General features: G+C 44.9%; 3 protein-coding genes across 14 annotated transcripts; 1 reads left to right on the forward strand and 2 right to left on the reverse strand.

The window, feature by feature from the left end:
• Positions 1 to 14,405: 14,405 nt before the first annotated feature.
• LOC136549717 (uncharacterized) lies at positions 14,406 to 62,299 on the reverse strand. Of its 9 annotated transcripts, XR_010782004.1 has the most exons (6): positions 62,167 to 62,299; positions 51,462 to 51,534; positions 45,501 to 45,713; positions 45,362 to 45,439; positions 44,991 to 45,302; positions 44,123 to 44,918 (listed from the first exon to the last, which is right to left on the reverse strand). XR_010782004.1 is itself a non-coding variant. In XM_066541104.1 (4 exons), the coding sequence occupies exons 1-4, from the start codon at positions 47,020 to 47,022 to the stop codon at positions 14,470 to 14,472; spliced, it is 1,641 nt and encodes a 546-aa protein (XP_066397201.1). In that variant the 5' UTR covers positions 47,023 to 47,025; the 3' UTR covers positions 14,406 to 14,469. The 9 variants fall into 9 exon arrangements, 1 of the variants encoding a protein (XP_066397201.1); XR_010782002.1 differs by lacking the exons at positions 44,123 to 44,918; positions 44,991 to 45,302; positions 51,462 to 51,534; positions 62,167 to 62,299 and adding exons at positions 24,113 to 24,290; positions 25,270 to 25,410; positions 45,781 to 47,025; XR_010782001.1 differs by lacking the exons at positions 51,462 to 51,534; positions 62,167 to 62,299 and adding an exon at positions 45,781 to 47,025.
• On the forward strand, positions 56,357 to 63,641 carry LOC136549718 (glucan endo-1,3-beta-glucosidase 5-like). Of its 3 annotated transcripts, XR_010782010.1 has the most exons (4): positions 56,357 to 56,845; positions 61,197 to 62,273; positions 62,735 to 62,963; positions 63,084 to 63,641. XR_010782010.1 is itself a non-coding variant. In XM_066541105.1 (3 exons), exons 1-3 carry the CDS (start codon positions 56,499 to 56,501, stop codon positions 62,844 to 62,846), a joined length of 1,536 nt encoding a protein of 511 aa, XP_066397202.1. In that variant the 5' UTR covers positions 56,357 to 56,498; the 3' UTR covers positions 62,847 to 63,641. The 3 variants fall into 3 exon arrangements, 1 of the variants encoding a protein (XP_066397202.1); XR_010782011.1 differs by having other exon boundaries at positions 61,197 to 62,403; positions 62,735 to 63,641; XM_066541105.1 differs by having other exon boundaries at positions 62,735 to 63,641.
• Positions 63,642 to 63,788: 147 nt separating this feature from the next.
• On the reverse strand, positions 63,789 to 88,874 carry LOC136549719 (uncharacterized). Of its 2 annotated transcripts, XM_066541108.1 has the most exons (9): positions 88,637 to 88,874; positions 88,225 to 88,318; positions 87,843 to 87,907; positions 85,548 to 85,620; positions 84,340 to 84,443; positions 84,142 to 84,246; positions 64,620 to 64,719; positions 64,178 to 64,252; positions 63,789 to 64,098 (listed from the first exon to the last, which is right to left on the reverse strand). In XM_066541108.1, the coding sequence occupies exons 2-9, from the start codon at positions 88,306 to 88,308 to the stop codon at positions 64,009 to 64,011; spliced, it is 696 nt and encodes a 231-aa protein (XP_066397205.1). In that variant the 5' UTR covers positions 88,309 to 88,318; positions 88,637 to 88,874; the 3' UTR covers positions 63,789 to 64,008. The 2 variants fall into 2 exon arrangements, with proteins under 2 accessions (XP_066397205.1, XP_066397203.1); XM_066541106.1 differs by having other exon boundaries at positions 63,789 to 64,252; positions 88,637 to 88,870.
• Positions 88,875 to 144,179: the final 55,305 nt, after the last annotated feature.

Genomic DNA, 144,179 nt, shown 5'->3' on the forward strand with positions numbered 1-144,179 from the left:
TAAATCTTAGAGAGATAAAAAAACATTTAGATTGCAAAGCTGCATTTATTCTTACCAAGAGTGGTTGTTGAACCTTTTTCCATGCCATGCATCCATGCACCCATTACACTAATCTTCAATATTGTTAGCATGTGTTTCTGCAACAGGTGTTGTTTTTACAAATTTAGCCAATATAAAAGGAGCAGGTCCTTCTGATTGTTGCAAATAATTAGATAAATGCTTTGTACCCAAGGCAATTGTAGATAATTGTATGTCCTGTTCCTCAAAATAGCATGATGAAGCAAACCAAAATCTATTAGTTGGTATAGAATACAAGACCTTCAGTTGCTGCCGCTGAACCAGACCTCATGCCATCCCCTGAGTGCAGGCTAGTGCCTCTGCACTTTGGTGCTGCCCTGCAACAATCCAAATGTGAAGCACCATTGTATGAATAATATACAGAAATGGCTCTATGTTAGTGCCCTTTAGCTATACTTATTACTTTGGTGGTTGCTATGCGGTAGCATACAATAGAGACCTACAGAACCAAAGCTCAATTTCTGTTGTTCTGTGTAATCCAATGAGCAAGATGAACATGTCTGTCAGCAACGATGCTAACATCTTGTATGCTGAAGCAGCAACAACAGCAGCAACATGGAACTAAATGGACCAGAAAACACAGGCAACAGATTTAGAAAAGAAAGGGATAGACGATATGGAACAGAATGCATACCATTCTAATAGAAACTGTAGAGGCTGAGTTGTTGGTTCCATTTCAGGGTGACACTCTTATTTATCAACTATGCCTTCAACCTGTGGGAAAAGTCGCGAAATAAGTACAATTAGTAGACACATGTATATGTGAAAAGGGATAGTAGAGAACTAAAAGGGGAACTTTAAATGTGAAAAATAGAATTCAAATACTCTAAGAACACAAATTTATTAGGTCTATTGCAAGAAAGCTAAGGAAGTACGTTTACACAACCTGAGCGTATGTAAAAGAAATACAAAACACAATTACAGCAATAGTTGCACAGAATAGGCAATAAATAAATCCATATTTGCTCATGATACTAATGGAGGCAGACTTGTCCAACCCAAACTCAACAACAGAGAAAGATGGAAGTCCAAACATGAAAGAGCGTATAGAATTATCGTTTGAGTAGAATTTAATACAAGAGAGCACACCAAGGAGCCCTGGCAAAATTAACTTTGTGATATCCGGTGAGCATCGTGGAAAACCCAGTGAGCATCATGGAAAAGCAAGCATCCGACAAATCAAATCGAGAATCTAAGAACCAGAACACAGTGATGACTAAGCAGCAATCTAACTCTCCCCAATGACAAGAAAAATAGGCACTTTATTTTTTGTCCTGATTCTTAACGATGTGGTCTACAACTGAATATATGCTTTATTTTATGAAACAACCAAAGGTGAACAATGCAGAACACTACTCGGTAAAACACCATGCGTACCTATCTGGCACTTCCACTGGACCTAGGACGCTGCAGTACAGTCAATGTTGCTATTTTTCTACATGCAAATAGGTATACTACGACATGATGAGAACAGAGGAGATGAAAAAAAAACTGTGACCAGTCTGAGCGAGGGGCTGTACCTTCAATGAAGGAGCACAAGAAGCACCTTGAGGTTAATTCTAGCACACCATTGCTGCAAAATATGGAGACAAAGTCTATAGTAATAAAATAAATATAATAGGAATTGCCAAGAAGAACCAAGACATAACACATATTTCAATATGAAGGAACTAATAAAAGCATATCACTCTACCATCGGTAATCTGCTATTGGCATGGAAAAATGGTTTTTTAAGGGAAAATATCTTACCAACTGTAGTACTATTTAGACATTTTAAATAGTGCACCAAGATAAGGCTAAAGAGCTATAAATAGCCGACAATTGAGCTCAGTGCAAAGAATAGTAGTATTCATCGACACAAACTAACTATTCCTGTAAGAGAAGAGAAACATTGTTGAGACACAGTTGAGTAGTGAACAGAATCCAATGGGCCAAAACACGGAGGCTTGATAGGTGGAAGGAAAATGGACCCTTGGCCCATTTACTTTGGATTTTGGTGTTTGATGACCAACACAACCAAATTGGACTAATGAATTTGCAAGTGATTGTTTTGTAGTTCAATAAGATGCAAGACGTGACTTGGACAAAGGCGACGTGATGATCCGATGATCAACACCTCAAGCAAGACCTTAGAAGCACAAGAGAAGACCCAAGATATCAAGCAAAGTCTAAGCATGAAGATAGGAACCAAGCCGTACGCAAGATCGCGAAGAAACGAGCTCGCAGAGGCGACCGGACGTTGGACCGGACGCTGGAAGAAGCGATCGGACGCTGGACCAGCGGCTTGGTAGACAAGCGTCATCAGCAGTGACCGGACGCTGGATCGGACGCTGGCGGTAACCGATCGGATATAGGGCAGCAGCATCTGATCGAGTACAGAGAGGTTCTAGAGCAGCAAAACTACGACCGGACGCGTTCGGTGGCAGGTGATCAGACGCTGGTAGCGTCCGATCAAGTGTCCGCGGCTCCAACGGTCGGGACGACCGGACGCGTCTGGTCAGGACGAGTTCAGCGTCCGGTCAGTAGCAGAAAAGCGGGATTTCATCCCCAACGGCTACTTTCTCAGTGGGGCTTATAAATAGACCCCTCAAATGGCCATTTGGTATGTGTGGAGCTGAGGAAACATACCAAGAGTGTTGATACACCATTTTAGTGATCTCCACTTGCATAGAGCTTAGTGATTCATTAGGTGATTAGCGTAGGTGCTTTGTGAAGTGCTTAGGTTGATTAGACCACCGCTCATGCGCTTGCTCTAGGTTTAGGCCTAGTGTCTAGTGAGGTTTGCATACCTCTTACCACTCGGTGCTTGCGCGCACCATTGTTGTACATCGGAGGGGCTTGTAGTCTTGTGAGATCACACCAACCGCGTTTGTGGTGTGGCTGCCACCGTGTACCAGAAGGAACAAGACCCACGACGTTTCGGCTAGAAGCTTGATAGTGAAGATGGCGGGGAGCATCCGGGAGAGGCTTGCCAGAAGGCACGTCGGAGACCCACTTGCGCGTGGGGAAGGCCCGAGGCTATCCACGGAGTTACCCGACCGAGAGCTTGGCCCTTGCGAGGGATTCCTTACGAGGGGCAAGGGCACGTCAGAGACCCACTTGTGCGTGGGGAAGGCCCAAGGCTATCCATGGAGTTACCCAACCGGGAGCTTGGCCCTTGTGAGGGATTCCTTACGAGGGGCTCCAACGAGGACTAGGGGAAGCTTGCGTGCTTCTCGATACCTCGGTAAAAATACCGGAGTCATCAACGGGAGTTTGCATATCTTTACCTTGCTCTTTAGCTTCCGCATTTACATTGATTGCATTACTCCTTTTGTGTAGAGATAGCAACACTAGCAAAACCGTAGTTGCACATTTAGATAGCTTATCTTTTACATAGGTTTTGCTAAGGTTAGAAAAAGAGGCCATAGTTTAGAGTTAGAATTTTAAGTTGCCTGATTCGCCCCCCCCCCCTCTTAGGCGTAACGGACCCCTTCAATTGGTATTAGAGCCAGGTTGGCTCAAATTTGAACCTTTGGCTTAACCGTCATTGAGCCGACGCTACTTAGAGTGGTTGGGATGGATACCTCTAGGCCTCCGCACTTTGATGGCACTAAATTCCCATACTATAAGGCTAGAATGGCCTGCCACCTTGAGGCGATTGATTTGGGTGTATGGAGAGTCACTCGTGACGGGATGAAACCCATCAAAAATCCTGAAAAACCCACTAAGAGTGATGAAAAAATGCATTTTAATGCTAGAGCGAAAAATTGCTTGTTTGAATCATTTAGCATGGATGTGTTTAACCAAGTGTTCACTTTAAATACGGCATATGAAATTTGGTTAAAACTCCAAGAGATCCATGACGGCACGAGTAATGTCCGTGAGCAAAAACATTGTCTAGCTAAACAAAATTATGATTCCTTTACAATGAATGATGATGAGCTTGTTCATGATATGTATTCTCGTTTAAATCTAATTATCAATGAGCTCCATTCAATAGGATTAATAAAGCTAGATGATGCAGACATTGTGAGGAAGATCATCTCCATGCTACCAGAAAAGAAATATGCAAGCATCATCACCATCCTTCACAACATGGAGAACTTGAGCACCATGACCCCGGGCATTGCCATTGGCAAGTTAGTGCCATTTGAAATGTCATGTAAGATGGGTCAAGAAGAAGCCTCTTCATCGAGCAAAGGCAAAGCTCTCGCATGTAGCGAGAAAAAGAAGATGAAGGGCAAGCAAGTTGAGACAAGCTCAAGCTCAAGCTCCTCAAGTGAAGATGAAGAAGAAGATGACGATGATGATGATGATGAAGATTCAAGTGATGATGATCAATCTTCCTCCTCCACCTCTGACCTTGATGAAGAATCAATCAAATTAATCAACAAGGTGGAGAAGATGATCCAAAGGCTCAATGTCAAGGGTGTGCCCATCCAAATTCAAGATCTCATTTTCACCAATCAAAGAAATGAGCAAAGAAAGAGAGGATGCTATGGATGTGGCGAGTTGGGGCACTTTGTGGAAGTTTGTCCAAACAAGCTCACACCCAAGACAAAAAAGAAGGCGTGCAAGAACCAAGCCCTCACATCAATAAGATCATAGGATGATTCTTCAAGTGAAGAAGAACACCATCACAAGAGGCGAGGTCGCAAGCACTCATCATCAAGCTCTTCTCGTGTGTGCCTTATGGCACGAGGTAACAAAAGCTCATCTTCTAGTGAGAATGATAGTGATGATGATATACCTTCTTATCATGAAATTGTGCAACAAAATCTTAATTATGCTAAGGTTTGCACTAGTCAACAAAAGAAGCTTAAAAGCTTAAAAGAAAAGCTAGATAGTTCACAAGAAGCATACAAAACTTTGCTTGAACAATATGAGAACTTTGCTAATCTCAATGTTGAACTATCTACTAAAATTGAGCAACTTAAGGCTAGTGCAACAAAAAATGAATGCACAATCAATGATGAGCAACTTGTAAAGAAAAATGAAAAATTAAAAGAAAAGTTAGCTATCTCACAAGATGCTTATAAAAGTTTGCTTGCAAAAATGGAAACCATGTGCAAACATTGTGATGAGCTAACTAATAAAATTGTTAATCTTGAAACCCTCAACATAACCCCCACCAAGGCATCTAAAAAGAAAAGTTCTATCTTTACCATGTCCAAAAAGGATGCCTCTACTTCTTGTAATGATTTATGCCTAGACTCACCTTTGTGCAACCAAGTTTGTGTTGAGAAAGTTGTTGTAGATACATGCACACAAGAGGTTGCAAAGGAGAATGAGCAACTCAAGCAAGAAGTAGCTTGCCTCACCAAGGACTTGACTCAAGTGAAAGGCAAGGCGAAGCAAATCCAACTTCATCAAGATAACACCATCAAGGGAGTGAAGAAGCTTGATGAAGAACAAACCATGGTTTGTTATGTGTGCCACAAGGAAGGTCACAAGTCCTATGAGTGCAAGGTGAAGAATGGGGGAGGAGCAAAGAAGAAGGAGAAAAAGAAAACAAGCAAGGTCTCCAACACCTACACCAACAAGGTGGATAAGAAGGCCTCCACACCTTATCTATTAAAGAAGAAGAAAAATGACAAGGTGGTGGCCATCAAGGTGAACAAGCAAGCCAACAATGGAGTCAAATGCTTTTAGGTGCCAAAGGAAATCATTTCCAACATGAAAAGCACTAAGAAGGTTTGGATCCCAAAAGGGAAGTGAGAAGTCCAATGGACTTCGGGGAATTTGGAGACTTGGCAAAGTATGGGTGCATTTCATGGGGTGCATCATGATGGACAAAGTCATTGCCAAGTGGGTTAGTGAATACTATGGACCCAAGTTTCCCTTCCCATGTTTGGTAACTAGATGTCTTTACTTTCAATTGGTGCTTCCTTTAAGTAATTGTTTTTACAAATTGGTATCTTTAAACATCTAGCTACTTTTAATACCTAGGTTTGCATTTGCATGCTTATATCTTTTGTCATGCATACACTAGGTATATCTTATGGTAGGCTTGCTTGGTTTCATTCTGAACCCTAGGAGCAAACCTACATGGTTTTAAAATTGTTTAAGAGCATGGCACATAGCTTGTCTTACAATTGTTCATCTAATATGTGCCAATGTCCAAATTGTAGATAATCTCTCCCGAATATCATCTTCGAAAATGACTCTCATATTCATGTGATGTCATCTTTCAAGTGGCATTTTGATTCTAAAATCAATGTGCATGATTCTTACAAGTATTCCACACTTGTGTGCACAAATTTAGGGAGAGGTTACTCTACAAGTTGGATACCTTGAGACTAGCACGTTTTCAAGCTTATCATATGTGTAGTAGTCACATTGCAAGGAAACTGGAGTTCCCGGAGTTAAGTAACATACTTCAAATATCCACCACCTATTGCAAGTGGTAGAAATCAAATTGGGTTCCACATGTGGTATTTCTAAACCAATATCATCGTGTTAATTTCATTTTGATATTTATATGCTTTCTCCATGCATTATATAGATTAAATTCCCGTGAGCAAAAATTTGCCAATTATGCATATGCTTTGCCTTCTATCATATGTATGCATATATTTAGGGGGAGCTTTGTCTATATAATGTGAGAGTCAAATTTTGTGATCTATTTCACTCTACACACAAAGGATGACAAAAGTTGACCCTCCCTTGTGCTAATAATGTCTTCCTTTTTGGTGTTTAATTCCAAAGGGGGAGAATTTAGAGGACCAAAAGCAAGCATTGGTTTGTAGTAATGGTCCGAGAAAGGGAGGATAGTGGATTATGGATTAGCCTAAGTAATGGGAAAACTTGTAGGAAGCAAGGCTTAAATCGATAATACCACATGGGGACATTTGCAAGGGCAAGATAAGTTTCTATATAGTCTTACAAGTAGTATCTTTTAGCATCATATAATCTTGCCCCTTGCATTGCATCCTAGCAAGTAGGTAGTTTTTAATTTTCAAAATTCTATTATTTGTTTGCTTTGGTCGTGTTGTCATCAATCACCAAAAAGGGGGAGATTATAAGAAAAATGGACCCTTGGCCTATTTACTTTAGATTTTGTTGTTTGATGACCAACACAACCAAATTGGACTAATGAATTTGCAAGTGATTGTTTTGTAGTTCAATAAGATGCAAGACGTGACTTGAACAAAGGCGACGTGATGATCCGATGATCAACACCTCAAGCAAGACCTTAGAAGCACAAGAGAAGACACAAGATATTAAGCAAAATCCAAGCATGAAGATAGGAACCAAGCCGTACGCAAGATCATGAAGAAATAAGCTCGTAGAGGCGACCGGACATTGGACCGGACGCTGGACCGGTGGCTCGACAGACAGGCGTCATCAGCAGCGACCGGACACTAGACCGGACGCTGGAGGCAACCAACCAAACATAGGGCAGCAGCGTCTGATCGAGTACAGAGAGGTTCCAGAGCGGTGAAACTGCGACCGGACGCGTCAGATGGCAGGTGACCGGACGCTGGCAACGTCCGATCAAGTGTTCGCGGCTCCAACGGTCGAGATGACCAGACACGTCTGGTCAGGATGAGTTCAGCGTCCGGTTAGTAGCAGAAAAGCGGAATTTCATCCCCAACGGCTACTTTCTCAGTGGGGCTTATAAATAGACCCCCCAACCGGCCATTTGGTATGTGTGGAGCTAAGGAAACATACCAAGGGTGTTGATACACTATTTTAGTGATCTCCACTTGCATAGAGCTTAGTGATTCATTAGGTGATTAGCGTAGGTGCTTTGCAAAGTGCTTAGGTTGATTAGACCACCGCTCATGCGCTTGCTCTAGGTTTAGGCCTAGTGTCTAGTGAGGTTTGCATACCTCTTACCACTCGGTGCTTGCGCGCACCACTGTTGTACATCAGAGGGGCTTGTAGTCTTGCGAGATCATACCAACCGTGTTTGTGGTGTGGCTACCACCGTGTACTGGAGGGAACAAGGCCCGCGGCCTTTCGGTCGGAAGCTTGATAGTGAAGACGGCAGGGAGCATCCGGGAGAGGTTTGCTAGAAGGCACGTCGAAGACCCACTTGCGTGTGGCGAAGGTCTGAGGCTATCCACGGAGTTACCCAACCGAGAGCTTGGCCCTTGCGAGGGGCTCCAACGAGGACTAGGGGGAAGCTTGCGCGCTTCTCGATACCTCGGTAAAAATACCGGAGTCGTCGACGGGAGTTTGCATATCTCTTCCTTGCTCTTTAGCTTCCGCATTTACATTGATTGCATTACTCCTTTTGGGGTAGAGATAGCAACACACTAGCAAAACTGTAGTTGCACATTTAGATAGCTTATCTTTTGCATAGGTTTTGCTAAGGTTAGAAAAAGAGGCCATAGTTTAGAGTTAGAATTTTAAGTTACCTAATTCAACCCCCCCCCCTCTTAGGCGTAACGGTCCCCTTCAACAGGAAATTGTATAAAACACTAATCATTCAGCTAATAGAATAATAAGGCTCTAAATACCGTAAGCAATTACTCTTTTAAATAAAAGATAGGAAAGACACCCTAAACATAACACATAAACTGCATATTTATCTTAATGGTGCACGGATAGTAATGAAACTAAATAAAAAAAGATGAGACACCCAAAAAAATTACACATTACTGTTATAAACTTGGTATACATCTATCTATCTCTACCTCTCTCTATATGTTACCTCTTTGTCCTAGAAATTTTAAAAAAATGTGACGCAAATATAAGAACGCTGCACTTAGATACAAATCCAATAATAGATTTTATAGGGTTAAAACCACACAACATCCAACCTACTGCTATGGCGATGATAGTATTGTGGTGGATATGACACCATTAAGCTTCATGAACTCCACTGCTGCAACAAGCAAGGAGAGATCAAAATATTTATGAAATTAAACTATAAGTGTAACAAATCGATGTAAAAGAGCACAAAATCCAAAAAGAAAACAACCTTTCACCCTAGCCAGGTCGTTGAGGTGACCATTTGCACGAGTACAACAGGTGGAGGAGGGTACGCCTCTCGGGTCAAGGACACCGTGCAGAGGTTCAGCTGTGATGGGTCATTGTAGCCGGAGCGGCCTGCGAGATCCATAAATGAAATCGAGGAAAGTGTAAGAAAACAAGAATCAAACAATGGAGAGAACCGTCCGTGAATGGAATCGAGGAAAGTGTAAGAAAAGAAGAATCGAGAGAACTGACGAGGTTACCTGGCCCTAAAATTGTCGATTAGGCTACCGCCGAGGAGGAGGCATTCAGGAGGGAAGGAGGTATGGAGTCGACTACTGGGCATGGTGGTGGCGCCACAGATGGGGAGGGGCGGCGCTGGGAAGGCGCAGCGGCAGCGCTGGAAGGTGTGGAGGCACTGGGCTGCGGCAGCAGAGGCGCGGGGTCGGGAGGCAACGGCAACGAGGCTGGACGGGATCATTTTTTTATGAGGAGAGGGGAGGCTTTTGTGGATGGAAATTTCGGGCGACATGGCTCAATGTGGGAATTGCGGGTGACGTGTTGTAGCTGAGCTGCTGGGGAGGAACATAGGATTGAAGAGGTTAATGCTGGTTGATGTGGATCTCCATCCAACTTCCGTATCTTCTACTAATAGCTACCTACCTCTCTATCCTAAATTATCTGTCGCTTTTGGTTTTCGTGCCACAAGTTTAACTCTATTTGTAGAAAACGGATGCAACATTTGTATCTCCAAATAAATTTATTAAAAAATCAGATTCAAAGATCTTTCCAATGATACCAATTATGTACCATAAATATTAATATTTTTTAATATATATTTTGTCAAAGTTATTTCTCGAAAAGCAAAAACGACAGATATTTTGGGACGGAGGGAGTAGCTAGCTAGCTAGCTTCACCTAAATAAAGAGTTGATATACTAAGGCACAGATATATTTTTTCCCCAAGAGTTGAATTGTTTGCAGCAAAATGTAGATACTACAATATCTGTACAAATTTTTTTATAAAGACCAAAATAATTATCGTTTAATTGATAAATATATATAAGGTAGAAATGGATTTGGTTAGAGTTCAGGTGAAAATGGATCAAATACTATACACAATTATATTTGACCTATTGACGAGATCCTAACATAGGGGTCTGTTAAGACTCGGGATCAAAGGTTCCAGACCGGGAGACTCCCCGACCAACCTTTCCAATCGCTCGAGGACTATACCTATCAGGTACGCTTGCGCGCACCCTCTAGCTAAGGTATTGGGCCAAGCCCGAACACGCCCGCCGCCTTTGCTCGAGAATCGAGGGGCTCGCCCGAGCCTCAGGCTCCTGATCGACGGGAGTCTAGACCCGATCCTTGGCTCCCTCTCGGCCTTCGGCACTAGCCAAGGCCCGGGCTCGAGACAGGCGCTCGGAGCCACCAAGGCTCGGGGGCTCCCCAACGTTGTCCCACAAGCGCGGCGCTGTCAAACGCTCCTCCAACAGGTCATGCACAGGGCATGGCTTAAGAAGACAAACTTCTCCGCTGACTTCAGGGGCTCGGGGGCTTCCGGGCCCATGCGTCAGCCCCTTAAGCCGGCTACCTTCACCACCAAGAAGCCTCTAGAAGGTGCACCTGGTAGAGGCCGATCCAAGCCGACACAACCTGACACTCAGCGTGTCAAAACAGCGCAGCCGAATGACGCCTAGAGCTTCTTCGGCTCCACGACATTGCGACGGTCCACACGACGCCGCTGCAAGACCTCTTGGACTCCGGCGCATGTAGACCATAGGTCAACTCTCCCGAACCGCATTGTACCCGACCTACCTTGATATATAAGGGGAGGTCGAATCCTAGGAGGGGGAGGACGATTCCCAAGCGAACCGAGATAGGTCATTCGAGCCCTCACCGAATAGCTCGAGCTCTGCACCGAGAGCAGAGCAACCCAGAGAGGGGCACCGAGAGCTCCTCCCCCGCTTCCATCGTCTTCCTCCTCTCTGACGAGGGGGAAGGCCTCATTAGCAGCGAGGCTTTCTAGGATCAGCACCGAGCGATCCCCTACCAAATCTCTCTCTTACACTCTGTTATAACCCCCTAGATTTTTTGGTGCTCTTGAGTATAAGGATCATTAGCTGCTAGACGTAGGGCACCGATAGCCTAAACCAGGATAAATCGTTGCATCCCCTTTGTGATTCTTGTGTTCTTGAGTCCCTGAGCTGAGCCACCAAAGACACGTACTCTGACACCCAACGAACAATAATGCTTACCGCGGTTTCGATCCCACGACACCCATACTACTGTAGTTATATGTCGAACTATTTACATTGATTAGATGGATCACCGGTATAGTTCTAAGGCAGCCTCAGTGGAGATTTCATGTCTTAGTTTCCACGACTCTCTATGATGAAAAAGTGTAAGCTAGTTTCATCTCAAGGAACTCATTTCACTCCATAAAACTTTGACCATCTCTCTCTTTATTTATACTTTGCCATATCAGCTTATTTAATACATATCAAAACCTCCACTAAGACTGATCTAACTAACCACTATCATAGACAAACTACTAAATTGGTGTATACTGTGGTTTACATTTTTTACATGAATTTAGTAGTCATCAGTTCTCTCTTATTTTTGTTTTCCATAGAGTTCATTTGGATCATATGGACTAATAACTAGCAGCTAAAACTCTAGTCCAACATCTAAATAGAGCAGCTAATGGGTGGGTTAATTTTTAGCTAGTCGATGCATTCACCTTTCTCTCAGGCTGGGCATTCGGTTTAAACCGAATGTTCGGATTCGGTTTTTTTTATTTTTAAGAAATTCAGTTTTCAACAATGGGGAACCGTTCGGTTTATTCCTAAACTAGAAACCAATAGGTTCGGTTTTGGTTTGTTACTTCGGTTTTTCGTTTGAAACTGAACCGATCGAAGTGTACAATGAGAAAAAAAGAAAAGAAAAACGACGCCGTCCGGTGTCCTCCTCCCTGCGCCGTCCTGCTCGCACGTCGCACCGGAGGCACCTCGCTGCTCGCGTGTCCGCTCCTTGCACCGCATGCCGCCGCCTCCATGCGCTGCAGCCACTCGACACCGCGGCGCCGCCTCCCATGCAGCCGTGCCCGCAGCCGCTCGCGCTCGCATCGCCGTGGACGCCTGCTCTCCACCGCCCGCTCATGCGCCACCGCTGCGCTCTCGCACACTAGGGTTAGGGTTAGCTGAGGGTGAGGGCAAGAGGAGATGTCTGAGCGTGTGAGGAGGAAGTGAGGACTGAGGAGGGGGTGGGCTGTAGTGAGCGTGGGGCGTGGGGCGTGGGGGTGGGCTGGTGCCTGGTGGGGAGCGTGGGAGTGGAGGTGGGCTGACCCGCAGAGTGGCCCATTTTGAAATCGACGTGAACGCTGATCTGTTCGGTTGGATCGGTGTTTCGGTTCATTTGGTCATAAAACTGAACACCGAGCCGAACACTGAACTTCCAGCAGCCAAAAACCGAAGCCGAAACCGAAAACCGAAAAAACCGACATTTTGGTTCGGTTCGCGGTTTTCGGTTTTCGGTGATTTTTTGACCAGGCTGACCTTTCTCTAGCGAGCGAGATGCCTATGATAAATGACTTGTTAGATTGGAATGCTGGATAGAAAAGCTGTTGAAGGCCTATTTCTTCCGAAAATTTCTAGACTCCAAGAACCACAGGTAGCTTCTTTCTTAGAGTTGCTCTTAGCCAAACAAAACTATCTAACGAGAACTAATAGTTCATTGCTAAGGATATATGCACCTATTAGGTCCAGATTCAATCTATACATGCACCGGCTAATTTTTAGCTAGCTTCAAATAACAATTAGCCTTAACCAATTCAAACTTATTGTACATATTCTTATACACTAGTCGTCTAGCAACTTTTCGCGTGTTGCTCTAGAATATGCTGGGAGGACTTCGCGTACAACTCAGTGGGATTGCATCAGGTTCCAAAAGTTGCTTTCGTGACTAGCAAGGGTTGTGAGATTGCATTTTGACGATGCACGCAAAAGGCGGTTATATTAGTTGTTGACGTCGTCAATCACTGACCTGGATTGGTGCTCAAGAGTGGAGATTTTTGTGGAACAAATAAAGACGTAGGCACTAACATTTATTCTTGAGTTAAATACACTAGCGGCATAGGAACTTCTAAGGGCATGTACACAATAAAAAAGACAACTCATACAATGGGTTGTCTATTTAATCGTCTATAAATTATTTAATGCTTTGCATGGATCCATGATTAAATATGAGTATGATCCCTGTAAGTGTCTCGCTAGTTGATACAAAATAGATCAAGCATAATTTGATTATAATATTTTTTAGTATGATCCCTGTAAGTGTCTTGCTAGTTGATACAAAATAGATCAAGCATAATTTGATTATAATATTTTTTTAGACCAGTAATTTCGGCAACACAATCAAACATGAATATATTTTCCCGTAGTGTCGGACTGATACGACTAGGTTACTTAACTTTTGCAATTTTTATTGAGCAAAACAACTTTTAAAGAAATATACGAATGGTTCCACAAAATAAACTATACAGAGAACCTTCAAGGTGTAATATGTGCTGCATCACTTCTAAATTATAGTTCTAGCCGAAAGGAACCTAATATAATTCCAATAATAACTTTTGGATTCAATTTTGATTTTATATGAATTTTATAAATTTCAGTTAATTTGTGCATTCTTTGGAAGAAGACAAGAAGCTAACAAAAACACTTTCGGAACTCACGTACTCTCTCGGAACGGCTGCGTCGCTCTCGCCCACTTCATTTTCTCTTCAACTCCCACACAAGACGTGCTCGTCCATAGTTGAGTCCTCGGAGCATGAGCCGAAGCCGGCGTCTCACGAGATGACGACACCACCCCATCTGCTGCTCGCGAAGGATGTTTTTGTAAATTTTCCAGGACGTGACGGCCCAAAAAGCCCCGTTGTACGTACCCTAAGGCGTGCACTTTAGGTTCTCAACTCCAAGAATGCATTTCTGGTTTCTTTACATTGATTTTCAGTTCACCAAAATGCATTTTTGTTTCTTTACATTGATTTTTCAGTTCACGTTAGGTCATGTTAACATCATAGGCATTTTTACATTTAATAACCCTTCACCTTCCCTCTTCTTTCAGCCCAACATCAAAGATGGGCCATTTTTAACCTATTTTTAGCCCATTTGCAATCTATTTTAAGCCCATTTACATTTTGTTTTCAGCCAATTTTTTAATTTATTTTTTCTATCGATTATTATAGCACATATAACATACATCCCATTATTATATCACATACAACAAACATATAGCCCATATAGACAAGCTCATTTTCAATTACATAAGAACTCAATCCACCAGCGAACACCATTAGTTTCAATTACATCAAGAATATTGCTAATGGACGGTCACAAAATGAAAAATATTGAGGTCCAAATATATGGCAATTATCTGACAAATATTGAGGTCCAAAGATATGGCAATTATTAAATCCTCGATATCAGCATCTGACTCCTCTAACTACAGTTTCCAGCTGCTCAGTTTCCAACTTCTTAAATTCAAGGTAGATGTAGGCACAGCCGCATAGACGCTTGATGCATAAAAGAACCTGCCATAGAAACATAAATTTAACTTTGATTCAAGAGATGAGCACTAAATTAACTTCAGTTGGAGACATGGTACTACCAATCTGCATCTATAGTTTGTCAACAAAGATCAAAATGTTTTTTAAGCATGTCATTTTTTATACTAAAACTAATCCACGAGTGTTCTGTTAATTCAGTCTTGCTTTATTTATTCTCTTTCATGCATACTGTCGGGTTCATAAACCCAGGGTTCCTGATGGGCCTGTTTCCTAGCAAAAGCTCGGCCCAGCAGACGGCATTACAACAACGCGCGACTCTTGAGCAGGCCCAGATACCTAACGATAGGCCGGAAGAGCTACCCAGTCTCCGACCGGAAGCCCTGGCCAAGGAGGGGATGACGCTCGCTTCCGACTCCGACCTGTTTTTCCGACCAGGAATACGTCGAACCTCTGCTTATAGCTCTTCTTCGGCCGACACGGTCGGAGCCGACTGGGAACGACCGACCGGGGACGCCCGCTCGGTGAGGACCCAAGAATCAAGCGGAGTAGATAAGCTAAGGCGCTCAAGTCAACCGCAATACCGAGGACTGTACCCTGCACACCTGTAGGACAATAACGCCAAGCCATGCCAGGAGGGTGCTATGCAACCTTCCAGACATTTCAAATTAAGTTTGAAAGTAAAGTTTCCAACATAGTTTAGTACAGTGCCAATATACGATCATAGTCCACAAAAGCATGTAGAGGGATTAATAAAGAAGCCTGTCCAAGGCTTACTCCTCATCCACAGCAGGATAGAAGCAACTCTTGTAATAACCATGATAAACAGTGCCATCTGCAACAATGGAAAATGAAACCCTAAGTACGAGAAGGTACTCAGCTAGACTTACCCGTCATAAACCAGAAATAAAATGACTCCAAGGATCATGCAAGGCTGTATAAGTGGAGATAGCTTGACAACATTTTGCATAAAAGCGATTAACTCAGTTATACAATTATGATTCTCTTATCAAGTTAATTTTAACTATCCATCTCAAAATTCGCAACTAACCTGTGCCAAACATGTCGTATATCATTTTAGAAGCATACAATAGTAACCATAGCAGGTATTGTAATTTCATATTCATTCGAACCATCATGTTTCATAACACAGTTACTACGATGTTGAGACTAGCCAAGTTTTCTCACTATCCGGGAGAGACGGCGATTCAAATCGATTTCAACCAGCTGGGAATTTATTCCTAACACAAACCCAGGCAGACCAGATCATTAGTCGCCTTAGGTCACCTTTAGTACAACTCAGGTCCACATTTTGCGGGTTCGTACCGCGCCGCACAGTCGGGGACACCAAATGCCAGGACGTTCAGGCCTAGCCTGCCCTTGGGCTCAGTCTGGCTCCCTGCAAGGAGCGCACAACAGAACGGGACCCGGCCTGAATTGAGCTACTCGGCTTCGCAGTTGGAATGAGTTATCCGGCCAGCTAACTGATAGGCATGCGTTCAATCTTGTCAGAAGCGCCAACAACGGTACGGTCCTTAATCGGTACAGACGGGATCACATGAGTCAGCCTACGCATAGACTCCGCCCGGCCTTAATTTTGTTTTACCCCATGATTCTGTTCCACAATAGCAAATATAGCCAACCGTGCTTCGGTATCCACCTATATCTCGCAGATGACAGAAAATCACCCGACTTCTACCGGTCTAAGCATAGCTAAGCATATATTCGATCCTGGACCTACACAGGGTTAACGGTGTATATATCTGGACAAAGAATTTATATGCATGAAGTGGTTCCAATCAACTCTTATAACCTAATGCATCAATCATAAGGACTTAAGTAATCATTTGTAAAATACTGGGAGACTTAGAATGCTCCGGGGCTTGCCTTTCAGAAAGGAAGTGGGGCGGTGATCAGGGCACTCCGGAAGCTCTTCTGGGTTCTGCTCCTCGCCTTCGGGAGCTGCGGCTTGAGGATTCCCTGGCTGGTCCCCTTCCTCTACTTCATTGAACTCCAGCAACGTTATTTCTTCCTCCGATGCTAGATGCATGAATATGGCATAAGGTATTGCGAATGTATGCATGCCGACAAGTATAATATGATGATACGTGATGAATGCATTCTTATATGTATTCTTAACATCATGGTGCTGAAGTAATAACAAGTGTATCGTGTTTTACTGAGTAGGTGCATATCTCTTCTTAATTACTCAATCAAACACTTCAGCAGTTCATGTACTACACTATAAAACAATAGCTACTTGTTTTACTCATAACTAAAGTTCTACTTATCCAAATGTGGTGATCTTGGACTTTATGGAAATCTTATAAAATTGTCTACATCTCTTATTTAATCACCAAAAGCTAATTCACAATTTATCTTAACCAAAACAGACAATTAATCCAGTGCTGTCCAGAAATTCCAGAGAGCAAGCAATTCGGAAATACTAAATTTAAACAGCTATAACTTCTAAACTCTGTGGCCTATGGTCCTGAAATTTTAACACAAGATATATGAAGAAGTTATCTACAACTTTGTTATTAACCATTTTTATAGCAAACACCATTTTTACTATGCAACATACCTAATCACAGAATCTGTCCGAAAACCCTCCCAACTTGAATTATAAAGCAACAATACTTTTACTTCATGTAAGCATTCAAATTTTTGACAACACAAAGTCTACCAACAGTTCAAGCATACCAAATACACTCCGAAAAACATAATGGTAAGGCCCAAACTATTTATTTAAATGCCTTTATTATTTTATTTAGATACTTAGGTTAAATAATAAACATATAATGAATGTGTATTCATAAATTCTCAAAAATTTACAGTGCCTTACTAATTCTACCAAAAGACTACTGTAAAAGTTTCATGCCATTTTACCAGGTAAAACATTCTATGTAAAAATGACAAGGTAGAAAAGCTTAAAATAGCAAAAATAGAAAACCCTAGTGAAAAGTGTCAAGCAACAGATTTTATATTTTTCTTGTCATCCATATGGTACTAGGACAACCTCCAACAAATTTCATGAATATTGGATTCATAAATAATTTATAAAAATTCATACAAGGATTACCTAATTATAAAAGGAAAATCTATCACTACAAATCTATACTTGCACTGACCCTCAAATTTTTACCAGAGCTCATACATGTCAAGAATAGCTTGCCACAAAAATTTCATAATTTTTGGAGCAAAGGAACTCTAGAGATAAAATAAACAAATTTACATGCATTCAAAAACACATTTCAAGTTTCAATTTAAATCTTCCAAAAAATCTATTGAAAATTCTAATACCATATTTTTCCTAAATACTACCCTTCGCCAAGATCCTAACAAAATTTGAACCACCGAAATTTGGATCTACACAACTAGAGATATAAAATTTACAAAACCGCATGAAATTAAGGATTAAATGAGCTATCCTAATACTCTTCAGCCGATGACAGGCGGGACCCGCCTAACAGGGGACCCCACGCGTCAGTGACACAGAATAGGGCAGTGGCGCTGCTTGATACTGTGCGGCCATGGCTCATCGACGGCGAGCTTCACCGGCGATGGCATCTACACATCATGACCCCCACGACCTCCCGGACTTATTGACCTACTTGACCGAGCCTATCGTCGGAGCTAAGCACGGTGGCAGCATTCATGGCGGCACGGCGGAGCCGGACAACGGCGCTACGCCAGCGGTGGCCACGGCGACACAAGTTCAAGCTCGGACGAGCATCTACTACCCAAGACGAACTCAACGCAGCAAGCTAACGCATGGAAAGATGGACGGTGACGCTCCAGCCACGGTGACGGGCGTGACGATGATGCTCCAGCAAGGTCAAGCATGGCACGGAGGCTTACCGAGCATGGTCAGCAAGCACGGGCAGATGCGGTGAGGCTTGGGGATGGAAGTGGAGTGGCTGCGGTTGTGACTGGGTGAGGTGGAGCGAGCTGGCGCCGATAATGGCGACGGCGGTGAGCACTATGGCGACGGAGGGGTAGAAAAACGAAATGGGTGCGTGGGCTTGACCGGGCGAGGGCTAGGGGTGATAAGGCGTGCTCTGGCCTGCCTTAGCCACATGGGGCAGGGCACCGGTGACGCGCAGCGTTTGCCTCCTCCACGCGACAGCCCTGTTCTGTGCCGGTCGGCCACTGAATCAGTCGATTCCGTCGGTTCAGTGATCACGCTTTTGGCCTGACAGCGGGTTTTGACAGCGCTCGATCTCGTGAACCATGAGTAATTAGCACCAACAATCTAAACCAAACTTGTAGTTCAATGTACTAGTTTCAAATGTTCTTAAAGGATCAAGACCTAATTCCCAATGGTTAAGGAGTAATGTCATCCCAAAGTTGAGGTTTTCAAACTGTCAGAGCACTTGACTTAGCAAAATTTGCCAAGTGTTGAAAATGTTGATTTGCTAATTTTTGTGAGCCTAATTCAAGCATGTTAGGAGCTAAACGAGTCAATGACCCAAAAATAAAAGTTGTTCCTCTCGCCAAATACTACAACTTTGCTTTAGTGACCACCTCCATGCAAGGTCTCTAGCACATAGTTCAAACTTGGTCAAACATGCTACATTCAAATGATGGTATACATTCAAACTATGGCTTGGTGACCAATTTGCCCCTAACCATGAATACCATAGTTGTTCATAATGATACTCTAAACATGTTTAAGCTATTTGCAAGGTCACACAATCATTTCATGCATTGGTCACACATAGGGCTATCCAGGTCAACACATAACATCACTTGAGTGCTTGATCATGAAAGGTGACCTTCATGAACAATGATCCATTTGCTAACCTAAGTGTTGCTAATATGTTTTTGTGCCTCATATCAACCAATTACATGTATACACTCATGATCATATGCATATATACTAGGAAACATGAAATAACAAGCAATGTTGCATATGTTTCAAGCAAATGTTTCAATTGTAAAAGCTTAAATATGAATGCTTGATGCTCATGCTCATGCAATGCAAGTCAATTTATGCAAGGCTAACACCTAGGGTGTTACACACAGCTCTAGAACTCTAAAGCTACATAGAGCATATGTTCTAATACTTAGCGCACGGTGGAGCTACCGTCACTCTTGGCTCTTTAGTTCAGTGCCTGACCTGAACCTTTAACATCCCCCTTCTTATTCCCACTCGTTTGTAACCCCACAGCAAACTTCGAGCACCTAGGCTCAGGAATAAATTCACTGACCGACTGGAACTGGACGTAGGGCACATTGCCTGAACTAGTATAAATTATGTGCCATTGAGTGCTAGGCCACATTCGATCACAACGCACGACAAAACTACAAATATTTACTTGTTGCTCACTTTTCGCACCGATAGTTGGCGTCGTCCGTGGGGAAGACGTTGTGCATTCATGCTTTTGGTCATTGGATGGCCCACCTTTCCACCATCTTCGACATGACAGGCTCAAGCGATATAATTTGCTTTGGCTCGCTAGAGTTTCCCACGCTTCCACCTGTTGGGATGTGGGTTCCTCCTGTCTTCGAGCTATTCTAGACCTTCCTCTTCGAAAGCCTGGACTTCATCGCTAACTAGCTCGGCATACTTCACCTCCACAAGGAGGCACTTGTCCCGACACCCATCAGAGGAGGAGCACCCTCCGTTGGCTTCGAGCCACCCGATGACCTCAACGACGAGACACCTGCGCTTCACTTCGAGCCCATGTTGGGCTCAAGCCCCACTATGAGTAACGTACATATTGTTCTTTACTCGATGTTGAATACCTTCCGCCGATTCTCCGAAGGGGCCCTATTGCCGTCGCCATGACCGCCGTGCAACCAGTTCCCCTATGGCCTCGCGTCCCCCATGGACACGTATGCATGGGGGCTCCGAAGGATGCTAATACTGCCACCTCTCACATTCAAATTCATGAGGATGGCAGGCTATGCTCCTGCCTCTTTTCATGACCTCGTGGATGATGAGGTTGAAAGCAACGGCTCCAGCATCTGTCTCAAGAGTGCGCTATGGCGGATGCTCCGGGACAGCCACCAGTGGTAGCGGATTCTCTATAGACTCACACACCTTTGGACCCTCATGCGGAGGCCCTCGTTCGTGCGTAGGAGAACGACGAAGAGTTGCAACAAAGGCGATAGATCCAACTGCCACATGCGTGTAACCCAGCGAGCAGCGCCAGGGGTCACGCCTGTCAGGTCTAGCGCAACATCTTGGATGGAGGAAACGATCCCCCACAAGTTCGCTTAGGCTGGCCAGAACATCGCCGCTATGGCGATGCTTCTGCGTGGCCTTCCTGAGCCTATCGACCCCTAGAAGTAGGCAGTTCACCAGAACCTCCTAGGGCGCTAGTGGAAACTACTACCATTCAATAGGCAGAGAGCTCCGTGTCACGACACCGGCTCGCGGCCCCTTTTTCCACAAGGGGAATGGGGGCGCACCAGTCAAATTGCTCCATCCACTCACCACAATAGTCACTGAGCATGGAACAAGAAGCCATAGCTACACCATGGCCTGACCCGGCACTCGCTCCACACTGACCATCTATGCGCGAATGGCTTGGGCCAAACCATGATGCTCGTAGCATCATTAACAATCAGCATCAAGCCTAGAATGATGATGACGTCCATCAAGGAGCGGTGAGAGAAGGCAGCACGGGCCCCCACCAGACCACCGAGGGGAGCGGAGACACGCACCCTAGGCATGGTCATCGACCAGACAACCGGAGTCCTAGCCTAGATGGCCCGAGACCATAGGCCTTTGGCTGTCGCATCTAGAAAGCGTTGTTCCCATAGCGCTTCCAACCACCCACCAACATTGCCAAGTACATCAGAGAAAAGAATCCCTGTATATGGCTCATAGACTTCTGGCTCGCCTGCTGAGCCAGAGGAGTGCATGATGATCACTTTGTCATTCAATACCTCCCCATCTGTGTGGGGGAGCATGTTCGAGCATGGCTCGAATTCCTCCCGCCTAACAGCATCCGTGACTAGGCGAATCTCAAAAGGATCTTCATCGTGAATTTCTAGGGGATGTATGTCTGTCCTAGGAATTCCTGGGACCTCAAGAGCTGCTAGTAGGAGACCAATGAGTCCCTATGGGATTACATCTATAGGTTCTCAAAACGATGCAACTCCATTCTAGAAGTCATTGACGCGGACGTCATCAGCGTGTTCCTCTTTGGGACAACCTTGTGAGTCCTTGATCCACAAGCTCAGCTGTCTGAAGCCCTGTACCACCCATGACCTACTCGACATCGCCATGAACCACACCTCCGATGAGGAGGCGGTCAAAGTGGTCTTTAGCGGAGGTTGGGACAAGGGCAAGGCCAAGCGCGAGGACTAAGGCGAGGGCCTCTCCATGCAAAGGGGAAAAAAGAACAAGAAGGATCAGCGCCGACCGGCCAACTCTGCTTTGGTCGCCGTGGCCGATCGTGCGGGCAAGAAGCCCCAGTAGGGTCAGCCCAACCACTTCGACAAGGTCATGGAGAGCCCATGCATAAACCACGCCAAGCTCGTCAAGCACCTCTACAAGGACTACAAACTCCTCAAGCGCTTTCTACGATAGGCCGGTGGACCGAAGGAAGGATAGGGCAAGGAGGCAGCGCCCAAGAAAGGAGGCACGGCAGGCAGGGATGATGACGACTTTCCTGACCCTAAGGAATGCCTTAAGATCTTTGGGGGATCCGATGCCATCTAATCCAAGCGCCAGCACAATCTGTGCTATAGAGAGGCATGCGTCGCCGAAACAGTCATCCCCTCTTTCCTTAGTTGGTCAGAATCTCCGATCACTTTTGGTCAGAGGGACCATCCTTCCCATGTCACCAGACCGGATCGCTAGTCGCTCATCGTCAACCCCATTGTCTACAAGAAGCGCCTCACTAAGGTGTTGATGTATGGAGGCAGCGGCCTCAACATTGTCTACGTCAACACCCTCGATGCCATGCGCTTCCCCCGATCAGAGCTTCGCCTAGTGAGCTTTCCCAGGGATGTAGGCATACCCGCTTGGGCAGATCAACCTGCCCGTCATGTTTGGCAACTGAGCCAACTACCGCTTGGAAGTCCTCACCTTCGAGGTGGTGGACTTCCTAGGGACCTACCACGCCATCTTGGGGCGGCCATGCTACGCCAAGTTCATGGCGATCCCCAACTACACCTACCTCAAGTTGAAGATGCTAGGACTGAATGGCGCCATCACTGTGGGTAGCACCATTTTGCATGCCTAAACATGTGACCACGAGCATCACGAGCTCACCACTACCATCATCAACTCAGCCGAGCTCCCTCAGCTTGGAAATTCATCGACTCCGGTAGTCCTAGACTGCAACAAGCCAACCTCCTCGACTGCCTTCCACCCAATTGAGGAAACCAAGGCAGTGGGGATCGACCCCACTGACCCAACCAAGATGGTGCGGATCAGGGCCAAGCTCCTGGCCAAATAGGAATACGAGCTCGCTAACTTTCTATGTGCCAATCATGATGTCCTCGCATGGAAACCTTCTAACATGCCGAGCATACCATGGGAGGTTGCCAAGCATGCATTATGCCTCGTCCCAAGCTCAAAGCCCGCCAAGCAATGCCTACATCACTTTGACAACAAGAGGCGCAGGGCCATAGGCGAGGAGATCGCCAAACTCCTGGCAGCTGGATTCATCAAGGAGGGTTCCGAAGGGGAAGCTGCTTGGATACATCATGTCTGAACGCAACATTGAGGCCAACCCAAAAAAAATCATGGCCATCTCCAACATGGGCCCTATACGCAATGTCAAGGGCATACAGAGGCTCACCGGATGTTTGGGCGCCCTGAGCTGATTCATCTCCCAGCTAGGCAAGTAGGGGATGCCTCTCTACAAACTTCTAAAAAAGATAGATGTGTTTGTCTAGACTGAGGAGGCACAACATGCCTTGGAAAGCCTCAAAGCATCACTAACATTGGCCCCAATCCTCGTCGCTCCTGAACGGGGAGAACCCCTCCTCCTCTATATCGTGGTAAGCAACCACGTGGTGAGCGTCGCCCTAATCATCAAAAGGGAGGAGCCGGGACACCCCCTGAAGGTCCAACAACCTGTATACTTCATCAGTGAGGTACTCATCAATGCCAAGGTTCGATACCCCCAGGTGTAGAAACTTCTATACGCCATGCTGATGGCGACCTAGAAGCTCCTACACTACTTCACCAACCATGAAGTCATGGTCATCACTTCATACCCACTAGGAGACATCATCCACAACCGTGATGCTATGGGATGGATCTCCAAGTGGGCACTCGAGCTAATGGGCCACGACATCAGGTATATCCCCTGCACCGCTATTAAGTCTTAGGCTCTCATGAACTTTATCACTGAATGGACGGAGGTCCAACTCTTGACCCTAGATGTCACCCACGAGTACTGGACAATGTACTTCGATGGGTGTGGCAGAACCGCCTGAAATAACACACTTACGGAGGTGCTCGTCTTCTACTAGACACTAAGCACCCCGAAAGCAAGCTACAGCGAGCGGTATCTGTCGGACACACCCCAAGGGAGAACCCAAAAGATCCACATTTCTTCCCCAAGGATCCAATAATGAGAACGAGTTATAATACTTAATTCATTTCATACATCTAGAGTTCATAAAAGGTACATGATTACATTTCCAAAGTCATAGTGCGGAATATTAAACAACGGAATTTTAAAAATAAACATCTAGCGATAAGGAACGAGGATCCGTCTATGCCCACCAGAAGAATCCTCCACACAATGGTACTTCTCCAGCATTACCTGCAATAGGGGTAAATAAACCCTGAGTACACAATTTACTCGCAAGACTTATCCGACTAGTGGGAATAATTTTCTGACTCAAAGGAATATAATAAGCTTTATGGTTTGTTGGTTTCCTTTTTGCAGAAAGCAATACTAATAGTGAGTCCTTATTTATGTTATTATTAATAGCCATATTAATTTATTATCTAGCCATTCTATGTAAGCACATGTTCTACTTTCAAGCAAGAGTTGAGCAATCAGTTCTACTTCATCCTTCCATCTTTTAGTTCTTACTACGATGCTAAACCGTAGACAAGCCATACCAAAACACCAGTGATTCATGAATCAATGCCCCTAGCTGGGTCCCCCAAAAACACATGCCCTGCTTGTACCCTAGGCACAAGTAGGACCAACCCATCACCCTCCTATCATGGGGCCTAGGTCCCCGTCCAAACTTGGACTCCAAGCCCCCGCTCCTAAGTCCCGGACTTAGTGTGGTGCAAGGACCTCCACCATCCCCGCCTCCAATCAATCGGTCCGGAAAGAGCCGGAACCCACAACAAGAGAGCAACAAGTCTTCCCTACGCCCATACCCAAGTTTGTGCTCGGGATAATAGATATGTGACTTGCCTAGAGCCTTATACAACGACCGGTCCTTAACTGACACAGATAGAGAAAAAGTGTAACCAAGCTATGCCCTATTGGCTGCAGGACACAACCTCTTACACCCACCAGTACCCAAACCATATCCCTGCCCGGTCACCACTTTTACTTTCCACCATTTTATCATGAGTAATCATAATTATCACCTATTGTGAGTAACGATAGGTTACTCATGCTACCAAAATCCTAAGCACAGCAGCTACTTGACCTACACTAGTAGGACTCATAGGTAGATATATTTATACATGTAGTTTCCATAAAATGCCTGTAACATAAATGCACATCATATATATTCAGTGATCATTTAAAATAAGGGTTATGCACCGGGGATTGCCTTGGGTAGGCGATGGGTCAGTAAAGTCAGCACCAAAAGGCTTCGGGGCTCCCTCCTGCACAAGGATCTCCTCCACGTACTCCTCAATGACCTCTTCATAATCCTATTCGTCCATGGGCACGAACTCTACCAATTCATAATCTACATGCATGAAATGATGATGCAACACTTAGTAATATGGCAACAGTAGCTCTTAAAATAAAATACATCTATCAAGTTACTAAGCTAGTCCTACCGACTAAGGTGCTAAGTTACCTACTGTTACCACTAACAAGTATGAAGCATGACATATATCATCTTAGCAACTAAAGGTATTCTTACTCCTAATACCGATTTATTCTATATATGATAAAACAAGGGTACTAGCTATTCTATTTATTAACCTACTCTAGTGCTACAAAATTTACAGTAAGTACATAATAATCTAATGAACCTACTACAAAAACTTCATGACTAAATCTATCATCCATTTGCCACAATAATTCCGACAAAAATTAATCTACATAATACTAAGCTCTCTAATTTGAATTTATGAACCTATCATGATCACAGCTAACTATAAACTAACTACACTAACAGATAGATAGCATTTTTTGAACCTAACAAATTTTGTTTCAGTATTTTTGAACATCTATAGAATTTACTATCATTTTTCAAAGTTCAGCTAAAAACTAAATTGAATAAGCATTTGCTAATTTACTGGAAATTGAAAAACGCATTCCACCGGGTGGCCCAAGCGCGAACGGCTCGGCCCACTTCGGCGCGAACACGCGGCGCACTCGGTGCACCGACGTGGCCCATCTATGCCACGGCAGCCCACGACGGGAAGGCTCGCACGCTTCAGCTATTTTATGAAAACAACCCTGACCTACCGACGAATCACACAGAGACTGATGGCACTATTCCTACAGTCAGCTACTTCGTAGATAAACCCTCGAAACAAGCTATCTTCACAATGGCGACACGCTCGGCACCCGCACGCGTGCACCGGTGAGGCGGTGCTGGCATGGGGCGGTTACGCCTGCCAGACCGGCCCCTCCCTGCCCCTAAATGCGAGCCGATGCTTACCTAGGCATAAACCCAAAGGGATGGGCGGTGACCCAGCGAACAAAGATGTTGTCTAGAGCTCCCTCCACGATGGGGGACTCCTCCCTGCAACAGCGGCCACGTTTCCATGAGCCAAGGCACAGACAACGTGAATGAGCTCAAGGGTGGGCATCAGTGACTCACCTCGAAGTTACCAGACGTGGTGGATTGACCAAAGACAGACCGAGCCGAGCTGGCCACATGCGCACGAATGGTGCGGTGGCGCACGGTGGTGGCAAGGCTACGTCTGAGGAGGCTAGACGGCGGTAGTGATTCGGCAAGGGTGCATGGGGTGATTAGTAGGTGGAGATGAAGCTAGTGGTGCAAGGAATTGACACAAGCTGCACTGGCTAGGGCGCTTGCCTTCGACGTAGACCGACACAGTTTTATTGACCCAGAGGAACGACAGCTCCAAATTGGAGCACGGTGCGACGAGGCTCGCTGCAAGGTGGGGTCAGGTGGGTGGGTGGCTACTCAGCAGAGCCGAGGACAGGGTTAATTAGATTGGGGTGGCTCCACTGCGGCAAATTTAGAGAAGCGGGTACGGCGACCACGGCGCCAGAGAACAGGGGAGACAGGCATGGCTGGCTCATCGCTACCATGGCGGGACATGGCTGTCACTTCGGTGCTCAATCATGTACAGCTATAGGCAAGGGGGAAATAGCCAACATGTTTAGGATGGTGGGCTGCATGGCCACAATTTACAGACTGATGACGGCGGCTCGGCTATGCGCACCGCAGTGGCATGGAACCGATCAGAGGAGACAGTAGCGCAGCGTCATCGAGTGCCAACATGACGGCAAGGCAAACAAGGCAAGGTGACATGTGGGCAATGCCAAATGTGGCCACGTGCTCACGGCACCGCACCGATGAGCGCGAGGCGGTAGGGCGGTAGACGGACGCGATGGCGTTCTAGAGCGCATGCGGTGACTTCGCACAAATGACCAAGGCTAGTAGCAGTGTAGTGGCGCGACACGCGGGGTCAGCGAAAGGGCAAAGCGGCTATAGCGGGCTGGCCAGAGCAGCGGTGACGGCGATGGTGGCCTAGCGGCCAGTGCGTAGCAATGGTGGTGTGGGTCGCCATGGCTGGGCATGTGCGTGCACGAGCGTGAGCGTGAGCCAGGGCGTGGCAACGGGTGACAGTGGCCCACAGCACAGAGCCAGCGATAGGCCTAGCCAGTGTGGTGGCGCGCGTACGGTGTCCGAGCATGTGCACATCGGAGGCCGGCATGGCAGCGCCGAGGGACGAGCACGGTGACCACGTCCAGATGCAGAAACCGTGTCATGCACACTTTTTAAAGCATCCCAAAAACTCACCTCAAGGCTTCGCTCGCTAAACCAACTATTTTATGCTCAAGATGGCATGTCAAGCTATTAAAAAACCCTAAACCCATGCCACCACTTAACCTGATCCTCCTATAAAAATTCCCAAACTTCGTTTCATCGATCTATTTTCTGACTTAAGAAAAATGACTAAGTTTTTGTTCAGATTCGCGTCGAATTCGATTTCTGAGCTATCAAGTATGCTAGCTAGCGAATCCCATTCTCAACCGCAAGTATTTCATCGTCGCCTATGAACCTAGTACTACTAACTTTATTGAAGTGCCACATACGCATTCTGTAGCATTTCCGTTCAATAAAAAATCATTTAGAACCCTAAGTGATACAACGTGACATGAAACATAACATTCGTTTCACGTTTTGGATGAACGTTTTGAGCCATAGAAATTGATTTACACTCTATAATTCATACACTATCATATAAACATGATGCATATGCAAGGTTTTAGCAAAAATTATATAGTGTAACACCGAGGGTGTTACAAATCTACTCCCTAAAACAAAATCTTGACCCGAGATTTCATGTGCCTAGTGTGGGAAAGGAGATAGGGAGTACATTTGAACGCAACAACTACTCATCAAAACCAGAGAGAAGGTGGGGGTAATGCTTCAATATGTAGCTCTCTTGTTCCCACATGGCTTCATCCTCTGAATGGTTTTGCCACTGCACTTTATAGAATTTCACGACATTATTTTTGGTCACTCTTTCTTTCTCATTCAGGATTTTGACAGGGTGCTCAATATAAGTCAAATCCGGCTAGAGGGGAAGCCCTTCAATTTCCACAGCTTCATCAAGAACCCACAAACATCTCTTCAATTGTGATACATGAAACACATTGTATACCATAGATAAAATATCAGGAAGCTAGAGACGATAAGCAACTGGGCCACACTGCTCCAACACCTTATAAGGACCCACATATTGAGGGGCTAGCTTGCCACGGACACCAAACTGATGCACCCCTCTCATAGGAGACACCTTGAGATACACATAATCCCCTTCAGCAAACTGTAAGGGCCTCCTTCGCTTGTCTGTATAAGCTTTATGTCGGCTCTGAGCTGCCTTCAAGTGACTCTAAATAATGATGACTTGCTCTCGAGCCGCTTTGATAAAATTAGGCCCAAAATATCCACGGTGTCCCACTTCAACCCAGTTAAGTGACGTCCTACATTTCTTTCCATATAGAGCTTCAAATGGTGCCATACGAATGCTCTCCTGATAGCTGTTGTTGTAAGAAAACTCAGCAAACTTCAGGCATTCATCCCACTTTTTAGGGAAAGAAATGGCACAAGCTCTCAACATGTCCTTAAGCACCTGGTTCACCCTTTCTGTTTGGCCATCAGTTTGTGGATGATATGCTGAGCTTCTAAGGAGACAAGTACCAAGACATTGCTACAGCTAGTCCCAGAAATGAGAGACAAAAACTAACCCTCGAGGAGATTCTCCCACCAGAAAGGAATGAAGTGCAACGAATCGCTCAACGCACCAAGATGTTCATCACATTCAGTAACAAACTTTACAAGCGAAGTCCATAGGGAGTACTCATGAAGTGCATCCCTACTGACCAAGGGAAACAACTCCTCCTCGAGGTCCATGCCAGAATCTACGGACATCATGTGGCCCCAAGGTCGCTGGTCAGAAAAGCCTTTCGCCAAGGTTTTTACTAGCCCACTACGCTGCGAGATGTAGAGGAGGTCATTTGTAGGTGTGAGGGATGCCAGTTCTACACCCGACAAACTCATTTGTCAATGTAGGAGCTTCAAACCATCCCCATAACCTAGCCATTCATGGTCTAGGGCCTCGACATGGTTGGACCCCTCAAAAAGGGCCCGGGTGGCTTCACTCTCCTACTCATAGCGATGGACAAATTCACCAAGCAGATACAGGCGAAGCCCATCACCAACATTCGCTCAAAAGAGGCAGTCAAGTTCTTCCTTGACATCATATATCATTTTGGTGTTCCTAACTATATCATCACTGACCATGGAACTAACTTCACAGGGAAGAAGTTCCTAGACTTCTATGATGGATACATCATCAGGATTGATTGGGCCTTGGTCGGACATCCATGTACTAACAATCAGGTCGAGCGAGCCAATGGCATGGTCCTCAAAGGACTTAAGCCACGCATCTTCAACTGACTCAATAAGTATGCCGGGTGATGGGTTGCAGAGGTCCTAGCAATCCTCTGGAGCCTAAGAATGACCCCGAACCGATCCATAGGGTTCACACCTTTCTTCCTAGCCTATGGAGCTGAAGCAGTATTGCCCTCCGACCTCGACCATGGTGCCCCAAGAGTGAAGACCTTCGACCGAGTCTGAGACACAGAGGCTTAGCAGGACGTGGTTGACCTACTCGAGGAGGCTCGTGAGACAACCATCATCTGCTCCGCTCCCTACCACCAAACTCTCCACATGTACCATGAAAGAAAAATCAGAGGGAGGATCCTCGAGGTCGGTGATCTCATGCTCCGAAGAACTCAATCAACCTAGGAGAAACATAAACTCTCCACCATGGGAAGGACCCTATATGGTGACCGAGGTGATCTGACTAGGAACCTACCGGCTGAAGGACAACAACAACAACGTCCTCACCAACACATGGAACATCGAATAGTTACATTGTTTCTTCCCCTAAAGCTTGGTCTTACCATTTTCTTTCATTCAATGTTTGCTCCTACAAGCACCCGAGCCCAAGCACTCTCAACCTAGGTCACACGGGGGCTCCATGAGGGTGAGATACCACCCCTCTTTTTTACTATCATATAGTAATACTTTTCACCCAAATGAAAGGGTAGTCTATTCCTTTAATTACCCTACGTAACTTATGTTTTAAACTCCCAACCGATCACACCCCACCATGACCTATGGTTACGAGCAGCTGAGCCTCGCGGGCCACGCCCAGGTTCTTAAGGTTGCAGCCTACGGGTCCAATGTGTAGGTGTGAAAAAGAAAGAATAAAAAACAAAGCTATGCTAGGGTAAAAAACAAGGATGGTTGGGACAAGCTTCCCCTTACAAGTGATTCCATCACAAAAATGAAATTAAAGTATTCACGAATGTAAAAAACTATTCACATGGAGGCTCCCCCATGAACTTATCTTTTACATATACTGACTGTTTCTATTCTAAATTGTATTGTGGCTGCCCGATGGCATCGGCTGATGGCACGATCGATGAGGATAAGGGCAAGTTGCTTTTCGATGAGACGACGTTCGGCTCGGTCGGAGACAGGATGATGCTCGCTTCCAACCTAGTATCCACTCCTTTGGTAGGCTAGATGACATCTTCCTGGCGCACACCTTCAGCCATGCTCGAACGGCGAGCCTCCATCACCCACTGCATGGAGACTTGCTCGGCAACCATCTGTGCATATGGCACCAAGCTCTCCCCAAGCACATGGATTGCATCTATGCTCCACCCATCGGCGTACCCTCTATAGATGGTGGCGAAGTCTAGATCCGGGTGGTGCATCACCACTGAGGTCAGCACCCTAGACGTCCCGTAGAACATGCCATCGGAGATGAGCACCCGAACTTCATTTAGGACCTCCGCCAGCTGGATGGCGGGCGTACTGGTGCTCAGTCCTGACTCAAACACCTCAGAAACGACCACCTAGGCGATGTTATGAATCTGGTCAAGCTCCCCCTCGAGAGCACGTCGCTCTTCAAGGGACTTAGCTAGCACCTCTGTGCTCTAACCAATCACCACCTTGGCTGTCTCCAGCTCTCGCTCTAGAGAACCAATTTTTCCACCTAGTTCTGGAAAAAGGACAACAAGTTTAGAAGCAAAGGAAAGGAAAAACCAAGGCATCAACCAAAGGCAGAATAGATACATACCAAGGTGGGTGCTTTTGAGGATGGAGAGTTCTTCCTCTTGTCGGGTCACCTTCTCGAGCAGTTGAGCATTCGACTCCTCTGCACCAAGCACCAGCCCCCGGAGCATGACCACTTCTTGTTCTACCATTGACCGGGCCTTCTGCTCTATCTCCAGAGCCTCCAAGGACTTCTAAAGTGCCATCTCGGTCTCCACCAAGTGGACCTTCGCTATGTTGAGTTCTCGCTCAGCAGCAGTCGCCCGTTCAATCGCAAGTAGTTCCATAGCCCGTGCTCCTATCATGTCGGCCGCTCGATCTTGGGACTCACGACGGGTGGATTCTAGCTGGTGCTGAAGCTCGCCAACCTACCGCGACATCATTGCTTCAAGCTCCATCTGACTATGTTCCTCCTGAAGGAAATGGGACTTGCGGATCGACATCGCCTCTAAATCCTATAAAGCGAGGAGCAAACATGCTGAAACAACTAGTGAAAGACTAAGGAGTCAAGGACAAACACTAAAAACATAGAGAACTTACCTCTGTGATGCGTGATAGGTCGACTATAACCACTTGATGGATGAGCTCAACCCACTCCAAGTCCTCCTTGAGCCTTGCCTTGGTTTAGGGGAGATCTGAATCCATCGACAATCCTCTCTCCTCAAGCAAGTGCTAGAGCTTCACCTCCACCTCATCGCAAAGGACAAACTGAGCCTTCCCTAGGTCACCAGGGTAGGGCCACACCAGCTCGTGGGTCACCCCCAACCAGCTGGAAGATCCAGCCATCACAATATCATGTGACGACTAGATCATCACCAACTCCTACGATGGTGGGATAGCTGGTGGCTCCACCCTAGTGCCTGCCTCGCTGGAGTAGGGGATCTCCACTATCTAGACTCCATGGCTCACCGGTGGGTGTTCTACCTCTGGCCTAGCCACATCTCCTCGAGACCCCTCTAGCTCTGACCAGGAGGGTGAACCATGCGCTCCTCCTCTAGGTGAGGCAGGGAGCCTGGTTTCCCTCCTCTCTTCCACCACAGCTATTGGGGGAGGGATCACAAGGGTCACCTCTGACCCAACCTCTACCATCACCATGGGGATAGCTACCATCGCCGCCTCTGCCCCTGCCACCATACTCACGATCGGCCAAGAGGATGCAACCCCTAGAAGGGAAGGTCACACTGCCACCAATTTGCTTTCCCCACCGCTCGTCGTGACTCGCTGCAGACTAGGTCTCCACTCCTCCTGCATGCGAGGCAGGGCAATGCCCAGTCTTGCCAGGCCCCAGCCACTATCAAATAAGCATAGTTCGGTCATGCTCAAAAAACTCAGCTGTGAGATTGAGAAGGAACATAAATGCATACCTAGATGAGAGCGGTAGAGCCCTAAAGCCTCAACTCGCTAGCAATGAGCCCACCGGACAAGGACTGCTCATGGGTCGCGACCCATGCCCCCTCATATCGACCGAGGGAGGAGCTGACCTAGCTGGTTCCCGATCGGCCCATGAATGGCCATGACCGCCATCTCGTGGCAAACCCACCAGAGCAACTGATGGGGCATCTCCCCATTGTGGGTCATGCACACGCGCTGACCCTAAAGATGCGAGGGGACGAACACGCTCCTTCAACCTGCCGGCATGCCCGCCATGCTCGGAGCAGGGGGGCGGAGCCAATGATGCCTTTGAAGGGCGCAACGACCGTGCTCACTTCACCTCTCATTCGACGGTGGTATCTTTGCTCGTGGCACACTTCCTTGACTCAAGCATGTCGCTGTGCTTCTCCGTATCCCACCCACCACCGACAAACGCGACCACAGGCTCTTGATGCTTCATCGAGGTCATGATGATGCCCCTATCTCCTTCATCCTTAGAGGTACTCACGTTGCCACCCATCTCCGTGTGCTCCTCTAACTCGAGCTCCACCTCCACATCGCTCCGACTTTTCACCTCCCTAGACCCGCCAGCCAATCTCCTTCTCCTTCTCAAACTTCCTCTAGGCCTTCTTAGCTCTCTTCTTCTTCTTAGCAAGCGCTGCCTCCTTCTGGGTAGCTTGCCGAGCTATGCCCTTTGTCCCCCTTGGAAGATGCAGCCGTGATTTGTAACCCACGAGTCCCTACAAAATGAACAACCCAAAACCAAAACAAAGGAGAGCAAGAGGGAAAAGGTCATGGAATAAGAAGAGGGGAGCATACTAGACTAGACAGCTTCGCGGCATGAAGAGGTCCGAGGATTCCTTCAAGGGAGTCTTTATCCCTTAGTTGCAGCACCCGATCGAGTCGACTCCAGACTTTGTCCTTTGGCAACTCCCGCTATGACGCGTGGTCAGGATCCGTTAGGCCAGAGTATGCCCACATCGGCCACCTCCTCTCTGCCAGTGGGGCGGCTTGATGGTGGAAGAAGGTGTGGAAGACCCATAGCCCATCGAGGCCATGCTGCACCAGCTTCTGAAGCTCCACCTCGATGACCTCCAGCTTGTTTTGCTGACCAGTGAGACCCCACAACTAGCTTTCCCTCCTCTCTGGTCTTCTTCCGGTGAACGGTGGGAATGGCATCTCTGCTAGGTTCCTAATGTAGAACCACTCACCATGACACCCCGATTGGAGTGGCAGGGGGAGTACACGGGGTAGGAGGTTGATGGTTTTGGCTTCTTCTACAAAGTAAAACCCCTAACTGGTGCGGTTCTAGGTGGCTTCCCCTCAGACAAGGCCTACCCACTGAAGATTTACCGGAAGGAGTCCACGTGCGGCTCCATCCTGAGGAAGGCCTCGTAGAGAGTGATGAAACTAGCGATGTGCAACACCCTAGTCAGATTGAAGTGGTGTAGCTCCAGGCGCCACTTGTTGAGAAGCCCACGTAAGAACCAGTCCATGGGGTATCAAGCCCGTGCTCATGGAAGGTGTGGAAGGAGACAACCTCATTGGCCTGTGGTCGTGGAATAGCTTCCCTTGGAGCAGGAGCCCTCCAATGCGCCACCTCCTTTGATGGGAGCAGCCCCTTCTCGGTTAAGACGACCAGCACCTCCTCATCTACATTGGATGGCCTCCAGTTTGACATCGCGCCCTAAATTCATGAACGAATCTATGAGTTCTCCTCTCCCTTGATTTACCCTCTCTCTCTCTCTCCTAGAAACCACTATGGCGCACGAATGGGCTTGGCGAAAAGGAAGAAGGAGGAGAGCCAGCAGTTGGAGAAAGGCGAAGGAATGGGAAGAAAACCCTCTCCCTCCCCCTATTTAATACGGATAGTGTTAGTGTAGAAAGTGACCAACAAGTAAATATTTATAGTTTTGCCATACATTATGATTGGAGGTGGCCTAGCACTCAATGACATAGGGTTTATACTTGTTCAGGTAATGTGCCTTATCTCCAGTTTGAGCCGGTCGGTGAATTTAGTCCTAAGCCTAGGTGCTCGAAGTTTGTAGTGGGGTTACAAATAAGAAAGAGAAAGATGGGGTGTATAAGAGGTCTGGTCAGCTCCAGTCGGAAGGGCTGAGAGCGATAGGAGCTCCGCTATGAGCTAAGTGTTCAAGTGTGTGCTTGAGGTCCGAACCTGGTGGTTCTATGGTTGTGAGCTAGTGAACTTGATCGATCTAATGAATCTGGAATCACTTGAATCGACCTAGATGTTGGGAGAGAGCACATCCCCTTTTATAGATGAAGGGGATGGCCTTACAAGTGAGGGGGAGAGAGTTCATATGCTTCTAAGTCTTGTTGCCCATGCCGGTGGGTACGGGATGATGGTAGGCACCCACAATACTGTTAGTCATCAGATGTACCTAGGAGGCTACGTCGTTTTGTGCAGGTATGGTAGATGTTAGTACCTGCTATACTATTGATGCCTAGAGGCATGTGAGGAGTTTCACCATGTTCACTTGGTAAGGTAAATGCCGGCGCCCACAACACTGTCGATGCCTAGAGGCATATGGGGGGCCTTACCATATGGGAGTTAATGGCGCCTACAATACTGTAGGGAAAATGTCGACACCTACAATACTATTTGTGTCAGGGTGGTTGCAGAGTACTATTCCTATAGGTGTATAGGGTATGGCCCATGGTATCGTGGTTTGACTTGTGTGCCTTGCCTTGCTTTTCTCCGTTCGTTCCCTGGTCCTTTCTGAGTGGGCGTCCCTAGTCGGTTGGTCCCAGTCGGCTCTGGTTGCGCCAGTCGGAGAAGAACAGTGAGCGAGGTATTCACGTACCCTGGTCAGAGATGTGGGGTTAGAGTTAGAAGTAGTGCTTTGGGCAGGCCTTCTGGTCAGAGAGGCCATCCAGAGGTGGGCTAGAGATCAAAGCGAGCGCTCCGGTCGGAGAGGTGGGTCGGAGTCGGAAGGCGGGTGCCGTTCCTCCTTGACTAGGCCTTCTGGTCGGTGATTGGATGCCCTCCTAGCCTATCATTCTGATACTTGGGCCAGCCCATGAGTTGTGTGTTTGTCTGCTTGGGGCAAGCCTTTGTTGGGAAGCTAGTCTACGAGGGACCCTGGGTTTATGAACCCAACAAATAGGCATGCAATGGGACGTGTCCTGACTGATGGGACGCGCCTTGACCAACAAAACATCACCTAGTTAAAACAAGATGTGGCCTGGGTAGGGCCCACCACTACCACCACCCGGGTGTAGGAAATAAGGCGCAACCGCACACAAACAACCCTCCGCCTTCCCATGCAGGGTTTGGAAGGGCCCACCAATAGGACCTCTATCAAGGAAAGACCAATGGGCTACCTGAGTCAATCGGACAGCTCAGGCGACTACCGAGAGATAGGTAAGGAGTAGTGGGATGCCCCATGTAGGCTATGCTGACTCTGTCATGAATGATAGACATGGATCCCATTCGGACATATCCGATAAGAGCTCCTCAAACCCATCACTCGAGTCATCAAGGTAACTTTACCAAACCTTCTTACTTTATTTTATTGTTGACACCATTTTTTTGCACGTGTTAAAATGATCAGAGTGGGCTAATCGGTAGGAGGAAAGTTACTGTATACACTGACAGTCGATGAAAATCAGCTTGTAAAGATGGTTGCCGATGAATGGTGGTGATCGATGGAGAGGTTGATTTAGACTCGGGCGTTGCCGATAAGGTTGGAAATGTTATTGTCGATGCCAATGAAGGAAGGCTTGAAGACTACTACCGATGGAACAGGAAGTATGCCGATGGAGAGGAGGTCGGTGAGATTTCCATTGTAATCAAGGCGGGCAGGGAAATAGATATGAGTTGATTTCCTTTTCTATATTTGTTAGAGTATGATTCATGTAAGAGTCGCGTGTTTTCTTAGATATGGACTTGGTGTCCTAGTTGTGTTTGGTTATGTTTCTTTAGATCAGGGTATAAATATAGATTGAGGGGCAATGTAATATCATCAATCAATATCAAAACCAATTTTTACTCCTATTTTGCATCTACTTACTTTTCGGCGATTTCGTCAATTTGCATATTTTCCCTTTTTATGAGTTCTCATTGATTCGGCGAGTTGCATAGCTTTAGTGCGACCTCTGGCGATTCTTGAGTTCCGCGTGAGTACCTCTTGGCCGTGGCTTCCGGGCGTATCGCTGTTGTCAGGACCAAAGTGCTCGTATCTTCATCCTTGTCGATTAACAGGTCAAATCGACTGGCACGCTTTGGATATCGATTCGGGTATTAGCCCTTTGTGTTTGCAGATCCACTTTTGCATCAACACATCTTTTGGCACGCCCGGTGGGACAAATCAATCCGATCAGTATGTTCAATTCTGAGATTGATTCAGGGAATATTATCGCGGTATTAGAAGAGGATCTTAAGGAAGAGCAGAGGTAGGCTATGGAAAAGGCTATAGAAGAATATAGGTAGCTTTGTCTGAAATCGTTTAGCCTGAACAAGAGTGGACAAGTCATCCAGAAGCAAGATTTGCCGTTGCCTCGGCAGGTTACCTTTGACTCCAATCCTGGTAAACTTCAAGAGATGGTTAATTCTACAGTAAATCATGCTTTGATTAATCATTCTAATGTACTGTCCAATACTGTTCATAATGATGTGGTTTGAACTCTCAAAGAAGGACAAGCGTCACAGCATTATGTTGGGCCTGCCTATCACCAACCAGAGCCGGCATCTGTTAATACTCCATCGGCTCCCTCGGCCGTTGTGGGTACAGAAGTTACTTCTCCTCCAGTATCGGCAGGCTTACCTAATATTCAATCTACACTGATACGATCAGATCCGGTACTACCAGGAGGACGAGTTCAGCTTAATACAGATCTAGCGGCATCAGCTATGTCAGGCCCTGTGTCTCAGAATAGCTAGATTCCTGCTAATTAGTGGGGATATGATATGCCTCCGGAGTCATCTGCTTTCAATCCTGGGTTACCTCAAGTATTTGACGCAGTAGGAAAAGCTCCTATACCATCGGCTGTTTCGCCGATGGCTCAAGTGCCTCAATATGCCACAGCAATTACTGTGCAACCAACTCCAGGAGGTTTCCAGATGCCTTTGGTTCAAACACCCAGTTCAAGTCCATCGGCAAGCTTACTGCCGATGCAGCAGAAAGCCTCTGTTATGAGTCAAACTGGGGTTCAGTTCATGCCTCAAGCTGGTTATAATTATCCAACAATGTTAGCAAATTACCAGCCATTGATAAGTTTTGTACCGATGAGTTCTAATAATGGTTGGTCAGGATAGTTACCTGTTCAACATACAGTTCAGCAAAATCAATAGGTTGCAGGGATTCAACAAGGTCATATGCAAGCTGGTTTCTAGAATCAAGCATCGACAGCTCAGCCGATGAATCCTTTCCAATAGGTTAATGGACCACAAGTAACAGCAAATATGCCAATTGCTGGAGATCGTGGGCCACAAAGATATGTGGAGGGATATCAGCAGGCACCTCCCGTAGAAATTCAGCCAGTTCATCATCAGGAGGCTGATGCTTTTTGGGCCGATAGGATAGCAGAAATTATGAAGGATCAGTTTGGGATAAAGCCCAAGGTCAATACCTATTCTTATTGGACTCCATACCCTCCTGCATATGATTTAATTCCTCTCCCAAATCGGTACAAGGTACCAGATTTCACTAAATTCTCTGGGCAAGATGACACATCAATAATGGAACACGTTAATCGCTTCATTATTCAATGTGGAGAGGCAGCTAGCAGAGATGAATTAAGAGTTCGATTATTTTCATCATCTTTGTCTAGATCGGCATTTACATGGTTCATTTCATTACCACTAAATTCTATTATTACTTGGGTTGATCTAGAAAAACAATTTCATAAGTATTTCTTTGCTGGAATCCATGAAAAGAAGCTTACTGATTTAGTAAAGTTGAGACAGCGTAATGATGAATCGGTAGAAAGCTTTGTGCAAAGGCTACGAGATGTAAAAAACAAGTGCTACAGCCTGGTGCTAGATGATCGGCAGCTTGCCGATCTGGCTTTCCAAGGATTATTGCCACATCTTAAAGACAGATATGCTTCTTAGGAGTTTGAAAGCCTCAGTCATCTTGTGCAAAGGATCTCTGATCAAGATACTAGGGTCTTTGAACCTAAAAAGAATTGGAGTAAAAAAGTATCATTTGTTGAAGTAGGAGATTCTGATTCTGATGAAGAACCAGTTATCGGCTTAGTTGAGTGGGTTAAGAATAAAAAGCCAATATCTTGTCCCTTTGGTCAGAAAGAGCCAGAAAAGTTTACCTTTGATATCACCAAGGCCGACAAAATATTTGATCTTCTGCTTCAAGAGGGCCAAATTAAGTTGTCACCTAATCATGTTATCCCATCGGCAAAAGAGTTGAAGAAGATCTTGTACTGCAAATGGCACAATGCAACTTCACATAGTACAAATGAGTGCAAGGTGTTTAGGCAACAGTTACAATCAGCTATTGAATCTGGGAGAATTAAGTTTGGTACTTCTAAAGCCCAGAAGCCAATGAAAATTGATCAACACCCTTTTCCAGCAAATATGTTGGAGGCCAAAGGGAAGACCAAGGTATTGACGTCAGAGGCTGCTGAGAAAAACGCATCAGTAGATCCCCAACATCGGATAACTACCAATGATGCAAAAAGTAAGGGTTTGCTGGGAGAAAGCAGTAGTTCCAAAAATCCTCCTCGATCTGGCATTGTGATTACCCATCAAAGGCAGCAGGAGGATTGGCGTCAGCGTAAGGACCGATATCGACAACAGCAAGAAGAGAGACGTCAGGAAGAATGGTATCGGCATAAAAATCATTGGAGGTGCCCATTTTTCATCCATTGTTGGGAAGAAGGTATTAAATTGCCAACTGTTGAAAATTGCCCTAAGTGCAATGGTTATTACGGGGTCAATCGGTCAGAAAGGAGGTTTCAACCTGGCAATCAGGGTTTATTCATCAATGAGCCGATTAGACGCAGAGCGTCAGTGCATGATCGGCTAGGGGGCAGACTTAGTGTACATAAAAGGCTTGGTAAACGCGCTGAATACTTTCCAAGAAATCAAGAGGAGCTTGAGGAAATGGCAAACGCAAGAGTTCCCAATGAAGAAATATTCTACAGGGACCCTAATATACGCCGTGTAGAATCAACTAGGACTTGTTATCAGCTAGTTTGGAAAACCAAGTTTCCTCGGTGGTGCCCGGAGGGTCTGACAAAGACACAGAGAAGAAGGATGCAACGTGAGCATCAGGAGGATTTATACCGAGAGGAAAATTCCTCCAATGAGAGGTCCGGTCATCAGCAGTGGCAGGTAAAACATAAAAATAAGGGTCCATCGGCAGATGTTAATATGGTATTCGTGTTGCCGATGGAGTTTTTGGCACTATCTGATAATGAGGACGAAATTGTTCTTTCTGATCAAGTAGCTCAGTTGACACTAGATCCAATGATGGCTGTTTTTGAGAAACCTACTGATGATGAGAGACAGCATCTTAAGGCTTTGTTTGTGAAAGGCAGAGTTTATGGGCAGCCTGTATCTAAGATACTTATCGACGGAGGGGCTGCAATTAATATTATGCCTTATGTGATGTATCGGAAACTTGGTAAGGGAGATCAAGACTTGGCCAAAACCGATATGATGCTGAAGGATTTTGAAGGCAATGTGTCACCGGCTAAAGGGGCGGTATTCGTCGAATTGACTATCAGCAGTAAAACCTTGCCGATGACGTTCTTTGTTATTAATGGCAAGGGTGCATATAATCTGCTTCTAGGGAGGGATTGGATTCATGCTAATTGTTGTGTTCCTTCTACAATGCATCAATGCCTCGTACAGTGGATTAGGGATAAGATTGAGTTTGTCCCTGGTGATTCTTCTTATATCATCGCATCGGCAGAATCAGATACTTATGAGTGAACTAAATGCATATCAGGAGAAGTTTGGGAAAAAGAGTTCCTTAGAGTTGCTGATTATGAAATTCCACCGATCCAAGCAGTCAGTTATGAAGAAGAGTTTTAATGGATAGGTTTGCCGATGATGGAAAATTAGGTCAAGGGTTCACATCGACAGATGATTTGGTAGAAGTAGATATTGGTGATGGCGATAGGCCAAGACCTACTTTTATTAGTGCTAAGTTAGATTCCAAGTGTAAGCAGCAAATGACTGATTTGTTAAAAGAGTATAAAGATTGTTTTGCTTGGGATTATACTGAAATGCCTGGATTAGACCGATCGATAGTTGAATATCGGTTACCTATCAAATCTAGATTTCAGCCACATCAGCAGCCAGCGCGCCGATGCAACCCTAATATACTTCCTGACATTAAGGCCGAAATAACTAAATTAATTGAGGCACAGTTTATTCGACAGTGTCGATATGCAGAGTGGATCTCTAATGTGGTTCCTGTTTATAAGAAAAATGGAAAACTTCGTGTTTGTATTGATTTCAGGAATCTTAACAAAGCCACACCGATGGATGGCTATCCAATGCCGATTGCTGATTTGTTGATTGATGCTACAGCCGGACATCAAATTATCAGCTTCATGGATGGTAATGCAGGTTACAATCAAATATTCATGGCTGAAGAAGATATTCCCAAGACTGCTTTCAGATGTCTAGGTCATGTAGGGTTGTTTGAGTGGATAGTCATGACGTTTGGTTTGAAAAATGCCGGCGCTACTTATCAAAGAGCTATGAACTTTATTTTTCATGAATACATCGGCACATTAGTGGAGATCTACATTGATGACGTAGTGATTAAGTCTGGAGATATCACAAAACATCTAGCCAATTTACGAAAGATATTGGAGTGCACAAGGAAGCATGGATTGAAGATGAATCCTAATAAATGTGCATTTGGTGTATCGGTAGGTCAATTTTTGGGTTTTATGGTGCATCAATGGGGCATCGAAATCAGTAGAAAGTCTATTGATGCAATTAACAAGGTGGTTGCCCCTGCCACTAAAACTGAATTGCAATCTTTGATCGGTAAGATTAATTTCATTAGAAGATTCATATCTAATCTGTCGGGAAGGATCAAGGCTTTCAGTCCATTACTTAAATTGAAAGCCGATCAGGAATTTGTATGGGGAGCTGAGCAGCAGTTAGCCCTAGATGAGATTAAGAAATATTTGACAAATCCTCCAGTGCTAGTTCCACCTCAACACGGGAAACCTTTCAGGTTGTATTTGTCAACTGATGATACCATTATCGGTTCAGCTCTTATTCAAGAATTTGAAGGGAAAGAGCGTGTTATTTATTATTTGAGCAAAAGATTAGTGGATGCTAAGACAAGGTATTCGGCCATCGAAAAATTATGTCTGTGTTTATACTTTTCTTGTGTCAAATTAAGACATTATTTGTTATCTGCCAAATGCACGGTCATTTGCAAAGACGATGTAGTCAAGTATATACTGTCGATGCCGATATTAAGTGGTAGAATCGGCAAGTGGATTTTAGCATTATCAGAATTTGAACTACGTTACGAATCGACTAAGGCAGTTAAGGGGCAGGTTATGGCTGATTTTGTCACTCAGCATTGTAACACAGTGGACTCTCTGGAGGTTGCTCCTTGGACACTTTTCTTCAATGGGTCCACATGTGGTGAAGGAGCAAGTATCGGCATTGTATTGATTTCACCTCAAGGAAAGAAGTATGAATTTTCATTGCCGATTGTTGCTACATCGACAAACAATCAGGCTGAATACCAAGCCTTGATAAAAGGGTTAGAATTGTTGAAGGAGATACGTGCCGATGTTGTTGAAATCTTTGGTGATTCTATGCTAGTTATAAATCAATTGGCTGGGATTTATGAATGCCGAAGTGAAGTTTTAATTTCGTATTATGAAAGATGTTTGCAATTGTTGAAAGGGTTTAGAGATTTTTGTCTTGAACATATTTCTCGACTGCATAATGAAGAGGCTAATCGACTAGCTTAGTATGCTTTAGGGTATCAGCCTATTCGGGAAGTGCTAACATCGGTAGTCGGTACCGATGACTGGAGAAAGGAGATTGTCGATTATTTAAAGGATCCATATAAAAAGGTTGAAAGACGTATAAGGTTCCAAGCTACCAAGTATGTGCTCCTCGATGATGAATTATATTATCGAACTATAGATGGAGTTTTAATCAAATGTGTTAGCAGTGATGAATCGAAGAGCTTGATGGGTGAAATTCATGAAGGAGTGTGTGGAGCGCATCAATCGGCTTTCAAGATGAAGTGGATGATCCGAAGGAATGGATACTATTGGCCGACTATTCTTGAAGATTGTTTTAAGTATTTTAAAGGATGTCAGGGGTGTCAAAAGTTTGGTAATGTTCAAAGAGCGCCTGCATCGGCTATGAACCCTATAATTAAACCTTGGCCGTTCTGGGGATGGGCTATCGATCTCATCGGTCAGATTTATCTGCCATCGAGCAAAGGACATAAATTTATTCTGGTTGCTACCGATTATTTCACAAAATGGGTTGAGGCAATTCCTTTAAAAAAGGTGACATCGGCTAATATGATCGATTTTGTGAAAGAGCATATTGTCTACCGATTTGGTATTCCTCAAACTATCACTACCGATCAGGGTACTATGTTTACATCAGGAGAATTTGATGAGTTTGTTGTAGGTATGGGAATTAAAGTTTTAAATTCTTCTCCATATTATGCTCAAGCTAATGGTCAGGCTGAGGCTTCTAACAAAGGGATCATCAAACTCATTAAGCGCAAAATTAAAGAAAATCCTAAGAGGTGGCATACAGTATTAAATGAAGCCTTGTGGTCATATCGGATGTCATGTCATGGTGCAACCAAAGTAACGCCTTATCAGTTAGTATATGGACACGATGCAGTATTGCCTTGGGAAATTAAAACTGGCTCTAGGCGAATACGTTCTCAAAATCAGCTGACAGCCGATGATTGTGATATTCTTATGAAGGATGAGTTGGAAGATGTGGTGGGTCATCGGTTAAGGGCTCCAGTTAGCATTGAAGAAAATAAGAAAAGAGTAGCCAGATGGTATGACAAGAAGGTGAAGGTAAAGGAGTTTGCCGAAGGAGATCTGGTTTGGAAATTGATTTTACCGATTGGGACTAAAAGTTCAAAGTTCAGAAAGTGGTCTCCTAATTAGGAAGGTCCATATCGGATAAATCAGTCTGTTCCTAGTAACGCATATATTCTAGAAACCCTCGAAGGGGTCATGTTTCCTAGAGCATTAAATGGAAAATATTTAAAGAAATATTACCCTAGTATCTGGATGGATGCATAAAAGTATAAGTGCCGATAACAGTCCTATCGGCTAGAATTATACAAGGATGTCAATGTCTCGTAAAGTGCCAATGCAATAGACAAGATTTACAAGTTTAACAAGGATTGGATAGCCAATATCGCACGCAGGCGAATCTGGTCGGCTTCCTTCATGTCTTTGATGTCTTCATCGGCAGCACCCTCCACAGGCTTGAGTTTTTTCTTCATGGCCAAGGCTTTGCGAGCCTGGGTGTCTCTTTCTTGCTGAAAGGCCTTGATGGCATTGGGTAGCTGGCTTTCTTCTTGTTGAGCATGAGTTAAGGCTGCTTTGACTTCTTTCAATTCGGCCAGTAGAGCCATCTTCTTTGCCGATAAATCTAAGATTTTCTGCTTAAGTTCAGCGCCCGAAGTCTACAAGTTGCCGATGCCCTTGTGCTTCTCATCGGCAATTTGCTTCAGTTGTAGCATCTCTTCTTTGAGTTGAGCCTGAGCTGCTCTATCGGCAATGCGTTGAGCAGCCCGTTGATATTGCAGTTGGCGGCTTTCTAAATGGGCTGCTGGGAAGAGTACTTCTTCAACATCGGTAGGGACCTGGCCATGGATTATTTTGAAAATTGACTTTGCGGGGTCCGAGTCATCTACCAGTTGGGCGGTATCCTGCTGTAACAAGTTCAAGAGAGCTTCCAACTTGGACTTAGTTTCTGCCGATATTGTTCCCAGTGCAAGGGAAGAACTTGTTTCCTCTCCATCATCGTCAGAAACGTCAATGGCAAAGGAGAATAGGCTGTTTGGGGAGTCTTGTTCCTGAGGAAAAGAAAAGAAGGTCAGTTAAGGATAAGTATGAGTATTATAAATTGACTAGATCAATCGGTTTACCTGTTTCAAGGCAATTTCCTGTGCTTGACTGGAGGAAGCAGTCTGGAGTATGCCGTGTGGAGGATCGGCTGAGCTTGCCGATGGGATATCCTCTGTGACCTCATCAGTGGTTGGCTCTTGGGGTATGATGATCGATGACATTGGGGCAGATGTGGGGATCGACATGGACTTCTATCGTTTTGGCTGTGCCTCGGCATCTATTAAGGCTTTGCGCTTTGCTTGGGCATCAGCAACGGTTGGCTGGGGGGCATCGGCACTTGTTGGTTGTGAAGCTTGGACATCTGGTACGCTTGCCGATGTACCCATTTGTTGCTGCAAAACAAGTATAAGGTATGATATTTAATAGATAAAATGTGAAATCAAAGGGATACCTCTGAAGGTTTGTCAGAAGAAGTGGTGCTTGATATCGGAGGAATTGCCGATGATGATCCAGCAGCGGCTCTTACCCCCTGATGATTAATGTTAATACAATTTGTGATCGGCATGAGTAGAAATAAACAAGGTTGTTACCTTGAATTCCTTGACTAGGGTTGTAGCAGCAGCCGATGGAGTGGCCCTAGCTATAGCCAATTTGGACTTGGAGGTGATGGTCTTGGCACGGGTCTTCTGGTGAGTCAAAGCAGCTAAGGTGGGGGCATTGTAGCCGATCGGTGATATCGGGGAAATAGGTCGAAGATCGAAGGGTTTCCCACTTTTGCTCATAGTTGGTGCTGGGTTGTTAACCTATCAAGAGAAGGTTAGTTACCGATATATGAGAGGAAAAAGCAGAAGAGAGTTAAAAGAAACTTACTGCGTCATCAGGAATGGCGTATTCAGGGTCAATCATGTGCCGATATGTGTGAGCAGATGTTGCAAACAGTTGTTCCCTCCACTCTCGCCACCATTGCTTATATGAATCGGTGATGAAAGATACTGGTGTCCAGATGGATAGATCGACATCTGTAGTATCGGCATCGGGGGAGAGTCGCACTACCTTGCTCCAATTCGTTCCGCTAGTGATTGTTTCTCTGGGTTTGATCACATCGGCAAAACAAAGTTTGATTGGCAGTTGCCCAAAAGCCAATTGATGGGATACTGCCGATGGATTGTAAAACTCATACGTGGTATTGGTATTTTTCCCGCTACCGAATGTGTTTACTGGGATTGCCCTAGGAGTAATGATGGCCATCATGAGTTCGTTATCCTGATTCAGACTGTCATCGGCAAAGTTGAAAAGAAGGGGGAATCTGTTTTCTTCGTCAATATAAGGTACCCAGGCCCTATGATCACAAGAAAGACCATTGTAGAAGCTTTGGAAGAATCTGCCGATCTGGTCTTCATTGGCCTCTGTTCTAGGGAGGACAATTATAGCTTCACCAAAATTGAGGGGTGAGCGTGTTGCCGATTCCTCATCCCCAAGCACATGGTCTTCAGCAATTTCTCGTGGGAATTGTTGGGCAAAGAAGTCCCATTGCAAACGTTTGTGCATATGGGTATTCAGCCACATGTTGATAAACCACCACGGGCCTCCTAAGTTGCCGATGGGTTCACCAAGCAAAAGTTTCTGAGACACTTGATGAAGAAGATGATAAGTGGAGCTCAGAAGGTATAGGCCAAGAGGGAACCTTACACCATTGGACAAGAGTTCAGCCGTGGGGAGGAAGGCATTGGTTGGTCCTACTGATTGACCACAGAAGATAAATTTTTCTAACCACATATTCAAGAATGTGGCGTGTTCCCTCTGGTTAACTGTCCCGGTCTTCTGGCATTCTTGAATGTATCCTGTCCAACCGCCGATGTTGCGGGTATTCACCCTATATTCAGATTTTCTGCCATAGATGGAGCCTTCATCGGCAGTTGAAATATCCAAACCAGTGAGCATGTAGACATCGGCAAGTGTGGGAGTAGCTGGGCCATGTCCAAACATAAAAGTGTTTGTTGTGTCTGACCAGAAGTAAGCAGCTGCAATCATCATTGACTCATTCTTTTGCATATCGGCAATAGATAGCCTAATGCATTGGTCTAGCTTCCGTTCTGCCCAGTGTACTTGCATCAACCTATTAACCCTCAAGTACCAGTCTTTCCACCCTTTGGTGGTTTTGGGCCAAGATCGGAATGTATCTTTCCATAAATTCAAAGAGAAATTTTGGGCTTTAAAGGGGATTTTGTTAACCTCTGCATTAATCAGATCAGTTGGATCTGGGTTGCCCATTGGTCCTAGGCATTGGACATGCGGCTGATCGGTTGGAATAACTAATTTGTTGCGCAGTTCCTAAGTTTAGAGGATCCGGAGAACAAAAGAAAAGAAAAATTACTAACCGTATGAATTCGCAAAGACCAGAGGAATCGAGGTAAAAGGTAATGGAAGTGGAACGAACCGCAGGGACGTCGAAGTTGATTGCCATTATCTTGAGGAAGATGGGGGCACGAGCCGGAGACTCGAGGTTGATGCTGGAGAAGAGTTCTTGTTGGTTGAGGTCGCGCAGTTGTTCGTCGGAGTCACCACCGGAAAGAGAAAATGTCAAGGATTGGAGTCTGAGGGTAGAAGACGAGCGTTCCGGAGAAATCTATTTATAGGCCGATTGGAGTAGGGGTATTTTGGACTTATCTCTATGCCGCGCGCATGTAGGTCGAGGTGGTTCAGATGGATATGGTAACTATTCGCACGATAATCAGGGGATTGTGCAGATGAGTTGATGGCAAGTAATCATGACTTGGAAGAAGTATCGGTATAGGATGTTTTAATTCTAAAAGTGGCGGCATTATTATGTTAGGATCTTGCCGATGGATTATTGTTTCAGTATCTTAACCATAATCAAGGCAGGAGTGGTTGGCAATTATGCGATATTTGCTGAGGTGCGTGAATCAGGATTAGATTTGATTAGATTTGATAACAGATCAAGTTTTGGCTTGAAGGATGAGTTACGGTAGTTGGGCGAAGGCAAACGTTATCTGGAGTAAATTTCGGAGCATTAATGGTTTTATACTCCGAAATTAGGGGGCATGTGTTGACACCATTTTTTTGCACGTGTCAAAATGATCAGAGTGGGCTAATCGGCAGGAGGAAAGTTACTGTATACACTGACAGCCGATGAAAATCAGCTTGTAAAGATGGTTGCCGATGAATGGTGGTGATCGATGGAGAGGTTGATTTAGACTCGGGCGTTGCCGATAAGGTTGGAAATGTTATTGTCGATGCCAATGAAGGAAGGCTTGAAGACTACTGCCGATGGAACAGGAAGTATGCCGATGGAGAGGAGGTCGGTGAGATTTCCATTGTAATCAAGGCGGACAGGGAAATAGATAGGAGTTGATTTCCTTTTCTATATTTGTTAGAGTATGATTCATGTAAGAGTCGCGTGTTTTCTTAAATATGGACTTGGTGTCCTAGTTGTGTTTGGTTATGTTTCTTTAGATCAGGGTATAAATATAGATTGAGGGGCAATGTAATATCATCAATCAATATCAAAACCAATTTTTACTCCTATTTTGCATCTACTTACTTTTCGGCGATTTCGTCAATTTGCATATTTTCCCTTTTTACGAGTTCTCATTGATTCGGCGAGTTGCATAGCTTTAGTGCGACCTTCGGTGATTCTCGAGTTCTGCGTGAGTACCTCTTGGCTATGGCTTCCGGGCGTATCGCTGTTGTCAGGACCAAAGTGCTCGTATCTTCATCCTTGTCGATTAACAGGTCAAATCAACTGGCACGCTTTGGATATCGATTCGGGTATTAGCCCTTTGTGTTTACAGATCCACTTTTGCATCAACATTTATTTTCTAATGCATGATCATTCATTCATCCTTTCCCATACACGCATTCACACATTCATCCATACAATCATTTATTCGACATGTGCGACGACCGATCGGGGTTCGAAGGCTCTAGGCCACCTCGCGTCAAACAGAGCCAGAGGAGAAAATGCAGATGAGCCCCAGCGGCCCTCACCCAATCTGCTCGGAAGCAGACAGGGTCATCTTGACCTTCTCATTCGATCTTAACCTCGAGCTATGCCTACAAAATCTCCATCGAGGGGAGGCCAGCGGTCCACCTGAGTCGATCTCTGAAACGGCTTAGACATTTGCCAGGAGGCGGGTTAAGGAGCAGTGGAATGCCACATGAGGGCTATGCCGACCCCATTATGAACAACGGCAGATTCCACTCAGACATACTCGTTAGAGAGCTCATCGAGCATGTCACTCGAGCCATCGAGGCAAGTGACATTAGCTCAGCCCCTCCGGTTGAGGAAACCGCTCATGGGGTAACGTACGAAACTAGACCAACCCCTCGGCCACGCCCGGCACTTGGGTCCATGCTCCATCATGGCCGACCCTCCCTGGGCGCACTGGATGTTTGGGCTGGCGGCCTAACGCCTGGGTCTGCGCTCCCAGAAACGATGGCTTAGAACCTAGGAAGGGGATACGTGAGAAAACAAGAGACATTTTTCCCTACTAATTTTGCTATCCTCTCCTCGATCTTTAGTGACATCTGACCCCAGCAACAGTAAGGGGTCAAATCTCACTCGGGGGCTACACCCACCGAGTGCGCTTGCGTGCACCCACTGGCAAGTCAAAAAATCCCCCAGGTGATTCTACCCGAATTGCCTAGGGGCTCGGGGGCTACACCCACCGGATATGCTCGCGCGCACCCACTGGTAAGTCAAAAAATCCCCTAGGAGATTTCTAGGACCACCAAGGCTACACCTCTTGCATGGCTCCGCTTCGGCTAACCCCCAAGGGTAGGTTCTGCCTCGGCCAATGTCTGAGCACGGGCTCCACCTCGCCCGACATATGAGGGCTGGCTCTGCCTCACCCGATGTTCGAGGGCTGGCTCCGCCTCGGCTAGCCCCCGAGGGTAGGCTCTACCTCGGCTGATGTCTGAGGGCTGGCTCCGCCTTGCCCGATGTCTAAGGGCTAGCTCCGCTTAGCCCGATCCCTCAGACACGGTTCCTAACAGAAGCTCATGTCGTCGCCAACCACTACGGGCCAGAAAGTACAACCCCAGGTCAAACTTCTGGCATCGTGCAGGGAGCGGTCACATCTCAGCACGACCCATCTACGTGACATGTCATTCTAGGGGACTCACATCGACCCACAGTGATGGACGTATGGTCACTATGCTACCTACTCCCTGTACGACCGCTGATCAACATGCTGGTTCATCGGTCCGACGCCTGGGTCCTCGCTCCATTGCGCCTGACGGCGATTCACGATCTTACACCCACCCGTTGCTCTCGTACAACGAGTATAAATAGCCCCTTCATGACTTTGCGGAAGTCCCAAATGGGCTCGGGGGCTCCTGTCGGGTTCATAAACCTAGGGTCCCCGATAGGCCTGCTTCCTAGCAAAAGCTCGGCCCAACAGACGGAATTACAACAACACGTGACTCCTAGGCCATCTCAGATACCTAATGATATTTCGGAAGAGCTATCCAGTCTCTGACCAGAAGGCCTGGCCAAGGAGGGGACGATGCTCGCTTCCGACTCCGACCTGCTTTTCCGACCAGGAATACACCGAACCTCTGCTTACAGCTCTTCTCCGACCGACACGGTCGGAGCTGATTGGGAACGACCGATCGGGGACTCCCGCTCGGAGAGGACCCAAGAATCAGGTGGAGCATATAAGGCAAGGCGCTCAAGTCAACCGCAATACCGAGGACCGTACCCTGCACACCTACAGGACAGTACTGCCAGGCCATGGCAGAAGGGTGCTATGCAACCTTCTAGACATGTCAGAACACAAACAATATTGTGGGTGTCGACATTTGTCCTACAATATGGTAGGCGCTGATATTTGCCATACCAGACGAACACGATGGAGCCTGCCACATGCATCTGGGCGTCAATAGTATTGTGGGTACCGACAACTGTCTTGTACCCGAAGGCGTGGGCAACAAGACTAGATAGCACATACACTCACTCTCTCACTTGTAAGGCCATCTACTTCATCTATAAAAGGGGAAGCGCTCTCTCCCAACTGAGAGGACAGTCATTCGGACTCTCTCTCTGCTAAGCATTAGACATTCTGAGCACTCGAATAACTTCACAACTTTAGAACTCTAAAGCTACACAGAGCATACGTTCTAATACTTAGCGCACATTGGAGCTCCTGTCACTTTTGGCCCTTTGGTTCAGAGTCCGATCGGACCTTTAACACCTCATTCTTATTCCCACTCGTTTGTAACCCCACAACAAACTTTGAGCACCTGGGCTTAGAAATAAAGTCGCCGATCGACTGAAATTGGATATAGGGCACGTTGCCTGAACCAGTATAAATCATGTGCCATTGAGTGCTAGGCTACATCCGATTACAACGCACAGAAAAAACTATAAATATTTACTTGTTGGTCACTTTTCGCACCGACACATACAATTCATGACTGAACATAAAAAAGAATATTGTTGTGAATTCAATAAATAGATTGCTGAAGCAGTAAGCAACAGCTAGTTACCAAAATGTCATACAGAAGAAAATGTGACCAGGAAAATGTACCTTAGGAATGGTTCTAGTGCTAAGGAAGGCCCGAGCTGAAGCTTCTCCCACGAATTAAAATGGGACCAGACTTCTGCAATGCAAAAAAAAAAATTGACCAAAAAGTAAATCAAATGTACATGATAAAATGTCGATCTTAATACAGGACGCATCCAAGGACAATCGAATCACAAATGTCGATCTGAATAAAACCGTCACGAGTTAACGGGCCAGAAATATCCATGGGTGCATATCCATAACGGAAAAAAGATAATTTCAGTGACGGTCTCAAAATCCGTCACCGAGAATCCGTCATGGATTAACAAGTTTTTTGTCGCGAATACCGCTTGGGGGGAGGCGGGAGCGTGCGAGCGGGACATGACAGGGTGGAGTCAGTGAGCAGCGGCACTGCAGTGTCAAGCACGAGGACGAGGCAAGAGGCTGCCTGGATAATTCTTTGGGGGAAAATCATACAGTGGAGTACATCGAGAAAACCAAAAAATTAAGACCTATCATGGAAATAGCCGCATGGAGTACAACGTAAATATAAGTGCAATCATTTAGCAACAAAGTATTTGCATAGTGCATTGTGTTTGCAAACATTGCAATCACGTGTCTATTGGCAGGAACAGAGTAAAAAAAAAGTTTGAGGAAATGTGCTTGCCTTGTGGGTGCATATGTTTTTATTGTTAGGATGCGTGTGGTGAAAATTTGATCATAATCACTTTCTTCGGGGTGTGTCCACACCACTACCAACTATGTAGTTCTTGGGAGCATACTACTTCAAGTTTTAAACTTTAAGTTTTTATTTGGATATTCTACATTCTCCAAACTCCAGAGCACTATTCCATGAATTAACATTAACATGAAAATCATATATATCTGACTATTTACCAGACCATTATGCAATTAAAATAGTAATTGGTGAACCTGGTCAAGGATCACAGAGTATACATACCGTTGAACAATTCAAATATGAGGAAGCTTGGTCTAGAGCTCCAGATTACAAGGATGCAGTGGAACAATTCTAGAAAGATGGATATACACTGGCCCTAGAAATCTCCAATCCATATGTAACAACTTGCAAAGAATGGCTGGTTTATTGAAACAAATGGAGCAGAGATTCCTTTGGGCCTGTCCGTAAGGAGAATAAGAAGCTTCAAAGTCGCTTGTCCAGGCTATCTCTATCAAGTGCCACAACTTTTTTTCCATAGGAAAAGTAAAAATATCAAACAAAGGCTTTGTGAGTTGTTCGAAAGGGAGGAAATCATGGCTCTCGACAACAACCAACAGTGGACTGGCTCCAAGTGAAGGATCGGAACACAAAACTTTTTCATGCAAGAGCATCATCCCGTAGAAGAAATAACAAAATAAGATATTTATCAAAGGAAGATGGTACAAAATGTGAAGATCAAGAAGCTATTAAAGGTATGGCTAAGGACTTCTACATGAACTTGTTCTCTTCTGAACCAAATGCTAATAGTGAAGCCATCCTTGATGCGGTTCTTACAAAAGTGAATCCAAGCATAAATGAAGAATTATGCAAACCATATACTGCTGAGGAGATCAAAGAGGAACTGTTTCAAATGGGCCCGAGAAAAGCTCCAGGACCAGATGGGTTTCCAGCTCTATTTTATCAACAAGATATTGGGATTTATTACACAAAGATATATGTCAAGCAGTAAGGAGATTTATATTAGAAGATGAGATCATGGAAGGTTTATGCGACACAACTCTTGTGCTCATTCCTAAAGTGCCCAAACCAGAACATCTAAATAATTTCAGACCAATCAGTCTATGTAATATTATTTACAAAATAGCCTCAAAGTTCTATCTAATCGTTTGAAGGTTTTCCTTTCAGATATAATTTCTGAAGAGAAAAGTGCTTTTGTGACAGGAAGGTTAATTATGAATAATTTGCGGATCACATATGAATGCTTACACACAATAAGGAGACAACAATCAAAGACACCTTTCTTTGCTTTGAAAATTGATATGATGAAAGCTTATGACGGGGTGGAATGGGCTTATTTACCTAGTGTATTACATAAGCTAGTTTTTCATGATTTATGGATATCTATGGTTATGCGGTGTGTTTGCTCGATGAACTATGCTATAAGGATTAATGGTGAACTAACTCAAACCTTTTTATCCAACAAGTGGCATTCGGCAAGGAGATCCAACCAGTCCATATCTTTTTCTCGTATGTCATCATTATATTATTCAAAAAGAAAGAACAAGAAGACACTTTGAGAGGAGTAAGGAATGGAATTTTAGGACCACCAATATCCTATCTTTTATTTGCAGTGATAGCATCTTTTTTACAAGGGGATAAACAAAGTGTCTCAACACTAAAATCAGTAATTTAGCTTTATAGTGAAGGGCCTGGACAGAGAGTCAATTTACAAAAGTCATCCATCTTCTTTGGGAATCGATGTCCTGAGTAATGAATGAGTTGAACATCTATAATGAGGCTTTGCAATCCACTTATTTAGGTATGCGGACTTGTATTAAAATATAAAAAATCAACACCTTTGTTTTTCTACTAGAAAGAATGTGGAGAAGAGTTTATGGATATATGGAGCAATAAATCATTATGTAGAGCTAGGAAAGAAGTTTTGCTTAAATCTGTTGTCCAAGCTATCCCTATATTGATGGGGCATTTGTGATAAAATGGGACCAATCATCTCTAATTATTGGTGTGGCATCAAAAATGAAAATAAGAATTTTTCATTGGTGCTCTTGGGAATGGCTGAATGCTCCAAAAGCATTGGGAGGAATGGGCTTTAGAGTTGTGGAATTATTTAATCAAGCACTTCTAGCAAAGCAATGTTGGCGGTTACTTATTGTGTGTCTGATTCTTTCTGTGCTAGGGTTCTTAAAAACAGATACTTTCATGATTTCTCTTTCTAGGAGGCAAGTTGCACTCGTAATGCCTCATACACCAGGAGAAGCTTGAACTTTGGAAGAACTGTTGATGAGTGGAATTGTATAGAGCGTTGGTAATGGAAGGAAAATACCTTTATCCAGTGTTTCCATTTGATACCTGGCGTTTTAGCACAATTTGCCCTGGATTTTCTAATTGATGAACAACACAGTCAATCAAATGAGGAGTTACTGCAGGCTTGTTACTATGAGGATACTGCTAGTGCCATACTAAAAATTCCTTTAAGTCATAATTTTTGCGAAAGACTTTGTGCCTTGGGAAAACACCAGAAGGTATTTTTACTGTTAAATCAACATGCATGTTGCCAAAATAAAAAATAAAAAAAAGCATTTTGTTTTTCAGCACTGATGGCAAGGAAGAAACATCCAATATTCAACAAAGTCACTAGTGACCGGAAACACATTTGGAAGATACATGACCCTGAGAAAATGAAAATAGTCTCGTGGAGATTCGCTTAGGGTTGTTTACCTAAAAGAAAACAACTTTTATGCTAGCACATTCCTATCCATTGATGCTTGTTGCTTCTGTGAACAAGTAGAAATGGTGGATCACACATTCATCCAATGTCAATACGTGGCAGAAATATGGCGCGAAATGAAGAAATCGTGTGGTATAAATCATAAACTTAAGTCCCTAGTTTCTCCAAAGTGGTAATAGGGATATTTGGCTGATGCATTGATGAAGAAGCAACTATCTTTACTATAATTATCTGGCATATTTGGGATGATAGAAATGGTATTAGAAATGGGGAAATATTATTCGTCCGCATCGAATCATTGAAAAATAAAAGTATATATTCAAGTGGTAACACTTTTGTGACAGTACGCCTAATTTTTCCAACAGGTGTGAGCCTAATGCATCTACCAAACGATGAGTTCCACCACTGGAGGATTAGGTTAAGGCAAATGGTGATGATGCTATTTTCGCAAAATCAGAAAAGCATGGGAGCTGGATGTATGATACGGGACCACAATGGAAGTTTCTTAGCTGCAAAACCATGTTATTTGTAGAGTCTCTGAACCAGAAATGGCTGAAGCTCAAAGCCTTGGCTGTCCTTTGGGCTAAGTTCATCTATGATCAACACTTCGAAAAAGTGGTAATTGCTTCGAATTGTTTAAACTTGGTACGAAAGCTCATGGCAAAAAACTTTGGATAGGTCTCATAAAGGAGCAATCGTCCAAGACATCAAGATTATGAGAAACAACTTTTATGAATTTTTTTCTGTCTTTGTTAGTCGAAATTGTAATAAGGTAGTTCATGTATTAGCTAAGTCGGCTAACCAGGCAGCGACTTTGTGTGGTGGGCCCCAAAGCCGATACGGCTTTACTTTGTAAGAGCATCTTTAAGAGTCTTTCTAAAATTTACTCTCTAAATCATTACTTGAAGAATTATCTGAGTAAAAATCTGTGTATTTTTCGATAGCTTTTGTATATCTTGTGCGTACTCTAGAAAACTATCCTCACTTTTCATCTTTAGCTAGCAAGAAATCGGAAAAAATGGAGGTAAATATTTAGAAATCCAATTAAAGAGTCTGGATACTTTGTTATCAAAATCTATAACATTTCTATAATAAAATTAGAAAGAATATAAATAGTCCATTGAGGTTGCTATCATTTACGTTAACTTAGCTGTCTGTTTTTTTTTAAAAAAACATTAACATGAAAATAGTGTAAACCCACATGACAGTTTTTTTTTACCAAGGCCTTTTTTTTTTTACAACAGTCACCAAGGCCTTACCTGAGTCCTCGGTACTCCCAGTCCCAGCCAACAGACTAAAAAATAGTACTGTTTACGCTGGTTTTCACTGTTCATACTGATTTTTTTTTAACGAGAAAGCCAGCCGAACAAGCTCGGCCGCTGTGGTGCTGCTGCAGTGGACACGTCACATACTCACAGGTACCTCCATTTTACCAAATTGTCCTTTTTTTACCCCTTGAGTGAGAAGCTTCAAGCTCACCCCAGCTTCCCACCTCAGCATCATCGGCTCACTCTCTTCTCCATCCTCTTCTGAGTTGTCTCACCAACTCCCCCAATCCCACCCCAAAGATCCAGTTTCGATCCACGAACCCCCTCCCAATCCTCCGAAGATTGCCACTTTCAGGCCCCCCGCAATGGCTGCCGGCGGCCTCGCGCTGTTGCGCGCCCTCCTCGTCGCGGCCCTCTGCGCCGCCGCGTGGCGGGCAGAGGCGGCGATCGGGGTGAACTGGGGCACCGTGTCTGACCACCGGGCGCCGCCTGGTGTGGTGGTGGACTTGATGCGCGCGAATCGGATCAGCAAGGTGAAGCTCTTCGACGCCGACCCGGGAGTCCTGCGCGCGCTCGCCGGCAGCGGCATCCAGATCATGGTCGGCGTTACCAACGACGAGCTCGCAAGCATCGCGGGGTCGCAGGCGGCTGCAGACGACTGGGTCGCGCAGAACGTGTCCCGATACGTCGGCCGCGGCGGCGTTGACATCCGGTGAGCCCCAGTCTTTCTCTGGATCTCTCGCATTGCAGCATTGAAGTACAACCTTTTGATTCTTGCTTCCTCAGTCTAAGTGATTGGTTGGGCAAACCTAGGATTTATGTAGTCAATTTACTTGAGTTAGGTATATGTTGTGTCACTTTTTAGCTTTTAGTGGAGTATTCGCTTTGTTGAGCTCCTTCGATTCTTGTGGAGCCGACGATTTACCTTTTGTATGTTTCTTGTTTCGTAGACATGAAGATGAGATGTTTCAGGTATTTCCTATTTGGATGAAACATTTCTAGATGCAGTGCTTTAGTTTATTTAGCTTTAGTGGAAAGTTTTTCCTACATTTGAGCTTTTCCTATATTTGAGCCAATAATAGTTGATTGCTTTGGTGCAGAAGATAATCTTTTCCTTAATGTGGTTGCTTAGATTCGGAGTATTGTAATTCGAATTATAAGAGGAAGCTGGTCCATTTGCTCATCAGCTGTTCAGTTCAGTGTCATTGCTAAGATAGGGTCTAGTTGTTTGAATTTGCAGTGACATATCTGGTTTCATTTATTTATTTTGAGTGTTTATCATAGAATTCAATTTGTACATCTCTAGTTCTATTTAAGCATTCTTTCTGCTTGTCTTTCAGAGTGCTTCCCTTAGCAATATAGTGTTTCTTTTAGAATGTGTCTGTTGATGGTAAAACGCAAGGGCCCTGAGCTGCTGTCACTTTGAAGCAAGCAATCACTCTACTGTTCTTCATATTGCATACTACATCAAACAAAAATTAAATTTCATCCTTTGAGTTGCCTAACACAAATCATGTTATCCTTTGTTTACACAAAGCGAAACTGACCATTTTAATCCGTAGACACCAATAATAGTGAGAGGTTAAGAGTGATGTGCAAATAGTTAATAAAATGTTCTGGGATCATTGCAGAATGTACTGCTCAACAAAACTGATATAGTTGAGTTTGGGTTAACGATGCTTAGTCGCTTACAGCTGGCAGCAGCAGCAACAACAACAACAATAAAGCCTTTTAAGTCCCAAACAAGTTGGGGTATGCTAGAGTTGAAATCTAGCAGAAGCAATCAAGGTTCAGGCACGTGAATAGCTGTTTTTCAAGCACTCCTATCTAAGGCTAAGTCTTTGGGTATAGTTTCATCCTTTCAAGTCTCATTTTATTGCCTCTACCCAAGTCAACTTCGGTCTTCATCTGCCTCTCTTCACGTTACTATCTTGTCTTAGGATTCCACTATGCACCGGTGCCTCTGGAGGTCTCCGTTGGACATGTCCAAACCATCTCAACCGGTGTTGGATAACTTTTCTTCAATTGGTGCTACTCCTAATCTATCACGTATATCATCGTTCCGAACTCGATCCCTTCTTGTATGACCACAAATCCAACGCATCATACGCATTTCCGCGACACTTATCTGTTGAACATGTCGTCTTTTCATAGGCCTACATTCTGCACCATACAACATAGCAGGTCTAATCGCCGTCCTATAAAACTTGCCTTTTAGCTTCTGTGGTACCCTTTTGTCACATAGGACACTAGATGCTTGACGCCACTTCATCCACCTTGCTTTGATTCTATGGCTAACATCTTCATCAATATCCCCGTCTCTCTATAGCATTGATCCTAAATATCGAAAGATATCCTTCCTAGGCACTACTTGATCTTCCAAACTAATATCTTCCTCATCCCGAGTAGTAGTGCCGAAGTCACATCTCATATACTCAGTTTTAGTTCTACTGAGTTTAAAACCTTTGGACTCCAAAGTCTCCCGTCATAACTCTAGTTTCTAATTCACTCCTGTCCGGCTTTCATCAACTAGTATTACATCGTCCACGAAAAGCATACACCAAGGGATGTTCCCTTGTATGTCCCTTGTGACTTCATCCATCACTAAGGCAAACAGATAAGGGCTCAAAGCTGACCCTTGATGTAGTCTTATCCTAATCGGGAAGTCATCCGTGTCTCCATCACTTGTTCGAACACTAGTCACAACATTGTTGTACATGTCCTTAATGAGCCCGACGTACTTCGTTGGGACTTTATGTTTGTCCAAAGCCCACCACATAACATTCCTTGGTATTTATCATAAGCCTTCTCCAAGTCAATAAAAAGCATGTGTAGGTCCTTCTTCTTCTCCCTATACCGCTCCATAATTTGTCTTATTAAGAAAATGGCTTCCATGGTTGAACTTCCGGGTATGAAACCAAATTGGTTTATAGGGACCCTGTGTTATTGTTCTCAAGTGATGCTCGATAACTCTCTTACATAGCTTCATAGTATGGCTCATCAACTTAATTCCCCGGTAATTAGTACAACTTTGAATATCCCCTTTATTCTTGTAGATCGGTACCAATATACTTCTCCTCCACTCGTCAGGCATCTTGTTCGATCGAAAAATATGGTTGAACAGCTTGGTTAGCCATACTATAGCTATGTCCTTGAGGCATCGCCACACCTCGATTGGGATATCATCCGATCCCATCGTCTTACCTCCTTTCATCCTTTTCAACGCCTCTCTGACCTCAGATTCTTGGATTCTCCACACAAAGCGTCTATTGGTGTCATTAAAAGAGTCATCCAACTGAAAGGTTGTGTCCGTATTCTCACCATTGAACAATTTGTCAAAATACTCTTGCCATCCATGTCGGATCTCATCCTCCTTCATCAAGAGATGCTCCATTTCATCCTTAATGCACTTAACTTGGTTGAAGTCCATTGTCTTTCTCTCACGAACCCTAGCCATCCTATAAATGTCATTCTCTCATTCCTTCGTACTCAAATGTTGGTAAAGATCCTCGTACGCTCTACCATTTGCCACACTTACAGCTCGCTTTGTAGTCTTCTTTGCTACCTTGTACTTCTCTATGTTGTTCACATTCCTGTCATGGTACAAGCATCTATAACATTATTTCTTCTCCCTAATAGCTCTTTGGACTTCCTCGTTCCACCATCAAGTATCTTTAGCCTCGCCTCCGCTTCCTTTGGTTACTCCACACACCTCTGAGGCCACCTTCCGAATGTTGGTTGCCATCTTCTCCCACATGTTGTTTATGTCCTCTTCTTCCTTCCAAGAGCCCTCTTTGATAACCATTTCCCTGAATACCTCTGATGTCTCTCCTTTCAGTTTCCACCACTTTGTTCTTTCAATCTTAGATTGTTTATCCCTACGGGCACGCACCTGAAAACGAAAGTCTGCCACCAAAAGCTTATGTTGAGAAACAACACACTCCCCTGATATCACCTTACAACCCAAGCATGCTCGTTTGTCCTTTCTTCTTGCGAGTACAAAGTTAATCTGGCTAGAGCGTTATCCGCTACTGAAGGTCACTAGATGAGATTCTCTCTTTCTAAAGAAAGTGTCGGCTATCATCAGGTCAAAAGCTACCGCAAAGTCCAGAACTTCCTCCCCCTCCTGATTCCTACTACCATACCCAAAACCTTCATGAACTGCCTCAAAACCTGCACTTATAGTACCTACATGCCCATTAAGATCTCCTCCTATAAAAAGCTTCTCACTACTAGGTACAGTTCTAATCAGGCCATCTAAGTCTTCCCAGAACTGTCTCTTAACACTCTCGTCGAGGCCTACTTGGGGGGCATACGCACTAATTACGTTCAAAACCATATCACTAATGACAAGCTTGACTAAGATAATCCTATCTCCTTGCCTTCTTACTCCCACCACACCATTCTTGAGGCTCTTATCAATCAAAACTCCTACTCTATTTCTATTCACGGTTGTCCCTGTGTACCAAAGCTTGAAACATGTATTGTCCACCTCCTTCGCCTTCTGACCCTTCCATTTAGTCTTTTGAATGCATAATATATTTACACGCCTCCTAGTCGCGGTATCAACTAATTTTCTTAACTTACCTGTAAGCGATCCTACATTCCAAATACCTAAACGGATCCTAATTGGTTCGACTAGCTTCCTTACCCTTCGCACCCGTCGACTCAGATGTGAAGATCCTTGCTCATTTTTCACTACACCCGGGCGCCGATGTAGCGCGCCACTAAGGAAGCGACGACCCGATCCTTGCTCACTTGACACCATGCCCAGATCGCGACACGGCGCGTCACCAAGCGGGTGCCGACCCGGTCCTTGCCCATTTAACACCATACTCGGGTTCCGATATGGCGCGTCGCTAAGAGGGTTACGCCCCAACGGTTTTCTTTCGGGTTTCATCTCCATTAGAATGGCTTGCAAGTGATTTGTTTTTGTGTTCTTTACAAAGTTGCATACTTTTTCATCAAATTTAACTTGCAATCATGAATGTGGTGTGTACATACAAGATTGACTCCGAAATGGTTGATCTCTTCGTGGCTACTAACTCTCTATTTTTTTACAGATACATTGCTGTGGGCAATGAGCCTTTCCTGACAAGCTACCAGGGTCAATTCCAATCATATATCATTCCAGCAATGACAAATATTCAGCAATCGCTGGTGAAAGCTAATCTTGCTAGCTACGTAAAGCTAGTAGTTCCCTGCAATGCAGATGCATATCAGAGTGCTTCTGTTCCATCTCAAGGGGTATTCAGGACTGAATTGACTCAGATAATGACCCAGCTGGCTGCTTTTCTGAGCTCTAGTGGGGCACCATTCGTCGTCAATATCTACCCATTCCTCAGTCTTTACCAAAGTTCAGATTTCCCACAAGATTATGCCTTCTTCGAGGGATCTACTCACCCAGTAGTAGATGGTCCGAATGTGTACTACAATGCATTTGATGGGAACTTTGACACACTAGTTTCTGCTCTCAGTAAAATTGGCTACGGGAACCTACCTATTGCAATTGGTGAGATAGGTTGGCCAACTGAGGGAGCACCAAGTGCAAACTTAACTGCAGCAAGGGCATTCAATCAAGGGCTTATCAATCGTGTTACAAGCAACAAGGGAACTCCACTCCGACCTGGTGTGCCTCCAGCTGATGTATATCTTTTCAGCCTTCTCGATGAAGAGGGGAAGAGCATACTACCAGGAAACTTTGAGCGGCACTGGGGGATCTTCTCCTTCGATGGGCAAGCCAAATACCCCCTGAATCTTGGGCTGGGAAATTCAGTACTGAAGAATGCCAAAGAGGTTCCTTACCTTCCATCACGCTGGTGTGTCACAAACCCTGCTCGGAATCTCGACGGTGTTTCAGATCACATGAAGCTTGCTTGCAGCATGGCTGATTGTACCACTCTGTACTACGGAGGTTCATGCTATGGCATCGGGGAGAAGGGCAATGTTTCATATGCTTTCAACAGCTACTATCAGCAGCAGAAGCAGGACCCAAAGAGTTGCGATTTTGGTGGGCTTGGGATGATAACTTACCTTGATCCATCGATGGGCGAGTGCCGCTTTCTTGTTGGTGTTGATGATAGCAAGAGCTCTGCAGTCGCCTCTTGTGGCGGTGGATGCTGCGGGGTCTTCTGTGGAATGTGGGTTTTAGCTTTCTGGGTGTTCATGTACCTTAGAATGATGGGTTCTGCTTGATTCTCAAATTGATGTGCTGTGGCATGATGCTTGTGCGCATGTTAGATAGACTGTACTCTTGACTTCTAGGTCTAGGTAAGGACTGCACTGTCGCCATGTGAGATTAGGAAATTATGCTTGATATATATAATATTAATTTAATTTATTGTTGAAATGCCCCTTTGCAATTATGCTCATTTCTGAATATCTGTTTACCATCAGTTAGTTCCCGGGGCATATATTAAAGATGTGGTAAATACTGGTAAATACTCCTTTTGTTGTAGCACCTGATGGAACCAAAGAGATGTTTTATTGCCATGCATGCTGCAGCATATATGATATGATCACAGAAAAGTAGTGGGATACTACAACAACTTTCCAGCTGAGTTTATTCTGTATCATCATAATGTTTATGATCTATGAACAGGCACAGGCCTGAGGATCTTCCTCGAATTCAGCGGGCAGACGGTGGTGGGGTGGGCGGGCAACAGTTGTCACACCTTCGGATGCTGCACCAGCCAGCAGCATTGGCATGCTGAAATGAAATGAAATGCATCCATGATCAGTATCAGGATCAGGAAAAGCTGTGAGGTGATGCCAACATGCTAACAGCAGATGAGCATGACTGATGGCCTAACTGCCTGCAAGGTCGTCAGGTACACTCTACTGATGAGAATATCTTAACAGCATCTTTGGTGGCATGTCTAAGTCCCATGAATACCAAGAAATGAATCAATCAATCTATAGCGAAGAGAATATTTTGCACTGACTTACAGAGTGAGGCTGTCGCCGTTGTGATGAAGAGTGCAAGCAGCATGAGCCATGCCACAAGGGCGAGGACAGTGTTCTTAATGCGGCTCATGCCTCCCTTTGTGTTGAATCTTCAGATTTTTTCTTGTGAACGGCTGAGATGGTAATGTTGCTATATGCTGTGTATATAAAGGAGTGGAGGCCTATTCAAATTGTGTTAAGATGCAGCTGCTTTGCTGGACTACTGTAGTTATTGGACTGTTGACGCCATCTAGATCTCTCTGTTTTGACTCTTGAGATGGTGGTTTTGATAATTTGTTTCCTAGCTGACGCTCCGTTTCTGCGAATACAACTTTGGTTGTGCTGTGGCCAGATGGATTAAACAGTTGCAAAAATTTCCTGCATATAGCTGGTGTCAGCATATCTGGATTTTGTCCTCAGATAAACGAATCAGGTTTTAAATTAAGCAACTTGAACCCGGCAGATTAAATTTGAAGATATCATCAGTAGCAAACAGATATCTGGAAAATTTCATGCTGCTTTCGTTTTCAACATTTTTTTCTCTGGGAAAAACCATTTCAACAGTTTAGGGTATACCCAGTTATCAGCAACTCTCCTTTAGTGAGCAATACCTGTTTGGTGACCCTAGAACCCCTTTCAGGGGTTCTGCCATCACAATCAACGAAATATATAGGGTTAAACGAAAGACGCAGGATCTTGCTAGTCCTAAATTGTTGCTAAAGGAAAGAAAAGGTTCCATTAACAATTTGGCCATATTATTTGTACTCAGTAGGTGCACACATGGAACGAACTGGACAGAAATAAGTGAACAAAACTGACAACTCAATACAGATATGAAAAGAAAGGAAGGGAATATTCACACAACTTAATCGGTAGCCGCAGTCTAATATATTTTCACAGCAGTTTAAACCTGTAGAGAAAGCCCCAGCATCATTCATGATCTGCTGGAAGCCTAATGTCTTGGCAGCAAAATTTCTGTGCCGTGAGTCCCTGGGCCTCATGTGATCCGTATGAGTAGAACTACCATGGTAAACATGCAGATCATTACGATAAGCAGAAACCACTGCAAACATGTCGTTTTAGAGGTCAATGAGTAAACCTCCACGGCACGAGCATTAGCATGGCTGCTGCCTGCCAAGCTATGCTCCAAAGCTGTCTCTGTTGAATCGAGTATCTGCAATAACGGTACGTGAACATTCACTGTAAATGTCCAGCCAAGAAGAAAAAGCTAATCAGAATATGTTGTAAAGTAAAATGAGATAGAGAGAGCACGAGTGGCTACTGCACAATTCATCATGTGGCACACAAGGGTTCTGTCTGATATTTCCATGATGGAATCTAAACTTTGACAAAGGGTAAAGTGCAAGTTTGTTCCCACAATGAGGGTGCTGCTCTTGTGAGGACACAAAATCAGTCATAACTAACTGCACCATAGATTTAACATTCAGGAAAAAAATTACAGAATGCTAAATGATGTTTGTTTGCTCAGTTTTATCAGGTGACAAAAAAAAGTGACATGAGAGTATAAAAAAAAGGTGTACCTTCTCCATCTCCTGCATAGATCGGTTCATTATAAGACTGCTCTCATTTAGTTGGTGTGCTAATTCAACCATTTCATCAATCAAACCTTCTTGCAGCAGTCTGCATATACAGAGGTGAAATGGTATGTACAATCAATGTCATTCATCCATTTATGTAATGCAAGCCTAAACGCTTCACTGCAAAGGGTGCTCGTTCTGGAAAGATAAAAATGGAAATTCAGTTTGTGAAACAAGAAACATCCGAACGATACACAGCCTCTGCAACATTATTCATGAGAACAGTTGTAGGGTATGATTGATTAATCAATCTTTCTAAATCTAATCCAGGTTCATTGGAACCATATAATCCCATACCCAGAACTCCAATTAAGAAAATTGAAGAGACTGAAAAATAGGTATGCCAATAGGAAAAAAATAAAAAAAATTCAAACCACTAGGCATAATACAAAAACACCAGGTAAATAAGTGTTGAGGGTGCGGTATTGGCCGAATGGCGACTTGCTGCAGGTGCAGGAACGACAGGGCATATCATATACATGGCGTATTATTGTGAGAGGTATTAAAGCTTTGGAGAAAGGCTTGATTTGGAGGGTGGGTGACGGACAGCAAATACGGATTTGGGAGGATCCATGGCTACCAGCAGGCATCATCAGAAGGCTGAGAACACCAAGAGGAACGGTGTTGCTGAACAAGGTGATAAGGACATCAACACCAATGATACATCCACGCCGACACAAGTACCAGTTTCTGGTCCTATTACTCGCGCCCGTGCTCGTCAACTTAATCATCAAGTAAGTTCACTCTTGTTTTGGTTAGGAACCAGAGAGAGGACCGAAAGGGAAAAGGATTCGCGCAGGCTGGATTCAAACCACTAGGCATAATACAAAAACACTAGGTAAATAAGTGTTGTGGGCGCCGTCATTTTTTCATACATGGTGAACATGGTAAAACCTCCCACATGCATCTGACATTAACAATATTGTGAGCGCCTACAATCATCTTGTACACGACGGCGTGGGCAACAAGACTTAGTAGCATACGTACTCTCTCTCTCTCTCTTGTAAGGCCGTCTCATTCATCTATAAAAGGGGATGCGCTCTCTCCCAATAAGGACGATCGATTCACATAGACGACTCGAACAACAAACGTTCGAACATTTAGCGCACGTCGGAGCTCCCGTCACTCTTGGCCCTTCGGTCCGGAGTCCGACCGGACCTCTGATACCTTCCCATCTTACTCCCTCTCGTTTGTAACCCCACAGCAAACTTCGAGCACCTGGGCTTTGGAATAAAGTCACCGACCGACTCAAACTGGACGTAGGGCACTGTAACACCCTGGTGTTATGCCTGCATTTAGGCACTGTAAATCACGCATATCATGCATCATCAAGCATCCAAATCATACATGCCTAATCGTGTGAATAACAATTGAAACATTGCTTTGAGACATCTTAAACATGTGAAACCTGAATGTTGCATACCTTTGTTAGAATTGTTTTGCCCTGATTTTGCTTGATAGGTTAGTAGAACTTGTTTGGTTATGATTGTAAATCATCTAGAATTGTTTATCACAATTTTTGGAGCAAGGTTTGTATTTGAATTATTGCCAAATTTTGCTTTAAAAATAATTCTCCAAAAATTAGGGTTTGAGTCAAAATTTACTTTAATTTTATAATTCAAAATCTATAATAAATTGGACGTTGGTCTTAAAATCAAAGTTGTAGAGGATAAAATTTTGAGCAACTTTTATTTTTGGTCCAAAGTTTGAAACTGCTTTGATTTAGCCCAAAAATTCGTTTGAATGAAAAAGGAATTCAAATTAATTTGAAAAATCTTGTTTTTACCTTCGTGGGCCTTGCGCCTCACTTCCTGGCCCAGTTCACAAGCCGGCCCGGCCTAGCTCGGCCTCCCTCCCGCGCGCCGCGCGCCGTGCCCCGACCGCGCTCAGGCGATGGCCACCGCGTGGCGACCGTACGCCGGCGCCGCACGCCGGGTGGCGCTCCGGCGGGTCCCACCGCCCGCTCGCCTCGCTTAAGCTCCCGCTAGCGCCCCGCTTCTCCCCACTCGCCTCATTCCGCTCGCTCCCTCCTACTCGCAGTAGGCAGCAGCAGCCACGGCGCAGCTCAGCGCCGCCGCGCCCTTCGCCGCCGCGTTCCACCCCAGCCACCGCACCATTCCCCGCCTTCTCGCGCCACAAGCACTGCCATCTCGCGCGCCACGCTGTTGACCCGCTCGCCTCGCGAATCGACCGGAGGTGAGGCCTAGCCTTGAGTTTTCCTTCACGCCGTCACTCGCCGGAGCTCGGCCACCGCGCACGCCTCCGTGGCCAGCCCTGCTCCGCCTTCCTCTCTTCCTCTTTTCGTGCGCACCGTGCCCGCCTCGCAATGGCGAAGCTCGGTCGAGAGCCGAAGTCGCCGCTCCGGCCACCATTGCACCGGAACGAACGCGCACCGCCACCATGCAGCGCCACCACGCGCCATGACCGCCGGTCACCTGGCTCTGGTGGTCCTCTGGCCGCGCAAGTAGCACCAGCTGGTGCGTCTTCCCTTGTGGAGTCCGTAGGTAGCAACCACACCGCCGGCGACCTCACCGCCGGTGAAAATCCGGCCGGTCAGGCCATCCCCTGCCTCCGGTCGGCTGACCAGTGGGGCCGGTTGACCCGCTGGGTCCCGCCTGTCTGTCTCTGTGGAGTGGTCTTGGGTACAGATCCGGGTGCACCCAGCGTTTTCGTCGGCTGGTTTTCAAAACGATTTCTAAAATGATTTTCAGAAATGAATTAAATAGCTTGTAAAATGTAGATCTCGAGTTATATGGCTCCAAATTTGTTGAGACAAATTTTTCTAGGTTCCTTATCATCAGATCTACTTGGGAAAAATTGTGCATGTCATTTTTGAGATACTTTGCTGTAGAATTTTATTTAATCATGAATATTGCTGATAACTTGAAAAATTTGTAGAAAAATCCATAGGCTTCAGAAAAATATGACTCCAAGCTTGTTAATCTTCTTATGTCATGGCTTTCCTAGGAAAAATATGTTTCATGCATGTGCTGTGGAAAAAATTTTGAGGTGTAGTTCAAGTACCTTTAATGGCTGATTTTTGTTATTTTTGCTAGAGAGCAAACTTTGTATAAAACATGCATGTGATAATTTTTGTATAGTCATTGTATGCTATGAAGAACATAGGAAAAATACTAACTCTGTTGTTTGACACTTTTCACAGTACAAAGTATTTTTATGTACAAAATCATGTCATAGCTTGTGATTTTTGTGTAGGCTAATCCACTCATTCAAATATCATGAAAATCTGATGGTAGACTTCTTAGGGTAGTACTATGCTACTGTAATTTTCTCAGATTTTTATAAGCACCAGAAATATAGATTGCTATTGTAGCCCTAATTTAAAAGGAAATAAAATAATCCTCTTTAATACAAGATTAGTTAATAATAATATCTTTGGTGTATCTTTGAAGCATTTGATAAGATGTGTTGACTTAACATATTAGTAGTAGAAGAGAATGCAGTAGATGACATGTGCTTGTAGTATAGTTTCTTGGATGATGTTGACTACCTTGCATTTAAACATATCCATTGCATTCATCTCCTTCGATGCACCGTTTGCATAATCACTTACGCGCATTGCATCATACAGGATCGCAAACCGAGAACCCCGTCGTCATACCCGAGGAGCCCGAGGAGCAGCTCGAGGTGCAGCCGCAGGAAGTGCCAGAAGCCGACGAGGAGGACGTTGAGGAACTCCCGGAGTGCCCCGATCACCGTCCGAGCTCCTTCGAGAGAGGCAAGCCCCGGAGCATTTTTCTCCCGGTTTGCAATTATTTAATTAAATGCTTTACTTTAATTGATGCATTACGTTCAGGAGTTGTTTGCAACCGTTGCTGCATTATACCTTGTTTATCTTTGTTATACTATATCTTTGTTACCCTGGTATCCGCAGTCGAGTCAATGCTTAGCTGGCTTAGACCGGTAGAAGTCGGGTGATTTCCTGTCACCTGCGAGCTATAGGTGGTTACCTGGATCTGCTTGGATGACTATGAAGTCATGGTATAACTAAGTGTTAAATGAAGTTGAGACCGGACGGAGACTTGTAGAGTTTTGGACTGTAGTGTTTCCGTCTGTGTCGATTAAGGACCGACCATTGTTGGGCCTCGAGTCATGTTGAACGCATGCCTTACATTTAGCTGGCCGGATAAAGTACCTTCCGACCGCGAAGCTGGGAGATTTTTCGGGCCGAGTAGATTGCCCGCAACGCACTGTGCCGGAGCAGGTGTGGTAGGACACGGGGGCGGGATGATAAGACCAAAGTGCAGTCGGTCGGCCCCCGGGTACATATGGTTCCTGGCAAACTCGAGATTCCTGGAAAGTTGACTCGGTGATCAATATCTCACTTTAGCGGGTGAGTGAGGTTTGTGTAAGGAACAAATCACCAGCTGATTAGGAATCGATTCGAATCGCCATCGCTCCTGGATAGTGAGCACTTGACTTGAGTTACTTCATCGTAGTAAATGTTATGGAACACTTGGATAGTTATAATGAAGATGACAGTATGAAAGTTGTTTAATGATCATTGGTTATCATTATCTGCCTAATCACATGTTTACTCTAGTATAGGTGCAAATCTAGTCGACAGGATCATAATAATTAACTTGGCAATAATGCTTTTAGAAAGGTTCTTAAAATGCTAAAAATGCTTCTTTTTGCAAATAAGTCAGCTACCCTACTATAAAGCCCTTCATAATCCTTGGTGTCACTTATTTTCGGTTATGTCGGGTAAGTCTAGCTGAGTACCTTCTCGTACTCCAGGTTTTATTCCCACTTGTTGTAGATGAGCAGATGTATTACGGCTACTGTATCAACTGCCTGTATCCTACGATGGGTGATGCTTAGGACCATGGGCATGGTCATTCCTTACGTCTCATCTAATGCTTTTGTTGGAGATGATCATTCGCTGGCACTATATTTAAACTCTGCGTGAGTGTGTGTGTGGTTTGAACAAATGACTTCCGCTACTTTTTATTCGAACTGGTTTTGTAATAACTATGTTGAAACTCTGATGTATGTGAGATTGCGAACTTTTATGTAATTTGTGATGGTGACCGCTAAACTTATTACGATCTTGGCTGGAATGGAAGTTGGTTTGAAATCCTTCGTGATTTCACGGACTACCGGGTTATACGGGCTTAAGTTTGCTAAATCGTCTGCACTGGCGGATGATTTTCTTACTTAATTTCGTATAATTGGTCGGTTCTGTTACAGCTGGTATCAGAGCATGGTTTAGCGTGTTACTGTTCACAAGTGTATTTAAACCAAAAAGACATTTGGAAAACGTGATTTTAAAACTATAAAGTGTGACAGTGATCATATCCTTTATGCCCAGTTAAGGACTTTAGGTGGCTTAATTAAGTACTGGCTGGGGTTCTTGCATCATATTTCTCTTTCGTCGCTCATACGGCGTGCTATTGTATGAGTGCCACTTGTTTGAGTGGTAATGTATGGATCATTTGCCCCTACGCCTCGGTAAGTGTGAGTTGTGAGAGCATGATCGGATACACCGCCGATCTAGGGTGAATGCTTATATGATGCTGGAGTAATTACATGTTCGACGCATGTTTTACAAAGGTATCTCATGAATGGGTCTTCCGTCTGTGGAGGCGATGCCGTCAATAGGACGATGGTTCGGGTAGTTACTACCGTTGTACACGTATCTGGAGATTCGTGTAGAGCGTGTAGATAAAACATTACTGCTTTTATGCATTCATTGGGAATTGGGCTGAAATGAATCTTCTGCAGGTACATAACAACGCTCTCGTGTAGAACGTATTAGCTACGTATTGAGAGATCGTTGTATGCCACCGAATTCGTCGTTAGAAATTATTTATTTCCTAAGTTTGTGAGAACGTACGACACGTACATACATCATGTTACTTGTGCATTTCATTCATCTCATGCATTCCTCCCCTTATAAATTGATTGTCTCATTTTGATAAAAGATATATCACCAAAAATATGTTTCCCCGAGGTAATAAGAGAACTTTTGCTACAGATGGCCCGCACGAAGCAGACCGCCCGTAAGTCCACCGGAGGAAGAGCACCTCGACGTTCGTTGGCCCTGAGGGAGTACCGCACCACGGACACCTTCTTGAGCGAGTTTGGCATGCCAACTTTGCTTTGGAGAGTGCTCCATGATGTGGGGTACCCAGAGGGTCAAGAGCCGGTGTACTCTTGGAATGAGAGCCAGTTAGCAGAGGATGGACTTGCAGTGGTGGAGATCACGGTTCCTGCTCTCGGTGATGCTCCAGATTGGGATGGTTGGCATTTGGAGTTTGAGGGTCGCACTCCAGCTGAGGGTGCAGAGGGAGCAGCCTTCCGTGTCATCAGGGACATTATGAGCAGATTTTCCAGTGAGCTTGCAGCAGCTCTAGCTGGTACTTTTCCTAGGGATGATCCTCGTGATGCCATTTGGGTTCAGCCTTAGGGAAGTGCATTGGTCAGAGGTCCAGCTGAAGGACAGGCTAGCGACAACCAGGCAATGAGTGCTATGTTCGCCGCCATCAGAGCGTATGAGGGTCTCGAGAGTACCTATTGGACTTTGACTGGCTTACGTAGTGAGGATAAGCTCAAAGGGAAGAAGCAGAAGAAGAGACAGGCACGTGCTATAGCTAGCTTGCAGGAGCAGTTGGCTGATATGAACTTACAGCGAGATCAGGCGGTTGAGAGAGGTGATAGAGCTATGCAGCGAGTGCATACATTGACTCAAGCCAACAACAATGCAGACCGCATGATTGGACAGTTGGCTCAGGAGAGGAATGAAGCCTGGAACGCAAGAAACCTTCTGCTGCAGAGGGTCAATGAGCTAGAAGAATATAATGGCAACCTGCACGAGGAGTTTCACGCGCTCTACAATGGGGTTGGCCCATATGCTCCACCGAACGCCACTGGCATGGACATCGACGACGACAACCAGGACGAGCCTGTAGTTTCACCTGGAGGCGATGGTGACGTCTCCGATCCCGACGATGGCCCCGAGGAGTAGGCTAGTTGCCTTGCGCTAGTATCTAGGTCCTGTCGCGATGACCTTTCTTTTGTTGGCATGTAACCTATTGTATGTTGCTTCGAACATATGAGACTTGGCACGTGGTTGGAACTTGATTTTCGAATGCGATATCTGAACGCATAAAAAGTCCAGTGTATGTATACTGGCAAATTTGGTTGTATGGACGCGATGTTTGCCGTTGAAGTAATTTGATTAAGTGCTGTTGTTTTAATTGAGATGCGATTGTTGTGCCTCTGTTTTATTGTATGAATTAATTCTCTCCAGTAAATTCAGTACGGCATAATTTTTCCTTCACTCGCAATTATTACAGCTTCACTCAATCGTTACTTGTTGCTGAAATATGCAGATGACAAACACTCGCCGAACCACGTATGAGGCCGCTGAGCCCGGTGCTAATGGTGCGGGGACCGGTGGTGGTGGTGGTGGAAACCACGGCAACAACAATGAACCTCCCCATGAACCACATTTGCCACCTCCTCCCCCGTTTACCCCCGAGATGTTCCTCGCATAGCTGCTCGGGAGTCAGCGCAACGCGGAACAATCCCAGAAGAACATGGAGGATTTTCTACGCACCATCGCCAACAACGTTCAACGTGGTAACAATCAAGGTGGTGGCATGGGAGTGAACCAATATAGCAGCTTCAAAGATTTCATGGACACCAGGCCGCCAGTATTCAAGGAAGCAACAGAGCCACTCGATGCTGAGGAATGGATCAACACGATGGAAGATAAATTCCGTGTGTTGAGGATGACTGAGGTGCTGAAAACGGAATATGCTGCACTTCAATTGCAAGGACCGGCGGGAATGTGGTGGAAGCACCATCGCACCACCTTCCCTCCAAATGCTCAGATTTCTTGGAGAGAGTTTGCTGAGGCCTTCCGTGGAGTCTATATTCCACCAGGGCTGACCGAGATGAAGTTGGGAGAGTTTCTGGCATTGAACCAGGGCACCAAAACCGTGACGCAATACCTGCATGCCTTTAACAACTTGTGTCGCTATGCTCCCGACATGGTTGACATAAATGCCAAAAGGATAGCCAGTTTTAAGAGGGGTCTCAATCCAAAAATGATGAAGCATGTTGGTACCAACAACCGCGTCAGATTCAACGACTTCATCAGCGACTGTCTGAAGCAGGAGAAGAATAACAACGCCAGCACCGCAGCCAAGACACGCAAGAGAGCCTTTGAAGGTGGGTCGTCTCAAGCTAGAGCACCTATGGGAGGTCGTCCTCCATATCGCCCATCGGCACCTGGCGCTAGGTTCAGGCCACCTCAGCCAAGAAGTCAGAATTTCCGTGGACCTCAAAAGCCGTACAAGATGGCAGTACAGCCCAACAAAGCAGCCGCAACTACGGTACAAGGCAGTTCCAAGGGAGCTGTGGGATCTGCCGGGACAGTAAGAGGACCCTGCTATAACTGTGATCAACCCGGCCATTTCTCGAGGTTTTGTCCGTACCCGCCCAAGAAGAAGCAGCAGACTTATAATGCTAGAGTGCATAGTACAACAGTGGATGAAATTCCAGAGGGAGAGCCCGTCACTGCTGGTAAGTTTCCTGTCAACGAAAACCCTGCAATTGTTCTATTTGATTCTGGATCATCGCATTCTTTTATGAGTCAAGCATTTGCACAGAAACATGGACAACTATGCACAGAATTGGGTTATGGGTACCGTATAAGTTCAGCAGGGGCTGATGTTTTGACCAACCGGATGGTTCGAGGGGCAACCCTTGAATTAGGTAGCAGGAAGTTCTGAGTGAACTTGATAGTTATGCCTGGGTTAGTCTTGGATGTCATTATAGGGATGAATTGGATGAAGGATTGGGGAGCAGTCATAGATAGTGGAAGTCGAGTACTTACCCTTAAGGATCCCCTGGGTGAGGGTACTTTCCAAGTACCATTGCCTCGGAGAACAGACCTAATAAGTGTTACATATGCTACGGCAGTCATTCGTATTCATCAGATTCCGGTAGTGTGTGAATTTCCGGATGTATTCCCGGATGAGCTACCTGGTCTTCCGCCAGATAGGGAGATTGAGTTTGGAATTGAGCTAGTCCCCGGAACAGCTCCGATTTCAAGGAGGCCCTATCGGATGCCTCAAGATGAGTTAGCTGAGCTGAAGAAGCAACTAGAAGATTTATCAAAAAAGGGGTTTATTCGGCTAAGCAAGTCTGAATGGGGATGTCTCGCCTTATTTGTGAAAAAGAAGAAAGAGGGCACGTTGAGAATGTGCGTAGATTATAGGCCACTCAATGCTGTGACCATCAAGAATAAATATCCCTTACCACATATTGATGTTCTGTTTGACCAATTATCCAAGGCCAAGGTATTCTCAAAAATAGATTTGAGATCCGGTTATCATCAGATCAAGATTAGGCCACAGGATATACCAAAAACTGCTTTTTCCACCAGATACGGGTTATATGAGTATCTTGTCATGTCCTTTGGCTTGACAAATGCTCCTGCATACTTTATGTTTTTGATGAATACAGTTTTCATGCCAGAATTGGATAAGTTTGTGGTAGTATTCATCGATGACATTCTGGTATACTCCGAGAATGAGAAAGATCATGAAGAGCATCTGAGAACTGTCTTGACCAGACTTAGAGATCATCAATTGTATGCTAAGTTTAGCAAATGCGACTTCTGGTTGAAGGAAGTTCCTTTCCTTGGTCACATTCTGTCAGAGAATGGAGTTTCAGTCGATCCAAGTAAGGTGCAAGATGTTATGAATTGGAAAGCACCGACCACAGTTCCTGAGATTAGAAGTTTCTTAGGACTAGCGGGTTATTACCGTCGCTTTATACCAGATTTCTCAAAAATTGTCAAACCAATAACGAGTCTTCTACAGAAGGATCACAAGTTTGTGTGGACAGAGGAGTGTGAAGCAGCTTTCCACACTTTGCGGAAACTGTTGACCACTCCTCCTATTCTAGCACAACCAGATATCGAGAAACCATTTGATGTGTTTTGCGACGCATCGAAGAATGGATTGGGTTGTGTTCTTATGCAAGAAAGGAGAGTCATAGCTTATGCATCACGTCAATTGAGAAAGCACGAGGTCAAATATCTAACACATGATCTTGAACTTGCTGCAGTTGTGCACGCCCTAAAAATTTGGAGACATTATCTACTTGGTAATGTGTGCAATATTTTCACGGATCACAAGAGTCTTAAGTATATCTTTACCCAACCAGAGTTAAACATGAGACAGCGCAGATGGTTGGAATTGATCAAGGATTACAACTTGAATGTGCAATATCATCCTGGAAAAGCCAATGTAGTGGCAGATGCTTTGAGCAGAAAGTCACATTACTTGAATGTGCAGCCATTACTTGAAGATGGGTTCGATCTGATGCATCCTGCTGTGTTACATAGTATTCAGATTAGTTGCTCTTTGGAAAGTAAAATAATAGAAGGCCAGAAAACCGACAAGGGGATATTCCACATCAAAGAGAAAATAAAAGAAAAGTCGTCTCAACACTTTAAAGTGGATGAACAGGGCGTGTTGTGGTTTGACGACCGTCTTGTGGTTCCCAAGGATCGAGAGCTTAGGAATAAACTCATGGATGAAGCTCACCTTTCTAAGCTATCTATCCATCCCGGAAGTAGTAAGATGTATCAAGAATTAAGATCTCGCTATTGGTGGACCAAAATAAAGAAAGAAATTACAGCATATGTTGTCAGATGTGACACATGTTGTCGAGTGAAAGCCATTCACATGAAACCTGCTGGTATGTTGCAACCCTTATCAGTCCCTAGTTGGAAGTGGGACGATATAAGCATGGATTTTATCACAGGTTTGCCCACTACTCAAAAAGGACATGATTCGATTTGGGTAATTGTGGACCGTCTTACCAAGACCGCTCATTTCTTGCCGATCAAAACAGATTATCGACCACCTCAATATGCCGAGAAGTATATCGTAGAAATTGTGAGGTTGCATGGTATACCAAAGACCATAGTATCTGATAGAGGCTCACAATTCATGGCTCATTTTTGGGAACATTTACACAAAGGCTTAGGAACTAATTTGATTCGCAGTACCGCTTATCATCCTCAGACAGATAGTCAGACTGAACGAGTGAATGCTGTTTTGGAGGATATGTTAAGAGCCTGTGTATTATCTTCTAAGGGATCATGGGAGTCATGGTTACCGTTAGCTGAGTTTTCTTATAATAATAGTTATCAAGAAAGCATCAAGATAGCCCCATTCGAAGCTTTATATGGCAGAAAATGTAGAACACCATTGAATTGGATCGAGCCTGGTGATAGAAGGTATTATGGCATTGACTTTGTAGAAGAAGCCGAGAAGAAAGTTCATATTATTCAGTAGAATATGAAAGCTGCTCAATCACGTCAGAAAAGCTATGCAGACAAAAGAAGGAGACCTATTATGTTTGAAATTGGTGACTATGTTTATCTGAAAGTCACTCCAATGAAGAAGAAAAGGTTTGGAATCCGAAGAAAGCTTGCCGCGAGATTCGTAGGACCCTACAAGATCTTGGAACAAAGAGGTCCGGTAGCCTACAAGTTAGAGTTACCTGAAACAATGAGTACCGTTTTCCTAGTTTTCCATGTATCACATCTCAAGAAATGTTTGCGTGTTCCGGAGGAAAGAATAGAACCTCGAGGTATTCAACTCAAATCAGATTTGGTGTATCGTGAACAACCAGTCCGGGTGTTAGACACGAAGGAACGTGCTACTCGGAATAGTGTGGTGAAAACATACAAGATACAGTGGGATCATCATGATGAGGGAGATGCAACTTGGGAAACAGGAGAGTATCTACAAAAAGCTTATGAAGATTTTTATAACAAATGATTCGTAACCCAAATCTCGGGATGAGATTTTTATAAGGGGGGAGGGCTGTAACACCCCGGTGTTATGCCTGCATTTAGGCACTGCAAATCACGCATATCATGCATCATCAAGCATCCAAATCATACATGCCTAATCGTGTGAATAACAATTGAAACATTGCTTTGAGACATCTGAAACATGTTGTGAAACCTGAATGTTGCATACCTTTGTTAGAATTGTTTTGCCCTGATTTTGCTTGATAGGTTAGTAGAACTTGTTTGGTTATGATTGTAAATCATCTAGAATTGTTTATCATAATTTTTGGAGCAAGGTTTGTATTTGAATTATTGCCAAATTTTGCTTTAAAAATAATTCTCCAAAAATTAGGGTTTGAGTCAAAATTTACTTTAATTTTATATTTCAAAATCTATAATAAATTGGACGTTGGTCTTAAAATCAAAGTTGTAGAGGATAAAATTTTGAGCAACTTTTATTTTTGGTCCAAAGTTTGAAACTGCTTTGATTTAGCCCAAAAATTCGTTTGAATGAAAAAGGAATTCAAATTAATTTGAAAAATCTTGTTTTTACCTTCGTGGGCCTTGCGCCTCACTTCCCGGCCCAGTTCACAAGCCGGCCCGGCCTAGCTCGGCCTCCCTCCCGCGCGCCGCGCGCCGTGCCCCGACCGCGCTCAGGCGATGGCCACCGCGTGGCGACCGTACGCCGGCGCCGCCCGACGGTTGGCGCTCCTGCGGGTCCCACCGCCCGCTCGCCTCGCTTAAGCTCCCGCCAGCGCCCCGCTTCTCCCCACTCGCCTCATTCCGCTCGCTCCCTCCTACTCGTAGTAGGCAGCAGCAGCCACGGCGCAGCTCAGCGCCGCCGCGCCCTTTGCCGCCGCGTTCCACCCCTGCCACCGCACCATTCCCCGCCTTCTCGCGCCACAAGCACTGCCATCTCGCGCGCCACGCTGTTGACCCGCTCAGCCTCGCGAATCGACCGGAGGTGAGGCCTAGCCTTGAGTTTTCCTTCACGCCGTCACTCGCCGGAGCTCGGCCACCGCGCACGCCTCCGTGGCCAGCCCTGCTCCGCCTTCCTCTCTTCCTCTTTTCGTGCGCACCGTGCCCGCCTCGCAATGGCGAAGCTCGGTTGAGAGCCGAAGTCGCCGCTCCGGCCACCATTGCGCCGGAACGAACGCGTACCGCCACCATGCAGCGCCACCGCGCGCCATGACCGCCGGTCACCTGGCTCTGGTGGTCCTCTGGCCGCGCAAGTAGCACCAGCTGGTGCGCCTTCCCTTGTGGAGTCCGTAGGTAGCAACCACATTGCCGGCGACCTCACCGCCGTTGAAAATCCGGCCGGTCAGGCCATCCCCTGCCTCCGGTCGGCTGACCAGTGGGGCCGGTTGACCCGCTGGGTCCCGCCTGTCTGTCTCTGTGGAGCGGTCTTGGGTACAGATCCGGGTGCACCCAGCGTTTTCGTCGGCTGGTTTTCAAAATGATTTCTAAAATGATTTTCAGAAATGAATTAAATAGCTTGTAAAATGTAGATCTCGAGTTATATGGCTCCAAATTTGTTGAGACAAATTTTTCTAGGTTCCTTATCATCAGATCTACTTGGGAAAAATTGTGCATGTCATTTTTGAGATACTTTGCTGTATAATTTTATTTAATCATGAATATTGCTGATAACTTGAAAAATTTGTAGAAAAATCCATAGGCTTCAGAAAAATATGACTCCAAGCTTGTTAATCTTCTTATGTCATGGCTTTCCTAGGAAAAATATGTTTCATGCATGTGCTGTGGAAAAAATTTTGAGGTGTAGTTCAAGTACCTTTAATGGCTGATTTTTGTTATTTTTGCTAGAGAGCAAACTTTGTATAAAACATACATGTGATAATTTTTGTATAGTCATTGTATGCTATGAAGAACATAGGAAAAAATACTAACTCTGTTGTTTGACACTTTTCACAGTACAAAGTATTTTTATGTACAAAATCATGTCATAGCTTGTGATTTTTGTGTAGGCTAATCCACTCATTCAAATATCATGAAAATCTGATGGTAGACTTCTTAGGGTAGTACTATGCTACTGTAATTTTCTCAGATTTTTATAAGCACCAGAAATATAGATTGCTGTTGTAGCCCTAATTTAAAAGGAAATAAAATAATCCTCTTTAATACAAGATTAGTTAATAATAATATCTTTGGTGTATCTTTGAAGCATTTGATAAGATGTGTTGACTTAATATATTAGTAGTAGAAGAGAATGCAGTAGATGACATGTGCTTGTAGTATAGTTTCTTGGATGATGTTGACTACCTTGCATTTAAACATATCCATTGCATTCATCTCCTTCGATGCACCGTTTGCATAATCACTTACGCGCATTGCATCATACAAGATCGCAAACCGAGAACCCCGTCGTCATACCCGAGGAGCCCGAGGAGCAGCTCGAGGTGCAGCCGCAGGAAGTGCCAGAAGCCGACGAGGAGGACGTTGAGGAACTCCCGGAGTGCCCCGATCACCGTCCGAGCTCCTTCGAGAGAGGCAAGCCCCGGAGCATTTTTCTCCCGGTGTGCAATTATTTAATTAAATGCTTTACTTTAATTGATGCATTACGTTCAGGAGTTGTTTGCAACCGTTGCTGCATTATACCTTGTTTACCTTTGTTATACTATATCCTTGTTACCCTGGTATTCGCAGTCGAATCAATGCTTAGCTGGCTTAGACCGGTAGAAGTCGGGTGATTTCCTGTCACCTGCGAGCTATAGGTGGTTACCTGGATCTGCTTGGATGACTATGAAGTCATGGTATAACTAAGTGTTAAATGAAGTTGAGACCGGACGGAGACTTGCAGAGTTTTGGACTGTAGTGTTTCCGTCTGTGTCGATTAAGGACCGACCGTTGTTGGGCCTCGAGTCATGTTGAACGCATGCCTTACATTTAGCTGGCCGGATAAAGTACCTTCCGACCGCGAAGCTGGGAGATTTTTCGGGCCGAGTAGATTGCCCGCAACGCACTGTGCCGGAGCAGGTGTGGTAGGACACGGGGGCGGGATGATAAGACCAAAGTGCAGTCGGTCGGCCCCCGGGTACATGTGGTTCCTGGCAAACTCGAGATTCCTGGAAAGTTGACTCGGTGATCAATATCTCACTTTAGCGGGTGAGTGAGGTTTGTGTAAGGAACAAATCACCAGCTGGTTAGGAATCGATTCGAATCGCCATCGCTCCTGGATAGTGAGCACTTGACTTGAGTTACTTCATCGTAGTAAATGTTATGGAACACTTGGATAGTTATAATGAAGATGACAGTATGAAGTTGTTTAATGATCATTGGTTATCATTATCTGCCTAATCACATGTTTACTCTAGTATAGGTGCAAATCTAGTCGACAGGATCATAATAATTAACTTGGCAATAATGCTTTTAGAAAGGTTATTGAAATGCTAAAAATGCTTTTTTTTGCAAATAAGTCAGCTACCCTACTATAAAGCCCTTCATAATCCTTGGTGTCACTTATTTTCGGTTATGTCGGGTAAGTCTAGCTGAGTACCTTCTCGTACTCAGGGTTTTATTCCCACTTGTTGCAGATGGGCAGATGTATTACGGCTACTGTATCAACTGCCTGTATCCTGCGATGGGTGATGCTTAGGACCATGGGCATGGTCATTCCTTACGTCTCATCTGATGTTTTTGTTGGAGATGATCATTCGCTGGCACTATATTTAAACTCTGCGTGAGTGTGTGTGGTTTGAACAAATGACTTCCGCTACTTTTTATTCGAACTGGTTTTGTAATAACTATGTTGAAACTCTGATGTATGTGAGATTGCGAACTTTTATGTAATTTGTGATGGTGACCGCTAAACTTATTACGATCTTGGCTGGAATGGAAGTTGGTTTGAAATCCTTCGTGATTTCACAGACTACCGGGTTATACGGGCTTAAGTTTGCTAAATCGTCTGCTCTGGCGGATGATTTTCTTACTTAATTTCGTATAATTGGTCGGTTCTGTTACAGGCACGTTGCCTGAACTAGTATAAACCCTATGTCATTGAGTGCTAGGCTACATCCGATCACAACGTACGACAAAACTACAAATATTTACGTGTTGGTCACTTTCTGCACCGACAATATGCAAGGATGCATTGATTTCAGTTCACGATATGCAGCATTCTTTGTCCCCTGCTGTTGCTAACATTTTGTAGGAGTATTCGAATGTTTTTCTAAGTGAGACACCAGCGAGGCTGCCACCAATACGAGGGATTGAGCACCAAATTGATCTTATTCCTGGTGCATCTTTACCAAACCGTGCGCCATACAGGACAAATCCGGAAGAAACGAAGGAAATTCAGCAACAAGTGCAAGAACTACTCGACAAAGGTTATGTGCGTGAGTCCCTTAGTCCTTGTGTTGTTCCTGTTATTTTAGTGCCTAAGAAAGATGGAACATGGCGTATGTGTGTTGATTGTAGAGCTATTAATAATATCACCATTCGATATCGACACCCTATTCCACGTTTGGATGATATGCTTGATGAACTGAAGTTGTCAATAGAACTTTGTCTACTATGTTAAGGGTTGTTTTAAAGAAGAACATTAAGATGTGGGAAGATTGTTTGCCTCATATTGAATTTGCTTATAATCGTTCGCTGCATTCTACTACAAAGATGTGCCCATTTCTGATTGTATATGGTTTCTTGCCTCGTGCTCCTATTGATTTGATGCCTTTGCCATATTCTGGAAAACTAAAATTTGATGCTACTAAGCGTGCTGAATTGATGTTAAAACAACATGAAACAACTAAAGAAAACATAGAGCGTATGAATGCTAAACATAAGTTTGCTGGTGATAAAGGTAGAAAGGAACTAATATTTGAACCTGGAGATTTAGTTTGGTTGCACTTGAGAAATGATAGGTTTCCTAAACTGAGAAAGTCTAAATTGATGCCTAGGGCTGCTGGACCATTTAAAGTGTTAGAGAAAATTAATGATAATGCATATAAGTTCGATCTGCCTACAGATTTTGAGGTTAGTTTCATATTTAACATTGCAGATTTGAAACCATATTTGAAAGAAGAAGAAGAGCTTGAGTCGAGGATGACTCAAATATAAGAAGGGGAGGATGATGAGAACATCAACACCAACGATACATCCACGCTGACAAAAGTACCAGTTTCTGGTCCTATTACTCGCGCCCGTGCTCGTCAACTTAATCATCAAGTAAGTTTACTCTTGAGTTCCTATCCATCATATTTAGACCATGGAGACGCGTGCACTCTTGTTTTGATTAGGAACCAGGAAGAGGATCGAAAGGGAAAAGGATTCGCGGTGGCTGGATTCGGACTCCAGGACAACTCAACTTGTGATGGTCACCACGGCCGCATACGGACTTGGATTGGGGCGTTCAAGTCCTTCATGGAATCCTTATGAAGTCTATTTTCACATGGATCTGGAATCAAGTCCATATCTGTTCTGAGGCGGCTGCAATGACCGAATTACTACCGAGAGGTTTTCTGTCCAAAGGAGCTGCGTCGCCTTAGTTTGGCTCAATGAGCCATGTATCAAGTCGGGTCCATTAGGGACGCGTCCTAGGGTTGGAGCACGACCCCAACACCCTGGTGGTCGTCTTTCCACCTTCATATACCCCTTAGCCACCATCAAGAACAGTTGGATTTTGTTTAGATCAAGTTTAGCTCCCGCTACTTGCTTGTAAGCGCGCGTGCTGGATCAGCCGCCCGACTTCTTGTCTCCGGAACCCCACCTTATTTGAGATTGAGTTTGAAACCTTCATCTTCATCTAGTAAATTCAGTACTTGTTATACTTGTTCTTGCTAGTTCTTCGATTGTTTGCAGGACGAGTGCCCTAGTGGCCGGGTGACGCGCTCCACAAGATCGCGGCAGCCATTGGAGGTGGTGTATCGGTTGCTAAGGCGTAGCTTGGAAGGCTGTAGTCGGGTCGTGAACGTCGTCTCCATCCCCCAATCGAGTTATCTCACGCCCTCTCATCAAAAGATCAGGATTCAACCCTAGCGGGTTCATACCGCCAGTGACGAAGCCAGAAAAAAATTTAGGAGGGGCTGAACAAAAGAATAGAGGCTTTTTTATCTTCTCTTAACCTTAGCCTCTCCTACCTAATACATATATGCATAAAATTTTAAGAGAGAGCTTAGGGGGGCTCCACGTGCCCGGATCGGTAGGGGGGCTAGAGCCCCCCTAGCCCCACCGCTGGCTTCGTCACTGCATACCGCGAGGTATCTGAGTTGATGGATCCAATCACGGGAGGATGGGGCACGCAGCTGGTCAAGGATATTTTTTGGGAAGAGGATGCTAATCTCATTCTGGCCATACCTACTCGGCCGGATCAGGAGGATTTAGTGGCGTGGCACTTTGATCCTAAAGGGAAATTCTCAGTTAAATCTACCTATCACGTGCTGGCCGATGATGCGGAGAGGGGAAGGGTCAGACAAACCGGTGAATCCTCTTCAAGTCCGATTGCGAAAGATGATCAGCTTTGTTGGAAGAAGATTTGGCGACTGGAGGTCTCCCCAAAAGCTAGGCAGTTCGTTTGGAGAATAGAACACAATAGCTTGGCGGTGAAAATGAATTTAAAGACGAGGGGAATGAGACCTGATACTAGATGCCCAGTGTGCTGGCGAGTTGATGAGGATGGTGGCCATTGCTTCTTGAAATGTAAGGCAGTGCACAAGTGTTGGAGGGCGCTCCAGCTTGAGGGCACTCGCACGATTCTGATGCAGGCTCACTCGGCCAAGGAATTTGTCAGTGATATCCTGAAACTCGAGCAGCGCACAAAAACCATGGTGGTGATCCTTCTCTGCAAGTGGTGGGTGGAGAGGAATCGGGTCAATGCTGGCGAGGCCCAACGCCCTAGCAGCGAAATTGAGCGGGCAGTGCTCAGTTACTCAACAGCACGTGAGTTAAGCAGGAGTATTCCAAGCACAGTGGAGAGGACTGAACCTGCATGGAAACCTCCTGAGACAGGGTGGTTGAAGGCGAACTTTGATGGTGCATACGAGGCCGAGAATAAAGCTAGTGCTTGGGGATTTGTTGTGAGAGATGAAGAGTGGAGAATGGTTTTAGTGGGGGCCGGCATGTGAGTCCAGTACACAATGCTCTAATGGCTGAAGCTATGGTGTATGTTAAAGCAGTGGAAGCCATTCAGGGACACGGCATTTCCAGGATCCACGTGGAGACTGATTCTGGTCAGCTTCGAGAAGCTCTGCAGTCCAATGTCCGCGACCTGGAGCCGAGCGGGATGCTCTTTATGTACCTCTCTGGTTTCCTCAATGATCGTTTTGATAGGCATATAGTTTCTAATGTGTCACGCTCTTGTAACTCGTTTGCGCACGACATTGCCAAATTAGGCTTAGCCTGGGAGCCAGGCCAATCAATGATTTGGCTTGATGACTTACCTGACTCTGTAATGAACGTGGTCACTTGCGATCGTGCTGAGCTATCAGTAATGAATATAAGGCCATAGTGCCGTGGTTGAGACTCAAAAAAAAAAAAAAGGAGAGAGAGAGAGAGAGAGAGAGAGAGAGAGAGATGATGATGGTTAACATGAAAATCAACCAATTTTGAAGGTACCTTAAATAAGAGATGATGATTAACATGAAAATCAACCAATTTTAAAGGTACCTATGTTTGTCAATTCGAGCCTGAGCTGCTGCATCCAACCTAATAGGTGCTCCAGCATCCCTTTCTTTCTCAGTGACGATTTGTTCAGCCTCCACTTGAGAACCACTTAATAAAAAATTCATAAGAATTACATGGATCTACCATAAGGAAAAGGATCTGTTGCAATGTTTCACATGCATGTGAACATAGTTAACTTACATCAATCTCCTCCTTAATCCTGAGGATAAGACAGTTGGACTTCCAACACCGTGCCCTTTAGGACTGTGTCCTTTGATTTCATTAACTGCTTTGGCATCATCTGGCTAAACCAGTACAAATATAGTTATGTGAAGTGTTGATATGTGTGCTGCAAATCATGAATCATACTTCTGCATCTAAACAACAGGGCACCTAAATATTGATAACTTACAACCACAATACCAAACAACACTCTATAACAGCGGAATACTACATAATATTTACTCATGGTATAAAAACAGAAACATTCTAAGCACTAAACTTGGTGTGCAGTGTACACTCTATGCACCCCATATCTATCGAAGTGAACGATATTGATAATTAAATAAGTATTCGTTACATACTAATATTTCATGAAGGTATAATATTACTAAGAATTTGATCATTAATCAACTTTATAATCTTTATGACAGTATGATAGTTCTAGCCAAGGAAATATTTTCGAATAAGATGTAACACCTCAGCCTTAACTGGGACCTTGAATTTGATTACTTCCTTCAATACCTTCCTAAAAATGTTATTAAGAAAATTCTAATAACAATTTTAACATGAAACTTAAAAGGTATGGCAGGAATTTTTTTGTATAAGACTCAGTGGTTGATTTGCACAAACATAATATAATAAATTCAAAATCGCAAGAAGGCAAGAACAACTCCATAAACACCCATCCATATAGATGTAGTCCATCAGATAACCAACCAATGAAAAATAGCAATGCACATTTTGTGGGGCCTCGAGGAGACCTGGTAGGGCTAGGGTTCCTACTGGAGTTGCTGCAGAGATTGTAGGGATGGAAGAGAGGAGGGAGAGGGCCAGGGAAGCGGCGGCGGCGAGTTGGCGCCGTGATGTCTCACGGCGCTGGGAGAGAGAGAGACGGCTAGGGCTCCCTAGGGAAGCCGGCAACTAAATTGTTGCTTCTACTTAATTCCTTCAATAATGCTTACAAGATATATATATATATCCCCTCTATGAGTCCCCATTTTAAGAAATAAATAACCTATTTGAGGAAAATAGCAAATAAAGAAAGAACAAGGATAACTGGGCTATTAGCCCATCTAATCTAGGCGCCACCTATGCGCCGGCGCCTGGTATACTGGACGCCAGTCATAACAAGACCCAAGCTCATACTTTATACAGCAGTCAGACAACACGATAACGAAAAATCATACCACTTCAGGAGCAAGCATTGCAGCAAGTTCTTCAATCTTGTCTGAATACTTATTCAGTTTTGCTTTTGAAACACTGAGTCAACAGGAATTCACGAATTAACAAATGTTCAGAGTTGCAGTAATAACATGAGTGATGACCAAAATACCAGATGTAAAAAATCAATACTCTGGTGAAGAAAATGCTAGAAAGTATTTTAATTATTTTGAATAAACAGGTGAAGAAAATGCTAGAAAGTTTGGTAAATCCAAAGCATGCTATCTATTAAACGACAAAAAACAAAATATACAATTCTAGAGTCTGCACAAGCCTATTATGCTTGCAAAGTGAGCAAGTACATTAAAGCAAACATAAGACAAAAGAAAATAAGTCGCAAAAAAAAAGACAAAAGAAAATATCTACCTTATTTAACACTTAAAAAATGTGAGGTACCAAATTAAAAAAATTGAATATATAGCCCCTTATTTTGGTATCAACAGAATGAACATTTTAAAGGGGATCAATGAGTCGATGAACTGCACTAGAAAAAATATCATCATTCAGCACTGTTTACTGAGTCCTTGCTTGAAATATTATTATGAAGTATCCCTGGTGGCGACACCTCATTCATCAGCACACAAATTCAATTGTTCTAGAATACAGTAATACACAATTAGTGAATATTAGAAGCCAGTTAATTTGTTAAAAACAGAGTTTCATTCTACTTCGTTGATTGATCCTGGAATATAGGTTGCCACCTAATGCATTGGTTGATGAATCAGTGCAAGATAGGAATGGATTAACAGACAGGTTAGCAACTTACTTAAAAGTTACACGCAGCCTTTAAGGACTACAGTGTAGGAGAATGATTAATGTACATCAAGTAATAACTAATCAGAACTAACAAATAGCGGCTAAATTGGGCCAATGGCCAACGAATAGCATCGTACTGATGCTAGCTGTCATGTGGCGGCTAGGATTGAGAGGAGAGAGTCGAGGGGAGCGACGGCGGCTGACACGCTACAAGGGCTGTTCACGGCGGCGGCGGCTAGGCCTGCAAGGGCGCTGGGGGAAGCCGGCCGCGGGGCTTCGCCCACGGCCGGCAAGAGAGAAGGGATTTCCTTCTAATCTCTTGCTTGATTATAGATTGATACATCTCCTCTCATTATATAGAGAGGTCTGACTTGGCCCAGGAAGGCGATTGCACGGGCAAGTGCCTGCAAGGTGTTTGCGGCGGTGCGGCTGCAGGCTGCGGCGCGTGGCCTCCTAGCGCGCCGGCGGCTGCAGAAGATGCGCTCACCTATGCACGAGGCGATCTTGGCGGCGGTCGACCTCAGCATAAGGGAGCGTAACCTAGCATGGTTGGTCGACCTCGCCTGGTCGGACGGCTACCAGCAACCGCGCCGACCTGCTGTTGTCTTCAGGCGCAAACATGGTGTTTTTTTCGTGGGCGGCGAACTCCAACTCTGCGGCACCGACGATATGGGAGCGGCTTCCCTCCTTGTCACCGGCGAGGACGCACTGCCTAGCGCCATCGCATTCCGCCACCGTCCGCCACGAGCACGTCTCCGCTGGTTGCTGTTGCCACTAATTCTAGGTGGCCATACCCGTGCACCCCTCTCGTTCCGATGGTCTCCATGGGATCCAGGTGGCTACACACGTGCTGGTCCAGCAAGCGGAGGGTGCCTGCCGTATCTTCAGGAGTCAAAAATAAAGAGTCGTAGTCTTCTTCAGGTCAATAAAATAAGCCGAGATGTAAAAGGCTTATTTTTAGGTGTTAGGTTTGTGTCTAGTGGAGGCATCGTTAGTGTCATCGTTAGATTGCAGCTCGAGGACGAGCTGCATGTCCAGGTGGGGTGTAGTGTTAGAGGAGTCAAGGGCCTATTGGGCCTTAGCCCATTAGGATTAATTAGTCGCTTGCTTAGGGGCCAAGTCAGACTTCTCTATATAATGAGAGGAGATGTATCAATCTATAATCAAGCAAGAGATTAGAAGGAAATCCCTTCTCTCTTGCCGGCCGCGGGCGAAGCCCCGCGGCCGGCCTCCCCCAGCGCCCTTACAGCCCTAGCCGCCGCCGCTGTGAACCACGGTACTGTAGCGTGCCAGCCGCCGTCGCTCCCCTCGACTCTCTCCTCTCAATCCTAGCAGCCACATAACACTAGCATTCTCGATCTTCGACTAATACAAGCTTGGTGACAGATTGTAAGCAGTCAACTTGTAGGGCAAGGGACATAACATATTAGCTAGCCAATAGTTGATACCCCTGTAGTGCTTCTATTAGAGTAGGTGGGTTACAGTCCATCCAAATTCATAAATACCTTGACATCCCTTCTGTAGTTTCCGCTGCCAGCTGCTCTAACAGTCCCTGGGATGTGGTGATATACTGCAAATAAGGGCTACAAATGCTAAGAGAATAACCAAATTGAATGTGGTAAAAAGGACACCATTCGGGCTCATAAGTTACAAATTAACAAGCCATTGGAAGGGTTGGTATCTCATCCAATAAATCAGCAAATAATTCAAGATGTGATTGTAATTTTCACTGGAAAATGGCCCCACATTTCCTTAACTATTTGTATAAATCATGGTGTCATCTAGTTCAAATTGGCCATGCAATTCCAAATTACTTGTATGGAAAGGGCAAAAGGATCAGGTCATCTGACATAAGCTTGTTACTAATCTAGGGAAACCTGTGCTTACATGGATGAGCTTAGCCTGGTTCTGCTGCCGCGGAGCCGAATCAAGCAACCTTAGCAGATTAACTTCAGTCCTGCTGATCCCCATCGCAGAACAACTGGCAAAACATAGTCAACGGTTAACTACCAATCATATATACTATTGGGGTTGCATAAGAACATTAGCTACAAGAAACCACAATTGAAGATAGCGGCCTTAGCCTCGCCGGGAAAAAGCAATGTATAGTATTAGTAAAACCAAACTTTTTTTCCCGATTTTCCTAATATAAGAGATCAGGGACGGACCCTGTAGGGCATCTGTACACATGAAAACCCGATAATTTTTGCCGAAAAATAAATGAAGTTAGTAGGATAGGGTTTAGATCAGACCCGAATACAAATAGCTTAAGTTGGAGGAACAGAAGGGGTAGGCGTACCTGATGAGTGCTCGTGGCCGGCAAAGGGCTGGAAGAAGACCTGGGCACCTGGCTGGCGTACGGCGGCGGTGGCGGTCGCCGAGCCCTCACCAGAGGGAGGGAGCGGACGGGAGAACAAAATGCATTCTTAATTTCACTTTATAAAAGATCACACAAAATTATCTTCACTCTTAGGGCCTGTTTCACATAACTCTAGAGTAGCTTCCAGGCAAACGCCAAAAAAAGAGAAACCTCAAGGTGGGTTTGGCAGCAAGGAACGTTTACAATTCTCAATAAAATTACTGGAACACAAAAAAAAAAAAAAAAACCATTTTAGAGAGCATCACGTAGAACCGATTCTTGCTTCTGTCGAGACAAACACCCAAAGTTTGGTTCTTCTAATTCTAGTTTTAGTTTCAAGAATATAATAAGTTAGTCAAACAGTTTCATGAACTAATTCTTAGTTGAGAGATGTTTCTAACACACATTTAGGAGAATCCAGATCTCGGCCAAATGCACCTTTTAGAAAGAGTTTTGCCAAATAATATTTTTACTAACAAGTCAATGTGTGCTAATTCTGAGGAGTCAGTGATGGATCTAGAAAAATAAATCAGGACGTGGCTTATCTCATAATCTTTCGTCCCTAGCCTTTCTTCCAAGCTTGAATCTCTATCTCTATCTCTATAACTAAAAAATCTATAAAAGAATCGTTGATCGGCGTGCGAAAACTCGCTCACGTCTGCGCTTGCTCGGCGCGCCTTCGCTAGCTCGCGCCTGTAGTGGACCCGGCGTCGTGCGAGCGATCACCGAGAGCTTCGCCCGTCATTCAATCACCGCAGCACCGGAGGAAAAGCAAATCACCTGCGCCTGCCCTTTCTGCGCTCGCTCACGTCGCCGCCTCGCAACCATCATCCATGCCTGCACCGGCACCTGCCCCTGCCCCTGCTTAGACCCCGCCAAGCACCCGTTGCAGATCCGCGAGGAACCGCGCCCGTCGCTCCTTCAGCCTCCAAACGTCGTCGTGCCTTGTCTCCGCCGGACGCCGCCACGCTGAGGTCGCGACCAGGAGCACCGTGCCTCGTCTCCGTCGTTCGCTCGCCCGGCACACTCAAACGCGGCCGAGGGAGACGCCGCCGCCGGTTCCTCCCCGACGTCCGCCTGCTCCTCTTCATCTACAGGTTAGATACCAGTTACTCGAACTCAGTCCATGGACGGGTTAGATACCAGTTACTCGAACTCATCGACGGGACGCATTTTCCTAATCTTCCTCTATTATTTTCATTCATACAGGTTAGTTTAACATAGCACGTACAGATTAATATATATCCTAATCTGAAGTAGAGGTTCAGTGCTATTGTTAATTTCTAAAAGTTGGCTGCCACCACACTATTTTTTCCACGAAGTGGAGGTATAGTCTTAGATCAGAGGCTGATTATCTGCTTTATTATCTGCTTTACCAGGGCTTCACCTGTATGCTAAAACTCCATGATTAGGAAAGGGGTTATCCCGAATCTGAATTGCCAAAATGAAAGGTATTTTACTCTGTTGCTACAGTTCTTGGAAACTTCACTGATATTTTATACCGTTTTTTCACTCTGGATCTTTGTAGTCCCGCAAATCTGATGAAGTTCACAAAGTTCTTTGAATCTGGATAGTTCATAATGTACCTGCTGAAATAAATTCATGCTACATAGTAAGGTCATCCTGCTGCCTCTTGCCTTATAGTTTAGATCATTCGAGATGGTGAATCCCTATGACTTACTGTCTTGCAAATGGGTGTCATACTGAAACTCTAACTGAAACAATAGCTGTGCAGAAATATAGAAAAGGCATATGCAACTGAAAGACAAGCATTTCCCATAGTGCGATGGGAGCTCGTGTTTGGGCGGTGGCAATTCGCAGCCAAGGCGATTGCTGCCATTCAGTTCTGCTTTGTGAGTTCTGTACCATTTTAATCTCTAACTGGTTACACTCATAGTCTGAAACAGTCTTTTTTTTGCCAAATTTAGTTGTAGAAGATGGTATCATGTATATATGCTAACTTGTTATCCTACCATGTTTGGATTCTGTGAAAAACTGTTTGGTTGTGACCTCTTGCAATGTGCATGATCCTTCTCTGAAGCTGGTACATTCCATGACAATCCTGTCGCTAAAACGAAATATGGCCTCTTGGGGAAGTGAATGGCAGTTGTAAACATTGAATGTTCAATGCGTGGTCCCTTTTCGTCAAATTGGATGGACATAGTTTTTTGGTTTCTTCCAACTGCAGTCAGAAGTAGCCTAGAGAGTCTTGAACCAAATACTTCAGGAATATGGTCCAGCCATCCAGGCATGGGTGATTTTACTTTGGTTGCTTCTTATGGATCCCCAAAATGAAAGAAATGATCAAGGTGACCACCATGAATATCTTTCTAATTCATAATTTTTTGTTGTTGACATGAATGCAGGTTCAGAGGTGACAAATTCAAGCTCTGCAAAGTATTGCATTGAAACATAACCAAATTGGAGAATCGGGTTGGTATGTACACTTACTGCTCTTAGCAAGTAGATTTGTTAGCGTAGCTCTTTGTTTGCTGGTTCCCAATATTTATATATTTCTCGCTCGAATGAACGTACGGCTCTCCCTTCAGCGTGTCGCTCGCTCACCCACCCCACGCCTCGCTTCCCGTGTCATTCCAGCAGAAAAGGAAAGAATCAATCCCTCCCTTGACCTCGCATGTGGTTCCCCGGTCAAAATCCTCGTGTCCCCCGGTGCTTACTTGCTTGCCTGCGCGGTGGTACCCCGGTCTCCCTCAGAGCTCATGCATTGCCCTGTCAAAAATCCTCCGCGTGATCTCCTCCTCCAATCCCATAGTACTTAGGCCCCGTTTGGTTCTGACCTCCTAAAACTTTAGTTTCAGGAAGTTTTAAGCAGCCTTCTAAAACCTCCTAAAAGAGTGTTTGGTTGCACATCCTAAAACTGACTAAAAGCAGTAAATGTTGTTGAACAAAGACATTTTTACCCTTCTTTAGGAGAGAGAGAGGGAGGGGGCAATAAATGAGGGGTAGTGGGGGTCCAAGAAGAACTTTAGGAGGTTTTAGGAGGGGGTGGAGCTTCTAAAGAAAAACCAACCTCTTAAAACTTTTAGGAGATTTTAGGAGGAGGTGTTTGGTTCTTTAGACAGATTATATCCAGATTTTAGCTCCTAAAGCTTTTAGGAGGGGTAACCAAACAGGGCCTTATCGCAGACATGCCCTTCACCACCGGGTGCCGCGTCGCTCACCCGCTCTGGCTGCTTGCCGAAGTGCCGAATCGCTGGCTCCCTCGGGGCTCGACGCTTGATATATGTGTTCCGCACACCGGGAAAGACGGTGATCTTGATACTCTAATTGATTGCATATTCTCTAATCTCAATGTAAATATGTCAAGCAAAGATTATATCACCTCTCGAGCAATATTATCTACGCGGAACGAATGGGTTGATATGATTAATATGAAGATGATAGGTCGTTTCCACGGGGATGAGACGGTGTACCATAGTTTTGACTGTGCAGTGGATGATCCGCACAACTATTATCCTGAGGAATTCCTTAACACTTTGACACCCAATGGTCTACCTGCACATGTGTTGAAGCTAAAGATTGGTTGTCCGGTCATATTGCTTAGGAACATTGACCCTGCAAACGGACTTGGTAATGGTACCAGGCTTATCATACGGGGGTTCCAAAAGAATACCATAGACGCAGAAAATTGTGTTGGGACAGCACGCTGGAAAGTGGGGTTTTCTGCCTCGAATACCCTTATGCCCGTCAGACGATGAGATGTTCCCTTTCCAATTTAAGCGAAAGCAGTTCCCTATTCGGTTCAGCTTTTGCAATGACTGTTAACAAGGCACAGGGGCAAAATATCCCTAACGTCGGGGAATACTTGCCAAAACCAGTGTTCTCGCATGGCCAATTGTATGTGACACTATCAAGAGCTACAACAAGATGGAACATTAGGATCTTGGCTGTGCCGGCTGCTGAGAAGGACGTGAACAAGGAAAAGGGAAAGGGAAGGGGAAGTGTGGGAGTATGACCCCCGGTATCCACAAGACAAGACATGGGCTGCATCATTAGAGGTGGCCCAGCCCACAAGATCAAGGCGTGCACGGCGCTGCTTGGCGTGCACCGTAAGTTATTGTATAGTACCAAATAGGATACGTTCCTTGTAACCCTACCCCTCCAGAGTATATAAGGAGAGGTAGGGATCCCCTAGTGGACAGGTCGATACATCCAGATCAATACAATACACCAAAGACACAGTACGTAGGGTATTACGTCGATCAGACGGCCCGAACCTATCTAAATCGCTGTCTCTACGCCTTGTGTCACCATCCGGTTTCTGATTACGCGCACATCCACCGATCAATCTACAATCATGGGATACCCCTCGGTGGACTGCCGAGCATCTTTTGTCAACAGTTAGAGCGCTAGGTAGGGGCTATGCGTGCTGATCCATGGTGAACTAGATGGGATCTCAAGACTTATGTCCTGGCGAGATCGACTTTCATCTTGCCCGCGACGTCTACACAGAGATTTGCTGCTGAACTCAAGTCACCGTGCGAGACCAACTGCCCCGATCGAAAACTCACCGCCCGCCGGGTGCTCACCGTCAACGCCTGACCAGATAACGTCATACGTCGCCGACCATACGTTCTGTCTAAAGCTAAGTCACGCTTTAATATTTTTTTCTAAATATTCTTCTTCGATCTTCAGTATATCGTCATAATATTTCTCCGAGCTATTTTCTCCATGTTTGCTCTCCAAACAATTTTCTGAACCCCCAAACAGTCACATTGATGCTCAGATGTCCTCAGAGACGGCTCTATCTCTGGCTCCTCCCTACACGTGCACAAGCATCTGCCCTCTGCTGTTATGGGTGGTCGGCAGCGGCTCCTTAGCGACGCTTTGTTCTTCCTATACACACACGGGCTCCGTGCTCCACGTTATGGTTAACAGGCTAGGTAGGGCTGGAGACTCAGCTACACACTAACTGTTCGGGCGGTTTGTATTAAATATAAGTACATCTTCACACCAACTAATCGCCGAGTTGCATACGCTATTTCATCGCCATTGCTGATTTTTCTCTGGAGTTCATATATTTGTACATCATGTACTACCCATTCTATATATTTGTATTGTAGGATCATCGTCCAGGTGATCAGACCACCTGGTGCTCAGGCTTCTCCATCGATCAACTAGTCGGACCGCTAGGTTCATGTACTTCGTCACCGACTAGTTGATCGGACTCCTCGGTGCTCAGACATCGCTAGCTATACGGAGAACTCCTCGGTGCTCGGACATCACCAGCTACGCTAGGGACTCCTCGGTTCTTGGACATCGCCAGCTATGCTAGGAACTCCTTGCTGCTTGGACGCCGCTAGCTGCGCTAGGAACTCCTCACTGCTCGGACGCCGCCAGCTGCGCCGAGAACTCCTCACTGCTCGGACGCCACTAGCTGCGTCAAGGACTCCTCAGTTCTCAGACATCGCCAGCTATGTCGGGAACTCCTCGGTGCTTGGATATCGCCGCCTACGCCGGGGACTTCGGTGGTCAGACATCATCAGCTACGCTGGGGACTCCTCGGTGCTCGGACATCGCCAGCTATGGCGGGGACTCCTCGGTGCTCGAACATCGCCAGCTACGCCGGGAACTCCTCACTGCTCGGATGTCGCCAGCTACACCGAGGACTCCTCGGTGCTCGGACATCGCCAGCTACGTCGGGAACTCCTCGGTGCTCGGACATCGCCGCCTATGCCGGGGACTTCTCGGTGCTCGGACATCGCTAGCTACATGGGGGACTCCTCGGTGCTCGAACATCGCCAGCTACGCTAGGAACTCCTCGGTGCTCAGACGTCGCCAGCTACGTCGGGGACTCCTCGGCGATCGGACATCGCCCTTGGTGGTCGGATCTTACTACAGTCTCATCGGCGTGCTGTCAAGCTGCTCCATGTTGTTTGGATCAGGGTGCTGATCTTGGGCAGCATGTCTAGGGTCATGCTCTGTGGCAGCGGCCATTGCTGCTGGCCACTGCTGTCAAGCTGCTCCATGTTCTCTCAGCATGCTCTGCGGCAGCGGCCACTGCTGCTGGTCTCTCTGCCTCTATGTCACCACACTTGCGCTTCTTCTTTGTAACCATCTTCTCTGGCCCCTTGCCTTTTCCTGCTCTGTCAGATGAGGCGGAGGCCTCTCATCATCGCTAGAACCACCCCCAACGTTCTTGCAATGAGCCATGACTAACAACTGAGAGAACAACTATCACTGAACAATATCAAGCAATCAAGAACTCCCCCTGACTCAGAGAATCACTGCCACTGACAAGGTCAACTGCAAGAACCACTGCCACTGACTATGTAATCGCTGCCCACTGACACTTGCGAGGCTTGGCCTCAATCCATACTCACGGGCTTGGCCCCGAGTTTAGCTGCCACTGCCCTCTGTCAATGTTACTTCACTGCCACAACTCGCTGCACGCATAGAAATAGATGGAATACTTATAAGCAACATAGTTCACTAGAGGAAAGAATATCCTATGCAGTAGCAAGCATATTAAGATAAGAAATAGAGAGGCGATGGCTTGCTACCTTACACAACCCTGTGAATAGGTGAGAACTGAGCACGACGGGGCACCACACAATCACGGTAAGGAATCTGCAAGCAAGAGTAGTCGAGGAAAGAATCAAAAATAGTGCTAGACTTGTAGAGGCATTCTGTCGAGGATGTAGGGGGCATGCAGAGTGCTCACCCTGGATGAAACTGCAACGGACCAAGGAATCACTAGAGTAGGGACTCTAGAGGTCGAGGCTGAGGGCGTGAGGTCGCCTAGGCCATAGAGAAGTGCGGCACTGTAACACCCCTGGTGTTAGGCTTGCCTAATTGCACTTACATTCCATGAACATGAGCATCATTCATTCATTCATGAGCATATATCACTTGAAACATGTGAAACATGACTATGAAACAAAAGTATCATTTCAATTGTTTTTCATCATTTCAGTACCTTTAGTGCTTGATTTTTATATGACCAATGTGTGGTATGGCTAAATATATGGTTAAACATCTTAGCTATGCTTAGAAAGTCATTAGGAACAATGTTCATGTTGATCATTTTGCCTAATTAAGTTTCCAAGTCATGGGTTGACTTGTCTTGACCCGAGGACTCTTTGGTTTGACTGTTCAAAAAGTACCACTTAGAATGTTTGCATGTCTGAGCAACCTAAAACAAAGTTGTAGCAAATTATATGACGAACAAAAAGTATTTTTTGACCAAATCATGAAAATGTGCACAACATGCTCAAAGTGGTCCCACAAGTCAGAAATTGGGTTGGGTTCAACACTTAGAAATTTCTAAGTATAAACTCCATTTTCCAGTTTCTTGAACACGACTTTGGCATGATTTTTCTCTCTGTCCTTTGTGAATTAGATAGTGATCTCTAAATGAGTTTTGTAGCTGGGATGTAGGTGTACAACTTTCGTTTTGATTTCTTTCACTATCGATCAACGGATTAGGAGATAGAGCATCATCATTTGACGCTGTCAGTCAGCCCTTTTGTTCTCTGAATCGCTGCTACAGTGCCCGACCGGTTCAGAAGAACACCGCCACATGGATGCCGCGCATCGCCGGTCTTTTGCTCGGGCATGCCACGCGTCGCAGCCATTCTGGCACCGCTGGCCTTGCCTTAAGCCCCCGCGCACCTGCCCGACCAGTTCACCCGCTCGTTTTTCATTTTCATTCGCCTTCTCCGCTCGCTCGTAGCTCCACAGCAGCAGCTGCAGCAACTCTGACGAGCTCGCTCTTGCTTGCCGTCGCAAAATCGCTCACTACATCTTCATCATAGTGCTGCCTTGTTCTCTTCTACCTCCTCCACCCCTTGGCTGCACCGTCTGAGTTTTGGTAAGGGCACATTGTCCGTTCCCGCCACCGCCGCCATGCGCGTGTCCTCACCGGAGTTGAGGCCGCCGTGGTTGGGGTAGCTAGGGACTCTTCCGTCCTCTTCTAGTTGCTTGGGTAGCTCCGTAGTAGTCTCGTGAAGCTTGTACCAAGCTTGTTTGTGGCAATGGGAGTTCGCCGTCGCCGGAGTGCTGCAGCGATCTCGCTGCCGCCCGCCGTTGCTGATGCCGTCGTTGCTAGGGTACGGTAGAGGTTGAAACGAAGGTATGGATGGGTGCGCATAGTTGTGGGGAGCACGCCGGTGCCGTCGGGTTCACCGGAGAACTCGCCGTCGGCGAATTTCGCGGCTGCCACGCCGTCGTCTCCCTCCGTCCCCTGTTTTCTCTTGCTGACGTGCGGGTCCCATTTGCCAGTCGTCGCTGTTGAGAGGAAGCCGAAGCTAGGCTGCGCCATTCTGGGCCATGTGCGCGCACAGTCGTGGGCCGCCTAAGCCGTTCGGGCTGGCCCAGTAACGTTTAAACGAATTTTTTTCCATTTATTCTTTATTATTTGAAATTTGAAATGGTTTGAAAAATGTTTGGGTACTCAAATTTACTCCAAATTTGTTAAAATAAATTTGTCTAGGTTCCTTATCATCAGATCTACTTGGGAAAATTATTGCATGACATTTTTGAAATACTTTTCTGTAGAACTTTATTTAATCATGAATATTGCTGATAACTTGAAAAATATGTAGAAAAATCTATAGGCTTCAGAAAAATATGATTCCAAGTTTGTTAATCTTCTTATGTCATGTATTTCCTAGGAAAAATATGTTTCATGCATGTGCTGTGAGAAAATTTTTAGGTGTAGTTCAAGTACCTTTAATAGCTAATTTTTGTTATTTTTGCTAGAGAGCAAACTTTGTATAAAACATGCATGTGATAATTTTTGTACAGTCATTGTATGCTATGAAGAACATAGGAAAAATACTAACTCTGTTATTTGACATTTTTCACAGTACAAAGTATTTTCATGTACAAAATCATGCCATAGCTTATTATTTTTGTGTAGGCTAATCCACTCACTCAAATATCATGAAAATCTGATGGTACACTTCTTAGGGTAATATTATGCTATAGTAATTTTCTAAGATTTTTCTAAGCAAGAAAAATAGATGTTGCTATTCAAACCTATTATTAATTAGGGTTTAATTAAGTGTTGCTTCATGTGTGTGTTTAAGAAATTAGTAAAGCTTTGGTGTATCTTTGAAGCATTTAATAAAATGTGTTGAATTAACATATTAGTAGTAGAAGAGAATGCAGTAGATGACATGTGCTTGTAGTATATTTTCTTGGATGATGTTGACTACCTTGCATTCCAACATATCCATTGTATTCATCTCATCCGATGCACCGATTGCATAAGCACTTACGCACATTGCATCATATAGGATCGCAAACCGAGAACCCAATCATCATACCCGAGGAGCCCAAGGAGCAGTTCGAGGTGCAGCCGCAGGAAGTGCCGGAAGCCGACGAGGAGGACGTTGAGGAACTTCCGGAGTGCCCCGATCACCGTCCGAGCTCCTTCGAGAGAGGCAAGCCCTGGAGCATTTTTCTCCCGGTTTGCAATTGTTAATTAAATGCTTTACTTTAATTGATGCATTACGTTCAGGAGTTGTTTGCAACCGTTGCTACATTATACCTTGTTTACCTTTGTTATACTATATCCTTGTTACCCTGGTATCCGCAGTCGAGTCAATGCTTAGCTGGCTTAGACCGGTAGAAGTCAGGTGATTTCCTATCACCTGCGAGCTATAGGTGGTTACTTGGATCTGTTTGGATGACTATGAAGTCATGGTATAACTAAGTGTTAAATGAAGTTGAGACCGGACGGAGACTTGCAGAGTTTTGGACTGTAGTGCTTTCCATCTGTGTCGATTAAGGACCGACCGTTGTTGGGCCTCGAGTCATGTTGAACGCATGACTTACATTTAGCTGGCTGGATAAAGTACCTTCCGACTGCGAAGCTGGGAGATTTTTTGGGCCGAGTAGATTGCCCGCAACGCACTATGCCGGAGCAGGTGTGGTAGGACACGGGGGCGGGATGATAAGACCAAAGTGCAGTCGGTCGGCCCCCGGGTACATGTGGTTCCTGGCAAACTCGAGATTCCTGGAAAGTTGACTCGGTGATCAATATCTCACTTTAGTGGGTGAGTGAGGTTTGTGTAAGGAATAAATCACTAGCTGGTTAGGAATCGATTCGAATCGCCATCGCTCCTGGATAGTGAGCACTTGACTTGAGTTACTTCATCGTAGTAAAAGTTATGGAACACTTGGACAGTTATAATGAATATGATAGTATGGAAGTTGTTTAATGATCATTGGTTATCATTATCTGCTTAATCACATGTTTACTCTAGTATAGGTGCAAATCTAGTCGACAGGTTAATAATAATTAACTTGGCAATAATGCTTTTTGAAAGATTCTTGCAATGCTAAAAATGCTTCTTTTTGCAAATGAGTCAGCTACCCTACTATAAAGCCCTTCATAATCCTTGGTGTCATTTATTTTTGGTTATGTTGGGTAAGTCTAGCTGAGTACCTTCTCGTACTCTGGGTTTTATTCCCACTTGTTGCAGATGGGCAGATGTATTACGGCTACTGTATCAACTGCCTTTATCCTGCGATGGGTGATGCTTAGGATCATGGGCATGGTCATTCCTTACGTCTCATCTAATGCTTTTGTTGGAGATGATCATTCGCTGGCACTATATTTAAACTCCGCGTGAGTGTGTGTGTGGTTTGAACAAATGACTTCCGCTACTTTTATTCGAACTGGTTTTGTAATAACTATGTTGAAACTCTGATGTACCTGTGATGGTGAACTTTTATGTAATATGTGATGGTGACCGCTAAACTTATTATGATCTTGGCTGGAATGGAAGTTGGTTTGAAATCCTTCGTGATTTCACGGACTACCGGGTTATACGGGCTTAAGTTTGCTAAATCGTCTGCTCTAGCGGATGATTTTCTTACTTAATTTCGTATAATTGGTCGGTTCTGTTACAGCTGGCATCAGAGCATGGTTTAGCGTGTTACTGTTCACAAGTGTATTTAAAACAAAAAGGCATTTGGAAAATGTGATTTTAAAACTATAAAGTGTGCTAGTGATCATATCCTTTATGCCCAGTTAAGGACTTTAGGTGGCTTAATTAAGTACTGACTGGGATTCTTGCATCATATTTCTCTTTCGTTGCTCATACGGCAGTGCTATTGTATGAGTGCCACTTGTTTGAGTGGTAATGAATGGATCATTTGCCTCTACGCATCGGTAAGTGTGAGTTGTGAGAGCATGATCAGATACACCGCTGATCTAGGGTGAATGCTTATATGATGCTGGAGTAATTACATGTTCTACGCATGTTTTACAAAGGTATCTCATGTATGGGTCTTCCATCTGTGGAGGCGATGCCGTCAATAGGACGATGGTTCGGGTAGTTACTACCGTTGTACACGTATCTGGGGATTCGTGTAGAGCGTGTAGATAAAAGTTATTGCTTTTTATGCATTCATTGGGAATTGGGCTGAAATGGATCTTCTGCAGGTACATAACAATGCTATCGTGTAGAACGTATTAGCTACGTATTGAGAGATCGTTGTATGCCACCGAATTCGTCGTTAGAAATTATTTATTTCCTAAGTTTGTGAGAACGTACGGCACATACATACATCATGTTACTTGTGCATTTCATTCATCTCAGGCATTCCTCCCCTTATAAATTGATTATCTCATTTTGATAAAAGTTGTATCACCTAAAATATGTTTCCCCAAGGTAATAAAAGAACTTTTGCTACAGATGGCCCGCATGAAGCAGACCGCCCGTAAGTCCACCGGAGGAAGAGCACCCCGATGTCCATTGGCCCTAAGGGAGCACCGCACCACGGACACCTTCTTGAGCGAGTTTGGCATGCCAACTTTGCTTTGGAGAGTGCTCCATGATGTGGGGTACCTAGAGGGTCAAGAGCTGGTGTACTCTTGGAATGATAGCCAGTTAGCAGAGGATGGACTTGCAGTGGTGGAGATCACGGTTCCTGCTCTTGGTGATGCTCCAGATTGGGATGGTTGGCATTTGGAGTTTGAGGGTCGCACTCCAGCTGAGGGTGCAGAGGGAGCAGCCTTCCGTGTCATCAGGGACATTATGAGCAGATTTCCCAGTGAGCTTGCAGTAGCTCTAGCTGGTACTTTCCTAGGGATGATCCTCGTGATGCCATTTGGGTTCAGCCTCAGGGAAGTGCATTGGTCAGAGGTCCAGCTGAAGGACAGGCTAGCAACAACTAGGTAATGAGTGCTATGTTCACCGCCATCAGAGCGTATGAGGGTCTCGAGAGTACCTACTGGACTTTGACTGGCTTGCGTAGTGAGGATAGGCTAAAAGGGAAAAAGCAGAAGAAGAGACAGGCACGTGTTATAGCTAGCTTGTAGGAGCAGTTGGCTGATATGAACTTATAGTGAGATCAGGCGGTTGAGAGAGGTGATAGAGCTATGCAGCGAGTGCATACATTGACTCAAGCCAACAACAATGCAGACCGCATGATTGGACAGCTAGGTCAGGAAAGGAATGAAGCCTGGAACGCAAGAAACCTTCTGCTGCAGAGGGTCGATGAGCTAGAGGAATACAACGGCAACCTGTACGAGGAGTTTCACATGCTCTACAATGGGGTTGGCCCATATGCTCCACCAAACGCCGGTGGCATGGACATCGACGACGACAATGAGGATGAGCCTGCAGTTTCACCTGGGGGCGATGGTGACATCTCTGATCCCGACGATGGCCCCGAGGAGTAGGCTAGTTGCCTTGCGCTAGTATCTAGGTCCTGCCGCGATGACCTTTCTTTTGTTGGCATGTAACCTATTGTATGTTGCTTCGAACGTATGAGACTTGGCATGTGGTTGGAACTAATTTTCGAATGTGATATCTAAACGCATAAAAAGTCCAGTGTATGTATGCTGGCAATTTGATTGTATGGACGTGATGTTTGCCGTTGAAGTAACTCAATTAAGTGCTGTTGTTTTAATTGGGATGCGATTGTTGTGCCTCTATTTTATTGCATGAATTTATTCTCTCTAGTAAATTCAGTACGACATAATTTTTCCTTCACTCGCAATTATTACAGCTTCACTCAATCGTTACTTGTGGCTAAAATATGTAGATGACAAACACTCGCCGAACCACGTATGAGGCCGCTGAGCCCAGTGCTAATGGTGCGGGGACTGGTGGTGGTGGTGGAAACCACGGCAACAACAATGAACCTCCCCATGAACCACATTTGTCACCTCCTCCCTCGTTTACCCCCGAGATGTTCCTCGCACAGCTGCTCGGGAGTCAGCGCAACGCGGAACAATCCTAGAAGAACATGGAGGATCTTCTTCGAACCATCGCCAACAACGTTCAACGTGGTGGCATGGGAGTGAACCAATATAGCAGCTTCAAAGATTTCATGGACACCAGGCTGCCAGTATTCAAGGAAGCAATAGAGCCACTCGATGCTGAGGAATGGATTAACACGATGGAAGATAAATTCCGTGTGTTGAGAATGACTGAGGTTCTAAAAACAGAGTATGCTGCACTTCAATTGCAGGGACCGACGGGAATGTGGTGGAAGCACCATCGCACCACCTTCCCTCCAAATGCTTAGATTTCTTGGAGAGAGTTTGCTAAGGCCTTCCGTGGAGTTTATATTCCACCAGGGCTGACCAAGATAAAGTTGGGAGAGTTTCTGGCATTGAACCAGGGCACCAAAACTGTGACGCAATACCTGCATGCCTTCAACAACTTGTGTCGCTATGCTCCCGACATGGTTGACACAGATGCTAAAAGAATAGCCAGTTTTAAGAGGGGTCTCAATCCAAAAATGATGAAGCATGTTGGTACCAACAACCACGTCAGATTCAATGACTTCATCAGCGACTGTCTGAAGCAGGAGAAGAATAACAACGCCAGCACCACAACCAAGACACGCAAGAGAGCCTTTGAAGGTGGGCTGTCTCAAGCTAGAGCCCCTATGGGAGGTCGTCCCCCATATCGCCCATCGGCACCTGGCGCTAGGTTCCAGCCACCTTAGCAAAGAAGCCAGAATTTCCGTGGACCTCAAAAGCCATACAAGATGGCAGTACAGCCCAACAAAGCAGCCGCAACTGTGGTACAAGGTAGTTCCAAGGGAGCTGTGGGATCTGCCGGGACAGTGAGAGGACCCTGCTATAACTGTGATCAACCCGGCCATTTCTTGAGGTTTTGTTCGTACCCGCCCAAGAAGAAGCAGCAGACTTATAATGCTAGAGTGCACAGTACAACAGTGGATGAAATTCCTGAGGGAGAGCCCGTCACTGCTGGTAAGTTTCCTGTCAACGAAAACCCTGTAGTTGTTCTATTTGATTCTGGATCATCGCATTCTTTTATGAGTCAAGCATTTGCACAGAAACATGGACAACTATGCATAGAATTAGGTTATGGGTACCATATAAGTTCAGCAGGGGCTGATGTTTTGACCAACTAGATGGTTTGAGGGGCAACCCTTGAATTAGGTAGCAGGAAGTTCCGGGTGAACTTGATAGTTATGCCTGGGTTAGTCTTGGATGTCATTATAGGGATGAATTGGATGAAGGATTGGGGAGCAGTCATAGATACTGGAAGTCGAGTACTTACCCTTAAGGATCCCCTGGGTGAGGGTACTTTCCGAGTACCATTGCCTTAGAGAACAGACCTGATAAGTGTTACATGTGCTACGGCAGTCATTCCTATTCATCAGATTCCGGTAGTGTGTGAATTCTCGGATGTATTCCCGGATGAGCTACCTGGTCTTCCGCCAGATAGGGAGATTGAGTTTGGAATTGAGCTAGTCCCCGGAACAGCTCTAATTTCAAGCACCGACCACAGTTCCTGAGATTAGAAGTTTCTTAGGACTAGCCGGTTATTACCATCGCTTTATACCAGATTTCTCAAAGATCGCCAAACCGATGACAAGCCTCCTATAGAAGGATCACAAGTTTGTGTGGACAGAGGAGTGTGAAGCAGCTTTCCACACGTTGCGGAAACTGTTGACCACTGCTCCTATTCTAGCACAACCAGATATCGAGAAACCATTTGATGTGTTTTGCGACGCATCGAAGACTGGATTGGGCTGTGTTCTTATGCAAGAAAGGAGAGTCATTGCTTATGCATCACGACAATTGAGAAAGCACGAGGTCAACTATCCAACACATGACCTTGAACTTGCTGCAGTTGTGCACGCCCTAAAAATTTGGAGACATTATCTACTTGGTAATGTGTGCAATATTTTCATGGATCACAAGAGTCTTAAGTATATTTTTACCCAACTAGAGCTAAACATGAGATAGCGCAGATGGTTGGAATTGATAAAGGATTACAACTTGAATGTGCAATATCATCCTGGAAAAGCCAATGTAGTGGCAGATGCTTTGAGCAGAAAGTCACATTACTTGAATGTGCAACCATTACTTGAAGATGGGTTCGATCTAATGCATCCTGCTGTGTTACATAGTATTCAGATTAGTTGCTCTTTGGAGAGTAAGATAATAGAAGGTCAGAAAACTGACAAGGGGATATTCCACATCAAAGAGAAAATAAAAGAAAAGTCGTCTCAACACTTTAAAGTGGATGAACAGGGCGTGTTGTGGTTTGACGACCGTCTTGTGGTTCCCAAGGATCGAGAGCTTAGGAATAAACTCATGGATGAAGCTCACCTTTCTAAGCTATCTATCCATCCCGGAAGTAGTAAGATGTATCAAGAATTAAGATCTCGCTATTGGTGGACCAAAATGAAGAAAGAAATTACAGCATATGTTGTCAGATGTGACACATGTTGTCGAGTGAAAGCCATTCACATGAAACCTGCTGGTATGTTGCAACCCTTATCAGTCCCTAGTTGGAAGTGGGACGATATAAGCATGGATTTTATCACAGGTTTGCCCACTACTCAAAAAGGACATGATTCGATTTGGGTAATTGTGGACCGTCTTACCAAGACCGCTCATTTCTTGCTGGTCAAAACAGATTATCGACCACCTCAATATGCCGAGAAGTATATCGTAGAAATTGTGAGGTTGCATGGTATACCAAAGACCATAGTATCTGATAGAGGCTCACAGTTCATGGCTCATTTTTGGGAACATTTACACAAAGGCTTAGGAACTAGTTTGATTCGCAGTACCACTTATCATCCTCAGACAGATGGTCAGACTGAATGAGTGAATGCTGTTTTGGAGGATATGTTAAGAGCCTGTGTATTATCTTCTAAGGGATCATGGGAGTCATGGTTACCGTTAGCTGAGTTTTCTTATAATAATAGTTATCAAGAAAGCATCAAGATAGCCCCATTCGAAGCTTTATATGGTAGAAAATGTAGAACACCATTGAATTGGATCGAGCCTGGTGATAGAAGGTATTATGGCATTGACTTTGTAGAAGAAGCCGAGAAGAAAGTTCATATTATTCAGTAGAATATGAAAGCTGCTCAATCACGTCAGAAAAGCTATGCAGACAAAAGAAGGAGACCTATTATGTTTGAAATTGGTGACTATGTTTATCTGAAAGTCACTCCAATGAAGAAGAAAAGGTTTGGAATCCGAAGAAAGCTTGCCGCGAGATTCGTAGGACCCTACAAGATCTTGGAACAAAGAGGTCCGGTAGCCTACATGTTAGAGTTACCTGAAACAATGAGTACCGTTTTCCCAGTTTTCCATGTATCACATCTCAAGAAATGTTTGCGTGTTCCGGAGGAAAGAATAGAACCTCGAGGTATTCAACTCAAATCAGATTTGGTGTATCGTGAACAGCCAGTCCGGGTGTTAGACACGAAGGAACGTGCTACTCGGAATAGTGTGGTGAAAACATACAAGATACAGTGGGATCATCATGATGAGGGAGATGCAACTTGGGAAACAGGAGAGTATCTACAAAAAGCTTATGAAGAATTTTATAACAAATGGTTCGTAACCCAAATCTCGGGACGAGATTTTTATAAGGGGGAGGGCTATAACACCCCTAGTGTTAGGCTTGCCTAATTGCACTTACATTCCATGAACATGAGCATCATTCATCCATTCATGAGCATATATCACTTGAAACATGTGAAACATGACTATGAAACAAAAGTATCATTTCAATTATTTTTCATCATTTTAGTACCTTTAGTGCTTGATTTTTATATGACCAATGTGTGGTATGGCTAAATATATGGTTAAACATCTTAGCTATGCTTAGAAAGTCATTAGGAACAATGTTCATGTTGATCATTTTGCCTAATTAAGTTTCCAAGTCATGGCTTGACTTGTCTTGACCCGAGGACTCTTTGGTTTGACTGTTCAAAAAGTACCACTTAGAATGTTTGCATGTCTGAGTAACCTAAAACAAAGTTGTAGCAAATTATATGAGGAACAAAAAGTATTTTTTGACGAAATCATGAAAATGTGCACAACATGCTCAAAGTGGTCCCACAAGTCAGAAATTGGGTTGGGTTCAACACTTAGAAATTTCTAAGTACAAACTCCATTTTTCAGTTTCTTGAACACGACTTTGGCATGATTTTTCTCTCTGTCCTTTGCGAATTAGACAGTGATCTCTAAATGAGTTTTGTAGCTGGGATGTAGGTGTACAACTTTCGTTTTGATTTCTTTTGCTATCGATCAACGGATTAGGAGATAGAGCATCATCATTTGGCGCTGTTAGTCAGCCCTTTTGTTCTTTGAATCGCTGCTACAGTGCCCGGCCGATTCAGAAGAACACCGCCGCGTGGATGCCGCATGTCGCCGGTCTTCTGCTTGCGCATGCCACGCGCCACGGCCGTTCTTACATCGCTGGCCTCGCCTTAAGCCCCCGCGCACCTGCCCGACCAGTTCACCTGCTCGTTTTTCATTTTCATTCGCCTTCTCCGCTCGCTCGCAGCTCCACAGCAGCAGCCGCAGCAACTCCGATGAGCTCGCTCTTGCTCGCTGTCGCAAAATCGCTCACTACATCTTCATCGTAGTGCCGCCTTGTTCTCTTCTACCTCCTCCACCCCTTGGCTGCACCGTCTGAGTTTTGGTAAGGGCGCATTGTCCGTTCCCGCCACCGTCGCCATGCGTGTGTCCTCACCGGAGTTGAGGCCGCTGTGGTTGGGGTAGCTAGGGACTCTTCTGTCCTCTTCTAGTTGCTTGGGTAGCTCCGTAGTAGTCTCATGAAGCTTGTACCAAGCTTGTTTGTTGCAATGGGAGTTCGCCATCGCCGGAGTGCCGCAGCGATCTCGCTGTCGCCCGCCGTTGCTGACGCCGTCGTTGCTAGGGTACGGTAGAGGTTGAAACGAAGGTATGGATGGGTGTGCATAGTTGTGGAGAGCACGTCGGTGCCGTTGGGTTCACCGGAGAACTCGCCGTCGGCGAATTTCGCGGCTGCCGCGCCGTCGTCTCCCTCCGTCCCCTATTTTCTCTCGCTGACGTGCGGGTCCCATTTGCCAGTCGTCGCTACTGAGAGGAAGCCGGAGCTAGGCTGTGCTGTTCTGGGCCATGTGCACGCACAGTCGTGGGCCGCCTAAGCCATTCGGGCTGGCCCAGTAACGTTTAAACGAATTGTTTTCCATTTATTCTTTATTATTTGAAATTTGAAATGGTTTGAAAAATGTTTGGGTACTCAAATTTGCTCCAAATTTGTTAAAATAAATTTGTCTAGGTTCCTTATCATCAGATCTACTTGGGAAAATTATTGCATGACATTTTTGAAATACTTTTCTGTAGAACTTTATTTAATCATGAATATTGCTGATAACTTGAAAAATATGTAGAAAAATCTATAGGCTTCAGAAAAATATGATTCCAAGTTTGTTAATCTTCTTATGTCATGTATTTCCTAGGAAAAATATGTTTCATGCATGTGCTGTGAGAAAATTTTTAGGTGTAGTTCAAGTACCTTTAATAGCTAATTTTTGTTATTTTTGCTAGAGAGCAAACTTTGTATAAAACATGCATGTGATAATTTTTGTACAGTCATTGTATGCTATGAGGAACATAGGAAAAATACTAACTCTATTGTTTGACATTTTTTGCAGTACAAAGTATTTTCATGTACAAAATCATGCCATAGCTTGTTATTTTTGTGTAGGCTAATCCACTCACTCAAATATCATGAAAATCTGATGGTACACTTCTTAGGGTAATACTATGCTGTAGTAATTTTCTAAGATTTTTCTAAGCAAGAAAAATAGAGGTTGCTATTCAAACCTATTATTAATTAGGGTTTAATTAAGTGTTGCTTCATGTGTGTGTTTAAGAAATTAGTAAAGCTTTGGTGTATCTTTGAAGCATTTAATAAAATGTGTTGAATTAACATATTAGTAGTAGAAGAGAATGCAGTAGATGACATGTGCTTGTAGTATATTTTCTTGGATGATGTTGACTACCTTGCATTCCAACATATCCATTGTATTCATCTCATCCGATGCACCGATTGCATAAGCACTTACGCACATTGCATCATACAGGATCGTAAACCGAGAACCTAGTCATCATACCCGAGGAGCCCGAGGAGCAGTTCGAGGTGCAGCCGCAGGAAGTGCCGGAAGCCGACGAGGAGGACGTTGAGGAACTTCCGGAGTGCCCCGATCACCGTCGGAGCTCCTTCGAGAGAGGCAAGCCCTGGAGCATTTTTCTCCCGGTTTGCAATTGTTAATTAAATGCTTTACTTTAATTGATGCATTACGTTCAGGAGTTGTTTGCAACCGTTGCTGCATTATACCTTGTTTACCTTTGTTATACTATATCCTTGTTACCCTGGTATCTGCAGTCGAGTCAATGCTTAGCTGGCTTAGACCGGTAGAAGTCAGGTGATTTCCTATCACCTGCGAGCTATAGGTGGTTACTTGGATCTGTTTGGATGACTATGAAGTCATGGTATAACTAAGTGTTAAATGAAGTTGAGACCAGACGGAGACTTGCAGAGTTTTGGACTGTAGTGCTTTCCATCTGTGTCGATTAAGGACCGACCGTTGTTGGGCCTCGAGTCATGTTGAACGCATGCCTTACATTTAGCTGGCCGGATAAAGTACCTTCCGACTACGAAGCTAGGAGATTTTTTGGGCCGAGTAGATTGCCCGCAACGCACTGTGCCGGAGCAGGTGTGGTAGGACACGGGGGCGGGATGATAAGACCAAAGTGCAGTCGGTCGGCCCCTGGGTACATGTGGTTCCTAGCAAACTCGAGATTCCTGGAAAGTTGACTCGGTGATCAATATCTCACTTTAGTGGGTGAGTGAGGTTTGTGTAAGGAATAAATCACCAGCTGGTTAGGAATCGATTCGAATCGCCATCGCTCCTGGATAGTGAGCACTTGACTTGAGTTACTTCATCGTAGTAAAAGTTATGGAACACTTGGACAGTTATAATGAATATGACAGTATGGAAGTTGTTTAATGATCATTGGTTATCATTATCTGCTTAATCACATGTTTACTCTAGTATAGGTGCAAATCTAGTCGACAGGTTAATAATAATTAACTTGGCAATAATGCTTTTTGAAAGATTCTTGCAATGCTAAAAATGCTTCTTTTTGCAAATGAGTCAGCTACCCTACTATAAAGCCCTTCATAATCCTTGGTGTCATTTATTTTTGGTTATGTTGGGTAAGTCTAGCTGAGTACCTTCTCGTACTCTGGGTTTTATTCCCACTTGTTGTAGATGGGCAGATGTATTACGGCTACTGTATCAACTGCCTTTATCCTGCTGATGGGTGATGCTTAGGACCATGGGCATGGTCATTCCTTACGTCTCATCTGATGCTTTTGTTGGAGATGATCATTCGCTGGCACTATATTTAAACTCCGCGTGAGTGTGTGTGTGGTTTGAACAAATGACTTCTGCTACTTTTATTCGAACTAGTTTTGTAATAACTATGTTGAAACTCTGATGTACCTGTGATGGTGAACTTTTATGTAATATGTGATGGTGACCGCTAAACTTATTACGATCTTGGCTGGAATGGAAGTTGGTTTGAAATCCTTCATGATTTCACGGACTACCGGGTTATACGGGCTTAAGTTTGCTAAATCGTCTGCTCTGGCGAATGATTTTCTTACTTAATTTCGTATAATTGGTCGGTTCTGTTACAGACACACAGGTGGAGGAACGATGCCATCATGGCGGTGGAGCGTGGCCAGGCATGGTCACGATGAGGGCGCGAGTGTAGAGGGCACGGGTGCGTGCGGCGGTGGAGAGGCAATGCGAGGATGCATCACATTGGTGGTGGTGAGGATGTGTGCACGCGGCGAGAGGCGTAGGTGCGCCGGTGATGGTGGCGCAGCGGTCGGTGTGGAGCAGGCGTGGCAGTGGTTAGGGTAAGGGGCGAGCACGGTGACGTGCGAAAGGGAGTCGGGCGTGGGCGGTTGCCGAATAAGGAAGGAGGGGTCACTGCAAGCGCACTTGATAGAAAAGAGCAAGCACAGGAGCGGTTGCCTATTAGGGAAGTGCGAGCCCCATGTGTTAGCTGGACAAAAAAGTTTGCGCATGAGCATTGTTGCGACCAGACGAGCAGATGCAAATGACCTGACACTGCTCCTCCAGAGTCCGATCACAAACAGAGAGCTCCAGAATGCCTCCAACGTCGACTTGACGTGTCCAATTTCTATCAACCTTACATAGAATGGTGTCCGATCATTCCCTGTGTTGTTTCTCGCATTGACTGGACGTGGCTTCAACTTCTCACCAGACGCACGTGAAACACTGTTCATCATTAGTTCCCAGATGAACTGACCGGATGCTCCAAAAGTGAGTCAAGCCCTACGTTCGATCCTAGTTCAACAGCTATTTCTTCTTCCTCCTTCGCGATGCTTTCTCCCAATCAAGTCCCAACCTTAGTAAGACCAAAATAAACACCAATTGGGACAGATATGAGAGACCTCTCTCAAACCCTCAAATTTTCAAAATAATTTGCCTTCGGCTATAATTCTTGTTAGAAAAATAGGCAACAAGAGAGGTGAGGAGCAACATGTGGCCACATAATAGGGATTTTAACCATTAAGAGCTTCAAATGCTCTCCCTATTTGTGGATGAACACAGCGGATGCTCAAATGATAACCAAAAGAAACAACAAAGCAACACACATGCATATGCAATGCAATACAAGAAAGGTAAACCTAGTTGCTTGTCAAGTTTGATCCAAGGTTTAACTTTTTTCACACGCTTTTCGGTGGTTATCTTAACCATGTTAGACAAGCCCTAAGTGCATTACTAAAAATTAAACATGTTTTATAATACATTGCAATGCAAGAGACAACACAAGCTCATTTTTTAGTGAAGTTACTTAGATCAAGCACATTGAGCTCATTCCTCAATCGACAAAACATAGTCTCATCTAGCGGTTTTGTGAAGATATCCGCTAATTGATCGTCGGTCCTTACACCTTTTCGTGATATATTATTTTTAGCAACATGATCTCTAAGAAAGTAATGACTAGATATCTATGTGCTTGGTGCAAGAGTGTTGAACTAGATTATTAGCAAGTTTTACCGCGCTCTCATTATCACACAAAAGAGGTACCTTTTCTAGAACTACACCATAGTCTAGAAGAGTTTGCTTCATGTAAAGGATTTGTGCACAACAAGCACCTGCGACAATGTACTCCACCTCGGTGGTGGACAAGGCCACACTATTTTACTTCTTAGAGGTCCAAGACACTAGTGATCTACCAAGCAAATGACACCCTTCAGATGTGCATTTTTCTATCCATTTTGCAATCGGCATAATCCAAATCGAAATAGCCAACTAGTTGGAATCTAGCTCCTTTGGGATGCCAAAGACCAATGCTTGGTGTGTGCTTAGGGTACCTAAGGATTCTTTTAATGGCAACCATGTGAGCCTCCATAGGATTAGCTTGAAATCTAGCACACATACACACACTAAACATGATGTCAGGTCTAGATGCGGTCAAATATAACAAGCTACCAATCATGGAATGGTAGAGAGTTTGATCAACCAATTTACCTCCCTCATCTAGGTCAAGATGTCTATTAGATGTCAATGGTGTCTTGATTGGCTTACATTCATCTATTTTAAACCTCTTGAGAAGATCCTTGGTATACTTTTCTTGAGAGATGAAAATCCCTTTTCTCATTTGCTTGACTTGAAAACTAAGAAAGAATGTAAGCTCTCTAATCATAGACATCTCGAACTCCTTCAACATCAATTCACCAAACTCTTTGCAATAGTCTTCATTTGATGAGCCAAATATGATATCATCAACATATACTTGACAAATAAAGATCTCTCCATCAAACTTCTTGGTGAATAGTGTGATGTCAACCTTCCCTAATGGTGAAACCCTTCTCAATAAAGAAATCCCGAAGATGCTCATACCAAGCTGTTAGGGCTTGCTTTAGCCCATATAGCACCTTGGACAACCTATAAACATGATTAGGATATCTAGGGTCTTTGAACTCAGGAGGTTGATCAACATAGACTAGTTCATTTATGAAGCCATTTAAAAATGCACTTTTAACACCCATTTGATATAATTTCATTTCATGATGAGATGCATATGCAAGAAGGATATGAATGGCTTCAAGTCTTGCAATCGGTGCAAAGGTCTCTCCAAAATCCAACCCTTCAACTTGAGAGAACCCCTTTGGAACTAGCCTTGCCTTGTTCCTCCCAACGATGCCTTGATCATCTTGCTTGTTGTAGAACATCCACTTTATTTCAATGACTCTTGCATCTTATGGTCGCTCTTCAAGTGTCCAAACTTCATTACGGGTGAAGTTGTTCAATTCTTCATGCATGGCATTTATCCAATCTAGATCTTGAAGAGCTTCTTCTACATTCTTAGGCTCAATGCAAGAAACAAATGAGTGATGTTTAATAAAGAAAGCAAGTTTTTGAGAGCGAGTCATTACACCCTTTGAAGGACTCCCTATGATGAGATCTTATGGATGTGCTTGAAGTATAGGAGAATTTCTTCTATCAACCACTTGAGGAGGAGGTTGTGGAGCATCAATATCTTGAGCTTGTGCCACCATTTGGTCATGAGACATATGAGTATATTCATTTTCTACTCTCCTATCTTTATCATCATCTTGTGGCACAATTGATGAAGAGGGTGGATCAATCACTTATACATCATCTTTGGGCTTGATGTCTCCAACCAGAATGCTCTTCATGGCCTCCCTCAAATGGTTCATCACCTACATTATCAAGATTCTTATGTGCTCCTTGGGAGATGCTAGATTCATCAAATTCCACATCATATGTTTCTTCAACCAAGCTGGTGGCATGATTAAATACTCGATATGCTTTGGACTTTGATGAGTAACCAACAAGAAAACCAATATCACAATGTCTTTGGAACTTCCCTAGGTGTTGCCGCTTCTTGTAGATGTAGCATTTGCAACCAAACACCCATAAGAATGAGACATCCGACTTCTTCCCATTGAGCAACTCATAAGGGGTCTTGCCAAGAAACTTTTGGAGAAATAGGTAGTTGGATGCATAGCATGCAGTGTTGATGGCTTGCGCCCATAAATCTTGAGGTGTATTGTACTCATCAAGCATTGTTCTTGCAAGGGTGATTAGTGTCTGGTTCTTTCTCTCTACTACACCATTTTATTGAGGAGTGTAGGTTGTGGAGATCTCATGCTTAATCCCAACTTCATCACAATATGCTTCAATGTTTGTGTTGTTAAATTCTTTTCCATTGTCACTTCTTATCTTCTTGAGCTTCACTTCAAATTCATTTTGTGCTCTCATGGCAAACTTCTTGAAGCATGTGGCCACTTCAATCTTGTCATGAAGGAAGAACACCCAAGTGTTTCTAGAGTAGTCGTCCACTATTACAAGACAATAGAGGTTGCCTCCCAAACTCTTATAAGTTGTTGGTCCAAATAGATCCATGTGAAGAAGCTCTAGCACTCTTGTTGTTGACATATAAGCTTTGGTTGGGTGAGTGTTTGCAACTTGCTTGCCAGTTTGACATGTACTACAAAGATTGTCCTTCTCAAATTTCACATCCTTCATACCTCTCACCAACTCATTTTTCATTAACTTCTTGAGTGAGCTCATCCCAACATGTGCAAGTCTTCTATGCCAAAGCCACCAAGTGATGTTTTGGTGAATAAGCATGTCCTCAAGTTTGCATCTTTGGAGGTGAAATCCACAACCCTTGATCATCATCTTTCTTTGGCACAACCACTTCCTTCTCAATGAACAAACATTGAAAGCCAAGATCACACAATTGACCAACAGATAGCAAATTGAAGCTCAATGAAGCAACATATAGCATATTGATATTGAGTGATCATTTGATATTGCAACTTTGCCCAACCCTTGTACTTTGCCCTTTGAATTGTCATCAAAAGTAATCCTTTCTTGACCATCTACTTCTTCATCTAGTGAGGTGAACATACGAGGATCACTGATCATATGTTGAGTGCAACCACTATCAATAACCCAATGACTTCCACCAGTCCTGTAGTTCACCTACACACACACAAGAGATCAAGCTTGTTGTTTAGGGACCCAAACTTGGTGAGGGCCCTTGACTTCCTCAACTAGTGACTTAGCAACCCAAATTTGCTTAGGCCTATTCTTGCTGGGTGGACCTAAGAACATGACTTTCATCTTCCACTAGAATCTTTTCTAAGCATATAGTGAGCATTGAAGGCAAAGGGTCTAGCATGCTTGGGCAAGGGTTGTGGTGGTAGAGTTTCACACTCATGAGCAAAGTGACCTTCTTGTCCACACTCAAAGCATCTCTTTGACTTAGGCTTTGACTTGTCTTGTTGTTGATGTTGATGTTGAGCTTTCTTCTCTTGATTTGCTAAGAACCCAATACCACTTCTATCCATCTTCATCACAGTGTTCATAAGTAGTTCACTTTGGAGATATTGGCCTCTTGTGAACTTGCTCAAACCGGTCTTGAGATGTTCTTTCTCCAACTTGAGTTTCTTGTTTTCTTCTCTAAGTTCATCATGATTCTTCTCCATCTTGAGTCTCTTGTTCTTTTCTCTAAGCATCTAATTCTCAAGAGCCATATCATGATCATTATCAAGATTCTCTATTACAATTGTGTTGGTGGTAAATGAGCACTCCATTCACTTCCAATTCAACATCTTTGTGAATGAGTTTGTCTCTAATCAATCTTAGGGCAAACCTTGAGCTACCTAGTGCTAAGTTTGACAAGTGTGCACCACACCTAAACCATTAGACTTACCTAGGTCAAGCTACTCATTCATACTCCCCTTAATAGTATGGCCAAAGGAAAACAAAGTCCTAAACTACTCTAAGTGTCTCTCTAATGCCAAACAACACTTAGAACTACTCCGTCCTTAACCTTGTTGTCTATCCTTTGAAAACCAAAATGATTTCCATCGATAGGGGCATGAAAACCATAATTGCCCAAACAATCATCATTACCATGACCTAACTCAAATTGCCTCTGCAAAACACATGCTAGTCATAGTAATCTTGTGTCATCATTAATCACCAAAACCCAGCTAGGGGCCTAGATGCTTTCATAGTTCACCCAAAGCAAGCCCATACACAAGTTTAGTAGCAATTAAATTTTACAGTACTAAAGCACTTCACTACACAAGGGCTAGCTACTAAACTAATGACACTTAAGAGCTAAACTAGAGAGCAACTACAACTAGTTACTTCTACAACTAAAACTAGAACTACTCTAGTGAGCTAGTACTAACATAATAACTAACAACCACACACAATATACGAATGCAAATACACAAGTGTGGAGTTCAATACCTGAACCAGACAAGAGATGAACACAATATTTATCCCTAAGGTTCAATTGCTTGCCGGTAACCTACGTCCTCATTGTGGTGAGTCTCAATGTGATGATTCGTGCACTAACTAGCCGCTTAAGCTAGTCCCATAACTTGGGTGCCACAAGAATCAATCAACAAGGAGCACTCTAACTAGCCACAATCATTCCACTAGAGTTGCTCTTCGTGATCTCCTACGGGGATGAGCACAAGAGCCCCTACATTCAACTTGACCAGACATGGCAAACAATCACTACAAAGCCCCTTAATAATCCTCTAATCCACCAAGCTGTCTAGATGGCAGCAACCACCAAGAGTAACAAGAAAACCAAGGGTCAGTTTGGATTTCTTCCAAATCAACGAAGTAAATGCACTAGATCTCTTCCAATGTCAGTTTGGATCAATCACTAGCAAGGAGATGAGTGGGAGGTGTCTCTTGATGGTCACTAAATACTAACTCCGACCATCAACGTGTCATCAAAGTGAAGGTAGGTATAATCAATACCAAAGTAACATTTTTTTTCAAATAATGTGGTTCCACCTTGTATAATTTATAGTAAAACATAGAGAATTAATGGAGGTATAAAATGATTTTGAGACTACTTTATAGGAAACGTAGAGAATTAATGAGGTACAAAAGGATTTTTCAGCCACCCTAGGCGTGTATCCACCCCTAGGTGTCTATGGTGTTTTGTTAGAGTTTCTTTCTTCCCTTTTTAATACATAATTCTTTTGCGTGTTCAAGAAAAAAAAGTACATCGAAAGTAGTTAGCGGGATTGATTGTTTAATGTGATTTGTAAGTAACTAGATTCTTTTTGGGGAGATTTTTTATTTTTAATATTTTTATTCAATATTTTAATAGTAATCACTCCTAATATTTTTTCTGATCTAACCCTTTTGGTCGCGTCGGTGCCGTTGGCGTAACCAAATAATGTTGCAAAGCGCCACATGCATTGGCACCGGTACATCTACATGGTAGATGGCATTTTTGACGTGGAAAATTGTCACGCCACTTGTTGGTGTTTTGAGTCACCACCAATGAGTAAATTTCTAATATTGCGCATCTAGCTTGGATGGTGTGCTTAGAGGACATGAGGTTTATACTGGTTTGGATAGAATATCCCTACGTCTAGTTCATTGCTGCTGCTCGTGTTACTAGCACCAAAAGTTCATAGTAGGGGTTACAAACGGGTGAGAGAGGGATAGGTCCCAAGTCTCTGGTGAAAGGAGTGAATGGGTGCTGAGAGCTCGGTTGCTGCTTAGCTCTATGATCGGTTCGGGGTTCGATTTGTTTTTTTGCTTGAATCCAATCGGTGATCCGATGCCCTTCATGGGACGCCCTGCTTTCCCTTTTATAGGCCAAGGGAAAGTATGGGTTACAGCGGAGGAAAAGAGAAGAATGAGAGGGAGCAGAAGTCCTTCAGGATCGATGAGTCCTTCTCCTTCATGCGGGTCCCGCCGACCCTATAGATGTCAATAGGGGTAGCTCCATGTCGTGGCCCTATCCATCACTAGTGCCATCCATAGGCATTGTCTGTTGGTCATGGCGCTCCACTTTATCCTGGTGAACGTCATGGTGAACTGATGTGCCTGTTAGTATTTGTACAAGGGTTAGGTAGAATAGTACCGGTACGCTCGACGCTATTCTTGATGTGAATCCTCAGGTATGGACCATCGTGGCCGCGGGTTACATTGAGTTGTGCCAGTCTTTTGCCTGGTGTCAAAGTTTTGACCCAAGCCCATACGCCTAGACCTGGAGTGGTTGGCGGTAGTATGGAATCCCATCGGGCGAGACGGAGCCTACACCCGAGGGGTTGGGCGAGGCGGAGCCCATGGCCTTAGGGTCGGGCGAGGTGGAGCTTGTCCCTAGAGGTTGGATGAGGCAAAGCCCACATCCTCGGGATCAGGCGAGGCGGAGCCTGCCCCAGAGGTTAGGCAAAGTGGAGCCCACCTAGAGGTCGGACAAGGCGGAGCCCATGGCCTCGGGGTTGGGTGAGGTGGAGCCCTCCCCTAGGGGTTGGGCGAGGTGGAGCGCAAACCCAACAATTGGGAGAGGCGGAGCTCGTGGCCTTAGGGTCAGGTGAGGCAGAGCATATACCCAAGGGTCGGGTGAGGCGAAGCCTGTGGCCTTGGGGTCGGGCAAGGCAGAGCCTGTGGCTTCTGGGTTGGGCGAGGAGGAGCCCTCCCCTAGAGGTCGGGCGAGGCGAAGTTCACCCCTAGAGGTTAGGCAAGGCAGTGCTTGCGTGCCTGGGGGTCGGTTCAAGCCATAGTTGCACTCTTGACTGGTCGGATGAATCAATATTGATGGTCATTAGTTCCTCCTCTTCGGGTACCCTAGTATTGGTCCCTGACAGTAGCCCTCGAGCCTACGGAGGAGCAGAATACTCCTTTGGAGTCTTTTCCAAATCGGAGGACTCTGATGGCCTTAGCCTTCTTTTGTCGCCCACGGCATGTCCTAGGGACAACAATTCCCTTTTGTCATGATCGGACCCCTTGGGGGTATAGCCGTGAGGTTGGTGGGTTGGAAAAGGTCTTTCCCTGATTTCAACCCCTATGGGGGTCTATTGTTCTGCAACCGTGCGTTTGGTCTCCTTACGAGTCCAACTTTCCTCAAGCCCTCATGCATAGCAGGGATCTGGTCGAGGGTCGGCTCGTCTTTGTGATCGTTACCCCATCCATGGTTTATGCAACCGAAGGGGTTGAGCCATGCCATGATTTTCCTCTATGGATGAGCCATGGTGCTCGGTGAGCAGTTAGCTGGCAAGTCCGAGTGGGGCCCCGGCATCCCATTTGCGGGGATCCATCTTAGGTCAGCTAGTGACCGACTCCATGTTCTCAGTAGTCAATCCATATAGTTCTCAGGCCTGTTCGACCGGTCCCGAGGGCTCTCTACCTTTCTTCAAGGAAAAAACATGGATTGTATCTGGCCGAGACTCGAACATGGGCTAGGATGCCCATAGTGCTCATGCACCCGGGTGCTAGCCGCTAGCGGGCCCATCCCATTCCACCCCTCGCTCTTAGGGTGCTCAGAGTGGTTGTCGAACCCTTCGGTGCGCCAACCTTCAAACTCCTGGGCCTAGATGGCTTGTAGGAGCGTTTTTAGCTCCGTATCCCTTTTACTTGTGATGGGTCGTGGCCTATTCGGAAAGGCAAAACATCCAGTGAGTTTTCTGAGGGAATGGACACAGGTTGCGTGCGCACATCCCGCATGAGACGTGGTGGTAGGTCATGGAAGGCACGGAGATCTAGGCGGCCGATTGGTTTCCTTGCACCTATCACCCTTATAAAACCAAAAGGTTAGCACCCTGGATTCCATATGTTGCATCCTTGCCTCTGCAGCCAAGCCGCCACCACCGCTTAGGTTTCCTGCCTCCGCATCTCCGCCACCGGTGAGCCCGCATCCATCCGCCCCCATCTCCGATGGATCCGTGGTGCCATTCCAACATCACCTTCCAGCGCATGGAGGGCCTCATCTGTCGTGGTCTTCTCTACACATGGACCTCGGCCGAGGAGTGGCTGCTGCCCGGCGAGGAGGATCTATTATCACCGCCTGATGGCTACATGGTGTCCTTCGCCCACTTCCATGAGTGTGGGCTCATGACCCCCGCCCATAAATTCCTTCAGGGGCTGCTGCTCTACTACAAGATTGAGGTGCAACATCTCAATTCCAATGGGGTGTAGTACATGGCGATGTACGTCGCGCTATGTGAGGGATTCCTAGGGATTGGCCCCCACTTCAACTTGTGGAGGTACTTCTTCGCCGTCACCCTCTAGAAGAAGAGGGAGAAAAGTGGCAGGCAGGAGCTGCACATGCCGATGGGGTGCGCCGACATCCATCTTTGGAACAATTGAGTCAGCGAATACCCATCCATGTGGCTTTTGATGTTCAACAAGGGGTGGCACTCATAATGGTTCTATCTCAAGAACGATGCTACCGCCCCTCTACCGGAGTTCACAGGGTGGCTGATCGAAGAGGCCCTAGAGCAGTGGAGGAAGTGGGGCATCTTGGAGAAGGACAAGAAGAAGATCCAAGACCACATCGCTATCATCCACATCTTAAAGGAGAATGGCCTAAAGGGGTCGGGCATCATCGAGGCTTACCATGCAAGGAGGGTGGCGCCATTGATGATGCGTGTGCTCCCACTATATGCGATGGTGCTTGAGGCATCATTTGACATAACGGCACTCGCGAGGGCATGCTCCCCAACTCTAAGATCGCACAATGCATCAAGGAGGTGATGGAGCCTTTATGGGACGACGCGGGTGCCACCTCAACTTCCTTTACCTAGTGCCGGAGCATCCTCCAATGCAGCTAGAGCTAGGCTACGCCATCTTCATAAGTTTACCTTTCTCTTGCCTTCTCTTCAATTGATTTCCTGATCCCTTGATACTAACTTTGAGAGGGGCAAGACCAGCCAAGGGACCTCATCCTTATGGATCACCCAGCATCGTTGCCGAGGGATTTGGCTGTGAGGATGATGAATCACACCGAGGGCGAGCAGCTAAGGAAGGCAAAGGAGGACAAGAGGAGGAAGAAGCAGCAGAAGCTATAGATGCGGGAATGAGGGGAGGATGCTGACAACAATGATGATGATGATGATGATGATGATGATGATGATGGAGACAACGATGAGGTTGCCGACAGTATCGAGTGGGATGACCTAGAGAACAAGGATGCATTGACAAGCATTGATTTGTCCTTGTAGGTGTCAGGACCCTTCCCGTTACATGGAGGGGAGGACACGTCAAGGGAGCCAGTGGAGGCGGGCCGTACCGTCAACCTGCCCTAGGAGCCAACAGAGGCTGGCGGTTCTATCGTCACATGCTGATGTGCCAGTGGAGGCAGGTGGCTCCGCCGTCATGCCTCAAGAGCCAAGGGGAGTGAGCCCCTCTGCCCAGGAGAAGGGGCAGGCTTGAAACGACCTCGTTTCGATGAGGCGGAGCAAAGGTCAGGGGGTTCACCCCCCAAACACTTTTGCCGCCCGATGCCACTGAGGTGAGTTATCAGTTCCTCTATTTTTTCTTGTTTTAGTTGGATTTCATCGTGACTTATGTTTTTCATCCCTTGCAGCGTCGATAGGCAGTGGAATCCTTTGGCGCTGGCGCTGAAGAAGAGCATCGCCCTCCAATCGAGGCGGCAGCCTTCGGCTGGTGCTATGACTGTTTTGGGTGGGAGCGGTGCCAGTATATCCGCATCACCAGTCGGTCAGGCGCCGCCCACGGTGGTGCCCATGCCCTCGGTGGGACGGGTAGATACGGGTGTTCAAGGGGTGCCTTCAGAGGTCGCGGAGCAGCCGGTGTTGATCACGATACCGCTGCCGATGACAGGACGGATGGGGTTACCGACCGCGCTCATGGCACCAACCATGGCGAGCATGATGCAGCCGGTCATGATCCTACCGACATGAGTGGAGGTGGCAGTGGCCATGATAGATGGGTCATAGCCGGGTGCAACTGTAGCAGCACTTGAGGCACTAACATGACCCATGCCATAGGCGGCCCAAGCGATGGCGCCTAGCGTGGGCCGGATGGAGGGGGACATGGCCGAGGGGTCCTTAGGAGTCATGGTGCTGGGCGAGAGGTTGGCATCCGCACCGCTGACCATGCTTGATAGCGCTTGGTGGGGACCATGCCAAAGGGGGCATCTTGGTGGGGACATCGTGGTGAGAGGGGTTGGTAGCGCTTGGAGCCGACGAGGAGTCATCCCTGGTCCTAACGTCAGCGGGCAGTAGCTCGCTCGTGCGGGGCAAGCCCCTACTTGAGTGGCTGGATCCGTAGGATCCGACATCGGCGCTTTTCACCCTTGACGACACCATAGAGTGCATGTAATAGGAGAGCCTCGACATAGGGATTGCGTCCATGCTTGAGGCCCTAAACCACGCCATGGGTGCATTGCGCGACATTGTTGTTCTCTCTGGCCAAGTATTGTTTGTTCCTGCCTCTTGCTTTTCTCTTCCTTTATATACTTTTTGTATCCTGACCATCATCTTTATGCAGTCCCTTATAGCTCATAGCTGGGGGAAGTCTCAGTTCCTTCGTCAATAGAAGAAAACCTAGGATCGCCTCATCGAGGAGGCATAGCTATGTGGGGGGGTGATAGCTCATCTTGTTGCTGCCCAGTAGAGGGTGGCCAAGCTGACTCCCCTTGCTGAGGAGGCGGCCAATCTTCCATCGTGGGTGGCCAAGGCCAGTCGAGATGCTGACGAGGCCGAGAAGGCATTTAGGCCTTGTCGGTGAGGTCGCAGAAGGATGAAGAAGAAGCCGCTAGGATCAAGAAGGAGCGGGATGAGTTGCTCTAGAAGGACACTGAGACTTGCTAGTGGATCCTTGACCTTTTGTCCAAGGTTGAGAAGGAGTGGGATCTGAAGCTGGGGATCGAGGAGATGCTCGTGGCCCTAGAGAAGAGGGCGAGCTTGGATGTCATGATAGTCGCTCGGCTATGCAAGGAGCGGGATGAGCTACTCCAAACCTCGGAGAGGCTCTACTTAGAACATGGCGTGGCTCGTGAGGAGAGTGACTAGGCTTTCTAAGAGCATGACCAGGCCTACCAAGAATGCGATGACGAGCGGCATAAGGTTGGCTCCCTCTATGCCGAGCTTGAAAGCGCGATGACCCAGAAGCTAGAGGCCGAGAGCATTTCTATTGGGCTAGATATGGATCTCGCCGAGGCGAGGAGGAATCTTTAGGTAGAGAGCGATGAGCTCGGTATCCTAAGTGATGCCCTTGGAGTGGTCTATGACGACCTTGAGGTGGTGCGGTTGGAGGGGACCAGCTCACTCATGGCCTGTGCCATTGAGATCATGGCTTGGGTGTGCTAGCTCGAGAGGAATGCCCTTCATGCTGGGGTCAATCAATCCTTCGCGATTGCTCATTCTCATTATGGGGACAACATCAATCTAGAGATGATGAGCCACAGCTACGTGCCCGGCTATGAAGTCCACGAGCTAGAGGAGATGGAAGCAGCGGTGGCTCCCCTTTCGCAGGACCCTAGAGGGGCTCGTTAGTGAGATAGGTCGGATGATCATTTTTGTCATAATAGGACAAGTTTCGACCCCTGTGTTTTGTTTGAACAAATCTGTTCTTTTATTTTGGTGTGAACAAATTTGTTTTTTCTCCCTTTTTATGTGTGAAAAGGGGTTAATGTGTTCTGACCCTTCTGTTTGTCAAGACCATAGGGCTCAGGGTGTGGGTCAACAAACTTTGATTAAGCTGGTGAGCAAGAGTGCCATAGCCTGCTAGGGCGTAGGTTTCTTACGGTCCGACTAGCCTTACTCAATCGTTTGTTTTTGCAAACCTTGCCACTAGGTTTTTTAACATGAGGAAGGGGTTGGGCATGACTGACTATTTCAGAAAGGGTATATATATACCCTTACTAGCGCTCGAGTGAGACCTGACCCCTTGCCATTGATGGGGTCTGGTGTAACACCCTAGGTGTTTGGCTTCTACTAATTGCATTTCGTTTCATAAACATGTGCATCATCTATCTCATCATGCCATGGTCCCTCAAACATTCGCATATTCTATTTGTTTCATACTGGATTGCTTGTGAATGGTAGTAGTGCAACATATGAATGCAACATGAATTTCTCATATCTTGAAGCATGGCAACATGGTAGTAATGTGACGAGTATAGGATAACAACAAGGTCATGCAACATGTGAAACATTGTATTGAAACATATGAATGAATTGCTTGTTTTAATTTCTGTATCACATGTGATCATTAGAAGTGGTATAACAATTTTGTAAAATGGTTGATCATGGTCTATTACACCTTAACTACACTTAGGTTACTTGTTGGGACATTGTTCATGTAGATCAAAATGACCAAAATGCCCTCAAGTGAAGGTTTGACTAGAATTGACCCTAGGAGTCTCACTGTTTGACTGAGTCAAAAGTCCAACTTAGAGACTTTGCATGGCTGTGCACTCTTTACCAAAGTTGTAGCTAATTTATCAAGGAACAAAAGTGGTTTCATGGCCAACTCATGAAAATGTGTGGAACATGGTCAAACATGGCCCACAAGTCAGTATTTCATGCTGATTTCACTGAAAAATTTGTCTAAGTCTTAAACTGCATTTTCAGTTGGATCAGGCCAACTTGGGCTTCATATAACTTCTGATCCAGGTCGAATGAGTTGTTGATTTCTAAATCAAAGATGTAGCCCTACCATACATCTACATTTTTCATGTACACCATTTTTGCAAAGAGTCATTGGATTAGTCGTAATAAGGCATTGAATTCGCACTGTCAGGTGGTTCAAGTCGACTGAATGCGCGCTACAGTGACTGACATTCATCAGACAATAGACGCCGTGTGGGTGACACACGTCTCTGGACCTCTAATCGCGTGGCCATGCGCTGTGGCTGGCCTGACGCCGCTGCTGTTGTCCTCCACTTCAAGCCAGCGCCTGCCCGACCGAGTCACCGCTCCATTTTTCATCTCTTGCCTCTCACAGCGCTGAGCCAACGCCGTCCGCCATTGCCGACCAAGCATTGCTATTGCCGTTCGAGCTCGCCACTGCAAAAACATGCCGGCCGTCCCGCTCGTAGCCTCGCCATGATCCCCTCTGCCACCCCCACCCCTCAGCCAGGTCGATTGTGCCTTGGTAAGGACGAATTCATCATTCCCTTCACCGTCACCGTGGCTGTTCTCGCCAGAGATGACACTCCGCAGGGCTAGCTCTCCTCACGCCATTGCCATCCCTCCTCTGCCTTGAGCTAGGTCCAGTGAACCCTACTAAAGCCCATAGAGCCACCCGTTAGGGCTGCGACGCCGTAGCGTCGTCGGAGCCGGCCGTGCCATGGCCGAGCACCACCATGGCCATCGCCACCCCTCCTAGTTGCGTCAATAGCTACGAATAAGGGTTCCCCTAGGTCCGCTAGGATGAGGCGAGCACATAGACACCCTTGCCTTCGCCGAAGAAGCTACCGGCGGTGAGTTGCGCCGTCGTCATCCTCCGTTCCCCTGCCTGTCTCTCTATCACGGTGGTCCCGCATGTCAGCCGCAGAGGCTTAGGCGGGAGCAAGCATGGGCCGCGCCGCGTCTTGGGCCACGCCTGTATGCTTCGCGGGCCACTGTTCCGTTGGGCCGGTCCAACAACTGTGGCTGTGACTTGTTTCTTATTTTGTTTTGCTTTGTTATTTCACAAGCTTTGTATTGATATTCAAAAATCTGTATTGCCTAGTATATAGATCCAAATGCTATGGTTCCAATTTTGTTGAGTTCCTAGTATTGTCTAGTATTTAATAAAAATATTATATGAGCACATGTTTTAGAAATTTTGGATGAATAAAATAGGACTTTGAAATGTGTTTTTAGATGCATGCAAACTTGTTTGAATTTTATCTTGAGTTTCTGTGGTCCAAAAATTATGAAATTTTGTGGGTAATCTGTTATTGCTTAGTAGAATCTCTGGTTAAAATTTCAAAGCTAGTGCATGTATAGTTTTTGAGTTATAGAATTTCTTTTTATCAATGTATGGATCTTGTGTGAATTTTCATAATTTTCTATAGATCCCGTATAGGTAAAATTTGGTGAGTAAGGTTCTTATGATTGAATGATGCCAGGAAAAATGTGAAATCTGTTGCTTGACACTTTTCATTAGGGTTTCCTAATTATGCTCAAATTAGACATGTCATCTGTTATTTTGGATACAACAAGTTATGTTTGCCCAATGGCTTTAAAAATTTTATGGTAGTCTATGTGAAGCATGAGATAGCTGCTGTAATTTTTGTAGATTTTTATGAACAGTTTTACTATATATTGCTTTAATCACCTAATTAATTAAATAAATGGGAAAAGGATATTAAATAATTTATTTAAAAGTTGGCACTATACTTTCTGATGTTTCTTAGGTATGAAAAACATGTTGGTAAACTTGGTTTGATCAAATTATGCTTTTGCATCATCATTAAATAATTAATTTAGTAACCCTGTCATTCCTGGACAGATTCTAGGTTTACTGGAAATTGATTTGGTTAACATAAGAATCATGCCTTGCTGTTTACCATTGATTTGTAGAAAATTTCATAACCTTTCCAGAATGTCCTTATGCAAGTCATTTGGAATTGTAGAACTTTAGTTGTGATTGAATTAAGGGACTACTATTATGCATATGAGACTTTAAATGTTAAATTATGTATCCCTTACTATTCTAAGTTTGTGGTAATGTTCTTAGGTGTTAGGCCTTTAACTGAAGATGAGCATCTTTATCTTAGGTTATGCAAGTTAGGTAAGTTGATCTTGTTCTTTAAGTTAAGTTAGATACATGCTTAAAGTGATTTGAATAGAGCTAATTACTCGGTAAACGAGTGTCCAGTGATGCTTTCGTAAACACTCACTATGATTCATTCATCATTGAGCATCATGTCATTCCTTATGCATCCATGGTATTTATCTTGTGCATCGGCATGCAATAGGTGTACCAGAAGGAGTGACCCTGCTGGAATTCGAGGAACCGAGCGAGCAGCAGCAGCCGACACCGAAGATTCAGGAGGAGCAGCCTTCAGGAGAAGTGCCAGACGAGGTCGCCGTTGAGTGCCCGGATCACCGTCCTTGCAACTTTGTGAAAGGCAAGCCCCAGAGCATATTAAGCCTCCTAATTTTTGAAATGCAGTTACAGTATTATTATTACATATATTGTTGCATTAAGTTTAGGTGTTGGATGCAAACACTTGCTGCATTGGTTATCCAATCCTTGTCTAGATATTGTTACCCTGAATCCTATGTAGCTCAGGCTCATGTAGTGCTTAGCCCTGCTTAAACACGGTAGAAGTCAGGTGATTTTCTGTCACCTGCGAGATATAGGAAGATACATGTGGCACGGTTGGCTATATTTGCTATCGTGGAAAAGAACCAGTCTTAATTTGAAATGAAGACCAGACAGAGGCTTGCCGGTTTGCAGTGACTCCGTCTGTGTCGCTTAAGGACTAATTCTTGGAGCCTTTCCTGTTCATGTTGAACTCATGCCTCTCTCTTAGTTGGCCGGGTCTGGAGACCGACCGCGAAGCCGAGTAGCTCAACTCAGGCTAGGAGTCGATAAGTATAAAGTACGCCTCGGAAGGGAGCCGTAGGCGTGAGTCCAAGGGCAGGTGATTTAAAAGTTCTGATCATCCTGGCAGAAGGGTAATCCCTGAGAGTGCTGGCGCTGATCGAACCTGTGAATTTGGTTCCTGAGTTGTACCAAAGGTAACCCACGACTACCCTTGCTAAGTATGCCAGGGTGAGAGTTAGGAATACCCCCTCAGCTGAGTTGTAATTCGATTCGAGTCACCGTCTCTCCCGGTTAGTGAGAACTTGACGGGCTTATCTCCAATGTAGATACACTTAATAACATAATGGTTCGGAAATGATGATATGATGATGATAGCCTTATGATACCTGCTATGGTTAATATTGTTTGCTCCTAATAAGTGAGTGCTCTAGTACAGGTGCTAATCTAGTGAACAGGTAAATAATGAAAAGCTTGATGCTAAGTTTAAATTGGTTACTATAATCATAAGCTCTTTTATGCAACTATGTCCAGCTAGCCCACCTAAAAAGCCTTGCATGATCCTTGGTATCCTTTATTTCTGATTTTGTCGGGTAAGTCTAGCTGAGTACCTTCTCGTACTCAGGGTTTATCTCTCACCTGTTGCAGATGACCAGTTCTACTTTGGTTGCTGCAAGTACTGCCTTCTCCTAGCTGGGGATGAAGACTAGACCATTGGGCACGGTCTCTACTAGTTCTCGTACCTGATAATGCTTTTGTGGGACATGACTCAGACTTGGCAATGTAATTGAAAACTATGATGTTTGTACCAAACTATGTTGCTTCCGCACACTCAAACTTGGTTTGTAATATTCTATTTCAACTCTGATGGATGTAATCCGAATGCTACTTGTGAAATGTTGTAATGGATGATGTGTTGTATTGAATCACTATGATCTTGGTTTGTATGTCGAGAGTTGGTTGAAATCCTTCGTGATTTCTGTACTACCGGGATTATGGGAGCTTAAGTACAGGAATTTGATCGCTTCGGTGATTGTTTTTATACTTACGTTCTTATGATTTGGTCGGTTCTGTTACAGCTGGTATCAGAGCAAGATTCGACACTAAACATGTCATTTGTGTATTTAAAACAAAAGTATTTGTGAAAATCCAAAATTAAACACTAAGTATTGCCAGTGGTCATATCCCTTATGCCCAAATAAGGACTCTTAGGTGGCTTATTAAAGTACTAACTTGGGGGTTCCTGCTTGTTTCTGTTTCGTCATCCATACGACGTGCTATTGTATGGATACCATCCGCTTGGGTGGTAATTATGGATCAAAATACCTCTACGCTCTGGTAAGTGGGAGTTGTGAGAGCATGACCGTCCAATCGTCGGTCTAGGGGAGAGTAGTTGTGGTTGCTCGCATACTTACATGTTCGATCATGTATCTATGAGAGTACTTAAATGTGGGTATCTCTGACAGGTAGCTGTGATACTAGAGTATATGCATCAGGGGATGTATGTATGAAAGTATTTAGTTTACTGCTTGTTTTCTATGCTTGTTGGGAAACTATTGGGCTGAAATGAAATTTTCTGCAGGTACACTAACAACGTATCGTTGTAGATCGACTAGCTACCGTATATGAGAGAACGTATGTATGCCACTGTATATTTCGCTAGCCTTTAAATTTCTCTAGGTTTGTGAGGACGTATGGATTGTGCATGCATCATGTTCAAGCATACATGGCATTTCTTGCATTATTCCCTCCCTTAAAATTTGATTGTCCCGACTAATTAAATTTCGTATCCCTTAAATGATTCTCCCCTTACATTGCAACTTTTTGCTATAGATGGCGCGCATGAAACTCACTGCTCACAAGTCCGCTGGAGGCAGGGCGCCTTGTCACCGTTTAGCTCCTCATGAGCCCCGTCCTGAGCCTACTGAGGCAGAAAGGCTGAGGACAGAGCTGGCTCGGGTGACCGCTGAGAGGAATGTGGCTCAGCACCGTTTGGAGCAAGTAACACAGGAAAGGGACCAAGAGACCCTTGAGGTTCAGAGGTTGATAGTTGCTCACTGCAACTATGAACGTATGTTGATTCATGTGATGAACCAACGGAATGAAGCCTGGCACGAAGAGAATATGTTGAGGGCGCGACAGGTGGAGTTAGTGCAGCAGGTGGCAGTTGCTGAGGAGTATAATGACAATCTCCATGAGGAGGTCCACCTTGTTACACAATCAACTTCACCCTCTCCTGCCACCTAATGATGAGGATGAGATGGGTTCTGGTGTCATCATGGCTGAAGGTGATGATGACATGGAGGTCAATGGACCTGAGGATGTTCCACCTAATGAGGAGGAAGATGAGGAGTTAGAGCCTGCTAGTGATGAAGATGGAGGAGAGATCTTCGACACTGACTCTGAGGACGATGCGTAGTTTAGCTTACTACTTAGCTAATGCACTAGATCTAGTCTTTTGTTGATCCTCATGCATGAACAAGTAGCTTTGTATCAAGTTAATCGTTGGGATGTAATATCGAACCCTATGTTACCCTTGATGTAAGTGTGGAACCACTATGGCTTGGATGTAACCTATGGAACATGTTGTGCTCCATGTATGTGAGCTTTTGCAAAATTTCGTCTTTGCGATCTATGGATCTCGTTGTTGGTTAAGTTCATCGCATTTATGTGTCAATTGATGCGCTTGATGAGTTGTGTGATGGTGATGAATGATTGTGCCTCTGTTGATTATAGAAATGCATTCTCTCCAATGGAATCAGTTTGGCATAATTATATAATTCATCTACAAAAATTTCCACATCGTCAGTGCTCATTGGCTATACCTTTTGCAGATGGCTTATAACCTTCATCGCGGTCGTAGCATGGGAGATGAGGAACAACCACCTCCTCCACCACCCACACCAGCTGAGCTAATGCAGACGGTCATGGAAAGTCAGCGCATGCTAGCTGAGGCTATGCGCTAGATGGCTAACCGTGAGGATCGGCATGTCCGCCAGGGACCCAAGCCGAACCAGTATAGCAGCTTTAAGGACTTCATGGACACAAAGCCTCCTATCTTTCATGAGGCAAAAGAACCCTTACAAGCGGATGAATGGTTGAGCATGATAGAGCAAAGGTTTGGATTGCTCCGTTTGACTGAAGGCATGAAGGCTTCGTATGCAGGACACCAGCTCCAAGGCCCTGCAGGCATCTGGTGGACCCATCATAGGACCACCTTCCCTGCTAATGTTGAGATCATTTGGAACCAGTTCCAGGCAGCCTTCAGGGGACACTTTATCCCTCCTGGTCTCATGGCCATTAAGCATACTGAGTTTATGAAGCTCACCCAAGGCAACAAGAGTCTCAATGAGTACCTCCAGGCATTCAACAACCTGGCAAGGTATGCTCCCGAGTTTGTCGATACTAACGCCAAGAGAATAGCTAGCTTCAAGAGGGGACTTTCCCCAAAACTAATGAAGTCAATGGGCAACTACAAGTGTGTCACCTTCAATGAGTTTATCAGTGACACTCTGACTCAGGAGAATAATGACAAGATTTATGCTGCGTCCAAGAACCATAAAAGAAACTTTGAGGCTGGTGCCCCTCAGTCTAAGGCTCCAATGGTATCTAAGACCCCGTACCATCCACCCAATGCTAATGTCCGGTACCACCCACCTCAGAAGAAGAACCAAGCTAAAACCGGTTTCCGCAAGGGGTATATAATTTCCTTGCCAAAGAATACCTCTGGGTAGGGTAGCTCCAATGTTCCACCAGCAAATAGGCCGTGCTTGGAACTGTAACCAGCCTGGTCATTGGGCAAATAGATGTCCCCATCCTCCCAAGAATGCTTAAGGAAATGTCCGTCAAGGGCATGTTCACTACACTACAGTGGAGGAAATTCCTGCTGGTGAGGTGGTCACCGCTGGTAAGTTCCTTGTTAATGATCACCCTGCAGTTGTGCTCTTTGATTCGGGTGCTTCGCACTCCTTTATGAGTTCTACTTTTGCGTCTATGCATAAGATGAATGTGATTATAATTGTCAAGGGTGGTTATTGTATTAGTGCTGCTGGAAATAATATCCTGACTAACCAAGTAGTTAAAGATGTAAAGATTGAGATTGGAGATCAAGAGTTCCGTATGGATCTTGTAGTTCTACCGGGGGTAGGAATTGATATAATCCTAGGAATGAAGTGGATGAGTGGGAATGGAGTGTTGATCGATACATCAACCCATGTGGTAATGTTGAGGGATCCTGTGGATAAGAAGGGTTTTCTAGTGCAGTTACCTCATGATATCTCTATCCACGCTACAGCCAATGCTACCCTAGCCAAAGCCATTAAGGATCTACCAGTTGTCTGTGAGTTTCCAGATGTCTTTCCTGATGACTTGCCTGGATTACCTCCGGACCGTGATGTAGAATTCAAGATAGAACTCATTCCGGGTACGGCTCCTATTTCTCGAAGGCCCTATAGAATGCCGCCCAATGAGTTGGCTGAGCTGAAGAGTCAGTTGAATGAGCTATTGAAGAAAGGGTTGATTCGGCCTAGTTCTTCTCCTTAGGGTTGTCCAGCTATATTTGTGAAGAAGAAGGATGAATCTTTGCGCATGTGCGTGGATTATCGCCCCCTAAACGCTGTTACTATCAAGAACAAATACCCTCTTCCTCGCATTGATATTCTGTTTGATCAGCTCTCCAAGGCTAAGGTATTCTCTAAGATCGATTTGAGGTCTGGCTACCATCAGATCAAAATTCGTCCTGAAGATATACCAAAGATAGCTTTCTCTACTCGTTATGGCTTGTTCGAATACCTCGTCATGTCATTTGGGTTGACCAATGCTCCGGCACACTTTATGTACCTGATGAATTCTGTATTCATGCTAGAATTGGACAAGTTTGTCATCGTGTTCATTGATGATATCCTTGTATATTCTTAGAATGAAGAAGAGCATGCTGAACATCTGAGAATTGTTTTAACTCGGTTATGTGACAACCAGCTTTATGCTAAGTTCAGCAAGTGCGAGTTCTGGTTGAACAAGATACCTTTTCTAGGTCATGTATTATCTGGTGATGGAATTTCGGTTGACCCTACTAAGGTGCAAGAAGTCCTTGAGTGGAAGGCACCTACTACGGTCATAGAAGTCCGAAGTTTCCTGGGATTGGCTGGCTATTATCGTCGCTTTATCCTAGATTTCTCAAAAATCACCAAGCCCATGACTCGACTACTACAAAAGGATGAGAAGTTTGTGTGGACTCCGAAGTGTGAAGAGGCTTTCCACACTTTGCGGACCTTACTAACCTCTGCTCCTGTATTGGCACAACCTGACATCGAGAAGCCTTTTGATGTCTACTGTGACGTATGTGGCACCGGTTTGGGGTGTGTTCTTATGTAGGAGGGCCGAGTAATTGCTTATGCTTCGCACCAGCTCCAAAAGCATGAAGTCAACTATCCTACCCATGACTTAGAGCTAGCCGCAGTTGTTCATGCCCTGAAGATTTGGAGACATTACTTGCTGGGTAATGTGTGCAACATCTATACTGACCATAAAAGCCTCAAGTACATCTTTACTCAACCCGAGTTGAACATGCGTCAACAGCCGTTGGTTAGAATTAATCAAAGACTACAACCTTCAAGTGCACTACCACCCTTGTAAGGCAAATGTGGTTGCTGATGCCTTAAGCAGAAAGGCCCATTACAATTCCTTGGTTAGTGAAGACTTTCATCTGACACACCTCCTTCATCCTATAGTACTCCACAATATCACTGTGGATTGCTCTCTTAGAAGTCGAATTATCAAACTCCAGAAGACTGATGTGGGTGTGTTTCACATCAAGCGGAAAATGAAAGAGAAAGAGACCAAGCACTTTAGGGTCGATGGCAAGGGAATTCTCTGGTTTAATGATAGGCTTGTGGTACCCAAAGACAAAGAACTTAGAAATCAAATTATGGCTGAAGCCCATTCTTCTAAATTGTCTATCCATCCTGGTAGCAGTAAAATGTATCAAGATCTCAAGCTGTATTATTTGTGGACCAAGATGAAGAAAGAAATCGCAGCTTACGTGGCAAGGTGTGATAACTGTTGCAGAGTCAAGGCTATTCACATAAGGCCCAGACTATTGCAGCCACTCTCTATTCTTGGCTGGAAGTGGGAAGAAATTAGCATGGATTTTATTGTTGGATTACCCACTACCAAAAAGGGTTGTGATTCCATCTGGGTTATCATAGATCGTCAAACTAAATCTGCTCACTTTATTCCGGTCAAGTCTACCTATCATCCTCACAATTATGCTGAGATTTATTTTCAACAAGTGGTACGTCTCCATGGTGTACCCAAATCCATTGTTTCTGATAGAGGACCTCAGTTCACGGCTCGCTTTTGGGAGTGCTTACATCAGAATCTTGGCACTCATCTAATCCGCAGTTCTGCCTATCATCCGCACACATCAGGACATACTGAGTGTGTTAATCAAATTCTTGAAGACATGCTTAGAGCTTGTCTTATCTCTTGCAAAGGCTCTTGGGAAGACTGGTTACCTCTCGCTGAATTCTCTTATAACAACAGTTATCAAGAGAGTATCAAAATGGCTCCTTTTGAAGCTCTTTATGGCCGCAAGTGTAGAACTCCTTTGAACTGGGTGGAACCCGGGGAAAGAAGATTCTATGGTATTGACTTTGTAAAAGAAGCCGAAGAGCAAGTCCGAACTATACAGAAGAATATGACTGCCGCACAAGCTAGACAAAAGAGCTATGCCGACAAGAGAAGAAAACCTATTGAGTTTGAAGTAGGTGATCATGTTTATTTGAAGGTATCCCCTATGAAAGGAGTCAAGCATTTTGGAATTAAAAGGAAGCTCGAGCCTCGATATGTTGGACCCTACCGCATTATTGAGAAAAGTGGAAGAGTAGCATATAAGCTCGATCTACCACGTGAGATGGGAGCTATATTCCTGGTATTCCATGTGTCCCTAGCTGAAAAAGTGTCTTCGTATTCTCGAGGAAAGAATAGCAACAAGGAAAGTCAACTTGAAATCTGATCTTTCTTAGGAAGAAAAGCCCGTGTAAGTCCTAGATACTCAAGAAAGAGTGACTCATACACGAGTAGTTAAATTATACAAGGTAGTTTGGAGTAATCATAGTGAACGGGATGCAACCTAGGAGCGGGATGATTATTTAAAGGAAAATCATCCAACTTTCTATACTAAATGGTACGCTTTCCAAATCTCGGGACGAGATTTTTCTAAGGGGGGAGGGCTGTAACACCCTAGGTGTTTGGCTTCTACTAATTGCATTTCGTTTCATAAACATGTGCATCATCTATGTCATCATGCCATGGTCCCTGAAACATACATATGAAACATTCGCATATTCTGTTTGTTTCGTACTGGATTGCTTGTGAATGGTAGTAGTGCAACATATGAATGCAACATGAATTTCTCATATCTTGAAGCATGGCAACATGGTAGTAATGTGACGAGTATAGGATAACAACAAGGTCATGCAACATGTGAAACATTGTATTGAAACATATGAATGAATTGCTTATTTTAATTTCTGTATCACATGTGATCATTAGAAGTGGTATAACAATTTTGTAAAATGGTTGATCATGGTCTATTACACCTTAACTACACTTAGGTTACTTGTTGGGACATTGTTCATGTAGATCAAAATGACCAAAACGCCCTCAAGTGAAGGTTTGACTAGAATTGACCCTAGGAGTCTCACTGTTTGACTGAGTCAAAAGTTGAACTTAGAGACTTTGCATGGCTGTGCACTCTTTACCAAAGTTGTAGCTAATTTATCAAGGAACAAAAGTGGTTTTATGGCCAACTCATGAAAATGTGTGGAACATGGTCAAACATGGCCCACAAGTCAGTATTTCATGCTAATTTCACTGAAAAATTTGTCTAAGTCTTAAACTGCATTTTCAGTTGGATCAGGCCAACTTGGGCTTCATATAACTTCTGATCTAGGTCGAATGAGTTGTTGATTTCTAAATCAAAGATGTAGCCCTACCATACATCTACATTTTTCATGTACACCATTTTTGCAAAGAGTCATTGGATTAGCCGTAATAAGGCGTTGAATTCGCACTGTCAGGTGGTTCAAGTCGACTGAATGTGTGCTACAGTGACTGACATTCATTAGACAACAGACGCCGCGTGGGTGACACACGTCACCGGACCTCTGATCGTGCGGCCACGCGCTGTGGCTAGCCTGACGCCGCTGCCGTTGTCCTCCACTTCAAGCCAGCGCCTGCCCGACCAAGTCGCCGCTCCATTTTTCATCTCTCGCCTCTCACAGCGCTGAGCCAACGCCGTCCACCATTGCTGACCAAGCATCACTGTTGCTGTTCGAGCTCGCCACTGCAAAAACGCGTCGGTCGTCCCGCTCGTAGCCTCGCCGTGATCCCCTCTGCCACCCCCACCCCTCAGCCAGGTCGATTGTGCCTTGGTAAGGACGAATTCATCATTCCCTTCACCGCCGCCGTGGCTGTTCTCACCGGAGATGACGCTCCACGTGGCCAGCTCTCCTTGCGCCATTGCCATCCCTCCTCTGCCTTGAGCTAGGTCCGGATGAACCCTACTGAAGCCCGTAGAGCCACCCGTTAGGGCTGCGACGCCGTAGCGTCGTCGGAGCCGGCCATGCCGTGGCTGAGCGCCGCCGTGGCCATCGCCACCCCTCCTAGTTGCGTCAATAGCTACGAATAAGGGTTCCCCTAGGTCCGCTAGGATGAGGCGAGCATGTAGACACCCTTGCCTTCGCTGAAGAAGCTACCGGCGGCGAGTTGCGCCGTCGTCGTCCTCCGTTCCCCTGCCTATCTCTCTATCACGGTGGTCCCACGTGTCAGCCGCAGAGGCTCAGGCGGGACCAAGCATGGGCCGCGCCACGTCTTGGGCCGCGCCTGTACGCTTCGCGGGCCGCTGTTCCGTCGGGCCGGTCCAACAACTGTGGCTGTGACTTGTTTCTTATTTTGTTTTGCTTTGTTATTTCACAAGCTTTGTATTGATATTCAAAAATCTGTATTGCCTAGTATATAGATCCAAATGCTATGGTTCCAATTTTGTTGAGTTCCTAGTATTGTCTAGTATTTAATAAAAATATTATATGAGCACATGTTTTAGAAATTTTGGATGAATAAAATAGGACTTTGAAATGTGTTTTTAGATGCATGCAAACTTGTTTGAATTTTATCTTGAGTTTCTGTGGTCCAAAAATTATGAAATTTTGTGGGTAATCTGTTATTGCTTAGTAGAATCTCTGGTTAAAATTTCAAAGCTAGTGCATGTATAGTTTTTGAGTTATAGAATTTCTTTTTATCAATGTATGGATCTTGTGTGAATTTTCATAATTTTCTATAGATCCCGTATAGGTAAAATTTGGTGAGTAAGGTTCTTATGATTGAATGATGCCTAGGAAAAATGTGAAATCTGTTGCTTGACACTTTTCATTAGGGTTTCCTAATTATGCTCAAATTAGACATGTCATCTGTTATTTTGGATACAACAAGTTATGTTTGCCCAATGGCTTTAAAAATTTTATGGTAGTCTATGTGAAGCATGAGATAGCTGCTGTAATTTTTGTAGATTTTTATGAACAGTTTTACTATATATTGCTTTAATCACCTAATTAATTAAATAAATGGGAAAAGGATATTAAATAATTTATTTAAAAGTTGGCACTATACTTTCTGATGTTTCTTAGGTATGAAAAACATGTTGGTAAACTTGGTTTGATCAAATTATGCTTTTGCATCATCATTAAATAATTAATTTAGTAACCCTGTCATTCCTGGACAGATTCTAGGTTTACTAGAAATTGATTTGGTTAACATAAGAATCATGCCTTGCTGTTTACCATTGATTTGTAGAAAATTTCATAAGCTTTCCAGAATGTCCTTATGCAAGTCATTTGGAATTGTAGAACTTTAGTTGTGATTGAATTAAGGGACTACTGTTATGCATATGAGACTTTAAATGTTAAATTATGTATCCCTTACTATTCTAAGTTTGTGGTAATGTTCTTAGGTGTTAGGCCTTTAACTGAAGATGAGCATCTTTATCTTAGGTTATGCAAGTTAGGTAAGTTGATCTTGTTCCTTAAGTTAAGTTAGATACATGCTTAAAGTGATTTGAATAGAGCTAATTACTCGGTAAACGAGTGTCCAGTGATGCTTTCATAAACACTCACTGTGATTCATTCATCATTGAGCATCATGTCATTCCTTATGCATCCATGGTATTTATCTTGTGCATCGGCATGCAATAGGTGTACCGGAAGGAGTGACCCTACTGGAATTCGAGGAACCGAGCGAGCAGCAGCAGCTGACACCGGAGATTCAGGAGGAGCAGCCTTCAGGAGAAGTGCCAGATGAGGTCGCCGTTGAGTGCCCGGATCACTGTCCTTGCAACTTTGTGAAAGGCAATCCCCGGAGCATATTAAGCCTCCTAATTTTTGAAATGCAGTTACAGTATTATTATTACATATATTGTTGCATTAAGTTTAGGTGTTGGATGCAAACACTTGCTGCATTGGTTATCCAATCCTTGTCCAGATATTGTTACCCTAAATCCTATGTAGCTCAGGCTCGTGTAGTGCTTAGCCCTGCTTAAACACGGTAGAAGTCAGGTGATTTCCTGTCACCTGCGAGATATAGGAAGATACATGTGGCACGGTTGGCTATATTTGCTATCGTGGAAAAGAACCAGTCTTAATTTGAAATGAAGACCGGACGGAGGCTTGCCGATTTGCAGTGACTCCATCTGTGTCGCTTAAGGACTGATTCTTGGAGCCTTTCCTGTTCATGTTGAACGCATGCCTCTCTCTTAGTTGGCCGGGTCTGGAGACCGACCGCGAAGCCGAGTAGCTCAACTCAGGCCGAGAGTTGATAAGTATAAAGTATGCCTCGGAAGGGAGCCGTAGGCGTGAGTCCAAGGGCAGGTGATTTAAAAGTCCTGATGATCCTGGTAGAAGGGTAATCCCTGAGAGTGCTGGCGCTGATCGAACCCGCGAATTTGGTTCCTGAGTTGTACCAAAGGTAACCCACGGCTACCATTGCTAAGTATGCCAGGGTGAGAGTTAGGAATACCCCCTCAGCTGAGTTGTAATTTGATTCGAGTCGCCGTCTCTCCCGGTTAGTGAGAACTTGACGGGCTTATCTCCAATGTAGATACACTTAATAACATAATGGTTTGGAAATAATGATATGATGATGACAGCCTTATGATACCTGCTATGGTTAATATTGTTTGCTCCTAATAAGTGAGTGCTCTAGTACAGGTGCTAATCTAGTGGACAGGTAAATAATGAAAAGCTTGATGCTAAGTTTAAATTGGTTACTATAATCATAAGCTCTTTTATGCAACTGTGTCAAGCTAGCCCACCTAAAAAGCCTTGCATGATCCCTAGTGTCCTTTATTTCTAATTTTGTCGGGTAAGTCTTGCTGAGTACCTTCTTGTACTTAGGGTTTATCTCCCACCTGTTGCAGATGACCAGTTCTACTTTGGTTGCTGCAAGTACTGCCTTCTCCCAGCTAGGGATGAAGACTAGACCGTTGGGCATGGTCTCTACTAGTTCTCATACCTGATAATGCTTTTGTGGGACATGACTTAGACTTGGCAATGTAATTGAAAACTATGATGTTTGTACCAAACTATGTTGCTTCCGCACACTCAAACTTGGTTTGTAATATTCTATTTCAACTCTGATGGATGTAATCCGAATGCTACTTGTGAAATGTTGTAACGGATGATGTGTTGTGTTGAATCACTACGATCTTGGTTTGTATGTCAAGAGTTGGTTGAAATCCTTCATGATTTCCGGACTACCGGGATTATGGGAGCTTAAGTACAGGAATTTGATCGCTTCGGTGATTGTTTTTGTACTTATGTTCTTATGATTTGGTCGGTTCTATTACATCTGGTGTCACTAAAGATCGAGGAGAGGATAGCAAAACTAGTAGGAGGAAGCGTCTCTTGTTTTCGTACGTATCCCCTCCCTAGGATTTGAGCCATCGTTCTACGACCACATATTTGGCCTCCTTATGAGTCCTACTTTCCTCGAGCCCCCGTGCATAGCATGGGTCCAGTTGAAGGTTGGCTCATCTTTGTGATCATCGCCCTATCTGTGGTTTTTGCAACCGGAGGGGTTGAGCTAACATCACTTGCCTCGATTGCTCGAGTAATGCGCTCGGTGAGCTCGCTAATAGGCATGTCCAAGTGGAATCTAGGTCCATCGTTCATGATGGGGTTGGCATAACCCTCTTGTGGCATTCCACTGCTCCTTAACCCACCTCTTAGTAGATGCCTGAGTCATTCCGGAGACCGACTTAGGTGGCCAACTAGCCTCCCCTCGATGGGGATTTTGTGGGCTTGGCTCAAGGTTAGGATTGAACGAGAAGGTCGAGATGTCCCTGTCCGCTTCTGAGCAGGGTCGGGCAATGGCCGCTGGGGCTCATCTATGTTTTTCTCCCCTAGCTCTGTTTGACACAAGGCGGCCTCGAGCCCTTCATGGGCTGGCCTTCGAACCTTGGTCGGTCACCGCTCATGTCGAATGAGATGACTACCGCTTCATGACGCGACGCAAAGCATTGTGATGCAATAATTGCATATGCGATGCTTGGATGTATGGGATGAATGTGTGAATGAATGTATGATTGCGTGCATTAGAATGGATGAATGAATGCTCATGCATTGGAAAACTAAACTGGGGTTTGGTAAAGTTACCTCGATGGCTAGAGTGTTGGGTTCGGGGAGCTCTTACCAGATATGTCCATGTGAGGTCTAGGTCTGTCATTCATGACAGAGTTGGCGTAACCTGCATAGGGCATCCCCTTGCTCCTTACCCATGTCTTGGCAATGGCCCGAGCTATCCGATCAACTTGGGCGACCTACTGGCCTCTCCACGATGGAGATTTCACTGGTGGCCCCCCTCCAAACCCTTCCTGGGAAGGCGGAGGCTAAAGCTTGGGGTGCGGGGAGAAAAACTCTGATCATGCCAGTGAGCAAAAGCGTCATGGTTGCTGGAGCATATGTTTCTTGTGATCTGACCAGTTTTACTTAGAGTTTGTTTCCACACACCTTGCTTCTAGTTTTTTAACGTGAGAAGGGGTCGGGCATAGAGAATGTCTACCGAATAGACACTCTTGCTGGCCCCCGAGTGAGGACCGACCCCTTACCGTTGCTGGGGTCGGGGGCTCAATAGCGAAGTTAATGAGAGAAAATGTGCGTAAATTAAGGGTGACCCGCTGGCGCAGGTCTTACCTCAATGGCATGAGCGACGGGTTCAGGAAGCTCTTACCGGATATGTTCGAGTGGAATCCAGGACTATCATTCGTGATGGAGTTGGAATAACCCGCATGGGGCATCCTACTACTCCTGACCCATCTCTCGGCAGTGGCCAAGCTATCTGATCGACTTGTGTGACATAGGACTTACCAGCGGAGATAGAGGATGAGATCATCCCCCCTAAGAAATTAGTTAGGTAGATACGCCAGGCGGCGAACTTGTAATAAGTGGACAAGCTCTTAAATTTCGTTATGACCTAACAAATTTTTAGCCCTTCTCCCCTTTTGTATAAAAAGGTTAGTGTGTTCTGACCCCTTCCATCATTAAGGCCATAAAGCCTAGGGTGTGGGTGAACAAACTCTAATCACACTGGTGAGCAAAGGTGTCGTAACTGCTGGGGCGTAGGTTTCTCACAGTCCGACCAGTTTCTACAACCCTAGTTTCTAGGTCTAAATGTGAGAGAGGGTTGGGCATGGAGAATGTTTACTAGGTGGATATACTCTTAGACACATACCAACTCTTTCCGTAGCTAAGGCCAAAAAGCCCAGGGTGCGAAAAAACTCTGATCACGTTGGTGAACAAAGACACCATAGCCGCTGGGGCGTAGGTTTTTTGTAGTCTGACCAGTTTTACTTAGCGTTCATTTTCCACAAACCTCGCTTTTGGGTCTTCATGTGAGAAAGGGTCGGGTGTAGAGAATGTTTACCAGATAGATACGCTCTTATCAGCCCCTGAGTGAGGCCGAACCCACTGCCGTTGCTGGGGTTGGGTGTCACTAAAGATCGGGGAGTTTGATAGCAAAACTGATAAGAGAAAGTGTGTGTATATTAAGGGTAAAAGCGACGTAGCTACTCGATGTTCCAAGCATTGATGAAGACTATGCTGTCGATGGTCTTGAGCTTGTAGGCGCTTGGTCGGAGCACCACCGCGATGATGTACGGTCCCTCCCATGGTGGAGAGAGCTTGTGGCTGTTCTTGTTGCTCTGGACGAGGTGGAGCACCAGGTCCCCAACGTTGAAGGCCTGACCCCACACTCGGTGGCTATGGTACCGACATAACGCTTGCTAGTATTTGGCTGAGCAGAGGAGGGCAATGTCATGCGCTTCATCTAGCTGGTCCATGGCATCTTTGAGGGATGCCTCGACTCCCTGTTCGTCGTACACCCTGACCCTTGTCGCTCCATTGTCGAGGTTGGTCAGGAGGATAGCCTCGAAACCATAGACCATGAAGAATGGTGTGTAGCTGGTTGATGAGGACATCACTACTTCGTCGCATACAAGCCAAGGAGAGGAGGAGGTCCAGCATAGGGCGTCCAATTCATCTTTTTCATGGTGGAAGCCCAGTCCAACTGAAGTTGGAGCCCATCTCGGGTTACAGGACCAGTCTACCTTAAACTGGTCACGCAGGACGCATCCGAACTCCGTTTTTGACGATACACATATGGTTGGAAAGCTAATTTGATAAGGAAGCCAATCCAAGTGATTTCACATCAAAAGACCATCGGAATCAACAGGAATCATCAAAACAAGTCAGCATCCAGAATCTACCAGGGTGCTGCGACACCGTCTTTTGGTCTGTTGGACCGTGTATCGTGTTTGGGCCCATTAGGGGGCACGTCTAGGGGGGTGACGCCCAAGACTCTATAAATAGCAGCCATCGCTCTCCTTAGGGTTTGGGTTTTGTTTAGTTCTTGATTTTCTCGTGAAACAGACGTCGTTTTGCTGCAACTGTGCCGCCAAGGCTGCTTGCTGTGAACCAGGGCCCCAGTTCTTGATCTTGTTTGCTTGTGGCGATTAGTCCTTTTGAATAAAGACTTGAACTCCTTCTTGTTATAATAAGCCTCATATTTATTTGCAATTTCAGATTGCGTTCATTCCATTCTTGCTTGTTTTCTCGATTCGCTTGCAAGAAAGCCTTCTCGGCGAGGTCAATCGCGTTCGCATGGTTGATAACCAATGGAGCAGTGGTGTAATGGTTGCGAGGGTCCAAATCAGTCTTGGTTCGAAGCCTAGATCAGTGAACGTCGAGTCTCCACCAATTGACGCTATCATATCTTTCAAAAGATTGGGCCTAGTTTGTTAGGCCGCCCTTGGCAATATGATAATAATGTTGTACATCATGGTAGGCAAAATAGATATACTTTTATGTTTAAAGGGAGGATGATGAGGACATCACTACTTCATCGCATACAAGCCAAGGAGTGGAGGAGGTCCAGCATGGGCGTCCAATTCATCTTTTTCATGGTGGAAGCCTAGTCCAACTGAAGTTGGAGCCCATCTTGGGTTCTAGGACCAGTCTGCCTTAAACTGGTCACCTAGGACGTATACAAACTCCATTTTCAACGATCCACATATGGTTGGAAAGCTAATATGATAAGGAAGCCAATCCAAGTGGTTTCACGTCAAGAGACCTTCGGAATCAACAGGAATCATCGAAACAATTCAATGTCCAGAATCTATCAGGGTGCTGCGACACCGTCTTTTGGTCTGTTGGATCGTGTATCGTGTTCGCCTAGATCGTGAACGTTGAGTCTCCACTAATCAATGATATCATACCTTTCGGAAGATTGGGCCTAGTTTGTTAGGCTGCCCTTGGCAATATGATAATAATGTTGTACATCATGGTAGGCAAAATAGATATACTTTTATGTTTAAAGGAAAGACCATTGCTTTACTTCCTTTAACACCTACTGAAATTGTGCAATATGAAAAGGAACTTGCTGAAAAGAAAAATAAAGGCCTTGATAACGACTCTAGCAAACCATTAAATGAACCTTCAAGTAACATGAAAGAAGTTTTATTTGCTCTAAAATATGTTCTTGCTGTTCATGATGAACCATGTTATGCTCTAACTTGTACATCATCTATATGTCCACTTGGTCCTACTCCTAGTGCTAGGTACTAACCTTTTGTAGGAGAAGGAGGATGAATTTCCAACAAGGAAGCCACCATGGCAGCCACCTTTACGAAGGATGGGGCGCCAAGATGAACGTCTTCTTCCGGAACCATCGTTGCTGTCATCCGATGGAGGAGACGATCTACTTCAGTAGAGGATGACTTCAATTCAAGAAAGGGAGGATGATGAGGACATCACTACTTCAGTCGCATACAAGCCAAGGAGAGGAGGAGGTCCAGCATGGGCGTCCAATTCATCTTTTTCATGGTGGAAGCCTAGTCCAACTGAAGTTGGAGCCTATCTCGGGTTCCAGGACTAGTCTGCCTTAAACTAGTCACCCAGGACGCATCCAGACTCTGTTTTTGACGATCCACATATGGTTGGAAAGCTAATTGGATAAGGAAGCCAATCCAGGTGGTTTCACTTCAAAATACCTTGGTAATCAATGGCAATTGTCGAAACAATCAGCATCCAGAATCTGCCAGGGTGCTGCGACACCGTCTTTTGGTCCGTTGGACCGTGTATCGTGTTTGGGCCCATTAGGGGGCGCGTCCATGGGTGGTGACGCCCAAGACTCTATAAATAGAAGTTGTCGTTCTCCTTAGGGTTTAGGTTTTGTTTAGTTCTTGATTTTCTCATGAAACAGACATCGTTTTGCTGTAACTGTGCCGCCAAGGCTGCTTGCTATGAACCAGGGCCCCAGTTATTGATCTTGTTTACCTGTGGCGATTTGTTCTTTCGAATAAAGACTTGAACTCCTCGTTATCATAAGCCTCATATTTATTTGTAATTTTAGATTGTGTTCATTCTGTTCTTGCTTGTGTTCTTGATTTGCCTTGCAGGAAAGCCTTCTCGGCGAGGTCAATCACGTTCGCATTTTTTATAACCAACAGAGCAGTGGTGTAACGGTTGCAGGGGTCCGAATCAGTCTTGGTTCGAAGCCTACATCATGAACGTCGAGTCTCCACCAATCGACGTTATCATACCTTTTGGAAGATCGGGTCTAGTTTGTTAGGCCGCCCTTGGCAATATGATAATAATGTTGTACATCATGGTAGGCAAAATAGATATACTTTTATGTTTAAAGGAAAGACCATTGCTTTACTTCCTTTAACACCTGCTGAAATTGTGCAATATGAAAAGGAACTTGCTGAAAAGAAAAATAAAGGCCTTGATAACGACTCTAGCAAACCATTAAATGAACCTTCAAGTAACATGAAAGAAGTTTTATTTGCTCTAAAATCTGTTCTTGCTGTTCATGATGAACCATGTTATGCTCTAACTTGTAGATCGCCTATATGTCCACTTGGTCATACTCCTAGTGCTATGCCTCTTGTTGGTACTAACCTTTTGCAGGAGAAGGAGGATGAATTTCCAATAGGGAAGTGAAAGGTCCTAATATGGCTAGAGGGGGGGGGTGAATAGCCTATTTAAAAATCTACAAATTAACTAGAGCAATTTGATTAGTATGACAAATAGTGTAATGCAAACTTGCTCTAGCTCTACAAGGGTTGCAAGCCACCTATCCAACAATTCTAGTTGCAATGATTACTTAGGCACACAAACTTGCTACTCCAAAGAGCTCAACTAGATGAATGTAAATAATAAAGCAAGCTCTCAATTCTAATTACACTAAAGAGCTTGTATCAACTAGTTTGCAAGAATGTAAACAAGTAAGTAGGGTGATTATACCGCCGTGTAGG

Source organism: Miscanthus floridulus, chromosome 4, assembly GCF_019320115.1.
Source record: "Miscanthus floridulus cultivar M001 chromosome 4, ASM1932011v1, whole genome shotgun sequence".
NCBI lineage: Eukaryota > Viridiplantae > Streptophyta > Magnoliopsida > Poales > Poaceae > Miscanthus > Miscanthus floridulus.

What these genes read in the sequence shown, in the direction of transcription:
- LOC136549717 (XM_066541104.1), bottom strand. Translation starts at nt 47,022, where the DNA reads ATGCAAGTACACTGGGCAGAACGGAAGCTAGACCAATGCATTAGGCTA. An exon ending in ACGCCATTCCTGATGACGCA is followed by an intron (nt 45,714 to 45,780) that starts GTAAGTTTCTTT and finishes TTCTCTTGATAG; the next exon opens with GTTAACAACCCAGCACCAAC. An exon ending in CCCTAGTCAAGGAATTCAAG is followed by an intron (nt 45,440 to 45,500) that starts GTAACAACCTTG and finishes ATTAATCATCAG; the next exon opens with GGGGTAAGAGCCGCTGCTGG.
- LOC136549718 (XM_066541105.1), top strand. Translation starts at nt 56,499, where the DNA reads ATGGCTGCCGGCGGCCTCGCGCTGTTGCGCGCCCTCCTCGTCGCGGCC. An exon ending in CGCGGCGGCGTTGACATCCG is followed by an intron (nt 56,846 to 61,196) that starts GTGAGCCCCAGT and finishes ATTTTTTTACAG; the next exon opens with ATACATTGCTGTGGGCAATG. An exon ending in TGCGGGGTCTTCTGTGGAAT is followed by an intron (nt 62,274 to 62,734) that starts GTGGGTTTTAGC and finishes ATCTATGAACAG; the next exon opens with GCACAGGCCTGAGGATCTTC.
- LOC136549719 (XM_066541106.1), bottom strand. Translation starts at nt 88,308, where the DNA reads ATGGGGATCAGCAGGACTGAAGTTAATCTGCTAAGGTTGCTTGATTCG. An exon ending in ACCAGGCTAAGCTCATCCAT is followed by an intron (nt 87,908 to 88,224) that starts GTAAGCACAGGT and finishes CCTTATTTGCAG; the next exon opens with TATATCACCACATCCCAGGG. An exon ending in CAATGCTTGCTCCTGAAGTG is followed by an intron (nt 84,444 to 85,547) that starts GTATGATTTTTC and finishes GTACTGGTTTAG; the next exon opens with CCAGATGATGCCAAAGCAGT.